The sequence below is a fragment of the Chiloscyllium plagiosum genome, unplaced genomic scaffold, assembly GCF_037043375.1.
Source record: "Chiloscyllium plagiosum isolate Xiang-an unplaced genomic scaffold, Cpla_swu_hap1 HiC_scaffold_46, whole genome shotgun sequence".
Taxonomy (NCBI): domain Eukaryota; kingdom Metazoa; phylum Chordata; class Chondrichthyes; order Orectolobiformes; family Hemiscylliidae; genus Chiloscyllium; species Chiloscyllium plagiosum.
The window spans coordinates 35326054-35470232 of NW_028270184.1; positions in this window are offsets into that span (position 1 = coordinate 35326054).

Here is a 144179-nt window from a genome sequence, read left to right on the forward strand (position 1 = left end):
CTTTATATGAGGATTAGGATGCGGACAAGAACGATTTCTTAACAGCATGATAACACCAAATTGCCAGTTTGCCAAAGAGCTACACCGACATCTGAAACATTTAGTAGAAGGCTCTCGACATTCCATCCACTCCATTCAAAACTTCTTGAAGACTATCAAAGATAACAAGATAGAAGAGGATGAAAAATGGTCTATTTTGACTTAACCACAATTTTCACATCCACCAACGTCAACCTTGGCAAGGAAACACTAACGGCACCCAAATGAACAGATTCGACCTTTTTCTCAGCAACACCGTTTTTGCTATTTCATATACAGAAACACCCCAATTCCTTTGTGCTGCAATTTTATTTGATTTCCTTCAAATTAAATAATAGCTTGACTTGTTTCTCTCAGTGACAAAGTACATGACCTCATGCTTCGTTTTTACAATATACTCCATGTGTGAATTATTTGGCCACTGAGCTTATCCACACCCACATTGAGATGCATCACATCCTTACTGCAACAGGCCTTCCCACATATATTTGCGTCATCAGCACACTTACATATTTATCGCACTAAGTCCCCACTGTCATGACATGTAAATACCTGATGCCATCGCAATGATATTTGTGATAATCCAGGAGATACATCATTTTATTCTGTTAAGTACCTATTACTCCAGGCTCACAGAATTCTTTGTGTTAACCAACATCTTTCCATGCTTATACAATACCCGTAATGCTGGGAGTGCCTGTCTTGTGCAGGCACCTGTATATTGTGGTACTTGTAGATAGTCTCTTGAAATCCCAATGAACTGTTTGCAAAGATTTCGAGTAAAATGTTGCATGATTCCACAGGGCAAACATCATGCCCCTTTCTCAAAACCATGTTGGTTCTACTTAATGCTTGTCGAAATGTCCTGGAATTCCTCAATAAAAAACAGAATATAACGTAATTCCCTGCTTTCTGTCTCGCTGTCTTGTAGAAGGCAGGTGCGACATTGGAGATTCTTCAGTTTCATTGGAATACTCATGTAATCTGGCCAATTATGGAATATTTCAGGCAATGTCGTCAGTTACTCTGCGAACACTTCTTTTAAAACTGTGAATCAGTTGCTGCTAACTTATCTACACTTAGTTTCACCGTTTTATCAAAATCCTAGTTCCTTTGTGAGGGTCCGATTGAACACTTGCCTCCTATTACCATGTTGCTTATATCATTGAAATACATAGAATTTTCCCCTGTGAACAACAATGTTAAGTACAGGTTTAAATTCTCCACTTTTTCCATTTAATGAATTCCCCAGTCACATTCTCCATGTGTCCCTTATTTACAGTCCTGTTTTTTCTCGCGTCCAATAATAACATATTAACCTTGAACTACAATAAACATCGCAAATCTGTCTGACACTAGTTCTCACCAATTTGTGATTGAGGAGAATCCTGGACAGATTTGGGACATATGGGTAGTTCATCTTCTTATCAAATCCATCTTTTCAAACTGAAACAATTACAGCTGAGCGTTATGAAATGTTTGCTTCAGTGTCTAGCGCTCTACACACACTGACATTCACCTTGATATATTTTCTCATCCCGAATAAGATAGAAAGCTGTAATTTCGATGTCTGGTTATTTTCAATCATTTGCATGCGGATGAACACTTAATCATCTGAGAGTGACAAAATTCCTCCAGTTTCTGTCTGTCTATCATTTCCGTTTGAAAATTCAATTTTTCAGGAGGAAGCTTCCTACATGACTTCCTTTTCTGTCAACAACAAATCTAGTGGACAGGGCCTTCAGCTATTCTGCGCCTAAGCCTTCACTCCTTCCCCTCTTGCCCAGAAGAGTGATAGAGATTCCCTTGTCCTCTCATCCGATTGCACTAGAATCAACAATCACAGAATCATCCTCTGCCAATTCCATATCCACCAGCAGGACAGCAGCATCAAACACATCTTCCCCTTTCCATCCACTGTCGGTAATTCACAGGGACCATTCCCTCTGTAACACCCTCCATCGGGGAGAAAGAGAGGACTGCAAATGTTGGAGATGAGAATCGCGAATGTGGCGCCGGAAAGGCACAGCAGCATCCGGGAAGCAGGGAAATCGACGTTTAGAGCAAAAGCTCCTCATCAGGAATGAAGCTGAGTGCCTCGGGGTGGAAAGGTAAAATGCCGATTTTCCTGCTCGTCGGATGCAGCCTGAACTGCTGTGCCTGTCTAGCACCACATTTTTGACACGTTCCACCACACCAAACACTTCCCAACTCCCCCATGGCACTTTTCATGCAATTGCAGAAGATGCAATGCTTTCGTATTCACCGTTTCCCTTTGTACTGTCCAAGCCTCCAATCGAACCTTTCAGATGAAGCAGTATTTGTTTTGTACTCTTTCGATCCAGTCCACTGTAATTGCTGCTCACAATGCAGTCTCCTTTACTTTGCTGAGGCCAAAACAGTAAGACTACTTTCGGAGCAATTCCAGCTGTCTGTAAGAATAAGCCTGGCCTTCTCATTGCTTCACACTTCAATAATCTACCTTTCTGTCATGCTGACATTTCGGTGCTGAGTTGCTGCTGATTTCCAATGAAACGCAACCCAAGCTCCTGTAAGACCTCACTTTACATTTTGGTACGTTCGAGCCTGTCGGATTTAATATTCAATTCCATAACTCCACAACTTGATTCCCATTACGACTGTACTCCATTTTTTTCATGCATTCACCCTCTTTGTCTCCCTTAGAAATTACGTGGTTGAGTCTTGTTTATCTTTCATTCAAAAGACAGAACGCCTTTCTGCCATTCATTCACACTTTAATTTACATTAATCTAACATCTGTATCTCCTTCACCATAACTAAAAGCCCATTGTGTTGCGGCATTGCCCCTCCATGTGCTGTATTTCCCATCATCCAATCCCCACCTATGTGAAGACATTACAAATCCGAATTTTCAATCCTTTTTCAGTTCTGAAAAAGTGTCACACTGGATATGAAACATGAAATGGGGTTCACTGTCAGCACAGATGCTGCCAGATCTGTTGAGTTTCTTAAATTTTAAACTAAACAAATAATTTCGGATATTGGGAATGAAAATAAAAATAGCTGGAGAATATAGAAGCGAAAATGAATGGTCTGTGGACCTGAAAGATCAAGTCTGCATTGACTCCACAGATGCAGCCAGACTTTCTTCGGTTCTCCAACAATTGATTCTGTTGAAGAAGTTTCAAAGGCGTGTGTCAGAGCTGCTGAAACACCCTGTCCGGAATGGAGCGTCATACAATGTGAAGTGAGCGATAGTGCAAAGTGCACAAATTCATTGATTCTGAAGCGACATAGGGCTGGTATCACTGACATCACAGAGCTCTTAATCACGGACAAGGAGAGAAACAGAGATAAATACATTCACATTAAACACAGAAGATAGGCCTCATGTAAGGCAAAAGATTCAGATAATATATAAAAGGTTTTGAGAAATAAGTCACATTGGAAGCGTGATATAATGACAAGACGCTAACAGAATGAGAATATTAAAATAACCACATCAGAAATCAGAGTACGTCACTGAGCTCAGGGTTAATGGGTGAAGGGTTCTTGGGCTAAATTGTGGGACAGACAGCACAATTGTATTACCGGTATCGCAGCTCAGAACTGGGCATTCATGTGATGCTGTAGAAGCCAGCACCAGCAGCAGCAGAATTGTGTTCAATCACAAACTGTAACATATTTTCCCGGGATAATTCCTCAGTCTACAATTAACACCAAACCAATCTATTTTTGAGTGATGAGTGTGCGTGAAAGTGCATGGGTCAGAACCATATGTACTTAGAAATGTTGTCAGTTCGGCACAGCTGACACACTTAATTGCTTACATTCAAAGTAACAAAACGAACATCTGTTTGAGAAGGGAATGACCCCATAAAAATCTTATCAGATCAAAGCTGTGCAGTCCTGCCACATCCAGTCATAAATGAAGGTGGACAATGACGTTTTTTTTTAAATGCTCAGGTGTTTGCGATATCGCTGGTTATGATATAATTTGCTGCCCATCTATAACTGCCAAGAGGGCAGTTCAGAGTCAAACACATTGTTGTACCTCTACAGTCACTTGTCGGCCAGAAAAGGTATGAAAGTTAGTTTCCATTCCTAATAGACTTTAATGAAGCAGGTGAATTTTTCAAATATTGAGCATTTGTTACATTATTTACTTAAGATTGCAATGTTTGTTGAATTCGAATTCCGCCACCTGCTCTTCCAAGGTTTGAACCAGGTCTCCAGAACCACACGTTTGTGCCTTAATTCACAGTTTACCGGTAGTACCACTCGCCGATTGCTTACCCTCACAAAGAACTGAAAAGCCCAGCAGATCAGTTTGAAAGACAATGATGCAGTGTTGAAGCCATTCACAACCAGAAGTGTTATGTGGATGATGTCAGCAAAATCACAGTTGGCAGTTTTCGATTCGATTTACGACACATGGCATCAGGCAATCGCGGTACAGGAGATATGACAAAGGCAATGAGCCCTGACAACATTCCTGCAATAGAACTGAAGACTTGTGCTGTAAAACAAGCCATGCGTCTGGGAAAATTATCTCATTCTTGTTCCAATTCTGACACCTACCTGGCATTGTGAAAAAAAACTCAACCATGTCCAGTACCCTCAGAGCAGAATAATTACAATCTGACCAGTTTCCACATCCTCAGTCACATCACCATGGTAAAATTGGTGGGAGTTCTTTTGACAGAGCAAGCAAGCAGCACAGAAAGTATCACTTCAGCGTGGTATCCGGTAGTCCTCCATATGGAGATGGTGCCTTTGTGGAAATGTCACTGGACTATACTAGGCTAATACTCTGGCGGATAGTGGAATTTAAAAACAATTAATAAAACATCGAGATCTGAGATCTGGTGTTCGCAATAAAACCTTTGAAGCCAATGTTGATTGTAAGCACGAAAGCATTTCCTCAGTGTGATGTCAGGATGTAGTTCTACTTTGTTTTCCTGGTCTTCTCTGGAAGTGACTCCAGACACACAGACATGTGATAAACTCTTCAACGGCCTCTGTTACAGCTGAGCAAGGCAGTCAATTGTATCAAATTGTTCTGATGTCTTAAATGTTTAAACCTGTTAGAACACAAAACATCAGCGTCTGCATCAAAAAATGGAATGTGAAACACCGTCCTGTTGATTCTGCTTAGCCTTCCTTCTGAACATCTGAGAGCTTGTGACAACATTTGCAGAGCTTTCTTACAGACTGCACAGAAACAGAGGGCACGGAGTATGGCATTGAACACATTGAACAAACCCCATTCTAGTACATGGCCGAATTTGACTTCAATGCACTTTTCTCAAACACTGTACATATCCTTTAACGTGATCTTCTCACGCTAGCCAGTTATCAAATATTGAGATTGACCATTGGAAGCATTTAAAGTAGGACTGCAGGTATCCTTTCAGTGCATGATATTTTTCTATACCATTCAGTATAACAAAGCCTGACACATCATTTAAAGTAGGACTGCAGGTATCCTTTCAGTGCATGATATTTTTCTATACCATTCAGTATAACAAAGCCTGACACATTATTTCCACACTATACACCTGTTACCACGCAATCCCTTTTTTGGTCTGGAATCCTTACTTACATTCAGTGACTTGGCTTCCACAGCCTAATGTGGAAAAGAAGTTCACAGGGTTTTCAGCCTCTGAATACCGACCTTTACTCTCAACAAAATGCAGAGTGGTTTGCCTGTACCTAATACGGTGGCTCATTGTTTTAGATGCTCCAGTCAGGGGAATTACCATCCTTGCTTCCAATCTGTTTCACTCTGTCACCATGTTACATGTTTCACTGAGATCTCCTCTCACATTATTCGAAACCTCATGCAATACAGGTTCATTCTACTCAAAACCTCTGAAACAACAATCCTGTCATGTCAGAGATCAGTCTGGTCATCTGTTGCTGTCCTCCCTCAATGTCAGGTTTGCTCTTTATTAGGTAGGGTGATCAAAACTGCACAATGTTCGAGATGAGGTCTCACCACGGCCGTGTAAAGCTGCAGTAAGATACCCTTACTCCTGGACTCAAATCCCCCTTATAATGAACGTCAACACACCATTTAACTTCCAACTTGCATTCTTTTCCTGCAATATTGTTTTCAGTGACTGCTGTACAAGGTGATCCAGATCATTTTCAGTTTTACGGCTACCCAATTGGTGTGTCTATGTACCCTGGTCAGGCAATACCTTTTAAAAATGTCATCTGCCGTTCTCTGTTTAACACCAGAGTGCCCAAGGTCACGGCTATCACATTGCACTTCATCTTCTATGTGTTTACCAGTTCAATCCACTTCTCTATTCACCTTGAAGCATTTTTAAATTCTTCTCACCAACTCACAATCCAAAACCCTATAGTGCCATCAGCAGATTTGGAAATATTGCATTTGATTCCCTCAACCAAATGTTTGTGATGCTTCAGGAATAGCTAGGGCCCAGGCACCAAACCCTGTGATATGACTCTAGCCGTCAGCTCCAAAACACATTGCTTTATTCGTTCTCACCTTTTCCTGCCAGCTGTACAATTCTACAACTAGGTCCAAATATTACCCATAATCCCCAACAGATATTAGTTGTACAATACGCTTCGGCCTTTTCAAAAATCATTCTAAAAATCCAAATGCATTGCATCCTTTACTTCTCTGTAATGTACCTACCAGTAAGTCTCTCAAATGTTATTCCCATTTCGTAAAACTGCTTTGACTTGTCTATACCTATTGGTTTATTCTATCCTCTCCCTCTCACCAGGATTGGGTCCCCTAGTATTGTAGAAAAAGGTTTTTATTTTATTTTGTTTTGCTTCTTCTGTGAAGACAGAACTGAATTAGTTAGTCCATAGTTCTGCGATTTCCCTGTTCTACATTCTCCATTCTCTGCTCTCAGTCAGAAAGGAAGCTGCACTTTTTTTCTCTTAACTTTCCCATTGGCAGCCCCATCTTATAACACTTCTTTATGCACTGTTTAGCCACCCATCCAGTCCAGTCTTGAGATTCTCAACGATTACATTGGGGAACCTAATCAAATTCCTTGCTGAAATGAATGAGCATCATGGTAGGCTCATTCATTTTCAGGATGTATGGAATGCAAGGAGATTTGGCTATCTGGATTCAGAATTGGTTGGCTGACAGAAGGCGGAGAGTGGTTGTAGATGGAAAATATTCTGCCTGGAGCTCAGTGAAGAGTTGGGTCCCGCAGGCCTCTGTTCTTCGGCCTCTGCCCTTTGTAGTTTTTATAAATGATTTGGATTAGGATGTTGAGGGGTGGGTTAGTAAACTTGCAGATGACACAAAGGTTGGAGGCGCAACTGATAGTGTTGAGCGCTATTACAGGCTATAGCGCGACATAGACAGGATGCAGAGCTGGGCTGAGAAATGGCAGAAAGAGTTAAACTTGGATAAATACGAAGTGATGCATATTGGATGGTCGAACTCCAATGTTGAATATAGGATTAAAGACAGGATGCTTGGCAGTGTGGAGGAAAGGGGGATCTAGGTATGCAAGTATATAGGTCTCTCAAAGTTGACACCAAAGTAGATAGGGTAGTTAAGAAAGCATACGCTATTTTGCCTTTTAATAATAGGGGGTTCGAGCTTCAGAGTCGCGAAGTGTTGCTACAGCTCTACTAGTCACTGGTGAGACCAGACTTGGAATAATCTATCCAGTTCTGTTCACCCTACTATAGGAAAGATGCAGAAGCTTTGGAGAGGGTGCAAACAAGGTTTACTAGAATGCTGCCTGGACTGGAGGGCTTGCCTTATGAAGAAAGGTTGAATAAGTTCGGACTTTTCTCTCTGGAGAGAAGGAGGAAGGGAGGAGACCTGATCGAGGTGTACAAGATAATGAGAGGAATAGATAGAGTCAATAGCCAGATACTTTTCCCCAGGGCAGGATTGACTGGTACCAGAAGTCATAGTTTTAAGATATTAGGAGAAAGTTATAGAGGAGACGTCAGAGGTGGGTTCTTTATGCAGAGAGTTGTGAATGCATGGAATGCATTGCCAGCGGTGGTGGTGGAAGCAGAATCATGAGGGACATTTAAGCGACTGCTGGACATGCGCATGGATAGCAGTGAGTCGAGGGGTGCGTAGGTTAACTTATTACATTTTACATTAGTGTTAAACCTCTGCACAAAATCGTGGGCCAAAGGACCTGTTCTTATCTATACGTTTCTATGTTCTACGTTCTCCATCTTCTATGATTGACCTTCCATAACCATACAATCACGGAAGCATAAACTATATACCATCAGAAAAAAAGCACAGTCTATATTAGTCCCACTTTCCGACACGAAGCCCATAGCTGTGAATTTTGTTATACTTCATGTGCACGTCCAAGTGTTTTTTTTAATAGCGATTCTGAGGTTACGGTGACAATGGTCCTCTCAGGAGTACATTCCAGCTCGCAACACCCCGTGTCTGTAAAATAACCTTCAAATCCTCTAAATCTGAAAGCGCTTCACTTTAAATGTCCGCTTCCTTGTTGCTTCTCTTTCGACAAAAAAAAACCGCAGCTCCTGTATATCCACTCTGTCTATGAGCCTTGTAATCTGATCCGTCTGAAACACGTCGCCTTCGGGCTGCTCTGCTCCAAAGCCAACAATCCGAAATTCTCCAGCCTCTCATAATAGCTTATATGCTCCATATCAGTGAACATGACAGTTCATCCCCTCTGCACCCCCTCCAGGGCAATTTCATCCTTCCTGTAGTGTGGCGCCCAGAGTGGCACACAATGTTCCATCTTTGGAGAAATCAAATTCTGTTTAGCTCTTCGAATCTGTGCTTCGATGAATAAAGGTTATATGCACAGTCCTGTGTGCCTTCTCAGCTGAATTATTATCCTGTCCCGTCACATTCAGGTATCTGTGGTGAAGCAACTTCTGAGTTTTCAATGGTGCCGCTATTCTTTGAGTATTCCACTGTCTGGTTCCTACTTTCAAAGCACATCACTTCTTATTCACATTCCATCTGCCATTGACCTGCCCATCTGACCCATCCATCCATATCTTCCAGTACCGTAAGCCAGACCTCTTCACTGCCAACTGCGTGGGCAATCTTTATGTTAAACTCAAACTTACTTATCGCACTCACCCCATCCAGACCATCATTGATGATTACTACAAATAATAAGCGATACAACACTTATCCCTGTCTCCTGTTACAAGCACAATTTTGGATGTAACTTGCCTTGATACTCTGAAATTACACTTCCTTTATCAGTTTTGCGTGTGGGGCTTTATCAATGGTCTTGCTGAGAACACAGGTAAAGGAACACGTCCAAAAAGAATTTAATACCATTTATGAGGCATGACTTCTATCGGATAACGTCATACTGATTATTCCAGAGAAAGTGAGGACTGCAGATGCTGGGGATAAGAGCTTAAAAATTTGTTGCTGGAAAAGTGCAGCAGGTCAGTCAGTATCAAAGGAGAAGGAGAATCGACGTTTCTGGCAGAAGCCCTTCTTCAGGAATGAGCAGGGTCTGCCAAACAGGCTAAGATAAAAGGTAGGGAGGAGGGACTTGGGGGAGGGGCGTTGAGAATGCGATAGGTGGAAGGAGGTTAAGGTGAGGATGATCGGCCGGAGAGGCGGTGGGGGCGGAGAGGTCGGGAAGAAGATTGCAGGTCAAGAAGGCGGTGCTGAGTCTGAGGGTTGGGACTGAGAAAAGATGGGGGAATGGGAAATGAGGAAGCTGGAGAAATCTGCATTCATCCCTTGTGGTTGCAGGGTTCCTAGGCGGAAGATGAGTCGCTCTTCCTACAGGCGTCGTGTTGCCATGGTCTGCCGATGGAGGAGGCCAAGGACCTGCATGTCCTTGGCGGTGTGGGAGGGGGAGTTAAAGTGTTTAGCCACGGGCGGTTGGGGGTTGGTACAGGTGTCCCAGATGTGTTCTCTGAAACGTTCCCCAAGGACCAATTCCAATACTGAACAACCCAGATGGTTTCCTTCTTCAAAGACCGCAATTTCCCCTCAGACCTGATTGATGATGCCCTCCACCACATCTCCTCCACTTCCCGCTCCTCCGGCCTTGAACTCCGCCCCTCCAATCGCCATCAGGACAGAATCCTACTAGTCCTGACCTACCACCCACCAACCTCCAGGATCATCCTTCGTCATTTCCTCCACCTCCAAACGGACCTCACCACCAAGGATATATTTCCCTCCCCACCCCTATCAGCGTTTCGGAAAGACCACTCCCTCCGTGACTGCCTTGACAGATCCACACCCCCCACGAATCCAACGTCCACTGCTGGCACCTTCCCCTGCAACCGCAAAAAATGCAAAACTTGCGCCCACACCTCCCCCCTCACTTCCGTCCAACGCCCCAAGGGATCCTTCAACATCCGCCACAAATTCACCTGCACCTCCACACACATCATTTACTGCATCCGCTGCATCCGATGTGGCCTCCTATACATTAGGGAGACAGGCCGCCTCCTTGCAGAACACCTTTCAGAGAACACCTCTGGGACACCCGGACCAACAAATACAACCGCCCCGTGGCTGAACACTGATCTGATATTCACTGTTCTGTACCTCCCTGGTCTGTCTCTACCACACTTCAACTAAAGCGTGGTCTCCAATCCTCTAGCACATCCCTTGTGACCACATTCTACTTAAACGATTGAAGATGGAACATAGACCATTGAACAGTACAGCATAGTACAGGCATTTCAGCCCTGGATGTTGTGCCGACCTTACTTCCTTCTCTCAGATCAAATGGAGCGACATGCCCTTCATTGTACCATCTTCCATTTGCCTATCCAGCAGTCGTTTAAACGTTCTTTATGTATCTGCCTCTACTAATACTGTGGTCAGTGCATTCCAAGCACACAAAACTCTCTGTGCAAGAAAATACATCTGGTATCTCCCCTAAACCCTCCTCCAAACACCTTAAAATTATGCCTCCTTGTGATTGCCATTTACACCAAAGGTGTAAGGTCTTTGGCTATCCAGTCCATCTATGCCTCTCATTATCTTGTGTAACTCTATCAAATTATCTCTCATCCTTCTTCATTTCCTTGAGTAAATCCCTAGCTCACTGAACATATCTTTTGGAGTCATGTCTTCCAGTCCAGGAAGCATCCTGGTAAGTGTCATGGCCTTTCCTTTCGTGTGTCCCACAGCAGCATGGAATAAAACTCATCCAGTCCTGGGGTTTTTTCTAATTTTATATGAGGCAATACTTATCATCCCTGTTCGCATTTTATGTAAATCTGTTCAAGAGCTTCACAGTCGATCTGCTCGAATTCTGTGTATGCATAATCCGTCTCCATAGTAAAACAGTTGTGAAGATTTCATATAACAATCTATCTATGTTCTCCAACTTCACACACTGTTTGCCTCCTTGTTTTTCAATGGACACTAATTGTTCCCTGGTAATATTTTTCACTTGCTGCAATTGTGAAATGTCCTGGGATTCGGACGACGTTTGCCTCCTTGCACTTCATCATGTTCCAGTGTTAGTCGGTACACTCTGTGTGAATTTTCAATGTTGCACTGCGATCACCTCTCATTCTTTGAATCTCGAGTGAACACAGGCCGAGAATCATTATCAGACAATCTTCGAATGTGAAGCATTAATATGGAGAATCCCCATTCAGTATATGTGATCAGTATATACTTGCTTATATCAGAAATCTTGCTTTTACTTTTTCTGAAAGTGAGGACTGCAGATGCTGGAGAGTCTGAGTCGAAACGTGTGGTGCTGGAAAAGCACAGCTGGCCAGGCAGCAAATGTGGAGGAGGCGAGTAGAAGTTTCGGGCAGAGGCTATTCATCAGGAATATGGGATGAAAGCGGAACGAGACTGACAGGCCCTTTTTACCTGCCACCGCGTCCATCTTCTATCCCACCTGTCTGCTCCTTCATCGGCTCCAACGACTCACTGTAACTTCCCACCTGTATCTACCCAACACATTCCTAGCAACCTTGTCCCAGCTTCAACCCCACCCCCTATTTTTCTCAGCCTCTTGACACCGCCCCACCCACATTCCTGATGAAGTAAGTATGGCCGAAACGTCGTCTCTCCTGCTACTTCGTTGCTGCATGACGTCCCGTGCTTTTCCAGTGCCACACAGTTTTACTAGCACTCTTGAAGTGTCCAGTATTACAATTTTAAATAATAGATTCGAACACATTCCCTCGTGTAGATGACAAGATAACTCGTCTGGAGTTCTCAACGCAACCTTTTCTTCTCTTTTTAAACCATTGGAATGCGATTATATCCTTCCAGTTTTAAAATGGAAAAATGCATGATCTCCCAGGCAATCAATATGTCGATTTCTGCTTGGTCTGATATTCCGGTATCAAGTGTATCTGGTCCGTCAGATGCTCAATGCTCAATAAAGCTACGTTTCCAATTATTACCTCGTTACTGATATAAATGATTGGGTTTTAGTGTCACAGATCCTTGGGCCATACGTTATTCCTGGGAGATTTTCTGTATCTTCTTCCATGAACACAGACACAATTAACTGCTTCGTTTCTGTATCACTTTTCTGATCATTATAATAAATTATCCTTACCGCACATTCACTGATCAACATTTGATATTGCTTTTATTTTCCTTTCAAGTATTGATAGAAGCTTTTCGTCAGTCTTTATGCTTCTTGTGATTCTGCATCACTGTTTTCTTTTCGTTGATTTCCTTATCAGTTTGTTGTTCCTTCTTTGTTCTGTCCCAAGTTTCGCTGAATCAACAATGCCTGGAATTTTTCTGAGCCACTTCCATTGATCTAAAAAAAGTTAAGCTTTTATTGTTAATCATCATCCCTCAACTTTCTCTTTTGCTATTTGCACCCTGAAGGGATATACGTACACTTTATGTTCTGGAGTGTTTCTGCAAGGAACAGTCATTGGCTGTCTTGTTGAAACCGTTTTATGTTAATTTCCAGTTCATTGAAGCTATCACGTTCTTCATTCCTTCTTGGCTTACGTGACTCAGGCACTTGCAATTGAAAAATAAAATCTGGTTTGTGTTCAGACGTCATGCCAAATTCACTATTCCCAGTAGCTCCTTTAAAGCAAGGTTTTCAATTAGCTATTTTGATCACGCAACACCAACTCCAAAACAGCCTAATCTGAAACATGGTGCTCAACATACTGTTTCAGGCAACCAGTTCATCCATGCTCAATGGTATCCATTTCCCCTCGAATTAGCATTCCCTTGGTTTAATACAGGTTTGGTGCAAATTGAATTGCTTCGTCATTTCTGTAGTACCCACAAACTGGTATATTTAATTTCCTAATTTATAACATGCCCAACATTCGAATTACAGTTTTTGTCTTTACTATGTAACTCCCCTCAATGTTTGCTTCTTCTTGCTGCTTCTAATCTCCACCTTACCAGATTCAGTGGAGTCTGAGTGACTTGGGCTCTGGGAGATTAACAGTAGATTCAGGCAAGGTGTTTGGCAAGGCTGATCTCAGCATTGATATCAGGTTGCAACATTTTATCTCTTCTTCTCAAGTATCACTGTGACACTTTTACCAGATCTCCTGTTATTCTGGTGGAGTAGGGAAAGACAATGATCTTTCAACAACGCTGTGTGTTCCCCCAGACAGCTGCGATTGTTCTAACCTTCTGATGGGAACGTGTCAGTAGGCTGGCAATGTGTTGCTGCTGCTGGACAGGATCGTAGTGAAGTCACAATTGGAGCAGTTTGTACAGATTAACCGCCTCACTGAGGAAAGGACATTGGATTTAACTCAGAGATTATCCCTTCAGAGTATTTCTGCAACAAAGATGTTCATCATAGAATCATTACAGTTTGGAAGCAGGACATTTGACCCACGTACATCGCACTAATACTCCACAGACTATTCCATGTACACCCACACCCTACTCAATCTCTGTCACCCTGCATTTTCCATGGTTAATGCACCCAGCCTGCACGTCCCCAGATATTGCAGATTGTAGCTTGGCCAATCCACATAATCTAGTCATCTTGGGACTGTGAGAGGAAACTGGAATGCCTGACGGAAACCCATGCAGACAAGGCGAGAATGTGCAAACTCCACTCAGACAGTGACCCCTAACTGGAATTGACCTCAGTCCTCTGACATTGCGAGGCAGTAGAGCTAGCCACGGAGCTAACCTACGTGGATGAAGGAACTCTCCTGCACAATGAAGCATTAGCAAAACTTCGTTTCGGCCCAGTATCGGAAAGGGAAACTTTCCGATATGAAGTGAATATCATAACCACTATACCAAAGAAACACAGTGTGGCTGTTGATAACAGAGGCTTCTGTTCTGTCACGCATCAAAGATGGATTTGCACGAATCAGGTTATATTTTGTTGCGTTCAACTTGAACAGAACTCACCCACACCAAGATGAAACGTAACATCTTATCAGTACAAGTGTTAGCAATTGGATTCAAACCCACACCTACTTTGACACCGAAGCATAAATCCAGCACCTTACTCAACTCAGCCACGCTGCCACTTTGAACTGAATCCATGAGCAAGTTTAGCAACCAGCTCTTGAGAATATTGCTGCAACTCTGGCTGCACAGGGAAGTGATAAATCCAGTGAGCCATCATTTTAACTTAACACGAAATTCTCTGGGAGCAAACCCAGGTAACCGGAATGGGAGCACAGTTGCCTTTAAACACAGCAATGAGGTTCAGTCAAAATCTGTCTCCTTCTACATCACCAAGTGGTATCAACATACTGATGGAACAGCAAGATGGCGTTTGAGAGAAGTTTAAGCAAGAACTGGTTCATGTGAGGTGTCGGCACCGCTAAGGTTTAAACCCGGGATATATGTGTTTAACGATATGACATGTTTACCAACTAAGCTACAGCGTCATGTTAATGGATGAGAGAGGGATGGGCAAGTTGGTGCAATACCTAATAAAATTTACAAAAATAACAAGATATTGCTTTAAAGCTCACCAGTGGAAGGCGGTTCCACAGCAAATTGAGGAGTCAATTTCAGATATCGAACCTGGAACATAGGAACAGCAAGAGAAACGTCTTCAACTCTGTTGTAGCAGATAAGGAGGAGGCTGTTCAGTTCCTTTATCCTCATATGCAGTTTCAGATAGAAGCCAATTAGCCCATCCACACTACAACATCGGACCCATAATAGACCAGGCAGCACTTGTTTCCCGTTACACAACAACAGAATGTGACCATTCAGCCTTCTCAATGTTGAAATTCAAGAACTGGAAGAAGCCACAAAGTGAGGTGAAATTGTCAGCTTCGAGCAAGGCTATCTCGCCCATTGAGTGTGTTGCACAAGAACAGCAGAAAGTCGTGAGGCCGTTTAAGATTTTTTTTTTACATACACATAAGGAAGTTATTCAATTGCATTTCAGTTGAATGGGAACAGGAGCAAAACAGTCACTTTCTCAAACTCAATTCAGCGATGTAGGAGGAGACCGTTCAGGATCTCGACCGTGTTGTGGACGGATTTGAGAAGCCCCTTGAAATGTTGCAACACAGCAGGAAGATTCTGTAAGTCCCCAAACCGCTCCACAGCCACACGATGAGAACATTCAGATCTTGAGCGGCTTGGTCAGGAACAGGAGCAGGACATTCAGAGCATCGAGACTATAATGTCGGAACCCCCGAAGGACATTCAGCCAATGAAGTGTGTGAGCCACGACAAGAATGAATCCAATTCAACTAGTCATGCCAGTAAACAGCAATCGGAGCAGATCTTTGAATGTTTTGTGTCTATTACACAGGAAATCAATTTGGAACGTAGAGGTTATAGAAATGGAAGAGCTTAGAATAACCAGCTCTACAAGGGAATATAAAGTAGGGAGCAAACTATTATAATTGAAGCTGTTGTTGAAACCTGTCATTTAGAGATTAATAATAGGGGATTGTCAAAGTCCAAGTAAAATCCATCACAGTCAATATGATTTTAAGAAGGAAAAATCGAGTTTGAGTTGTTTGCCGGAATGTATGTATAAATGTGTCAAACAAAGTGAATGAAGGGCATTCTGTCGATATATTATCACTGGACATACAGATGGCATTGGCATAAGGTGCGCCACAAATTATGACCATGAAATACAAGCGCCCACCGGCTTAGAAAAAGGTATTTGCTTGGAGAGATGATTGGATAACTAATGAAATCCATGCTATGGATGTAACCGTGTTGGATTAGCTTGGACAAGGTCAAAAAAATCACACGACTCTAGGCTTTAGTCCAAAAGGATTTTTTTGAAAACATCAGCGTTTGGAGCGCTGCAGCTTCGTCAGGTGTTAGTAAAAAAGAAGACGAGAGACAGAGAATTTTTGAGGAAAAGATCAAAGGGTCACGCAACTTATGCACATGGATTCAATACATCTAAGATGACACTTACATCTTTAATGAGTGAGAATAGAGGTGTATGTCTTGATAAATCAATATGCAAATCTCAGAATTTATGTCAAATCACTACGGAGATAACTTAAGGTATTATCGATATAAAGGAGGGGAGCCTTCTGGTCAGTCAATGTGTTTTAGGCGTGAGGACTGGTTTTGAGTATGTCTGTGTCTTCAACTTGCGTCAGATTCGTTTTAATTCCAAAGTAGGAGTGTATAAAATGTCACATTATCTGATATCTATATATTTTATGGTTTTGAACAAATTATAATCTATCTGCAAATACAAATCTGCAAATGCATATTCACACCAAATATTTGAATATAGGTGCTTGTGTGAGAGAGTGTAAGTGTGAGTGTGTGGAAGGGTGAGAGTGAGAGTGTGTCTATTTAAGACACATACAGATACAGCAGATCCCTCTCCCCTCACGCTCTCATTCCATTGTTTCAGAGCTTCGACTCTCTGCGCCTTTGCTTCACTTGTTCATGTTGCAGACCCAGATGGTGTAGGTACAGTCCCCATGCTCCGTCCAGAATTGAGGTACAAAATCCTCATTTCCCCGTGATTGTCTCAGGCAGATTATAGCACAACCTCAAGCAAACCATCCCCAGCAATCCATTCACATTTCAATAACAAGAGTCAGTCAGAAGCCCCTCAGCTACAGTTAGATGCCTGGTCTTATACAGTAATACTTGGGGTCTTCCCCTTGTTACTGACTGCACGATTAGCTGAGAGGGACTAACAAAGGGGTTCAATGGACTGGCACAGAACAAGTTTCAAAGATGTGACTCAGATACAATGACGGGGGAAAGATACAGAGTGACAGGGAGACCCACGAAAAGATAGAAACAGGCAATTCACTAAAAGAGAACATGTGGAAATATAAGGCGGACAGATAAGGCAGAGGCGTTACGCTTTGGGCGAGTTAATTCAACAGAATGAGAACATTGAAAAAATGCATTGCCAGGGCATCTGATATGGCACGTTACATCACATTCTGAAACTGCTACACAGAACCAGCCCAGGAAGTAGAAACTGAGACAAGGTAACAGACAAGCACAGGCAGCTGTGCAGACAGTGCTTGTGCATTGGTCAGTAAACCAAGCTATGTGTCCAACATTGGGTGTATTGCAAACCTTTGTCAGTATATTGCAGTGATACGTGGACAACATATCTGCCAAACACGGGAAGATTTGCAGCCCATACTGCGAATGACAGTAATTGGGGCTCCCGCAAATTTATGTCTGCATCCATATGTACCAGCTCACTTAAAGGTGTTTTATGTGTGCATGCATCTGTATTTGAGGCGTTGGTAGATGTGAAAGTCATTGTCGGGCAAAGTACACCCATGGAGGAAATCATTTTTAATATGAGTAACTGGCAGGTGTTTGGATAATGGACAAGGGAGATATTGACAGACAGATATGACGTCGTGTTTGTGAATATTAAAATAGAGGCATTACGAGTCCCAATAGCAATACAAATTATTGCGCACAGGAATAATGGATGGATCAAATTTCGGTGTGACTTCAGATACGAGCCATGCAGTGTCAACCCAGATTTGCTTCTGCAGGTTTGATGCTGGAATTGTCAGCAGCAGATTATTGACATCAGTAAGACTGTATTTTAATAGGTCAAGGTTCCAGATGGGCAAAGTATTCTGGAGTTGTTTGAATGACAATTGGAATGGTCAATTATGGTGGCAGGAATCAGTTCATGGCCAAAGCGATCACAACAGCTGCACTTTGTCTCTTTCAGGCTCAGATAATAGCGAAATTGGAAGGAGTGAGCGGAAGGAAATGAGGTTCGTAACCAGAAGAGGAGAGAGTAATCTCCACACTCTCAATATTCAAAAATCAAGGGCAGTGATACAATGAATCTTGGTTCACAGCTGAAACTGAGTAGGTCAACATAGCGGCACACAAGGGACTCTGCCAGAAGAAAAGAGGGTGAGAGTGCATCAACAAGTTGACTAATGTAGATATTAGTGGTTTGTGGGGTGAATATCTGGATTCAGACTCTCAACTGGTACAATAGCAGCAGCAAGGAGAGTCGAGTAAATGAAAATAACAGTATTGTGTTCACAAACATTGAATACAATTAAAAACTGAAAAGTAAGACTTACCAGGGACACCAACAATAGCCAGGATTGGATAATAAATATATTGAATAATGTAAAGTACATATCCAATCCGCCCAAACAATGGCAAATAATCGTAATACGTAGATAGAGCCCAAATATTCCAGGATAAATCCCTGCCCACTGTTGGAACATTTCGGTATAATGTACTCAGATTCTGATCCATTGTTGAAACAATCCAGTGTAATGCTGTCAGATTCTGATCTGTTCTCCGCCTCTTTCTGGAGCTGCTGATTCCTGCTAATGCTTCAGTGGCTGCCACTCATGTTTTGATATAACACAATAAATGGAGCGCACTTTTCATTAAAAGATGTAAACTCTCCACTGGGATAATTTGAATCCATGGTGGCTTTCAGTAATCACAGTCACTGTGCAAACAATTTCAGTTAACACCTTCCTTTCGTCACTTTTCATGTCCAAATAAAAGGGATCATTTACTCCGGCGGTATGGATTGAATCGATGAGAGTTTGTGAAGGATGGACCATAAATCTTTCAATGTTTTTAACCCTTCTTTCTTGTGTGTGAGAACGGTGCCATGCCACTGCCGAGTTGTGGGGAAATTAATAGAGATCATAAATTAGGGGAACTATCTTTATGGCGTATTGACATTATGTAATGCTGCACCTATTGGGAAGTGCCGTTTTTAAATCGAGTCGTAACATTTAGATACCATTTAGAGCATTAGTTGGGCTTCTCCGGAACAAGGGGTAACAATCTGTCACCATGTTTCTGTAAGTAAGTGATAAGAGGAGACCATTCAGCCTTTTGTGCATGTTACAGGAAATCTTCAGCTTGTTATGCAGTAACTGTTAGTTCCAAAAGAGATATGGAGAATAATTGTCCTGACATAAGTAAAAAAAATCTAAGTTTGTTAAGGCCAAGAATGCACGTTTCAGCGCAGCACTTTGAAAAACTACTTAGGTGAGATTATTCGCTGAGTAGTGGGATACCTTCAGAAACGAGATTACAAAGGCTAGCAGCAATATCTTCCTGCCCATGAGGAGGCAATGTTGGAAGTTGTGAGGTATTTTGGATAGCTAGAAGTAGAGGCTCTGGTCAAGAAACAGAAGAAAGCATATGATAGGTTTGGAGAGCAGTGACCACGTGAATCCATTGAGAAGTACAATAAAAGCAGGTCCGTACGCAAGAGGGAAATCAGGTGGGCAAAATGGGGACAAGAGAAAGTTTCAGTAAATGGGCTCAGGGAGAATCCAAAGGGATTCGACAAATGCAGTAAGGCCAAGAGAGTAATTGAGGAGAGAACAACAAAACCGCCTATCTGTTGAACCACAGATTTTGGGTGAGATACTATATGAATCCTTCATATCAATATTTGTTGTGGAGAAGCTTATGGAATCTGGAGAAAGTATGGAAATAATTAGTCATATCTTGGGAAGTGTCTATACAGGAGAAGAGGAATAATTAAAGTATTAAAATGCACAAAGGCGGATATAGCCCGGGGACCTGATAAGTTGTAACTCTAAACTCCTTAGAATGCTAAGGAAGTGATTATTTGGGCATCTTAATGAGATATCCGCAGCATGGATAGCCACAGACGCGGTGCCAGAAGATTGGAGTTTGGCTAATGTTGTACCATTATTTCGGAAAGATGATAAGGAAACGTCCGGGAATAACACACCGGTGAGCCTGACGTCAGTGTGGGAAAGCTCTTGGAATATATTCTGAGGGACTGGAATTACTTGTATTTGGAAAACAAGGACTGAGTCGAGGCAGTCAACAGGGTTTTGTGCGTGTGAAATCGTGTGTCATTAAGTTCATTGATTTTTTTAGAAGTAATTATGAAGCAAATTAATGAAGGCGCAGAAAAGGATGTTGGCAACATGGAATTCAGTAAGGTGTTCGTCGAATTTCGATATGATAGTCAGTTAGGAAAGTTAGATCCTATGGAATCCGTGGAGAACTGGATGTCATTAGCTTGAAGGTAAAAAACGAAGGTGATGGTGGAGGGTTGATGACAATGAAGGTCAACACACCATTTATCATCCTCATTGCTTTCTTTTCCTGCAAGTTTTCTTTCACTGACTGGTGATAAGGATATCCAGATCATTTTCAATGTTACAGCTACCTACCTTGTGGGTCTATGTACATTGCTCAGCGTGACAAAGTCATTCCCATATTGATGTCCAGCTTCAGAGCATATTGTCCTGTATTGACCTTAGGGGTCTGCATTGTAGAAAACAATAAAAGGAGGATAATTTGTTTCATAGCTCAATATTTTTCAAACAATCCTTTTACAAATGTCGGCTGCTGTTCTCTATCTATCACCAAAGTGCACAAAGTACAAATCGCCCTTTTTCTGCCATGTATTTCCTGATTTACTCTACGTGTCTCAATCACCTTGGAGTGTTTTTTTCATTAATCTACTCCTCATCTACTCATAACCTGACATTGTTTCGTGACATCAGCAGGCTTGGAAAAATTACATTTGAATCCCTCAACAAATTGTTAGATATGCATCTAGATAGCTGGGGCCCAAGAACCAAACCATGCAATACCACAGAAGCATTCTGGTCCAAATACAAATTGCTTTCTGTCAGCACTTCCATTCGTAAAACATGCTAATATCTTATCTTCAATTCCGTAAAAATTGATTTTGCTCACTAAGCTTCGGATTATTGATTTTTTTCTGATACCCCAATGCGTTACAAAATTTATCTACCAGTGAATGTCCCATACATGATTCCAATTCCATAAATTTATCTTGGCTTTCAGTCCCAATAATTTCTCTAAAACCACTTCTTTCCGAATTACATTTTTTTTCTCACCAGACTTAGATTTTCGAGCATTACCGCATTCCTTTTTTGCGATGTTTCTGCCCAGGAAGTCCCAGGCAGGCGACCTGGATGTGTTTACGAAGGATCATGCGGAATTAATCTTTCTGCTTCGGTTTGAGACAGTAACTTGCACCTTGATGTAAAATACTTGGTTTTGACAAGAGAACACAGAAATCAACTAGGCCCAGGTGAATGAAACAAACAACCAAGAGAAGTGCAAAGCAAGCGTTTGGGGGCATCAACAATACAGAGGAATACACAATAAATGAGAGGATTGACAGTGTGTGCTGATTCCAGAAGGTAAAAGAACACTTCAATAATATCTTTCAGTGAGAGAATGGCTTCATTTCCTCTAATACCTTGCGGAATGTGTGCAATTCTGGTCACCATGTCACAAGGAATGATGGAATTGAACTGGAGAGAGAACAGAGGAAATGCGTTACTCTGTGAAAGTGAAAGTGCAGTTATGAGGAATATTTGATGCTGAGAGGAGATCTTGTCATCAATACTGATCAACATGGTGACCTCAGCAGTGTTCTGCATATCTTCAGCATGACATCTCAACTCTGACTTTTAACGTTTTGATTGTGACATCTCAGAAGGGGAAAGTGGGCACTGCAAATGCTGGAGATCAGAGTCAAGATTAGTGTGGTGCTGGAAAAGCACAGCAGGTCGAGCAGCATACGAGGAGCAGGAAAATCGATGTTTCGGACAAAAGCACTTCATCTGGGATGGGGAGTCTCTTTTTGTTCTCTTCCTCTTTGGTGAATATTATGCCAGTAAGTATGTTGTTCATGAGTTTGCAAGTGTCTTCGAATTCGTTCCATTTCACGACGAAAAAACGTGTCATTCAAACACCGGATGCAAAGATTGGTTTGGAACATGTGAAGGGCTGTTTATGGGAATCTCCCGATGACTGCTTCTGCTAAGAACCCTGGTATTGGTAACCTCATGCGTGTCCCGTTGATTTGTTTGTATGTCTGGTCGTTGAAAGTGAAGTGGGCAGTGATACACAGGACTGCTACCTTGAAGATGCTGTACTTGCTGATGGAGTTGGTGCTGTCTACTACTTGCGTCCTTGGTTCCGTCTCGTAGTGCAGTCAGTGTTCCTTTGGCCAGACTGATGTTAATTGATTTTGTAAGGTCGAAGGTAACCATGACTTCGTTTTCCCCTAGCTTGGTGCATGGGTGATGTTCAAGAATTGTTGGTTGGAGTGGATGGCGTAGCGTCAGGCTTCTAATACCTGTTTCAGTTTTCGGTGAATCTTCTTTGCTCGTCTGTGGGTGTGCTAATGAGTGGCTCTATGGGACTAAATACCCCCTCCCCACCCCCCCAGTTTGTGTACCTTCAATAATTCGTAGAAAAGTGATGTGTTGGATGCACCAGGTTTCATTCTTGAGCCGCCAGTGTTGTTCATTTCGCTTGCTTTGTGGAGTTTCTGCAGTCTGCTGTGATCCGGTTCTCTTGTTGTGAAGTCAAGTCCATTTCCACCTGCAGAAAGGTGTCAGTGTCTGCGAGTAGTCAGTTTGCCTTTTCAATGTATTGCGTTCTGTTTGGGATGACGGCCATGTATCCTTTTTCAGTAGGTAGGATTACAATATTTTTACAATTTCGGAGTCCTTCCAGGGCTTTCCTTTGCTGGGTATTAAGTGTGTGTTCCCTTCTTTCCTCCTGTTTCGTGTTGGTGCGGCTGTCTGTCTGATGGCCTGCTGGGTTTCTTCCATTAATCCATTCTCTTTTGGATTGGTTTCCAGTGCTAATTGCAGTTGCTTTTGTCCGCAAACCTATAGTTGCCGTTCATCCCTCTGACTAAAAACTGCATCGGCTACACAGACAGGATACTAGCCGCCAGGATGCACGAGCACCAAATAGCCACCAAGAGGCATGAAAAACTATCGCCACTATCTTTACTGACATGCAAACAGGGACACCACTTCGACTGGAACAATGCAATCACCCTGGTGCGAGCTCAACAAATGACACGTACTGGATTTCCTGGTTATCGATGAGACTCCCAGTTTTTGTGAAGTCTGTTGGGGTTCTGATCGCCGAGCTGGGAGTTTTTGTTGCAAACGTTTCGTCCCCTGGCTAGGCGACATCATCAGTGCTTGGGAGCCTCCTGCGAAGCGCTTCTTTGACGTTTCCTCCGGTGTTTCTCGTTGTCTGTCCCTGCTGCTTCCGGTTGTCAGTTTCAGCTGTCCGCTGTAGTGGTTGGTATATTGGGTCCAGGTCGATGTGTTTGTTGATGGAGTTTGTGGATGAATGCCATGCCTCTAGGAATTCCCTGGCTGTTCTCTGCCTGGCTTGCCCTATGATAGTAGTGTTGTCCCAGTCGAATTCATGTTGCTTGTTGTCTGCGTGTGTGGCTACTAAGGATAGCTGGTCGTGTCATTTCGTGGCTAGTTGATGTTCATGTATGCGGATTGTTAGCTGTCTTCCTGTTTGTCCTATATAGTGTTTTGTGCAGTCCTTGAATGGTATTTTGTACACTACATTCGTCTTGCTCATGTTGGGTATCGGGTCCTTCGTTCTGGTGAGTTTTTGTCTGAGCGTGGCTGTTGGTTTGTGTGCCGTTATGAGTCCTAGGGGTCGCAGTAGTCTGGCTGTCAGTTCCGAGATGCTCCTGATGTATGGTAGTGTGGCTAGTCCTTTTGGTTGTGGTATGTCCTCGTTCTGTGGTCTTTCTCTTAGGCATCTGTTGATGAAGTTGCGCGGGTATCCGTTTTTGGCGAATACCTTGTATAAGTGTTCCTCTTCTTCTTTTTGCAGTTCTGGTGTACTGCAGTGTGTTGTGGCCCTTCTGAATAGTGTCCTGATGCAGCTTCGTTTATGTGTGTTGGGGTGGTTACTTTCATAGTTTAGGACTTGGTCTGTGTGTGTGGTTTTCCTGTATACCCTTGTAGTGAATTCTCCGTTTGGTGTTCTCTGTACCATCATGTCTAGGAATGGGAGTTGGCTATCCTTTTCTTCTTCTCTCGTGAATCGGATTCCTGTGAGTGTGGCGTTGATGATCCGGTGTGTTTTTTCTATTTCCGTGTTTTTAATGATTACAAATGTGTCATCGACATATCTGACCAGAGTTTGGGTTGAATTTGTGGTAGGACTGTTTGTTCTAACCTTTGCATAATTGCCTCTGCTATGAGTCCCGAGATTGGTGATCCCATGGGTGTTCAGCTGATTTGTTCGTATATCTGGTTTTGAATGTGAAGTGTGTTGTGAGGCACAAGTCCAGTAGTTTAAGTATGCCGTCTTTGTTGATAGGTTCAGAGTCCTGTTTTCTGTTCTGTATGTCCATTAGGTTGGCTATTGTTTCTCTGGCTAGGGTTTTGTCAATCGAAGTGAACAGTGCCGTCACGTCGAATGATATCATGGTTTCTTCTTTGTCTATGTGTATATTTCTGATGATGTCCAAGAATTCCTATGTTCATTGTATAGAGTGTTTGGATCCGCTGACCAGGTGTTTCAGTTTCTGTTGTAGTTCTTTGGCCAGTTTGTATGATGATGTCCCTGGCAGTGATACTATGGGTCTGAGTGGGATGTCTGGTTTGTGTACTTTAGGTAATCCATAGAATCTGGGGGTGTTGTTGCTTTGCGGTTTCATTCTTTGTAGGTCAGCTCTGGTTATCTATCCGTTTTTTTGTCGATTCCTTAGTGTGTTATTTATCCTATTGGTGAGTTGTGGTGTGGGGTCAAATTCCTTCATTTGGTAGGTGTTGGTATCTTCAAGTAGTTGTTGTGCTTTTTGGATGTAATCAGATTTATCTAGGATGACCGTCATTCTGCCTTTATCTGCTGGTAGCATGATTATGTTCTTATCGTTTCTTAGTGATTTCAGTGCTCCCCTCTCCTTGGTGTTGAGGTTATGTGTTTGTATTTTCCTTATTATCATAGGTACGACCGTTTGTCTCACTGTTTGTTGTGTCTCTTCTGTCAGTCCATTGTTCCTCAGTGTGCATTCCAGTGCTGCTAGGAAGTCTGCTGTCTTGGCGTCCCTGTGGTTGTAGTTGAGTCCCTTGGCCAGTATTGTACTTTCCGTGTCTGTGAGCTGTCTGTGGGAGAGGTTTTTAACCCAGGTGTGTGTTATAGTGTCCTCTTTGTTGTGTGTTAGTTTGTCCATTTTTTCTTTCAGTGCCATTTTTTTGCGGTGTGTTGTCCTGTTCTGTCCTATGGTGACAGCCTGTTCTATGGTCCGGGTCCATTCCTGATTTTGTGGTTTTTGAAATTAACGACTTTTGGCGCGCAATTTCATGTCTGTATCTGTGAAGTCGGTTGTGCGCGTCTGTGATCAATACCTGGATCATCCTGAATCCGGTCTGCTTGGCTGTTTCCCTGGCTTTTGGGTTGTTGACTGGTGGTCTGTATCTGACACATTGTGGACGGATTCGATTCTTTCGGCATTCGTGTCGGAACCGGAGTTGTTCGTAAGTGGCGCTTAGTCGGTTAGCGCAGGATTCCCATTTCCTGGCTTGTCTCAGAGTCTCTCGCCCGTAAGTGTTCAAAGTTTGTGCGAAGATTTGTAGCTCAGGTGCTCGTTGTTGTGGTTCTGTTCGCCGAGCTGGAAGTTTTTGTTGCAAACGTTTCGTCCGCTGGCTAGGCGACATCATCAGTGCTTGGGAGCCTCCTGCGAAGCGCTTCTTTGATGTTTCCTCCGGTGTTTATAGTGGTCTGTCCCTGCCGCTTCTGGTTGTCAGTTTCAGTTGTCCGCTGTAGTGGTTGGTATATTGGGTCCAGGTCGATGTGTTTGTTGATGGAGTTTGTGGATGAATGCCATGCCTCTCGGAATTCCCTAGCTGTTCTCTGTCTGGCTTGCCCTATGATAGTAGTGTTGTCCCAGTCGAATTCATGTTGCTTGTTGTCTGCGTGTGTGGCTACTAAGGATAGCTGGTCGTGTCGTTTCGTGGCTAGTTGATATTCATGTATGCGGATTGTTAGCTGTCTTCCTCTTTGTCCTATATAGTGTTTTGTGCAGTCCTTGCATGGTATTTTGTGCACTACATGCGTTTTGCTCATGTTGGGTATCGGGTCCTTCGTTTTGTGAAGTCTATTTAGTTGGGCATTTCCTGCGTAACTACTGGAGACAGCAAAATAGAAAGAATCGGACAATAGAGTGATGCAGTGAGTTTTACACTTAGAGAATGGTACTGATTCCCATAGAGACCTGAAAACTCACAGTCTCAGCCGTGGCCTGTGATAACTCATCTCTCTGGAGCGGAGAATTCTGCAAAAGGTGAAGGCAGAGTCAAGTAGACACATGTGATGACGGATACCACATGAAGAGATACCGAGTGATAGCAGCAGAGTTCAGGAAGGTATCAGTATCAAACAAAAGACACGAAGAAGGTGGTGGAATTGTATCAGTGCTCAGGAGTGAGTGAGCTATTAGTGGCCAGACGGTGGCCTAATATTATTCATAATACAGTTCAGGAAGGGATATCCATCTTATAGATTAAGATCTTTCAGGGAAGGAAATCTGTTATCAGCAGCTGTCTGGCGTAGATATCATCCAGACCAAGAGCAAAGTGTTTGAGTCACAACTGATCTCTGAAATGGTCTAGCAAGCCACTCAGTTAAAGGCCAGCTCGGGGAAGAAACACTGCACAGCGATAAAAAGCTACATTACAGGAGTCAAATGAACAGAACCATGATGGGACTCGTGTCCTGGCCAATCCCTTCGATATGTTCATGAAAAGGTATAGAAACAGTCAGAGAAGACGCAGTGACAGTTTTTAGGAGAAAGGAGCTTTCAAAATTCAAAGACTACGAATTAAGTATCGGAACAGCATTGGAAATATGACTGAAGATAAGGAGAAAGGAACAGGAAGGGACAGAGTTGAACTAAAACTGTACATCACCTAATAGGTTAGTTAGGGAAAATCGTGATAACACGTAAATTATAATGTTCTTTTTCTTTTTCAGAAAGGGCAAATGATCTGAAATAAGGTGGATGGTAGAAGAGTGAATAAATTGTAGAACATAAATATTCAACAGTACACAACCGTCCGGAGACGCAGGGAGAATGGCATAGCAGAGCGTCTAACCCTGACAAAGGCATTACAAAGAAAACAATTGGCCTCAGATTATTTCGTTGAATCCGCCTCAATTTTAGGTGTAACTTGTCAACATTTAATTATTCATCACTGCATTAAACATGAATTATCAGAATTTGTAACAAATGCATTGTAATAGTTTTGGAGGACGTCAATCCTTCTACAGTCCGAGACAGTCACACGAGCAAACAGGAGTTTGGAGAATGCTTTTTGGGAAAATTTCTTTGAATAACGAATAGTGCAAATCGTTATGAACATAGCTCTCTCAGATCAATGTGGAGATGAAGGTGAGGGCAAGAGAGATATCACACTGAGCGATCCTCAGGGAAATTGTAATATATTAGAACTCAAAGAGATTATGTTTTTTTTTAAAATGAACAGTATGCACAGCTGATAATGATAAACAAAGCCTATTACATGAGTTTGAGTGCAATGTGTTGCTGGAAGTGAATAATGGAAAACATTCGAAGGAACTGTGTAAAATATTCAACAAAAAGACAAAAATTCAGCGAGACATTCCCAATTGTGCTCCACTTAGGATGGAAAGGATCAGATTTAATTATGAATGCTTCGAAGACAGGAAAATACGAACAGTTCTGAAGAAACCAACGTTTCAGAAATATGGAAGTATTTGGTAAAGGAACCGCAAGGAGTCTCCTCGGAATAGGAGAGTAGTGGGAAGGTAAATCATTGTCAGATTTTAATGAGAAGATCAAAATCTTCTCATTAAAGAAGATTTTAATGAGAGGGTTCAGGGCGATGGAAGTGTTGAGAGTGTTATGGACAGTGGAAAGGTCCTGAGGAATATTACAGGAGCAGTAAGTATTTCTGCAGCTGGAGGAGTTTGCAGCGGTAGCAACGGACGTATACCTTTTAATTTATGCATTCATAGTCTGATGGTATCACTGATTGGACCAGCATACATTGCCCAACGCTAATTGCACAGAGGTCGCTCAGAGTCAGCCATATTGCTGTGGGTCTGGGGTTACATGTGATGTACAAAAGGTAAGAATGTCAGATGTCCTTCCCTAAAGGACATAAATGAACCAGCTGAGTTTTTGTTTTCCCAGATAATTAACAATTATCTTCTAGTCCAGTCACTAATGTCTTGTATAGCCATAATATGACATCCCAACTCCTATTCTCAATGCTTGACCAATAAAGGCAAGCATCCAAAATACCTGCTTCACCCGCCTGTCTGACTGTCACTCAACCTTCAAAGAACTATGTCGTTGCATCCCTTGGTCTCTCTGTTTGACAACACTACCCAGAGTACGAACATAAAGTAGACAAGTTTGTCTTTGCAAAATGCGACGTCGTTGTGTTCTCCGCCTGCTATACCTCAACATTAGATCAGAAGTAGGGTTGATCCCGTTGTAATCGTAGATGATCCACTTTACTGTCCACTTTACCACCAATTTCAATTGCAAAACATGACTCCTGTACTCTCATAAAAATCGCTTATATAAATGATGCACAACAGTGGAAAATGTATCGAACGTCACGGTTCACCGTTGATCATAGGCCTGCACTTTGAGCACAAACCACTATGAACATGCACTGTCTTCGACCGTCAATCACATTTTTAATCCAGTTGGTGAGCACTCCCTGGTCCGATGTGATCTAAACTTATTAACCAGTCTGGGGCGGGGGGTGGGTGGTGGCGGTAGTAAACAAAGAAATAACTAACGTCTGTAAAAACAGTATCATGGGGATTTTTTTTATCTATATGTAAACTGGGCGAACCAGCTCGGTCAGAGTCGACTTGAGGAGGATTTCGTTCAGTTATTCCGTGATAGTTGGCTTGTACAGTATGGAATGGTGCCAATGAGGGAGCAAGCTATCCTAGAACTTATCATGCGTAATGAGGCATGAATAATTAATGGCCTGTTGGTTAGAAATCTTCTTGGAACGAGTGATCACCGTATCACTTAGAGTAAAAGATCAATTTAGAGTAAAAGTGGAGTGTGTGAAAATAAAATCCAATACCATGGCCCTGTTCTTAAACACGGGAGACTACAATAGAATGAGTGAGGACTTGACTCAAATAGACTGGAAGCAAAGATTTTATTGGGGATATGTTGACGAGCATCGGAGGACATTCAAAGCATTGTTTTCTCAAAGTGATCAGCAAAAACTTATTCCAGCGAAAAGGAAGGACTGTAATAAAATGGGGTATTCTGCAAAGTGTATCTATGGAAGTAAGGGAGACTCATAAATTGAAAGAGAATAGATACAACGTTTCCAAAAACGCAGGGAACGAGAAGATTGGGAACACTTTAAAGGTCAACAGAAAGCCACGAAAAGCTATAAAGTAAAACGTGAAGAAAAAGACAGTTCACTAAATTTTCTGTAATTATATACAACACAAAAGAGAGGCGAAATTAAATTTTAGTTATTTAGATGGTCAGAAGGAACATTTAGTTATGGAGCATGATAAAATAGCTGAGGCATTCAGTTATGGAACATGATCAAATGGCTGAAGCATTGAACAGGTATTTTTGTATCGGTCTTCACAGTGTAAGACCCTAATAATATGACAGTAATCGATAAAGAGATGAATGTAGGTAAGGAAAGTGTTGCTCGGAAAGCTGGAATTTACAAACAAAACTGTTGAAATATAACCTGGTTTTGTGTGAATTTTAACTTTGTCCACCCCAGTCCAACACCAGTATCTTCAAAGTTTGATAGGAGTAGCAGTAGAAAGGATTATTACTTGAATGGCAAAAAGTTGCAGCACGCTGCTGTGCAGAGGGATCTGGGTGTACTTGTGCATGAGTCACAGAAGGTTCGTCTGAAGGTGAAACAACTAATTAGGAAGGCAATTAAAATTTTGTCCTTCATTGGTCTGAAGGGATTGAGTTTAAAATCAGAGATTTTTATGTTTGCCGAGAGGTACGGGAGGAGCGAAGGACTTCTGGGAAGGTGAGTCTAACTGTTTGAAAACCTTACTTCAGGCGTCGGGACCTCCATTTGCCGAGAGTTGCGAGAGAGGAGCGAAGGACTTCTGGGAAGTTACATATGTGTGTCGTCGCGTTACCCGAAATACTACTTGGGCAGTGTCTCCCGCCCAACCTCCTCCTCTTAACCAAGGAAAAAGCGGCTGTGCGCCATATTGGAAAGGTAACGAGTTTATTTTTTATACCTTATTTTTCAACAATCTCTATGGGCATTTAGAATAGTGGGAATGGAGGTTAGGGCAGTTGAATGTTCCCCCTGCAGAATGTGGAATGTAAGGGTCATCACTAGTGTCCCTGCTGAGTACATCTGCGGAAAGTGCACCGAACTGCAGCTCCTCGAAAACCGCGTTAGGGAACTGGAGCTAGAGCTAGGTGAACTTCGGACCATTCTGGAGACAGAGGGGTTATTGAGAGGAGTTACAGGGAGTTAGTCACTTCTCAGGTACAAGAAAAAGGCAGATGGGTTACATTGAGGGGACGGAAAGGTAACCAGCAGGCCGTGCAGGGAACCCCTGTGACCATTCCCCTCAACAATAAGTATGCAGTTTTGGATATTGCTGGGGAGACGACTTACTGGGGAAAGCAGTGAGGCACAGGGCTTGGCACAGAATTTGTCCCTGCTGCTTAGAGGGAAGGGGGAAGAAGAGCAGAGCATGAGTCACTGGGGACTCCATAGTTCGGGGGACAGATAGGAGGCTTTGTGGGGACGACAGAGACTCACGGTTGATGTATTGTCTCCCAGGTGTCAGGGTTCGTGATGTCTCTGATCGTGTTTTTGAGATTCTTAAGGGGGGAGGGGAGTAGCCCCAAGTCGTGGTCCACATAGGCACCAATGACATAGGTAGGAAGAGTGATGGGGATTTAAGGCAGAAATTCAAGGAGCTAGAATGGTAGATTAGAGATAGGACGAACAGAGTTGTTGTCTCTGGTTTGTTGCCCGTGCCAAGTGCGAGTGCGCCGAGGAATATGGAGAGAGAGGAGTTGAACACGTGGCTACAGCGACGGTGCAGGAAGGAGAGTTTTGGATTATTGGATAATTGGGGCTCTTTCTGGGGTAGGTGGGACCTCTACAAACAGGATGGTCTTCATCTGAACCAGTCGGGTACCAATACACTTGGGGGGGGGGGGAGGTAAATTCGCTAAGGGTATTGGGGTGGATTTAAACTAATCCAGCAGGGTTCTGGGAACCAAACTTGTAGTTCATGTATAGAAAATGTTGAGAGTAGGGCGGTGCGAAATCAAGTTTCAGGGACGCAGGATCGCACCAAAAATCAAGAAGTTCGTTTTCAGTGTGTGTCTTTCAACGCCAGGAGCATCCGGAATAAGGTGGGTGAACTTGCAGCATGGCTTGATACTTCGGACTTCGATGTTGTGGCCATTTTGGAGACATGGATAGAGCATGGACAAGAATGGTTGTTGCAGGTTCCTGGATTTAGATGTTTCAGTAAGAACAGAGTAGATGGTAAAAGAGGGGGGCGGTGTGGCATTGTTGGTCAAGGCAGCATTATACTTGCAGAAAGGATGTTTGGGGACTGGTCAACTGAGGTTGTATTGGCTGAGATTAGAAACAGGAAAGTATAGGTCACCTATTGTGAGTTGTCTATAGGCCTCCGATTAGTTCCAGAGATGTAGGGAAAGGAGAGCAAAGATGAACCTCGATAGGAGTGAGACAGACAAGGGAGTCGGCATGGGGGACTTCAACTTTCCAAATATGTGTTTGTCCAGTTTTTGTCCAGTGTGTGTGGGAGGGCTTCCTGACACAGTATGTAGGCATGCCAACAAGGGGCGAATCCACATTAGATTTGGTGCTTGTTAATGAGCCCAGCCAGGTTTTAAACTTGGAAGTAGGTGATCACTTTGGTTATAGCGATCCCAATTCTGCTGTTTACTTTAGTGATAGAAAGGGATAGGTGTATACCTCCGGGCAAGAGTTACAGCTGGGGGAAAGGCAATTACGATGTGATTAGGCAAGATTTAGGAAGCTTAGGATGGGAATGAGACTGCACATTAGGAATATGGAGATTATTCAATGAAAAGCTCATGTGTGTCCCAGATAAGCATGTACCTGTCAGACAGGGAGGAAGCTGTAGAGCACGGGAGCCATGGTTTATGAAGGAAGTGGAATCTCTGGTCAAGAGGAAGAAGAAGGCTTATGTTAGGACGACATGTGAAGGCTCAATTACGGAGCTTGTGGGTTACAAGGTAGCCAGGAAAGACCTAAATAGAGAACTCAGAAGAGCCAGGAGGAGACATGAGAAGTTGTTGGCGGATAGGATCAGGGTAAACCCTCAGGCTTTCTATAGCCATTTAAGGAATGACGACAGTAAGATTAGGGACAATCAAGGAAGTTGGGAAGTATTGGGAAGTTGTCTGTGGAGTCGGTGGAGATAGGGGAAGCACTAAATGAATATTTTTCGACAGCATCACTCCAGAAAAAGACACTGTTGTCGCGGAGAATACTTAGATACAGGCTACTAGGCTAGGTGGGATTGAAGTTTACAAGGGAGAAGTATTAGAAATCCTGCAGAGTGTGAAAATAGATAAATCCCCTGGGCGGAATGGGATTTATTCTAGGTCCTCTGGGAAGCCAGGGGGGAGATTGCCGAGCCTTGGCATTGATCTTTAAACAGTCATTGTCTACAGGAATAGTGCTAGAAGACTGGCAGATAGGAAATGTGGCTGACCTGCTCAAAAAGGGGGTTAGAGAAGAGCCTGGTAATTATAGATCAGTGAGCCTTTCTTCCGTTGTTGGTAAAGCGTTGGAAAATGTTATAATCGATAGGATTTATAATCATCTAGAAAATAATAATTTGATTCGGGATAGTCAGCATGGTTTTGAGAAGTGTAGGTCGTGCCTCACAAACCTTATTGCGTTCTTTGAGAAGGTTACCAAACAGGTAGATGAGAGTAAACAGGTTGATGTGGTGTATATGGATTTCAGCAAGGTTCCCCACAGTAGGGTATTGTACATAATGCGGAGGAATGGGATTGTGGGAGATATAGCAGGTTGGATCAGTAATTGGCTTGCTAAAAGAATCGGATGGGTTGATGGGAAATGCTCATCCAGGAGTCCACTTAAAACTGGTGTACCGCAAGGATCGGTGTGGGTCCACTGCTGTTCATCCTTTTTATAAACGACCTGGACGAAGGCGTAGAAGGGTGGGTTACTTAATTTGCAGACGACACTAAGGTCGGTGGAGTTGTGGATAGCGAAGAAGGATGTTGTAGGTTATATAAAGGTATAGATAAGCTGCAGAGCTGCGATAAGAGGTGGCAAATGGAGTTTCATGCGGACAAGTGTGAGGTGATTCACTTTGGTCGGAGTCACCGGAATGCAAAGTACTGTACTGGGTTAATGGTAAGATTCTTGGTAGTGTAGATGAGCAGAAAGATCTCGGTGTCCATGGACACAGATCCTTGAAAGTTGCCACCCAGGTTGACAGGGTTGTTAAGAAGGCTTACAGTGGTTTAGCTTTTATTAATAGAGGGACAGAGTTCTGGAACCATGAGGTTATGCTGCAGCTGTACAAACTCTGGTGCGGCCACACTTTGAGTATTGTGTACAGTTCTGGTCACCGCATTATCAGAAGGATCTGGAACCTTTGGAAAAGGTGAAGAGGAGATTTACTAGGATGTTGTCTGTTATGGAGGGAAGGTCTTTCGAGGAAAGGCTGAGGGACATGAGGCTGTTTTATTAGGGAGAAGAAGGTTGAGAGGTGACTTAATAGAGACATATGAGATGATCAGAGGGTTCGATAGGGTGGACAGGGAGAGCCTTTTTCAAAATATGGTGATGGTGAGCATGAGGGAGCATAGCTTCAAATTGAGGGGTGATAAATATAGGACAGATATCACAGGTAGTTCCTTTACGCAGAGAATAGTAAGGATATGGAATGCATTGCCGGCAACGGTAGTAAATTCGCTAACTTTAAGTAACTTTAAGTGGTCATTGAACAAGCATATGGACGGACATGGAATATTGTAGGTTAGATGGCCTTCCGATTGATATGACAGGTTGGCGTAACATCGAGGACCGAAGGGCCTGTACTGCGCTGAAATGTTCTATGTTCTCTGTTGCATCTGTGCAAGGTGCTGTCGATGCCTGGGTTATTGTGTGAAGGATGTATTGACACTGGGGGCGTACATCGGACGTTCACAAGTTTCATTTTGGAGTTGAGAGTCTTGGCTTATGTGGAGATACAAAGAATATTTTGGAACTTTATTTATTGGAATTCAAATTAATCGAGGAGATCTCACAAAAATGAAATTATGAAGGGAATAGATAAGATAGACGGAGAGAGGACATTTCGACTGGCAGGTGAAGCTAGGAGAAGAGGACATAGCCACAAGATTAGAGGAAGCAGAATTCGGACTGAATTGAGAAGGAACCTTTTCACCAAAAGGACATTTATTCTGTGGAATTCCAACCCAGTGAAGCAGTTGACACTACTTCTGTAAACTGTTTTAAAACTAAGGTCGCCAGTTTCTTGAAAGTGAAAATTAATGACAGCATAAGGTGTGTGCGCTGGTAGATTGTTCTGAGTCCAGGAAAAGATAAGCCGTGACATTATTGAATGGTGGAGCAGGCTTGACGTGCCAGACGACCTACCCCTGCTCGTTGTTGTTATGTTCTTTGCTTCTGCCATGCAAAAACTTGTCAAAATCCTTGCTGAAGTCCATGTAGACAAGGTCTACTGCTTTGCCTTGATATACTACTTGTCTACCTCCTGAAAAAGCATTCAGGTTTGTCAGAAACGACTTTTAACACACAACGTAATGCTGACGATAGCTCATTCCTCCTTGCCTTTCCAAATGCTCGATAATCTTTTCTCTCAGAATCTACTCCAACAACTGATGCACCACATCTCATTGTTCTTTAGTGCCTATCGATGGTACAATAATCTCAGCGAGAGGCCCCACAATTTTTTTTCCTGAGCATCTCACAAGGTGTTGGGATACACCTGCTTATGTCCAGAGGTTTAATAAACCTTTTTGCATTTCAAGACATCCAGCAATCCTGTTCTACAATGTGAACACTTTCCAAGATATCACAATTTATTCTCCCAACTTCCTGAGCTTTCTGTCATTCTCAACAGGAAGTCCGACCGGCAAAATATTTGTATCGGATCTCTGCCATCAACAGTGGCTGCACATCGACAGCCTCATTGAAATTTATGGGGCCTTGTCGCTCCCTATCTAAGATTTAGCCCTTATTGAAACTGTTCAACAGACTTCTGAAACTTCAAACGTTCCCATATCTTCAGTCCCCTCCCCCACCTGTACTAATTCTGTCATTAAGTTTCATGCCAAAATGTAAAATGTAACAGGTTTAAAAATATTTCCCATTTATAAAATCATGCGTATACCACTGTTTCTATGTGTGCAGTTAATATTTATTGTCATATCCTTTCTATTACACTTTAGCTGTTCCCAACTTACTGTCAGGCTAGCACCGTTTGGTTTCACACAGACTGCACAAAACGTTTTGAGAATTCAAACGTAAGAGGCAGCTTATAGGTCAGCAGGTAATAGAGAAGGCAAACAAGATGCTGTCATTTATTACAAAGGGAAATGAAGTGCAAACATAGGGAGAATTTGCTAAAATTACACAAGTAACGAATCAGATGAAGCCTAGAATAACATGAATAGCACAAGTGTCCTCGGGAAAGAAATTCTGGCTTTGCAAGGAGGCCAGAGAATGATCACTTGATCCTGGGGCTGGACGGATATTCTAATCATTAGGGGTTGAGTCAGATGAGCTTGACCACACTGGAATTTAGAAGAATGATAGAGAATTTCAATTTACATTCAAGATGCTGAGTTCCTTTGCCATGGTAGGGTCTGGGAGGTTAGAAAATAGAAATGTACAACACAGCGAATGTCCTTCGGAAATCCATGCCTGTGTTGACCATGATGCTTTTATAAACGAATATCATCTGCCTGCACATGGCTCATATCTCATTAATCTCTGCCTGTTCGTATTTCTGTCTGAACGCCATGTAAAGACTTTGCTAACTTTTCCATTTCTATACGATCCTGGCAGCTTCCACCCTGTCTGCAAAAAAAAACTTGTCTCGTTCATCTCATTAAAAATTTGTCATTTTCACCTGCGACTGAGGCGCCCTAGTATTTTACATTTCCACGTTGGAAAAGAGATTCCGATCATCCAGACCATTCAAACCTGTCCCAATGCCATAAACCTGGACCACGTCGCCTCTGAGAATCCATCACACTAGAAAAACAATCCAACTGTGTCCAACTTCTCCTTATACTTAACACATTTTCATACAGGGATAACCTTTATTTCTACTTGGCACAGGCTCATCCAGGTAACATTCTGGTAACGTGAGGGCTGCAGATGCTGGAGATCAGAGCTGAAAATGTGTTGCTGGAAAAGCGCAGCAGGTCAGGCAGCATTCAAATAACAGGAGAATCGACGTTTCGGGCATCAGCCCTTCTTCAGGAATGAAGAAGGGCTTATGCCCGAAACGTCGATTCTCCTGTTCCTTGGATTCTGCTTGACCTGCTGCGCTTTTGCAGCCATACATTTTCAGCAACATTCTGGTAAACCCCTTTTGATCCTTGTTCAAAGTCACCGCAACCTTCCTATCGTGTGGTGATGAGAAGAAGTATGCTAATCCAAACTGAGCCGTTGAAGCTTTATTCAGTTACAACATGACATGCAAAAGGCTGCATTAATGCTGCGATCGAGGGAGCAAGCATGCCATACACCTTCTTTACTATCACCTCCTGTTGTATTGTTATTTCAGGAAGCTATGGACTTGCAACCAAGATCCATCAGGGTATCATAGTTATAGTGCATTTAATTCTACCATTCGACTTCCAAAATGCATCAACTCATACTCGTCACGATGACATGCAATTTCTCCATTCCTCAAACCAGTGTTCCAGCTGATCGACATACTGCTGCGTTCTTTTACATTCTTCCTCATTATCCTCAATTCCCCAAGCTATCCCTATAACTAAATCCCTTTCCATTACTAATCAGAGCGCTTAAACACTGATATAATTTGCAAACAGAGATTGCAGCACTGGTTCTTGTGAAACATCGCTGGCCACATATGTCTCATCAGAAATAAACCCGCCACATACCTCTGTCTCCTACGACAAAGAAAATATTGTGTGCAACTTACCAACCACAATGGATTCCATAGATTGTGATCTGATCATGCAGACCACTTTCAATGAAGACAATCTCCATAGCCTTAAGTTAAATAATATTTTTTGCCACTTCGTTTTATTTTACCTTGTGTGAGAATCTGTGACCAGAGACCATCAAATCTCAACAAGAGTTCACTCACTCGAAAAGGAGATGAGGAGCAATTTAGTCTCTCAGTAGATAGTGAATCTCTGGATTGCCTTACTGCAGAGGGATATCGAGGATGGGACATTAAGCATATTTACGACAGCGATTATGAGATTTTGATTAGTCAGGGAAAGAAGGATTACCTCGAAAGCCTAGTTGTAAATGCCGGGAGTGTTTCAGTGATAATGTGTTTTGGAGGGATGATTGAGATTATCGAGTTACAGATGTTTTCAGGGGTTCGAGGTTGATACAGAGTTAAAGAAAGTTAATAGCTATCAGCGAGTGTCAGAGAATATCAGGAGGAAGGGTTTTATAGATTGGAGCAACCAGAGTTATGCATAGTTGTTAGGCTGTGGATCGTTACAGTGACCAAATTGAGCAGGGTGTGGAAACATTCAGTAGAAACGAACATGTGGTAGATTCAAAAGCAGGTGTGGTGTCTGGAGAATATTACACGAAAAAGGATGATGGTATGGACTGGATAATGTTACAGGTATATGGAGGTTGGTATGGACTGGAAAATATTGCAGGGATCGGGAGGATGGGATGGACTGGAGAATGTTGCAGGTTTTGGGAGTATGGTTTGCTGCTCAGTTGGGATGCATAGTCTATATAGATTTCAGTAAGGACTTTGATAAGGTTCCACATGGCAGGCTGTTCTGAAAGAAAAGGTTACATGGAATCCAGGGGGAGTTGGCAAATTGGATAAACAACTGGCTTGAAGGTAGGAAGCAGAGGGGAAGAGTGGAAGGATGCTTGTTGGACTGGGGGCTTGGGACGAGTAGTGTCCCTCAGAGAATGGTGCTGAGGCCATTACCGTTGTTATCAATGACTTGAATGAGAATGTTCAGGCATGATGAGGAAGAATGTAGATGACACTACAAGGGCGGTATCGTGGAATGTGAGAAAGGTTATTAGAAATTGTGGCAGGACGTTGATCAGGTGGGGAAGTAGGTTGAGAAATGGCAAATGGGGTTTAATATAGATATTTGTGAGGGCTTGCATTTTGAAAAATCAAGTAAAAATAGAATTCCCCTTGTGAATAGCAGAGCCTTAAGCATGCACTGGAACAGATGGATCTTCGAGTTCAGGTGCACGGTTTTCTGAAAGTTATGTCACAGGTAGACAGAACAGTGAAGGAGGCTTCCAGCACCCTGGCCTTCATCAGTCAGGACATTGAGTACAGACGTTGGAAAGTTATGCTGCAGTTTTATAGGATGTTGGTGAAGCCATACTCGGATTATTGTGTTCAGTTTTGGTAACCCTGCTACGGTAATGATATTATTAACCAGGGAAATCGTGCAGTAGAAATATAGAATGTTGTACCCAGGACTCAATGGATTTAGGTATCAGGAGAGGAGCACAAGCTCGAACATTTTTCTTTCGAGTGTAGGAGACAGAGGGGTATCTTTTGGAAGAGTACGAGTCATGAGAGGCATGAAGAGGGCGAGCACACTCAGTCTTTTTTCCCCAGGGTAATCGAGGACCCCCAGTGACTCGAGTCTCCCTGCTATACATCAAAGACATATCGGAGATGACAACCAGGTGACTCTGGCCCAAGGCATCATGACAGCCCGAAAACCTGCCACTACATTGAAACAGTTCTTGATTAATTTAAAGGACCCCGTATGCACAACCATAGAATGAACGTCATGTACGAAATGCCTTGCAAGGACTGCAAGAAATATTACATTGGTCAAACTACATTGGCATTAAATTAGCCACCAGGATATATGAGCTTAAACTTGCCACCAAAAGACACGATCAGCTATCACCGATACCATGCATACAAACGATGAGGGACACCTGTTCGACTAGGACAATACATCCATCTTGCGACAGGCTAAACAAATACATTCATAGGAATTCCTCGTAACCACATATTTCAACCGGAACTCCATCAATAAACGCATCCACATGGTGGAAGAGCCCAGCACAACCATAGAAAAATATGGCTGAGACATTCACAGTATCGGTCAGACAGAAGTTTCGACGGGATTACCTATTTTAATCTCCTCTAAATGGCATGCTTCAACTAATTCGATTTATTTCGTGTGGTGTCTCCAATCAGGCTCGAGAGGTTGGATAATGCAAAGGCTGTGGGCCTTGATAACATTACATTCAACCTGTTCCTTTTAGGATACATTACTTGCATCGACCTGACAATGTGGGAAACGATCGATTGTGCCCTGTACATACACAGACAAAACAATGTTCAATGACTGCCCCTTGGTCTAACAACTATTCTTAATATAGTGATGAAAAAAATCATATACAGTGGTATCAAGCAGCACTTCCTAGGCACCAAGCTGGTCAGTGTAGCTCAGTTTGGGTTCTGCTGGGTCACTCATCCTCTGGCCTCATTGAAAACTTGGTACAAACATGGACAACAAGAAAACACACAGCTGAATTCGAAGGCACCATACTCTGAAGAGATTATGTGGTTGCTCTTTTGTTAGACAGAGACAATCGGTGGTTGTTTAATTGGACAGGGATTATACCTGACAGAAAGGAGTGCATGAGTGCAACAGTACTTCACAGCCGTCACAGTCAATCAGTGCAGGAATTGAACCCACCCTGTTGGCATGAATATGCATTACAAACTAGTCATTCAACTGATTGAGCTAACAAATTCCTCAATTTGTTCCTTACGGAATATTTTATAATATAAATCTGTTCAGATATGTTGTTGCACACTTCTGGCGCAGGTGGAAATCGAAGCAAGCTTCCTAACTCCGAGAGAGTGTCATTATCAGTGAGTTCTAAGAGTGCTGTCTGTTCTCGAGCCAACAATCTTCAGCTGCATCATAAATGATTATCTCTGCATTGTAAAGTCACAAGTGGGGTGTTTGTCAATGATTGGATAATATTCAACATCGTACGTAATTACACAGATAAGCAAAATATGCAGGCGGGTGCTTACCAGCGACAAGTCACATTATTACTTACGCACATGCAAGACAACTATCACCTCGAACAACACAGAATTGTCCCAGCACCCTTTAACATTCAATGCTACCACAACAACTGAATTCCGAAGGACCAATATACTGGAGATTACTGTTAACCTGAACTGAACTGGCCACATATATTCATTACCCGTTCCTGTGAGGGCTTATGCTAAAACGTTGGACGGACCACCTGTGATTTTCCAGCACCACACTTGTCAAAAGAAATAAATTCATTGGCTTTAAGAATATGTCAGAGGCTATGAATCCAGTAAAACTACATTATCTCAAAATTTCTGAAAGAATGTAACCTTCTTTCCGAAACACGTTGAATGTGCGTGTGATGAAATACACCCCATGTACCAATATGAGTGCAGATTCACCCCTCATCACTGACACTCAGTAGCAACAATGCCTGCCATCAACACAGTACTCTGCAGAAATTTACCGAATCCTTTTACAAAGCCCCCTGAAGCACGACCATCAAGAAGCACAAGGGCAGCAGATACATGGGAACGCAAGAACGCTCACTTTCCAAGCAACCCACCATTCTGATTGGGAAATATATTGCTGTTCCTTCAGTGTCACTGTTTCAAGTTCTCTCCATTAGAGTATTATAAACTTACCTACAGCTCATGAATTGTCGTGATTTATTGTGACAGCTATCCACCACCTTCTCAACGGCAACATGGGAAGGGCAAAAAATACTGGCTCAATCACATTCCATGAATAATTTAAAATGAAAAATATTGGCAAATCATGCCCAACGTTGGGCACTGAGTTTTTGGTTTTGTGAGCGCACGCTGGTTGGGTCCAGTCATGATCTTGCTTGCTGTGAACAGCCCAAGGAATTTGCTGTTTGAAACAATCTGTCTTTCAAAAGCATGGCCGACATACCTAACATCACATATACACTGACATTAACACATCACATTAGTGTGTTATGAGAAGGACAGAAGCAATTGAAAATCTACTTTTATCTGGCTATAGAACGTTAACACAGTGATATCGTTGCCATGAAAATAATTGTGAGTTAATATTAGCACACAGTATTACTACAAGGGAAAGTAATTGCGTCCTTACACTTCATAATAATATTTTCTTGATTGTAGTAATGAGATTCGTCATTTCAAAGACCCTTACTGTGATTTGTGCATCAAATAGTTGTCATAAACGTGAACTGAACAAATGGGTGGGTGGTTTGCTTGTTGGACAATTGAAAAGTCATTATTACCGAACAATGTTGAAACGTCAATAAAAGGACTTTGCTGTTAATGAATAATACCTCCATAGAATTTTTTTTCTCGAGTCACATGCATGGAAGGTGGTCTGGGATCATGCTTGTCATCAATTCTATTTGCATACTGACATTGCGGAACTGACATGCACTGAATGTGTTTTATGAGGGATTCAATGTAAGACGCCATGTGCGTCAGGAGTTAATCACCTTAACAGCGCCTTCATTTCGGATCGGGTCCAAGGTAGAGAATTGCAGAGTTTCTGTGGCATGCGAGAAAAGATAAACTTGCAAAACATGCTTGTGGACAGGTGATTTTAACAAATGTTGAATTGTGTTTTGACCAGCACCAAGCATTGTGCAAGTCCATTGACCATGCATTTCCCTGTTGATCAGGTATGCCTCTCCTTGGTCTGTTGTGAGGGATTGTGCGAAAACATTACAGCTCCAGTTTGAAAGGTCTCTGGATAGATGTTAGAACTGGCCAGTGTTTTAGAAGTAGTGGTGAAGCCCAATAACACTGTGTTTTCTGAGGGATTCAATGTAATTCAGTGCTTTTTAAGATATTTTCAACAGCTTTGCTGACTGCAAGATAATGTGTTCACTGATCAGAACAAGAATCAGCTGATTACTACAGTCACTGAATTGTGTAATAGTTAGATGTGTGCCCTGGTAATGTAGTTATTGCTCACTTCAATTGTTTTCAACTGAAAAACAATGATGTTCGGTTTATTTTAAAACAACTAAGAAATAAAGTGATATTACATCTTCGTTGTACAAAATTTAAAAGTGACCTGCCATATATTTTTGCATAGAATAATCAAGCAGCAGGCAGACATTTTCTGTAAAGCAGGATTCTGTGAACAGGTCGATGTCCCAGTCAGCATCACCATTTTCTCTGGTAGGTACTGTCGCCCTGACAGGACAAACCGGGCAGACGTCGGGTGGCAGATGGGGGTGGGGGGGGGGACACACCCAACTCATGGACTGTACCTCTCGTCTGCTCACTCGGTGTTTGTGCACCCTCACTTTGCGATTACTCGAATGCTCATAGAAATATTGCCCTGCCTTTAATAGTGATTCCCCTCAGCCCGAGCTACCATGCTTATACGACTGCTGTATTGTCTTGCTGTTTAGCACAGACAAAAAACGAGGAAGCTTGACATCAGTGTCCATAGTCAGTCAAGGTGCCTAGTTCAGTCAGTCAAGTGGAGTCTCCGGTGTCAGTTTCGGAGCTGGACACGGTCAGCCAGCATCTCATGGTTGTTGCTGTGGTTCTGTTCGCCGAGCTGGAAGTTTTTGTTGCAAACGTTTCGTCCCCTGTCTAGGTGACATCCTCAGTGCTTTGGAGCCTCCTGTGAAGCGTTTCTGTGGTGTTTCCTACGCCATTTATAGTGGCCTGTCCTTGCCGCTTCCGGTTGTCAGTTTCAGCTGTCCGCTGTAGTGGCCTGAGTGCCATGCTTCTAGTATTTCCCTGGCTGTTCTTTGTTTCGCTTGCCCTATAATGGGAGTGTTGTCCCAGTCAAACTCATGTTGCTTGTCGTCTGCGTGTGTGGCTACTAGGGATAGCTGGTCGTGTCGTTTCGTGGCTAATTGATGTTCATGTATGCGGATCGTTAGCTGTCTTCCTGTTAGACGAAACATTTGCAACAAAAACCTCCAGCTCGGCGAACAGAACCACAGCAACGAGCACCCGAGCTACAAATCTTCTCACAAACTTTGAATCTCATGGTTCCTCTATGAGGGGGGTCAGGAGCGGAATGTCGTCCTGTCCCCTTTCCCTCTTGGCAATTTCTGCCCTGCTTTTGAATGGTTCCTCCTAGAATGAGAAAATTACCAAGAGGTTTTTAGTGAGATGTTCATCTCTGGTACAGCTGTTAGTGCAAGTAGAGCTGGGGGAAAGCTGGCGAGGGTTGTTGAGTGAGTGAATAGGCAGCACAGGCATCTGGCAAAATTGGGGAGAGGGTCACAGAAGAGGTTAGGCAGAGAACGGGTGAAGGTGCTGTATTAAGTGAGAGTGGGAGAACTGAAGCCTTTCTGGGAGGTTGGTACGGTAATAGAGATAGAGTGAGTGCGAGGTCAAAAAGTTCAGGTGGTGGCACTTAAACTGGTGGAATAGAGAAGTCACTGACCTCTTTACCACACTGTTTGGCATTCACCCACAACGCTGGCACTGCACTGACCCAGGTGTTAGCCTCAGACCAAGCTGCCAGTGTCTGGTGTGACGACTTCCCCTGCCAGTCGTGGAGGAACCTAATTTTCCTCTCGTCCCTCATGACATCCAACAGACCTTGGGAGGCCTGTCCACAAAGTAGAGCCGCAGTTTTCCCCCTTCTGCTAAGTCTGGGGCAGTTCCGGATTGTCAATCCAAGAGGGTAAAGATGTTTTAAAGGTGGCACCTGTAACAGGGAGGCCAGTTCATTTTTGGATATCCAGACAGTAAGCAGTCATTATAGCAAAGGGAAAAATCATTGGGTTAGTGTCAGGTGAGAAGAAGACCATGGGTGCAGGGAAGGTAGTCAATGTATCAGGTTGGGGACGACATTTTGAGAAAATGTAATTAACATTGTGGAGAGAAACCCTTCATGAAACTCGACTAAAGTGAGATTCACCAGATCATAAGCTGATTTAGGCTCCTATCCGTCTGTACAAAAACAAACAGGTGTTCCACGCGGTGTAGTATGAGTTATTGGGAGTCATGGCGAGGGGAATTATAAAGGAGATTCACATCCTTTAAAGGATCTAACATAATATTCCATGCTGATAAAAGAAGATGGTGGAAAATCAACTGCCTTATACTGATCACCATTATCCGAACCTCACTAGATGCCGGATGCTGGAGGACTGGAGCATGGCTCACACCGCAGCTTTGTTTAATAGAGTCAAGGGACTAACTGAATTGGTCGACTCTGGAATTCTGAGACACAGGAGGAACGGTCACTGAAGAACTCCCAGGGACTCCAGGACATCAGCCTGGATTTGTACAAGGGAAAACCGTGTGCAATTAATCCGACTGCATGTGCGACGCACCAAATTGTAACTTAATGTGACTTACTTAGATTTGACAATTGATCACATGGCAGGTCGTTTAAAAACAGAAACTATGGATTCCAGATGAATGGAGTAAACAGCCATGAGATGTGCAAGGCAAGGCATTTGGGGACATAAACAATAGCGAGAAATGTGCAATAAATGAAACCATATTCAGTGTGGACAAATCCCTAAAAGCAGGTAGACACATCAATAATCTCGTTATGACAACACATGGCATTATTTCACCTGTCAGCCAAAGTGCAGAATATAAGAGCAGGAGGGTTTTTTGTTGGAACTGCATAAATCATTAGTTTAGCCACAGCCTGCGTACTGTGTGCAGTTCTGGTCAACCCATTACATAGAAAGACTGAATTGGCCTGGAGAGAGTACAGAGGGGATCTGTTACCCTGTGAAAGACAAAGTGTATTTATGAAGAAATGTTTGGAACGGAGGATGCTCAGAGGAGATTTGATTGGGCTGTACATGTTGGGAGAGATCTGGATAGAGAAAGCGAGAACATCTTGTTCCTTTTGGAGAGCTTAGTTACCCGCGGTGAATATTTAATATAATTGGCTTGAATATTAGAGGAGTGATGAGGAAAGTTGATATTTCATCCAGGGCATGGTAAGGATTTGGAAGTCACAAATGTCATCGGAGTAGAGACAGAAACTCTTAAACTCCTTTAAAAATGTGCCGAGATCGGGTCCTGAAGTCCAATAGACTCCGAGGAGTCAGCACAAAGTCGTTAAAAAACATTCTTTCTTGTCCAATTATATAGTGTATAGTGTGATATCCTCTCTGCTGTGTTGTTTACTGAAGTTTTCAAAGCTTACCATGATTTGATCGGAACAATAAGCAGGGATTGGGGGAGGGGGCTGGGAGGAGCAGTGTGTAAATTGATAAGCATCACATTAATAATGATATCATCCTTTACGTTACATCACTCTATTGGCCTATTTACCCTTCCTTTATAAATGGTGAAAACACATTATTATCCAGTTCTCAGTCTTGGCCAGACTGCATTTAAATCTCCATAATGACAGCTACATCTCGTCTGTTTCATGCTATTTGAAGGTATTATTTCATTTGAATAGTTGAAATGTTAGGAAGGAATTCAGGGATGTCAGCAAGTTCCAGAGACCATGATTGTTGCAGGGTTCAGAGGTGGTTCCACAGATCAGAAGATGTGTGAATTCTGCGGGCTATTCCAGGGATATGGATTGTCATAGGGGCTGAAGGAGATAACAAAGGCACGAATAGTTTTAGGATGTTGTTTGAAGTGAAAATGGAACTAGACTGGCCAGATCAATAATTTGGCGACAAGAGGCTTCGCGAGAGAAAACCTCCCTGAAACCTGATGAAAATTATGCCTTGACATAACTTAGCTCTCTGTGCCCGTTTGTACCAGAAATAAAAAAGAAATATGTTCACTGCGGCGACAAACTGCCTGTCTCTGTAACACCCTTCATGTCCCATTACCCTTCCCACGCTTGTAAACTCACTAGCTTCTACAAACATTCTTATTGTGCCAAGCTCTCCCTGCCCTATGAAGTTCCCTGCTTCAAAATCTATTCCTACTCCTGGAGGTTGTGGCAGACATACGGCGGATTTAGCTTTTCGAAGCGGTTAGAGATTAGCAAGAGACTTTCTGGTTGGAGGAGTTTGAGATTGAGAGTTTTCTGAAACCAGAAAAAACTTGCATAGATCAGGCAGAGAATTGTCAACATGAGGTTTTACTGAAAGGTTTTACTGAAATTCCTTGGAGAATTTCACAGAGATGGAGAGGGCTGAAGCAACTGGAGATGGTTTCAAAGACTGCCAGATTTCATGGACGTTAGACATGCGTGAAGGGATTTTGTAGTGATTGGAACGAGCTCGGTCAATTAAACCTCATTAATACGTGTTCCCTGACAGGGACTGTCAACCGAATTCAATCAGCGAATCCTGGCTGACAGAAATAAACAGGAGTGTCAGGGGCTCTGTTCACTCTAAAAGCCGTCTCTGAGCTAGCGTGAGTCACTGCCATGTACCATGATGTACAACAAAAGGCGATTTGGTGAGAGGATACCGGCCTCTGTGGGGTTATTTCAGTTTGAACATCCGGTAGATATTACAAAGAGAGGGAGGGCTGAAGGTTTTTAGATAGATTGGGATGGATTTAGAATCTGGAAGTTGCAGAGAACTGCTTCGGGGCAGACAATAGTTACAGAATCGGGAATGCTGTAGGGAGTGGAGGACGTTACACAGCCTGTTACAAATTGGAGTAGTTACACAACACGGCAAGTTGTCAGGATTCAAGAAAAGAAAAGGGCCGGTGCTGGAGGAAGCTGGAGATATAATATACGCTTTATTGGCTGGAAGGGCTTATGGATATATTGCGATCTGTCTGGGCAGGAAGGAGTTGATTGTTGTATGAACTGGAGGAGTCTGCAAAATAGAATTTCTACGGATGAGAGTAGCTGCAGAAAAGGGAAGAGTGTAAAGGCTTGAGAAATACTTTTTAAAGAGTAAGGGTGAGAGGAGCTGGAGGAGATTTCAGAGAAAGATGGCTTATATGGCGTGTATGAGTTTCAGAAATCAGGAGATCTACATTTTCTGAAGTAGTTTGCAAAGACTAGAATGTATCGAACAGGATCGATGAAGTTACAAGGGCGGACTCCTTTTTGACTTGAAGAACTCTCAAGACACTACGTGGAATCACAAAAATGCATTTTGGTATAGAAGAATGGAATGTGGCCGATCATGGTTAGACCAGCTCTTCAACTGAACGCATTGCTGCGTAATGATGTCCTCCTTCCACACATTCTTACACATTTTTGTATCAATAATCATCCAATCCTCTTGAATGTTACCATTGAACATGCATCTACAACACATCCAACTCTATCCTTACTACTCGCAGAGATAGTTTTCCAGAATAATTCCTTATTAGAGATTTAACCCAGTCTTACTCCATCTCTAAACACTCTCACTCGAAGATGCCCACATAATATTCTGGGACAGCTCTATGTTGGCACTCAGTTTTCTCAAAAGTCTCCCTTGATATTCCAACTCCACTTCGGCATTCCTCCTAGGTCAAAATTAGATTTTCTATCTGTTGTTTCTGTTTTATTGTTCTTCTCTATCATCCAGGGAGTGTTGGGTTGTTCCTCCTGTCTTTCCTATTTGAGGGACAATTCCTCGACTGGACCCAAATCATGTGCACTTTGACGGAACCACATTGTTCTTTTTTTTGATCAACTTATTGTTCTACTCAAACCTTCATTCTTTCCCCATTGAAGGCTGCTCTCAGTCAACTTATGTTTCTCACTCTCAATTATTGAATATTATTCTTGACCATCATCCTGAACTTTCCAATAAAATGATCGCTGTTCACCAAAACATTCCTCGATTGACACTGCATTCACTTTTCCCAACACTTTGCCAAAGACCAGGTAGAAAAGTGCATGCTGCCTTGGGCTGGACACATACACCTGCAGTAAGCTGTCCTCTTTGTAATTCAGGAACACACTCCTCATGACCCTCCAACACCAGAATCCCAGTCCATATGTGGATAATGTAAGATTCTCAATCTCACGACTCTGTGGTATTTTCATTGTTCTTAACTGTCACTACCTATCTGTTCTCTCTATCCTTTCCAATGGTTCGTGGCCTATAGACGGTACCTCATAGGGTAATTTTTCACTTTATGTCCTGCATCACCAACCAAACCCATCTGTCCTTGGACGCATGTTCTTTCTCCCTTTCTCCTTAACTAACACAAATCTAAACCAATAATTCTAAACTCCATTCTTTCACTTCACTCCTGTCATTCCGGAATACTTTACACCCAGCAATATATAGCACCCATTGCTTGAACCAGCTCTTGGTTATCAGTACATCAGGTTTCCACACGCCAATCTGCATCTGCACTTCCCCAGATTCTGAGCATTCACATCCATGCAGTGCATCTACCTCCTTTCTTACTCCATTTGCCTCTTTTAAACATGTTGATGCAAATTACCAGCAGCATCTTCAAGTATTTTGTGAATCCTGGTAGTCTCCTCTATTTTTCCGTTTTGAATCCCACATGCACGCCAATCTATTTTCAAACCCGATCAAATACCACACAAGGAATTCAGTTCCAGCTCTGTCACTTTTTTTTCCAAGCTACCTTGTACAGTTGCTGCATTCCCAAGAGCCGGCCCCAATGTCCCATGAATCTGATTCCCTTTCTGCTGCACCATCGTTCCAATCACGCTCTCATCTCTCTGAAACCTCGAATTCTGTTCTCACTTGCACACGGCGCTAGCAGTATGTCAGGGATTGCAAGATATGAGGACCTGCTAGCGAACCATCCACGGAGATCCCTACATTCTGATGCACAGGCCATTTAACCCTTCGAACCCATGTCATTCATACATGACCTTTGACTGTTCACTATTTCACAGGTGGCTGCCCTTCAGACTCAGTAATATTCTTGACCCCACCATCCTGGAGTTACATTGACCGTTACACAAATGTTTGCATTTTCCTCAATTTACGGAATGGCCTCTGACAATTGCTACTCCTCCCTTCTCCCTCCCGTCCTACAGTTAAGTTGCTTGTGGTGCCACAAACATGGCTCTCACTGCACTCACTGAGCAGCCAGCACCTTCATCAACTTCCAAACTGGAAAAATGATTTGAGAAAGAGGAATCAGGCTATATTTTTTCCTTTTATTGGGCGCCCATTTTCTTCCTTCTTACAGGCTGTCATGTCTGCAGGGTGGTTCTTTCTCTGCATGTGCTATCCACTTAACTCTCAGCATCATAGATGTCCCACAGAGTCTCCAGTCGATGCCTGAGCTTCAAGACAACGGCGTTCATCGAGAAGACTAGCAGGGGCTATGACTACCCAATGTAGCAGAACACCACCATGTCGCAAACTGCAACATACATAGTTTTAGTTAATTATTTTACTTCGTATAAAGTTAACATCAGTGAAATAACATGAGAGTTAAGTCCCTTATTCAACTATGGCTTACTGAGATTACTATATTTTATTGGCTGAGATTTCTTTTCTAATTTCTCATTCAAAACTTCTTTCAGAAGTTGAAAAATAAATTAGCTAACCTATAGAAATATACAGACAATCACTAATAACGGTATGTTATCAGCCAATGAAATTACAGCCTTTCAGTGATATGTCTTGCACTTCTTTCAAACTCAGTGCATGCATGTCCCAGCAGCAGAAAGTTGTCTCGATGACATCCAGGTTTGGGTAATCGTCCAGCTCCCACTCTGCTCGTCTTCCTCACGGTAAAACCATCTCTGTAACTCCCAGGTACGTTTAATCCTCAAACTCCCACTCCACACTGCTCTCTTCCAAGGTCACCGTCTCTGTGACTTCCAGGTACGCGTAATCCTCCAGCTTCCACTCCACTTTGCTCCTTCACAAGGCCACTGTCTCTGTGACTCCCGGTATGACGATGCCTCGATCCTCAATGCTGATTTATAACCTCCCACCCTTCTGCCACGGCAACTCCCAGTTGTGAGTTGGCCCAAATTCCTGTTCCATTTTGCTCACTCACATGTTCACTCCTTCTGTGAATTAGTAGTGGTTTCGAGCCTCCTGCTCTGCTGCTTCTCCAACTCAAAATCTTCGTCGGCATTGATCCTCGCTGCTAATTTATGTTCCCCTGGTCTGTGTTGCTCACTCTCAGGTTCTTTGCCTTTGTGATTCACAGGTAATGGTAGGCCTTAAGCCTCAAATGAGATTATGACATCTCATTTCGCACTGCTCCCTCACTGGATCGCTGTTGTGCCTGGAAGACAGTGGAACAGAGGAGGATTTCATTGGACACAAGACTTTACAGGGATTAAGAAAGCTGTCAGGGATGCAACAGGTTATCTGCAGAGGTTAGTGTAATATGCAGGGAGAGTTGCAGACACTGAAGGAGGCAAAGGAAACCGAGAGATGGTGGCTTGTTGGTGACAGAGCTTTCTATAAACCAGAGAGCTTTTAGTGAGCTGCTTACAGAGATATGAATCCTTCAATAAATGTAAAAATTACAGCCAGTGAGTGTTGCAGGTGCTGGAGACTGTGGGATGTGACAGATTTCGAAGACTTGCAATAACTGGGAAGAAATAGATTTTTGGAGAACTGATGTCGTTCAAGGACATGAGACTGCACTGAGAATGGGAGCATTTCAAAATAGTGGGATTGCGGCGACTGACATAGATGAGGTGGATAAGGAGCGTGAAATGTGCCATTTCAGCACATCCCGCCTATGAAATTCATTGGGACTTAAGGAGGGAAACCTGTGCTCCAATTGGTAAAACTGATATGGAGGTTTGCAGATATTGAAGGGTTACAAATTTAGCAAAGAAGCGCTTATATTTGATCTACAGTTCAAACAAGAATAAAGAAATTCGAGAGATCAACGGGGCACATGGAAGTGGAATAGGTGAGACATTGTGAGGAACAAAAGAAGTCGTAGCTTGGTGAGGATGGCAGATATCAAGGGAAACCTGCATGTCTGTGTGCAGTACAGAGGTGGGGATTGTTGTAGCGCTTGCTGGAGGGTACACCGATAACAACATTTCAGACGGCTAGTGCAGTGACTCAAGAAGGCAGCTCGCAATCAGCATCTCAGAGACAACTCAACATCAACAATAAATGCTGGCTCATCCAGCAGAAGAGAGAGAGTGCGTGAGTGAGTGACTGAGAGATGAGTGAATGAATGAATAAGTTAAAAAAGATCGACAAGCAGCACTGAGGACACTCAGGGAGGCCCTTTCAACAGCACTTCACAAGCCCGGAAAAAAATAACAACCTGGAAGGACGGAAGTTCCAGTTTCACGGGAGCACCAGCATGTCCAATTTCCTCCAAGCCACGCTCCATCCTTCAAGCACTGTGTCTGTCCCTACACCCAAAGAATTACAGGGTGTCTGGAAGGCAGTTCACCACCACCTTCTCCAGGTAATTACAGATGGGAAGAAAATGATGGCCTCGCCAGTGATGGCCACATCCCATCAATGTTTTTTTTTTAAATAGTGAAACTCACGGAAGTTTCATGTCCCCTTTGCTTCCTCCATACAACCCACTTTCCCATCTATTTTTGAGTCATCAACAAACATGGAAACATTAGATTTTGTTCATTCATCAAATGCATAGTATCGATTTGTGTACAGTTAGGTATCAAGCACTAATCCATTTATTCCGCTTAATTTTCTGTCTGTTAAAGAATTCTCAATCCATGCTCGCACATTACCGCCAATCCTACATGTGCCAGTCTTGCCTGCCCACCTCTTCAGTGGGGCTTTGTTGAAAGAATTCTGAAAAATCTCAGAAAATCTTCCCTTTTATCTACTCTGCTGTCTACAGCCATGCAGAAAAATCAACTCAGTAGTGTTTGTGAAGTGAAATCATATTTTCAGAATAATATGCTTGGCGCGATCAGAAGACTAAGAGTATGTATAAAACAGTCACTCTGTGACAAGTGAAGCGCCACAGGAGTCAGTTTTCGGACAACACTCTACACGTTATTGATTAACAGCGTGGATAAAAGACGTGAGAGGGTGCGGAAAAGAGATTTCCAAGAAAGATACCAGGGATCAAACGCTTGTTTTATAACGAGAAGTTGAAGACTCGGGTTCTGTAGGCGACGGTGGATTCTGAATCAAGCTTACAGAAACCTGAGGGACCTGAATGGAGTGGACGCAAGGAAGATGTTTCCCCTTGCAGGAGAGACTAGAAGCAAACGGTACAGTTTCAAAATGAATGAGCGACCGTTTTACATGGAGATGTTGAGGAATTTATTCAGGCAGAGCATGATAAATCAATGATCTCACTGCGTCAGGCGGCTGTGGAGGCCAAGTAATTTAGTATTTTAAATCAGAGATAGATAAGTTCTTGATGAGTGAGGGGATCATGTGTTAAAGGGAGTAGGTGAGAAAATGGGGATGAAAAACAATTCAGCCATAACTAAATGGTGGAATAGATTCGATGTCCAAATGGCCTAATCCTTTGTCTGTTTCACAGAAACAGTCGTGGGTGGATAATTTCCCGTGGCCCACTCACCTGCACATCTTTATAATGTGGAGGAAACCCACGCAGACACGGGGAGAATGTGCATACTTGACACAGACAATCATCTGAGGCTGGAGTCGACCACTGGTCACTGGCGTAAGGAGGCAGGGTACTAACCAATGAGCCACAAAGCCACGGAGATTGCTGGGGTGAGGAGGTTTGTAGCGGAGGGTGACGTTTACAGAGAGAGGGTTGTTAGGGCTGGAGAAGATTACAATGATGAGGAGCTGGATAGAGACACTTGAGGAGGTTGCACTATCGGGATGGGTGATAATGACAGAAAGGTGCTACACGGACAATGAGTATTGTTTGGACTGGATTGGGACACTCGCAGGCTCTGGAGTGGCTTCTCGAGACGAAGAGATTTGCAGAGACTTCAGAGGGTTGCACAGAGAGGGAGGTCTCTCGGGTATCCACATATTGAGAGGGTTGCAGGACTGGAAGAGTTATCACAGATATGGAGGCGTGTTGCAGTTTTCAGAGATGGGGAGGTTCAACCATTTGGACCTGTCTATCTATAGAGGCATATTAGCGAGCTTTGAGAAGATTTGTAGCTCAGGTTAAAGTTCTGGACGTAAGTTTGCTCGCTGAGCTGGAATATTCCGTCTCAGCGAGCAAACCTACATCCAGATAGAGGGATAATTTTAGGAGAGTAATACAAAATGCAGAGGGAGAGTTGTGGAGTTACACAATTAGAGAGTGTCTAAGGTGCTGGGACGGCTGTTGGCGGTGGAGGAGCAAACAGAGATGTGAAGTGCTGTTGTGGCTGCAAATGTCCACTAAATAAAGGGAGACTTGCAGGGACTGGAGGAGGTTAGAGAGAAAGTGGGCTGCAGAGCCTGGCAGGGACTGAAGCAGCCTTAATAAATGGGCAGTGTTATAGCTGCTGGAGCAGTTACAGATAAATGTGAAGGGACTGGATGTAAGTAGGGCTACGGTATCTGGTATAGATTGCAGATACAGATTCGGCAGATGAACTACAGAGGATCATACAGACAGGGAGGTAGGTAGGAGCAGGAGAAGGTAACAGTGACAGAGAAGCTTTCAATATTGGAAGGGCGTTCAGTGTGTGGGATGAAGTGACAGAGGCAATGTCCATTGCACGGATTGGAGGAGCACACAAAGGTGGGGACGCTGTAGGATATAATGTTTCAGAGAATGGGAGGGTTGCAGCATCTGGAGGACGTTACAAATTCAGGAAGGGTTATCAGGCTGAAGGAGCAAACAGTTTTGGAGGCCTATAGGGACTGGAGGAGGTTTGACAGATAGGGAGTATTCTGTTGTGTGAGAAAGTTTCAGTGAAAGGACGTTGAATAGATTGCACTGACATGTAGATTAGTCGGGACTGAATGAGGTTATGGAGACAGGGAGCATTACTCGGAAATATAGCACAGAGGGGGAGGGTAGACCATTTAGCCCCACGAGCCTACCCTCCTATTCACTATGATCTCGGCTGACAATCTCACTCAGTGCCCTGTTCCTGCCTTCACTCCTTACAGATACTAGCTCAACTGGAGGTGGTCACTGAGATAAGGCGGACCGGAGTTACTGAGGGAGTTTCCAGAGATAGGGAGGGTTGGAGTGAATGGGAGAGGCTACAGACATAGGGAGGATTGGGATGCTAGAGGAAGTTACAGAGATAGGGAGAGGGTTTGGAGTGACTGTGGAAGATACAGAGATAGGGAGAGGTGGAGTGACTGGAGCAGGTTGCAGAAATTGGTTCAGGAGGAGTGACTGGAACAGGTTCAAGAGGTATGGAGGGTTGTAGTATCTTGGGGAGTATTCAAAGATAGGGAGTGGAGTCTGATCGAGAGTAAAGATTCAAAGATTGTGCGAAGATTTGTAGCTCGGGTGCTCGTTGTTGTGGTTCTGTTCGCCGAGCTGGAAGCTTTTGTTGCAAACGTTTCGTCCCCTGGCTAGGCGACATCATCAGTGCTTGGGAGCCTCCTGCGAAGCGCTTTGATGTTTCCTCCAGTGTTTATAGTGGTCTGTCCCTGCCGCTTCCGGTTGTCAGTTTCAGCTGTCCGCTGTAGTGGTTGGTATATTGGGTCCAGGTCGATGTGTTTGTTGATGGAGTTTGTGGATGAATGCCATGCCTCTAGGAATTCCCTGGCTGTTCTCTGTCTGGCTTGCCCTATGATAGTAGTGTTGTCCGGTTCCTGCACGAATGCCGAAAGAATCGAATCCTTCCACAATGTGTCAGATACAGACCGCCAGTCAACAACCCACAAGCCAGGGAAACAGCCAAGCACAACGGATTCAGGATGATCCAGGTAATGATCACAGACGCGCACAACCGACTTCACAGATACAGACATGAAATTGCGCGCCAAAAGTCGTTAATTTCAAAAACCACGAATCAGGAATGGACCCGGACCATAGAATAGGCTGTCACCAGTGGACAGAACAGGACTAAACTCCGCAAAAAAACGGCACTAAAAGAAAAAATGGCCAAACTAACGCACAACAAAGAGGACATTACAACACACACCTGGGTTAAAAACTTCTCCCACAGACAGCTCACAGACACGGAAAGAACAATACTGGCCAAGGTGCTCAACTACAACCACAGGGACGCCAAGACAGCAGACTTCCTAGCAGCACGAGAAGGCACACTCAGGAACAATGGACTGACAGAAGAGACACAACAAACAGTGAGACAAACTGTCGTACCGATGATAATAAGGAAAAGACAAACACATAACCTCAACAGCAAGGAGAGGGAAGCACTGAAATCACTAAGAAACGATAAGAACATAATCATACTACCAGCAGATAAAGGCAGACTGATGGTCATCCTAGATAAATCTGATTACATCCAAAAAGCACAACAACTACTTGAAGATACCAACACCTACCAAAAGAGGGAGTTTGACCCCACCCCACAGCTCACCAATAGGATAAATAACACACTAAGGAATCTACAAGAAAACGGACAGGTAACCAGAGCTGACCTACAAAGAATGAAAACGGAAAGCAACAACACCCCCAGATTCTATGGATTACCTAAAGTACACAAACCAGACATCCCACTCAGACCCATAATATCACTACCAGGGACACCATCATACAAACTGGCCAAAGAACTACAACAGAAACTGAAACACCTGGTCAGCGGATCCAAACACTCTATACAATGAACACAGGAATTCTTGGACATCATCAGAAATATACATATAGACAAAGAAGAAACCATGATATCATTCGACGTGACGGCACTGTTCACTTCGATTGACAAAACCCTAGCCAGACAAACAATAGCCAACCTACTGGACATACAGAATAAAAAACGGGACGCTGAACCGATCAACAAAGACGGCATACTTAAACTACTGGACTTGTGCCTCACAACACACTTCACATTCAACAACCAGATATATGAACAAATCAACGGAACACCCATGGGATCACCAATCTCGGGACTCATAGCAGAGGCAGTTATGCAAAGGTTAGAACAAAAGGTCCTACCACAAATTCAACCCAAACTCTGGGTCAGATATGTCGATGACACGTTCGTAATCATTAAAAACACGGAAATAGAAAAAACACACCGGATCATCAACGCCACACTCACAGGAATCCGATTCACGAGAGAAGAAGAAAAGGATAGCCAACTCCCATTCCCAGACGTGACGGTACAGAGAACACCAGACGGAGAATTCACTACAAGAGTATACAGGAAAGCCACACACACGGACCAAGTCCTAAACTATGAAAGTAACCACCCCAACACACACAAACGACGCTGCATCAGGACACTATTCAAAACGGCCACAACACACTGCAGTACACCAGAACTGCAAAATGAAGAAGAGGAACACCTATACAAGGTATTCGCCAAAAACGGATACCCGCGCAACTTCATCAGCAGATGCCTAAGAGAAAGACCACGGAACGAGGACATACCACAACCAAAAGGACTACCACACTACCATACATTAGGAGCATCTCGGAAGTGACTGCCAGACTACTGAGACCCCTCGGACTCATAACGGCACACAAACCAACAGCCACGCTCAGACAACAACTCACCAGAACAAAGGACCCGATACCCAACATGAGCAAGACGAATGTAGTGTACAAAATACCATGCAAGGACTGCACTAAGCACTATATAGGACAAACAGGAAGACAGCTAACAATCCGCATACATGAACATCAACTAGCCACGAAACGACACGACCAGCTATCCTTAGTAGCCACACACGCAGACAACAAGCAACATGAATTCGACTGGGACAACACTACTATCATAGGACAAGCCAGACAGAGAACAGCCAGGGAATTCCTAGAGGCATGGCATTCATCCACAAACTCCATCAACAAACACATCGACCTGGACCCAATATACCAACCACTACAGCGGACAGCTGAAACTGACAACCGGAAGCGGCAGGGACAGACCACTATAAACACCGGAGGAAACATCAAAGAAGCGCTTCGCAGGAGGCTCCCAAGCACTGATGATGTCGCCTAGCCAGGGGACGAAACGTTTGCAACAAAAACTTCCAGCTCGGCGAACAGAACCACAACAGAGAGTAAAGCTATAGGGAGTGTCATTCATACAGGAGATGTTTGTCAAGATATGCAGAGTTTTTGAAGCTGGAGGACTTGATTGAAAAAGGCGGTATGCAGAGGTTGCAGAAGGTCACTGTGACAGGGAGGATTATAGGAGATTGTATTGACTATAAAAAAAATATTATTGCCATTTCTGCAAAAGGTAACAAACAATTGTTTCTCATGACTCTCGGAATTTACATGCACAACGGGGAATAGGAACAGGAAGAGGTTGCTGAGCGATGGAGTGGGTTGTAGCAATAGAAGAATTTGATTGTAATCGTGAGAGTTGTCAAGAAGAAATTACATTATAGTTCGGGTAGTAGAGACAGGATGGTGTGCAGAAATAGGGAGGAGCTGGAAGACGTTACTATTGCCGTGAGGTTTGTGGTGATGGTTTTCGGAATTAGATGAAGTTAGTAATACTGACGAATGTGGACACTGGATAGTTCATCAGACTGAAGGAGGTTACAGAAAGTGATAGACGTAGCAACTGAAGTGATACACCGCAATGTAGAGTTACAGAGCATTGTCGTGACGGGAGACGGTCACAGCGATTGAGGAAAATGCAGAGCTACATGAGGTTGCAGACATGGGGAGGGTTAAAATGGCTTTAAAGCGCTATTCGCAGGCAGGGTTGCAGGGATTGAAGCAGTTTACACAGGCAGGACAGTCTTGACAGACTGGATGAGATTGTACAGTCAGAAATGTCTGTAAGGATGGCAGATGGTTACAGAGGTCGTGTGGTGATGTCGGATCGTGGGTAAGAGTGTTATAGGAGTTGAAGGTTATAGTGATAACATGAGCTTTAGGGGCTGGAGAAAGGGGCACCGATGGTGATATTGGTAAGTGCTGCAGGATGTTGCAGAGACAGCGTTGAAGTAGGTATTGTTCAAGATGACTGTAAGAGTGGTTGGTTATTATAACTGTAGGAGGAGATTACCGACCTTGGGCATATTATTCAGACTGGAGCAATTTCGAAAGATAGGGAAAGTAGTCAGCATTGGAGTAGGTTTCATTTATATAGTGGGATTGTGGGCAGGGGAGGAGGTTACATGTATCTGAGTTCTCGGAGTTAGAAGCATTCAAGGCATTGGCGCAGATAAAGTGGACGAAAAGGCATGTTTCTTTTTGCTGTATAACTCTATGATGTGACAACAGAGTGTTGGAGAGAATATAGAGAACAGAAAGGTCCCAAAATTAAATATCACCTTCCTTAGAGAGGCCTGCTTTCCCCTCTGTTGTACGTATGCTCACTAATGCAGCACAGGCGTGGATTAATAACGGTGAATTCCCTATGCTGGCTCATGAAGTTTTAGTCCAGCTGGGCTGAACGAAATTCTCTCAGAAGTGGGTGGGAATTGAGATGGGACACTCATGTTCTGTGCTCAGCCTTCGCCATTGCATCTATGTCAGCATATGTCAGCCGATGTTTCAAACCATTATTCTATGCTCTTATCACTGTGTTTGACCCCTACTCACTCTCAGATTTATGGAAGGCTCAAGATCTCACTGCTTTTGGACTGACCAATTGCGTTCATGAGGCGATGGACGAGACAGCGGCAGTTGGGAAGTTTATTGAGTCAAGAACTTCCCAAGAACCTACAGGAGACAGAGAAATAGACAGAATGGGAAAATCGACTGATGCAGTGAGGATGACACATGGAGAATGGAATGGAATCCTACACTGATCTGGAAAATCCCAGTGTCCATTCCGAAGCTGTGCTGCCTAATCTTCCTGGAGTGGAGAAATATGCTGTCTCAGGAGCTGGAGTCGCTGCAAAATGTGCAGTCAGAGGCAGCAATTAGACCCACATGGTGTCAGTTACCACATGAAGAGATACTGAGTGATATCAGCAGTGTGCAGGAAGCTATCAGGATCAAAGAGTGGTCAGGAAGGAGGGGGGCTGATCCATGCTGCACTTGTATCAACACTCAAGGATGAATGATCTTTCAGTGACAGACACAATGGAGTAGTGTTATTCTCACTAGACTATTCATGCAGAAATTAATGCCGGTGAAAATGATACCCATCTGACTGCTTAATATTCTTGGAAGAAGGATATCTGCTTTAGGCAGGCGGACTACATATCACTGCAGACCCAAACACTCTGAAATGGCCCAGCAAGCCACTCAGTTCAAGATCAGCTAGGCTTGGGCAAGAAAAGCTGGCCAGGCAGAAATACACACATGCGCGGAATGAATTAGAAGTAAGACTGCTGGAACCCAGTGTCCTGGCCAATCGTACTAGTACATTTATGGACAGGGTTTTAAACTGACAACGAGGATGCAGAAACAGGATTCAGCAGAAAGGAGCTTTCTAAATCCAAACTGAAATGGTGAAGCATCGGAACAGCATGGTGATGTGGCTGATGTCAAGCAGAAAGGAACAGGAAGGGGCAGAGTTTAACTAGAACTATACATCAACAAATAGGTGTGTGACATGAAAATGGGGGAAAACATAATTATAAAGGTTTCTATGGAATGGAAAAAGTATCGGCAATAAAAAAAGACGGAATTGTGACAGAGATAATTGAGATTTAGTCATCAGAGATAGGGGAATATAGGGTGAAAAAAAGTGGAACATACGCATACAATGATAAGAGCTGAAAATGTGTTGCTGGAAAAGCGCAGCAGGTCAGCCAGCATCCAGCGAACAGGAGAATCGACGTTTCTGGCATAAGCCCTGAAGAAGGGCTTATGCCCGAAACGTCGATTCTCCTGTTCCCTGGATGCTGCCTGACCTGCTGCGCTTTTCCAGCAACATATGTTCAGCTCTGATCTCCAGCATCTGCAGACCTCACTTTCTCCGCATACAATGATAAACCAACTTGCGGGTATTCAGGCAGAATGAGAATGCAGGACTGATAAACCCTGACATTAATGGATTGCAAAGGCATTACAGGGAAACCATTTGGCCTCAGTTGAATCAGCCTGAAAGCAAATTCTGGGAAATTGGTCTCAAAAGCAAAAGCAGGGTAGCAGTTTTTCGGCTCTGTAACAACATTTTATTGCTCATCTCTGCATTGAACAGTAATTCATTGGAGTTTGTAACAAAGGCTTTGATAACTTTGGAATAGTTCAATCTTTGTATAATCCGGGATAGTCTCACTGGCAAGAGTGATATTCGAAGAGAGAGAAATGTTTCTGCCGGTATTTCGTTGAGTAACACATTGTCCAACTGTCGAGGGACGTAACTGTCTCAGATCGACCATTGAGTGGTGAAGCTGAGTGAAGTGATGATGTCACACTGAGTGATTCTCCAGGAAATTGCAGTATAGAGGAATTCAAAGAGATTATGAAGTTTTAAATTGACCATAAAGCACATCCTACAATAGAAAACAAAGCCAATTACATGAGTTTGAGAGGAGAACTGAGCATGGCAGTTAGGATAAACAGATTGAGATGTATGACTGGAAATGAACAGTGGATAACATTTGAAGGAACTGTATCATATTCAACATAAATACAACACCTCAGCAAGACATTCCCACCGGTGCTTCATGCAGGATGAAAAGGATCAGATTTGATGAAGACATGCTCAGAAGACAAAAAACCAAACAATTCTGCAGAAACCAAAGTTTCAGAAACATGCAAGTATTTGTTAAGGGGATCGCAAGTAGTCTGCCAGCAGGAGGATCGCAGTAGAAAGAGGAACGATTGTAAGAGTTTAATGAGATAATAGGAACCTGGAGAGTTGAACGTGCTGGCGGTGGTGAGAGTTTGACAGAAAGTGGATAGGGTCTTAATAATGTTAAAAAGCCAGTACAAATTTCTGCAGCTGGAGCAGTTTGCAGAGGTAGCGATGGAAATAGGACTTTTTATTTAGTCATTCATTCGCTGAGAATGTAATTGATTGGACGAGCATTCTTTGCTGTCCTGCGAATTGCCCAGAGGGCAGCTCAGAGACAGCCATATTTTTGTGGGCCTGGAGTTACATATTAGCCAGACCACGTTACAATGTCAGATGTCTTTCCCCAAAAGGACACACGTGAACTAGATATGTTTATCCAGATGCATTTGTGTTGGCCCCTCAAATGTCCTGTACAGACACAACATAACATCTCAACTCCTATTCTCAATCCTCTGACCAATGAAAGCAAACATCCCAAACGCCTGTTTCAACAGCCTATCTAGCTATGATGCAACTTTCAACGAACTGTGCATCTGCATCCCCACGTCCTATTAAGGTCCTAACATTAACTTAAAAGGCCCGCCCTGGTTTGCCTTAGCAAAATGCAACATCGTGCATTTCTCCACCAGCTATTCCGAGACTCACTGGCCCAGCAGTACTGTTGATCCCGCTGTACTTTTATATAACCCTCTTCACTGTTTACTTTACGACCAACTTCAGTGTCACCACATACTTACTAACCATGACTCTTTTATTCTCGCCCAAATCGTATATATGATTGATGCGCAAGAGTGAATCCAACACTGAACCCCACGGCACAGCGTTGGTCACAAGCCTGCATGTTGAGCAGTAAACCTCTATGAATGAATTCTTTCTTCTCCCATCAATCCAATTTGTATCCAGTTAGTGAGCGCTCGCTGATGATGAGTGTCCAGAACTAATAACCATCTGCCATGCAGAAACTTGTCAAAGGGCTTTCGGAAAGCCATACTGACAATGTCTACTGCTCTGCATTGATTTATCACTTGTCTATGTTCTCAAAACTTCAGTCAAGTTTGTTAGACATGATTTGCTATGCCAAACACCATGCTGACTGTCGCTAATCCATTCTTGCCTTTCCAAATGCATAATATTCCTGTCTTCCAGACTCTTCTCCAACTTACCCATCCCAATCATCAGTCACACTTGCCTGCAGTGGCTATCAAAGATATAAAAACCTCTACGAGTGCTGCGCAATTTCTTGCCTATCTTCCCCCAAGATGCTGAGATATATCTGATAATATCCCATTGTTTTATCTACCATTTTGTATTTAAAGACAACGAGCACTTCGGTTCTCCAACTTGAACTCTTTTTGAATACATCACCATTTATTTTCCCACGTTCTCGAGTTCCATGTCTTTCTCCAACACCAATCCTGAAGCAACATATTTGTTTTAGATCTCCCCTATCAACAGTGGTTCCACATCGAGAGCCCCCTTGACCGTTAAGGGGCCATATTCTCGACCTCGCTAAGATTCAGCCCTTATTAAAACTTGTCAAAATGTTTCTGAAATTTCAAACATCCCCCGACCGCAAGCGCCCTCCCCTACCTTTGTCTATTCTGCCACTTATGGCCACAGTGAAGCATAAAACCCATAGATTTAAAGAATTCCCCTTTTATAAAGTCATGCATCTCCCATTGTTTCAAAGTATCCAGTTACTGTTTGTCATATCCTTTATAATACACTCCAGTTGTTTCCCAACTTACTGTCAGGCTAATGCCATTTTGGTTTCAGACTAACTGCACAAAGGGGTTTAGGAATCCTTGTGTATCAATCTGTTAGGAAGAAGTGGATGCACCTTTAACAATGTAAAGATCGTAGCAAGTACAACGATTGCTGGAGAATTTACGAAGTAACATTTGATTAAGAATAAACAACACTCGCTGAGTGGCCTGAAAAGGACAAAAAAAGTTTGAAATTATGTCAATAAGTTTACGTTATACCCCGAAAATGGTGAAATCCGAATCCAACTTGGACTGAGTAGATTGATAATCTTAAAAGCCAACGACAAATCAGATAGTTTGGGGGGAAAAGACCGGGCAAAACTGAATGGTTGAGACGAGAACAGCCAAGCCCAACATGTGAATAGACAGCATGAAAAAGTACATTTTCCATCAGTAACCTGTAACATAGAAAATCCGAAGAAGAAGAAAAAACGACAAAACATCCAAATAGAAACGCGAATTCCGCCAGCTTTGCGATAAGAATTTTGATATTGTAAAGCTTAATTGGCAGTTTTGTCGGACTCGTATTGTGGAATGGAAGTTAACAGATAGGTTAGAGGAAAGAATTGTAAATAGTGTTTAGATGATTATTCCCTGAGCAGTAAAGTTGTTGATTTTTACTGAAAGTAGTTCTTGGCCTATCGGATTTTTACACATTACTGCACATTACTGCACTGGATAAATTCCTTCTATGTTACTGGTAAATTTAGCAGGAGGCTTTACCCCGTGTCATAACAGTTTGGGGGCGCGGGCCCGTGATTTCAAATATTATAAAGAAATTTGAATAGATTCGTGGTTGCAAAAGGCCCCAGCAGAGTTAAACACTTACAGGTTAGCGTTCTAGATCTTTCAATAAACGGTAGGTGAAACAATTAATTTAATTTTGGTGAAGTGTAAGGGTAATGGCTCTTAAAATTGCTGAAGAGCTTCTGGGATTTGAAAATGATTCTCAGATTTGCCAAGAAGGTTTAGAAAGAAAGAAAAAGGCCATTATTTTAAAATTAGCAAATAAGTTAGATTTGTTTTTTTAACAAGAACAAATGTAAAGTTGAAATTGTAAGGAAATTACTCAAACTCTTACGTGTGTCAGAGAAACAGGCAAATGCAGTCGAGATAGAAAAGCTTAAATTACATTTGAGGAAGATTTAGTGTGAAGCTAAACAAAGAGAGGGGGGAAGGGATGTAGAGACAAAGGGAAAGAGAGAGAGAAGAAAGAAACAGAGAGGAAACGTGTGAGAGAGGAGGTTCTTGGCTGAGCAAAAAGAGAGAGAAAAGACACAGAACGATGAAGAAGAGTTGAGAGAGAGAGAAAAGAGAGAAAGAGAGCAGGTACTTGGCTCAACAAGGAGAAAGAGATGAAAGGGAGAAAAAGAAGAGAGAGAGGAAAAACAAAGAGAGAAAGTTGTCAGCTGAGCAAACAGAGACCGAATTTGAACGTGAGTAGTTACGACTTAGTCAGCAAAAATATATAAATACTCTGCCACATTTTGATGAGAAAGATACTGAAACCTTCTCTATTTCATTCGAAAAATTGGCTAGGCAAATGGAGTGGTCTGAGGATTTATGGTGAATGCTAGTTCAGATTAAACAGGTAGGCAGAGCTGGTGATGGATTTGCCGCAATGTCCAATAAGGTTTCAAGAGATTATAAAGAGGTTATACAGGGTTTTTTAGGTGCTGAGAATTGGTATCAGAAGCATATAGACTGAGGTTCAGAAGCACAAAGAAGGAACCAGGTCAGACATATGTTGAGCTCGAAATAATTAAACAGAGTTATTTTGATCGATGGATGCGTGTTTTGAAAATAAATCGTACATTGAGACCATGTAACAGTTTAAGAATTCACAAATAGAGATAGTAAGACTTCAAGTGGAGGAACAGAATTTTCAGGTATTGAGAAGGACAGCAGAATTAGCAGATGAGCACCTGTTGGTGCATATGACAAGCTTCTGACCAAGATTTCATCGTGTGATGGACAGAAATTGAGAGAAAGAGAGATCCTACACTAGTAAACAAAGAGTAGCGAAAACACTGCAAAGAATTTGCCACAGGAATAAAAAAGAAGCACAAGACGTTGGAAGGGAGGTGAAAGACATCAGGTGTTTCCACTATAGTAAAGTGAGACACGTGAAAAAAAGTGCTGTTTGTTAAAGAAAGGCACTGTAAGATACGATGTGGTGAAGTAATCTAAGCCAATGGCATTAGTGAAGGTAGGATAAAGTGATGATTGCAGATGCTCGAGATCAGATCTTAAAAAATATGTTGCTGGAAAATCGCAGCAGGCCAGGCAGCATCAAAGGATCTGGAGAATCGAAGTTTCGGGCATAAGCACTTCTTCAGAAATCCTTCTTCTGAAGAAGGGCTTATGCCCGAAACGTCGATTATCCAGTTTCTTTGATGCTGCCTGGCCTGCTGCGCTTTTCCAGCAAAACATTTTTAAGCATTAGTGAAGGTAGTAAAGGAGACCCCAAGATGAGTTGAGGAGCGGCAGTAGAGTGCACAGTCGAGGCTGGAGAGGGTATGATGTTACGACCCGATTTCTAAAAAGAACTCCCCTCTCTGGGGAACGTTTACTCAGAAAGAACAGGGGGAGAAAAGGACAAGAACTAATTAAGAATTTATGCATCTCTGAATATTAAGAATTTTTAGTGTTACAGAAGCTCACGACTCGCTGATAGTAAGGAATGAGCTAATGCACACTTTTTCTGATGTGGTACCCGAGAGTGTGGTAATTTTTGGAACAGATGGACAGAAACGTAGCATTCCCCTATGGAAGATCAGGTTCAGATGCCAACTTAAGACTGGGAAGTTGCAGTATCAGTTCCAGGAATTCAGTTTATTCTTGGGAATTACTTGGAAGGATCCAAGGTGTGACTGACGGCCCTGCTGTGGAGAAACCCAAGGAAAACCAAGAAACTCAGATGCCAAAACAGAAATATCCTGGTATTTTCCAAAACTGTTTCGTAACCAGATTCCACGATCACAAGTAACAGCACGAAGTGAAAAGTAAAGAGAAGGCTAAAGGAGTCAAAGTTCAGTGAGCGGATACCCAGTTTGACGTAATAATGCAGGAAAACACTGAACAGAGAGAGTGTCAGACAGGGGTGTTTCTTCCTGAAAGACTAATAGAATCCTCGGACGGAAATGGAGACCACGGCAGTTTAGTGCATCGAAGAATGAGCCAAAGTGCACCAGATTGCGTTGCTGGTAGCATACAGACAGAAAGTATGATGGTACATGAACGTACATCTAAGAGGTCACCTAAAGACTCAGGCTAATGTAGAAAAACATTTTTATTGGCCTGCAATGCACAAGGATGTGGTTATCTTCTGTCGTACTTGTCAAAAATGCTAATTGGTATGTGCGCCACAGGTAATAAACCTAGCAGCTTTGTTCCAAATCCTTGCATTCGAGGAACCTTGCATGCGGGTTATAATTGATTGTGTAGATCCCCTCCTGGGAACTGAAATTGGGAAGCGGTACTTGTTAACCATAATGGATGTGTCTATTCAGATTTTTGGTCGCAATTCTTTTAAGTATCAAGGCAAATGCTGTAGTAGACGCGTTACTAGCTTTCTTCACATGGTATGGGTTACCCAGAGAGATTCAATCAGACCAAGGGTCAGATTTTATGGCGAGGCATTTTTACAAGGTTATGAATAACTGAGGCATTCTGCAGTTCAAAGCCAGTGCGTATCATCCTGAACCCCAGGGAGCTTTAGAAAGGTGGCATCAGACCATGAAGATTACCCGAATGGTTGGGCTGAAGGCATCCCAAACGCATTGTTTGCCATTAGAGGTGCCCCAAAAGAAGTTACTCAGTTTAGTCTCTTTAAGTTAACATTTGGTCATGAAGCAAGAGGCCTTTTGAAATTAATTATAGAAAAATTGCCAGGACCAAAGCCAGAGATCTCACATTTTGATTATGTATCGGACGTGATGGAGAGTCGACATCGAGTAGGTGACTTAGCTAAACAGCACCTAAAAAGGACGCAATGTAGAATGAAGCAGGTGGCAAATAAATGCTCTGAGACTCGGACATTTTCCCAAGTGGATAACGTGTTGGTAGTGTAACCAGTGATAGGCGATCCCTTCAAAGCCAGGTTTAGCAGTCCCTATCAAATTGAGAAAAATGTTTCGTCAGGTGAACTATTTATTAAAGATGCCAGATTTTTAAAAAATGTGTCGTATCTGTCATTGAACATGAAAAAACTGTATTATACTCGCGAGAAAGAGCTGGAGAAACAGCTGTCAGTTACTGCCCCGTAGAATGTGTAGTTAAATCCAGATGATTGGATGTTGAGGTGTCTTCAAATAGACTAAAAAATGAAGAGGTCGTTAAAGATTGGTATAGATTAGAAAGCTATCTGTCTCTGGTACATAGAATGGAGTTGAAGATTTGTTACTGCAATGCAAGGACATACGTACGAATTAGATGGGGTGGACTAATTCTACTTTTCATGAAGTAGACGTAAGGAATACTGGTCCGATAAAACAACACCCCATCGGCTTAATTCTTTCAAATCCAGACAGGTCCAATGGAGGTGGAGGTTATGCTCGACGAGAACATCATCGAGATTAAAGTGGTGCTGCAAAAGCACAGCAGGTCAGACAGCATCCAATTGGCACGAAATCGAGTTTTGGGCAAAAGCCCTTTGTCAGGAAACATCAATTTTCCTGCTCCTCGGATGTTGCCCGACCTGCTGTGCTGTTCTACAGCACTCTAACCTTGACTCCAATCTCCAGCATCTGTAGTACCCACTTCTACCGAGAACATCATCGAACTAATCCAGAGAGAGTGGTGTTCGCCGATCAGCTTAGGTTCCAAACCGGACGGGACTCAATGATTCTGCGTTGATTAACGGAAGGTCAACGTTTTTAGAAGTCGTACTCATATCCAATTCCTCAATTGGAGAACTGCATCGAGTAAGTAAGACAAGCCAGTTACATCACAAATTGGACTTAATGCTTGGTTACATGCAAGTATCTTTATCAGTGTTGGAAAAATAATTTTCTGTGTTTGTCATCCCAAATAGACTGTACTAATTTAAAGGGATGCCCTTTGGAAGGTAGAAAGCGGCCGTTACATTCCAAAGACTCATGAAGAGACCGTAGCTGGGTTAACAAACTGTGCAGTCGATTTGGACGATGTAGTGATCTTCAATAAGTCCTGGAAAGATCAGTTGGCGTTGTTGACAGAGCATTTTGAACGACTACGAGAAGCAAAACTGGCGATAAATTTAAATAAAACGGAAATACCGAAAACAGAGGTGATGTTCTTGGGACATAATATTGGTCATGGAAGGTTGGACCCACGGAATGCAAAGATGAAGGCCATCGCGGAATTTCAACGACCAACCTCGAAGAAAGATGTGCTTCGATTCTTAGGACTCAGCGGATTTTATCAAGATGTTGTTCCAAACGTCAGTAGCGTAGTGGCACGGTCAACTGATTTTCTGAAGAACAACACAAAGATTTGATAGACAGAACCATGCCAGGAGGCTATCGACCATTTGAAATTGATATTAACAACCAAACCAGTTTTAGCTAAACCAAACTTTTCGAAACTTTTAAAGTCTCCATCGATGTGAAAGACATTGAACTTGGAGCTGTACTCCTACAGGCAGATGAGAATTGGATTGAACTGATAGGTGGTTGCTTTTCGAAGAAGATCAACATCCACCAGTGGAAATATTCCACAATAGCAAGGGAGGGATTGAGTTTGGTACTAGCGTTACAGCATTTTAATGTGTATGTCATGAACAATGTCTCAGAGACTTGTTTACACTGACCACAGTCCGCTTACATTCTTAGAAAGTTTTAAATATAATAATATGAGATTATTTCGTTGGAGTCTTAAGTTACAGACGCTTAATTTAAAAATCAAACATGTTGCGGTTCAGAAGAATATAATCACAGATGCGTTATCGCGGATGTAATTGATAGATTTCAATTGAGATTTGTTTTTATTTCATATTATGCACATACAGGTACATGGGAAAAAAGTGAAGGTGAACCTGTTTTAAAGTTGTCTGTATGTTAGGGCAATGTGCTTTAAGTACAGAAAAAATGACGCAACCTTTTCATTCTGAAGTTCATTTTATTATTAAGGGGAGGAGTTACGAAGATGTGGGTGTACCTTAAAGAGAGTGAAATACTTGGCGGGTTTAGGGAAAGCTGGAGAATTTACAAAGTAACATTTGATGAGAACAAACAGGACTCGCCAACAGTCTGGAAAAGACAAAAAAAAATCAGATTCAATTCAGACCGATTAGTTAAAATTATACCCCGAAAAATATCAAACTGCAATCCAAATTGAATTGAGTATGTTCACGGTCTTAAAGGATAACGACACAATCTGATGCGTTGGGTGTCAATTTTGAAAATTGAACAGTTGAATGGATAACTGCCAAGCCCAGCATTTAAACAGACTGCTTGAAAAATATTTATCTTTAAATTACTTATTCAATCAATAACCTTTAACGCAGAAATTATTAACAAGGTGAAAAGAAGACACATGAAGATGAGAAGACAAAAACGTACAGCTGCCTGTTTTTGAGACACGAAGTGTGGTTTCATAAATATTAATTAGGAGTTTTATTGGAATAGTATTTTCGAAGGGAAGTTAAAAGATGGGTTACAGAAAAATATTCTGATTAATGGTTAGCTAGGTATTCTCTGTTATATGTTAAGATATTTAGGTGCTAATTTTTACTTTAAATCGTTCTTGGTCAAAGTTTGTGAGAAGATTTGTAGCTCGGGTGCTAGTTGTTGTGGTTCTGTTCGCCGAGCTGGGAATATTTTGTTGCAGACGTTTCGTCCCCTGTCTGGGTGACGTCCTCAATGCTTGGGAGCCTCCTGTGAAGCGCTTCTGTGATCTTTCCTCCGGAATTTGTAGTGGTTTGTCTCTGCCCTTCCGGTTGTCAGTTCCAGCTGTCCGCTGCAGTCGCTGGTATATTGGGTCCAGGTCAATGTGTTTGTTGATAGAATCTGTGGATGAGTGTTATGCCACTAGGAATTCCCTGGCTATTCTCTGTTTGTCTTGTCCTATAATAGTAGTGTTGTCCCTGTCGAATTCATATTGCTTGTCATCTGCAAGTGTGGCTACGAAGGATATCTGGTCGTGTCGTTTCCTGGCTAGTTGGTGTTCATGGATTCGGATCATTTGCTGTCTTCCTGTTTGTCCTATGTAGTGTTTTGTGCAGTCTTTGCATGGGATTTTGCATATTACGTTAGTTTTGCTCATGCTGGGTATCGGGTCCTTTGTCCTGGTGAGTTGTTGTCTGAAAGTGGATGTTGATTTGTGTGCTGTTAAGAGTTGTCTTGGTCATAGTAGTCTGGCTGTCAGTTCAAAAATGTATAGTATGATGCATGGTAACGGGGCTAGTCCTTTGGGTTGTGGCATGCCCTCATTCCGTTTTTTTTCCCCCTTAAACATCTGTTGATGAAATTGCGGAGTATCCATTTTTGGCGAATAAATTGTCGAGGTCTTCTTCCTCTTTTTGAAGTTCTCGTGTGCTGCAGTGTGTTGTGGCCCTTTTAAACAGTGTCTTGATGCAACTTCTTTTGTGTGTGTTGGGGTGGTTGCTTTCGTAGTTCAGGACTTGGTCTGTGTGTGTGGTTTTCCTGTATAGCTTTGTGGTGAATTCTCCGTTCGGTATTCTCTGTACCATCACGTCTAGGAATGGGAGTTGGTTGTTCTTTTCTTCCTCTCTCGTGAATCTGTTTTCTGTGAGTGTGGCGTTGATGATCCGGTGTGTGTTTTCTATTTCTGTGTTTTTAATGATTACAAAGGTGTCATCCACATATCTGACCCTGAGTTTGGGTTGAATTTGCGGTAATACTGTTTGTTCTAATCTTTGCATTACAGCTTCTGCTATGAGTCCAGAGATGGGTGAGCACATAGGTGTGCCGTTGATTTGTTCATATATTTGGTTGTTGAAAGTGAAGTGTGTTGTGAGGCACAGGTCCATTAGTTTGAGTATGCAGTCTTTGTTGATAGGTTCCCAGTCTTGTTGTCTGTTCTGTATGTCCAGCAGGTTGGCTATTGTTTCTCTGGCTAGAGCTTTGTCTCGAGAGGTGAACAGTGCTGTTACATCGAATGAGAACATAGTTTCTTCAATGTCTATATGTATAATTCTGATGATGTCCTAGAATTCCTGTGTTGATTGTATAGAGTGTCTGGATCGGCTGATCACCTTTGTAATCATTAAAAACACAGAAATAGAAAACACACACCGGATCATCAACGCAACACTCACAGGAATCAGATTCACTAGAAAGGATGAAAAGGACAATCAACTCCCATTCCTAGACGTGATGGTACAGAGAACACCGAACAGAGAATTCACCACAAATGTTTACATGATAACCACACACACAGATTAAGTCCTGAACGACGAAATCAACCACCCCAACCCACACAAAATAAGTTGCATAAAGACACTTGTCACAGGACGCCTCGTGATATTTTTGCAGCACACTTGGTAAACGGAACTCACGAGGAACTACCTGAAGTTAGCATCAATGGAAAAAATGTCGTTGAGAAAGAATCGTGTCAGAACACGCATAGACACTGGTCAATTTGGCCCTTGAACTCTGACATTCTTTTGCATTTATATTTAGACTATAGATTTAATTGTCATGTGCCCAGAAGTACTGAAGTATGGGAGTGCAGTAAAAGAGGGTGTAATGTTACATGACAAAGCACCGCCTCAGGTAAAGGTAAATTGGTGCAAAAAAGTAGTCACAAAACAGTCATTGAAATAGAGTTAAAACGTGAAACATTACCTCATGCACCAGGTTGAAAAACTAAAGAAACAATGTAACCGTTAATTTTAAAGTTTTTCTTATTTTAAACTGGAAACTGAAAGAAGAGGTTGAAGTTCAACATATTTTAATGAGTCTTTGTTGCATACAAAAAAATGCCTCCTCTGTTTCTGTTATAAATGCCACTGTTTTCTACCTCCAAAATAGTTCCTTCACCTTCTCAACAAGGACCTATCTACATCACAATAAAAACCAAATCACGAATGCATCCCCATCAATCACAGAAGTTTATAACACAAACATACAAATATCAGGTGAGTGGAACGAAGTACGAGAAGTAGAAGACTATGCGATTTAGTGTGAATTTATTCCTTAGGAATTATATAGAATAGATGAGAGGTCATGGAGACATAAAATGCAGTCGGATTCGGGTGTTCTCATGCAAGAATTGTAAACCATTTTTGTACACATATATCAAGTAATAATGAAGATTGTTTTCAGCTATGATAAGCAGAATTGAATATAAATTTAGCGGGCATGCTTTACTATCCAGGGTTCTCGGGATTTGGTGAGCACAGTTGGCTGGATATCCAATTTGCAGTACGGAATGATGGCAATTGAATTGTTTGAATTCTCACATTAGTAAAAGAATTTCAGTGTTGACTTTATTGAGGCAATCGGACGCAAAATAATCTTACCAAGGAATAGGAAGTTGTGATCAAAGTAGCACATTTACATTGGCGTCCTATCACTGTAGAAGTGCCAGAACGATAGATGCTGTTGCTGATATTATTTGTAATGGAATGGCAGGGGTGACGGGATGCGATTGTACTCACTGCATGTTTGCAAGTAAAAGACAAATGATTCAGGAATTCATGTCTTGAGGGTGTTACATGAAGTCGATGAGGGGATGCAAAATGAAGACATTGGACAATGATTTGGATAATAGAAAAGTATGTTGGAATAAGAACAGAACATCTCTGTGATGATCAATTGAGAAAGTCCATCAGAAACAGCTGCATCGACTAGTTTGTGAGTCCTCGAGTTTGAGTTACAAAAAATAATCCTCCTTCCATGTTCCATCAGAATTTGGAAACGTGAATTCTCGGTTAGTCATTAATTCTGATGAGCACAATATCACATCAGAAATAAAGCAATCTCTATGTGACCACAAATGCAACACCATGAACAGTTATGGCCGTCTTTTTGGAAGAAAAACGTCCAACTGATTTGGAGGTATGCTAGAAAAGGTTCAGGATGTTTATCACAGGAACTGATGTGCTTCCTCAGCAATTGAACTTGAATAGTTTGGGCTGTATTCATTGGTGTTTGGAAAATTGAGAGAAGACCTTCACGAGGAAATGAGATATAACATTACTTGTGGGCTTGACGGGATATTTACCAAAATATTATTTCCCCTTGCCGGAGATTCTCTGACCAGACAAACCATCTTCTGATTAAAAGATCACCATTTTTGACAGAAACATCGAATGCTTTTTCTTTCCTAGCTGTGTCTGTAACGATATTCCACAGTGATGGTGGACAGACTTAGAAAGTACTAAGGGAATGAAGTACTGTGAGCATAACATAAAGAGATGTATTTGAGAATGCAGTGATTAGTATGCCCACCACTGAAGCTGGAATTGTCGCTCAGTTCCCTAACGTGAAGTCCAACCTTTGCTTCTACAGATGGCTGCAGCGATAAGGCTCGGGAGTGGGATGAGACTCGTAGCACATGAGGGAACTGATACAGACAGGATGGATCGAATGGCTTTCTTATTTACTGTTAAATTCTATGATTCGCTTATTACGTACGCCACGATGTTATAGAATTGTGGAGAGCCGACTTGTTCGCCTGAATGGATTACCTCTGCAGCTATGTGTTTATGTCTTACTATGATACTGTGGGATCTTGACGGGGTAAAACTGAAGGGAATGCTTTAAAATCAGGAGAAAACAGCGATTACTTTCTTCTTTTGCAAGGCACTGGTATTTTCGAACATTCTGCTTGAAAAGATAGTGGTGCAAATATTTTCATATTTTGAAGGTACCATTTGATCCGTTGTCATGAGACAGGCAGGAATGCTAATTGAAAGTTGCAGGCAGTTCAGCTATGATCTTATTAAATCGGGCGCAGGCTTCAGAGACTGAATGCCTTACTGGTCGTTGTGATGCTTATGATTGTCTGTACTGAACCAAAAGATTCAAAACTGCCATAAACCTGCAAGAAAATAAAGAAAAATGAAACCTTTCATCTCTGAAATAAAGAAACGGATGACCCTTACATTAAACAAACTCTAGTGGGACTTGTCATAACTCATTTTAATGGACGCAGTGTTAGGATAGTGGAGAAATTTGCAATCATTAATAAATTCAACTCCCTCACTTCTGAACTCTCATGCAAACGCTGTGCACTTTCCTCATAACATAGGTCACACATGGCTGACATGAATTAAGTCAATTTTCTCTGGATTGCATTCAGCACATGCACGTAATTAAAAGAATTATTGAGCAAAACTGCACAGGCGATTCATGATGTAGTCTCACCAATGTCCTGCATTTCAATAGCATGATACCTTCACTCTAATGTACAAAACACAACCCAAACAGAGTCAGTTATGGGTACAGACTGTATTATTTTCCTGCTGTTCGGTTACTTTGACAATCGTTGCGGTCAACGTCATATCATTATCACAATGGTATGGTCCTTTTCCCAACCGTCAAGTAAGTGATTTAACTAACGATAATATATGTCATTATAAATTAACTTCTCTTTCTGCCTCCTAATGGGACCCATGCTCCATTAGAGCTTCCAATCTTGTCAGTGATGAGTGTGCTTTCGATCCGTCTCCCAGTGGAAGTCTGAGCCTGGACCAATGAGTCTGCAGCACTCCGTCTTCTACATGAGACAGAGATGAGTTTCTGATCATATTTGAAGTCTAGTAGCACAACCACGTAATTCGACCTCGATTATATCTCCAACCTTTGTCTATACCTCAGCTCCACAGCGACTGGAACATTCATGCACCTTGATGCATGACTCCAATGTGTGTTTTTCCAATACTTGTCTCAATGACATTCCACCCAACACCCTCCAAAAACTTCAGCTCATCAATAACTCTGCTGCCTGGACGCCAAATCACGCAGCGTCCTGCATACCCTTCACTTCCGCCCTCACTGACCTACATTGGCTTTTGTGGGCTGAGGCACATATTAATACACCCTGCCTTTGTCGGATCCATCTAAAACGTCACTCTACCAATCAGTCACATTCCCACATCGTTTTCTTCCTCACTCTGCTTATTTCCCTTTCGGGAATTATTCAAACCTATTTCTTTTCGAGTGAATTACCTTTTCTTATTTCTCTCCCTGAACAAGAATTTGCATTCTGCAGAGTGAGCGGTGCTGGCGTTATGAAGTTTCGAAACAAAGAAATAGTGTAACTTACGCTGCAGTCACTTCCCTTTGTATGCAAAGGAGCTCTCTGTTGAATAGGGCATTTGAGTCACTTTGACTCTCGTCTTTGCAAGATGTTCTCCTTCTGTTATTTGATCGTCTGCTTGTCACTTTGAGTTAATTCTGCGTTCACCCAAATAAGTAAGCTGCCAAACCATACCTCTCAGCTTGGATGATTGGCAAGAAACATTAGCTAAGCAGACACAAATGTGCATTTGAATTAGTTCTTGATTAAAGTAAGCTGGGAATATAGACTAAGGGGAAAGTCAGTTGATGAACAACAACATATATGTGAAGACATATTACATAACTTTCAGCGAAAAAGAAGTCAAAAGAGTTCAATGAGATGACAGATCATCCACAATTAACGGGTGTGTTCATGGGTATCGAATTTTTAAAAAATACAGAAGTCTGATAACTGGTGAAGCCAGAAGACTGTATTTAGTTTTAGTATCCAGCAACCAATGGCTGCAAACTCAATAATGTAGGTAAACGCTGATGAAGAAAACAAATTGTTATGACCTATGAACTAAAACAACAAGAGATTCTCCGTGTACATCAAAAATAAAATGAAATCAGGAGCAAACGCTTGTGTAGGGTATCTGGAGAGTGCGACCAGAAATTTGCAAATTATAAAGCGGAAATGGGAGATAATTCAAATCAATATTTATATGTAAACAAAAATCACAAAGATATCAAATACTTTAAGATTTGGAAAGATGCTTTTTTCATGAGCAGGATGTGGGCGTCGCTGCATAACCAGTATTTATTTCCCATCCTCAGGTGCCCTTGATAAGATGGTGGTGAGCTGCATTCTACCTGCTGTGAGTTGACCATAACGAGATTAGTGTGGGAAATGCAGGAATTTAACTCATTACCCAGCGACAATGCAGTTTGGGAGATAGACCTCCGATTCAACATGGTAAACGGCCTGATGGGGGTCTTGCAAATAATCGTCCTTCCATGAATATGCTGCCATTTTCCATCTAGGTGGAAGTGGTTGGGAGTTTAGAAGGTATTGCTTGAGGATCTTTGGTGAAATCTTACAGCGTCCTCTTGTATTTGTTGCACAATGCTGGTAGTGTGCATCAGTAGTGGAGGGAGTGAATGCTTGTGGATGCATTGTCGATCACACCAGCTGCTTTGCCTTGCATGTTTTGAAGCTTCTTAAGCATTGTGGGAAATGCGCACATTCAGCCGAGTTAGATGTCGTTTATCACACTCCTGATTGTACGTTGTAGATGGACCTATTCTTGCGGGTGGGGCGGAAGAAAGGGTAGGAAGTGCAATAAAGGCCACAGTATTCTTATCTTCTGTTCTGTTAAGGTAGCCAGTATGTTTATGTGGATTGTCTTTTGAGTTTCTATTTAATGATAACCCGCAGGATGTCAATAATAGAGATTCAGATTTGGTACCAACACAGCATGATGAGTGGCTAAATCTTTTCAGACTGATGATGGTTACACGTGTTACTTACCACTTTTCAACCCAAGTCTGTACATTGTCCAGATCTTGCTTTATTTCAGCATAGATATCTTACAGCATTTGAGCATGGGCTTGTCATATGTTGACAGAGAGAATGTATTCGACAACAGAATGGGAGCACAGACACATTGTTTACTGAGAGACGTTGGCCTGTTCCCGGAGTTTAAAGAAACTTGCTGCAAATATATTTCTGGCATTCTTTGGAATATTCTGCCACTGAATGGAGTCCAACGTGGTACTACTGGATTTTTAAAAATCGCTAAATGTGATGCTGTAATTACATGAGCTACGGAGACAGAAATCAGGAGCACACGATCCACTTAGCCTTGTATTGAACGATTGGAAAGTGCTGGGGCACATTATTATGGAACAAAAAAAAAACCTTGACATTTTTGAAAACAAAGAAATCAAACACAATGAGCTCGTTTTGGGGGAAAACTTTTGAAAAATGCGTTGATTGATTTGAAGATATGACAAGTCGATAAAACTAAAAGTGAGTCGTCCAGCAGTGAATTTCGATTCGCATAAGGCATTTGGTAAGGCATACACATAAACATTTATTGCACATTTCTGGATCTGATGGCAATGCATATCCTTGTACTGAAGATTTGATAAGACACAGAGAAGGGAAAGATGATTAATTGATTTAAATCTGGTTTGAAATACATATCAGGTGGCACAACGGTGGCAGAAAAAAAGTAGATCATGTTGAATTGTGCAGCAGGGACTGAAGGGCATACTCCTGATCCCTTTCCTTACTTTCTTATTCTGATATCTGACATTGAGTGGTCGTTTTCCTGGAGGTTAGCTATAATACGTTGTATTCAGGGTGATCCTAGCGCATGCCAAACTAAGTCTGGGAATTTACAGATGCTCGGTCCAGAATAATGTTGGTCTGGCGGTATGAACAACATTTGAAGTGGAATTGGCAGGCGGGGATAGCTCTATAAAGCAGGATGTTTGAGCTGTTTGTCAGGAAACCGGCGTTTCCCATTCACAGTTACTCAGTTCAACGTTTGTGAGAAGATCTGTAGCTCGGGTGCTCGTTGTTGTGGTTCTGTTCGCCGAGCTGGGAATTTGTGTTGCAGACGTTTCGTCCTCTGTCTTGGTGGCACCATCAGTGCTTGGGAGCCTCCTGTGAAGCGCTTCTGTGATCTTTCCTCCGGCATTTGTAGTGGTTTGAATCTGCCGCTTCTGGTTGTCAGTTCCAGCTGTTCATTGCAATGGTCCAGATCGATGTGCTTATTGATTGAATCTGTGGGTGAGCGCCATGCCTCTAGGAATTTCCTGGCTATTCTCTGTTTGTCTTGTCCTATACTAGTAGTGTTGTCCCAGTCGAATTCATGTTGCTTGTCATCTGTGTGTGTGGCTACGAAGGATAGCTGGTCATGTCGCTTCATGGCTAGTTGGTGTTCATGGATGCGGATCGTTAGCTGTCTTCCTGTTTGTCCTATGTAGTGTTTTGTACAGTCCTTGCATGGGATTTTGTACACTACATTAGTTTTGCTCATGCTGGGTATCGGGTCCTTGGTTCTGGTGAGTTGTTGTCTGAGAGTGGATGTTGGATTAGTGGTGCTGGAACAGCACAGCAGTTCAGGCAGCATGGATTTGACTGTCCTCGGATGCTGCCTGAACTGCTGTGCTCTTCCAGCACCACTAATCCAGAATCTGGTTTACAGCATCTGCAGTCATTGTTTTTACCTGAGAGTGGATGTTGATTTGTGTGCTGTTATGAGTCGTAGTGGTCGCAGTTGTCTGGCTGTCAGTTCGGAAAAGCTCTTAATGTATGGTAGTGTGGCTAGTCCTTTGGGTTGTGGCATGTCCTCGTTCTGTTGTCTTTCCCTTAGGCATCTGTTGATGAAATTGCACGGTTATCCGTTTTTGGCGAATACATTATATAGGTGTTCTTCGTCCTCTTTTTGCAGTTCTAGTATAATGCAGTGTTTTGTGCCCCTTTTGAATAGTGTCTTGATGCAACTTCTTTTGTGTGTGTTGGGGTGGTTGCTTTCGTAGTTTAGGACTTGGTCTGTGTGAATGGCTTTCCTGTGGCTACATGTTGCAGGTCCACAGCTGCTGCAAAAACATTGCAATATACCGACCACTGCAACGGACAGCTTGAACTGTGTAGAAGAAGTTCAGAAAGCAGCTTTATAATGAGCTAAAATATTCCTTCAATCAAATTAATCAGTGCAAAAATTGAACCAAGTAATGAATACATGCAAGATCATCGCATTTCAAATCACAATTCAGCTGTTACGCAGCCTGACCGCTTTGTAAGCAACTGATGGCTGTGCAAGACTATCTGCCATTATTAGAGGATGCAAGGGCACGCTTGCCTTTCTTTTCAATGAGATCATTCTAAGTAATGCATGCATAATTTAATGAAACATACAAAACATACAATGTATAAAATTGAATGTGAATATATATATATATATATATATATATATATATATATATATATATATACACACACATTTAAAACCGAAATCATTGTAAAGTGGCAGATACCACAGATGAATAATTATTTTGTCTTTTAGTTTGGGAAACTGAATTCGAGCGAGACATACTCTGCCCCAAATCTGCTCATGCTGGACACAGCGGGGGCAAAATTGAACTGAGTGGTTAGCTTTATTCAACTCTGCTCTTGCTTTCACATCTGGTTATCCACACCCCAACCCGGCTTCAGCGAAATTCATCTCTCTTGCTGTGTCTGCCTTCTTTCTTTTCACTCTTCAGAGACCTCCCGTCTATTTTCTACCGTTCTTGCCATCAACTTGCTTCTTCTTTCATTTCCGACCCTTCCAAATTCATTCTCTCTCTCTTCAACCGAAATTAAATCTCCAAACTGATCTACATCACTCGAAATTCTCTCATTGTCCTCATACTATCTCTCTCATCATTTTGTCTTCTTTCTTTCCCTACTTTCCTTTCTGTCCATTTCTATCCCTGCCTCATTTCCTCAATCTGCAATCTCCTCCTGTTGATTTTTCTCCTTCCGATTCTTCCATCACCAGTTCTCCTTTTTTCCTCTCTCATTTTTCCTCTCTCACTTTCGATGTCTCACTCCATCTCTCGTACTAACCCTTTCTCTCCCTTGAGCTCCCACTATCCATCCATTATATTCAATAAGAATGGTGGGCCCGGAGTGCTGCTCTCCTGTCTTTATTTTTCATTCTCAGGGGTTCCAACTCCTCTGTGGAAGGGCAGATATTAATATCCATTCGAATCTCTCACTGAATCAGAAATGTATCCTTCATATCTCGAACAAAACATAGGATGCTTACTCAGTGTGGACAATGGGAATGACATTGTTTTACTAGGACGGTCAGGAATCATTGGAAGATGCAATTGTGCGTGCCCATTGACAGATTGAGAGGTTGCATGCTCTAATTTAATTATTGAAACCGTTGTCTGATTTTTCTTCTTCCCTGTCAGACAATGATCTAACCCTTGGCTTGGTTAACTATCTTTCATTTCCCTTCACTCCATATTCAACCACATTCTCATTCATTGCACTCACGCACCCAAATGCAAACTATATGCATATATATATATATATATATATATATATATATATATATATATATTTGTATTGTGTGTCTCTGTGTGTGTGTGCGCGCCCACCTGTACAACATATACACACACACACATGCGGGTGTGGGCGCGCACGCACACACACATACCCACAAACACAAACATCATGTTTTTCTAGCTTGTCCTAGTTCTCAAAAAGGGTCACTCCAGCAGAAATCCACACAATTCGTTTTCTACACAGATGGTGCATTAACTTTTTTTATTTTTCAGAAAACATTTTTTCCTTTCTTTTCTATGTTGCTTTCAGTGTTGCAAGCATCTTTGGCTTGAACAGCATTTAATTCCTGTCGCGACTTTCCGTTGAGATGGTGATGTTGAGCTGTCTCTTTGAACAACTGTTATTCATGTGAAACAAGGACAATCTGTGTAATAGGTATGAACAGGATATATAAGAAGTTCGGTTAGCACGTTTGCTTTCATTACACAGTCCTCTGAGTGCAGGCAAAGGGACATTATGTTAAGATTGTACATAACACTCGTGAGGTTTCCACATCTGACACACTGGTTCCAGTGCTGGTCGCTCAGTTAAAAGATATCTATTATCAAGATGGAGATGGTTATAAAGAGATTTATGAAGATGTTGCCTGAAGGAAGGTTTGAACTATATAGGAAGGTTGGATAGTTTTGTAATCTTCTTCATTTCGCTGGAGCGGAGGAGGTTGAGAGGTGACCTGATAGCAGTTACAAAATAATGAGGGCAATAGACTCTATGGTGGTTGACTTTTCCCTAATACAAGTGTCAGGACGAGAGGAGGCACATTATTACCTTGCTGCTGGTTTCTTCAGTGTCACCATCTGACATCATCACAATACTGACGTCTACTTTATAACTAAAAAAAAGACAGGGTGGGGAAGTGGGAGTCCATGTCCTTTTGAGTGCAGTGGAGATTAATCAGAATGATAGCTGAACGTCAAGGGTTCTTGACGAGGGGATGTAAAGACAATAAGCAAGGTTTATATTCCTACAATTTAGAAAGATCTGAGGCGATTATACCTTTACAGGTAATAATGGAAACTGCCATTTTGGTTAGAGACAGAGATAATTCTTGTTTCATCCTGAATTGGAACATTAGCTTTCACCAAGAGTGTGTTGGGGCTCTGCAATTCACTCCGTTGGAGGATAGTTGAGGTGGAAATGCTCGGAAACTTTCGACAGTTCTTGGAATTACTTGAAGTGTTATGGCATTCACTGTTATATTTCATTGCTGGGAATTCAGACTTGTATCGTTAGCAGTGTAATATATTGCTAAAGTCAGATTCGAGGAAATGATTGATTGTACAAGAAGGAAAAGATTAATTGACTTTAAAATGTCCAGAGGGCCATGATAAACACTTTCAAAAGCTCATTTCAGGAAGAAAATCCAACAGTCTTCCTCCATAATGTATGAATCATAGCTGAAGTCATTTCCACGCCTGACATTCAATTAATGATTATTCATACCTTTTCCTCCAGTTTCAAACCATGGATTGTCTTTATCTCAACAAATGTTTAATGCAGTAAACAAAATATTACATTCACGAATTCTACCCACTATGCGATCTGCCATCTGTTAACTTCAGGACATCTGGTGTTTTCATTTAAAGAGCTACCAGTGGAACAGAAAATTCGCGGAGTGTGAGGACTAGCGTTTTCTTATTTATTCAGGTCTTTCCTGGTGTTTCTAAAGGAGAACTGGAACCATGGGCACTTAATGGAGGCGAGTCAACCGATCATCGAAACAACATATGAAAGCATTCAGATTGAGTGCATTCATTCCCTGAAGCTTAATGTCCATTCTTTTGTATTTAGGCTGGCTGGTGGCGTGAATAATTTATGACTGAAATAAATCAGTTGATATATACAATGATCATTGATGGAATATAGGTGTCACTGGAAAAGCCAGTATTTGTAGACTGTCCCTCATTGTTCAGAGGGGAGTCATCAGTCAAGAACATTGATGTGTGTTTGGAGTTTCATGCAAACAAGAAAAACTTAAGGACGGCAAATCTACGCACTTAAAGGATATTAGGACACTGTTTTTTTCAAGATTGGACAGAAATTACATGTTTGACACTGGACTGCTTATTTTGGTCAATTAATTTAATTCTAATTTCCACATTTGGCATTGTGAAATTCAAAGGTGGTCGAACACGACCTTAACATTTCAGATTACAAACCCAGAGAAAAGACAGCCCACCCACCCTCTTCACGAGGAGGTTTCAGGCTTAGAGTCTTAGCGTTTTAGATTCATGTAGGGCATAAAGAGACCCTTCATTCAAACTTGCAAGCACCAACTCGATATCTGAAGCTGAACTCGTTCCATTTTACTGCATTTTACCCACATCGCTCTGAACTTTTCCAGCAGATGTACCAATCCAGATGCATTTGAAGTATCACAATGTAACTGTCTGTACAAATTTTCGAGCAGCTTATTCTAACCTCGCATTTCTAAACAGGGACTAAACTAATTCGTTTTCAACAATTTGATATTTTGAACCAATAAACCACAAATTGGATTCCTGAAAATCACGCATCATCAATGAATCTCCACTTGTGTCCTATTCCTTCATTGCATCATTGTTGCAACTGCCAACCTGTCTCTCAGGGATATCCTTTGCCGATTCTAGATACTGTTCATAAAACTCAGTGTGATTTCGGCAGCTCCTTCGCGTTAGTTTTCGAAGCTGGAAAATAAGTCATGAAGTCGGATTTTCCCCTGTCATTGATTCATGAACATTGCAAAATTTTGGTAAATTATCATTCCAGTCAGAGCTTTCTGTTGCGTGGTGTTGAAAGCTGAATGATTCCTCTATCATCCACTTTGACATGCTCTCAAACCATTTTAAGCAGCCTTTTAATAAAATAAATCATTTTGTGGAGCACTTGAGCCACTTCCTTTTGAGCTTCTGAAGCTCATTGTCAATTTTTTGTATTCCATCTGCTATAATTTCGTCTGACGTTCCAGGTATGGTACACTTTGAGGAGGCCTTGTTTCCATAAACTTTGTGCACTTTGCACCATTTCAAAACCCAGTTATTTCTGTTAACCCAGTACTTGTATCATGTTCCAGGCTCCGCATCAATATATGTTGTTAAGACATTTGGAATACTCTGCACCATTCCATGACAGAGGTTAATGTCTGAGACAAAATTTGTGACACTTCTGTACAGCTAATGAAAATATTTCGCTCAGTTGGGCCTTACATGTCCAGATGGCGGGCATCAAATAATTTATCGTCTTTGCTTTCCAGTTGTTACCGTACATTGCAGTAAAACTGCAGTGTTATGCAATTTTGAGGATGCCATTCAAATGAATTTTAGTGAGCAATAAGTGCATGAGCATCATCCAACTTTCCTACCAACCAGTGGCTCTGGTCTGCATAATCATTAACTGCTTGTTTTGGTTGGTTCGGGCCCAAATCAATTCTTGCCATCCAGCTTGCCTCATTCACCTGCAATTTGCATACCGTTGTGACAGGAACACAGAAGTCACCATTTTCCTAGCACTGAAACTGGCCCTGGAGAATTTGCACATCAGGACTCATAATCATCGAACTTTAAGTCCGCTTTCAAAAAACATAATCTCCTCCAGACTAATCTCAAAATCCTCGAACAAACTCTTGAATCTGGCATCTGTAGCTGGATCGACAGCTTCACGTTGAGCATATTGCAATGCGTAAAGATAGTCAACTGCACCTCCTGTACGATAACCATCAATAGTGGGAGTGGCAAGGTGGCTCAGCGGTTTCCTCTGCTGTCTCACATCGCCAGGCTTTCGGATTCGCTTCCCACCTCCGGCGTCTGCCTGGGAGGAGTTTGCACATTCTCCCCACTTCGACACAGGTGTCCTCTGGGGGTTCTGGTTTCCTCACACAATACAAAAATATGCAGGTTAGGCGAATTGGCCACTCCAAATTACTCATTGTGTTCAACGATATACAGGGGATGGGAACCAAAATTGGAGTTAGAGTATAGAAAGGTTGAGAGTAGGGAGGTCCAAAATCAAGTTTCAGGGACGCAAGATGGCACCAGCAAGCAAGAAGTTGGTTTTATGTGTGTCAACTTCAACGCCAGGTGCATCCGGAATAAGGTGGTTGAACTTGCAGCATGAGTTGGTACCTGTGACATCCATGTTGTGGCCATTTCGGAGACATGTTTAGAGCAGGGACAGGAATGGTTGTTGCAGGTTCGAGGGTTTAGATAATACAGTAAGAATAGAGAAGATGGTGAAAGAGGGGGAGGTGTGGCATTGTTGGTCAAGGACAGTATTAAGTTGCAAAAAGGATGTTTGGGGACTCTTCAAATTAGGTAGAATGGGCTGAAGTTAGAAACAGGAAAGGAGAGGTCACACTGTTGGGAGTTTTTTATCGGCCTCCGAAGAGTTCCAGAGATGTCGAGGAAAGGATAGCAAAGATGATTCTCGATAGGAGTGAGAGAGACGAGGTAGTTGTCATGGGGGGACTTCAACTTTCCAAATATTGAATGGGAACACGATAGTACTAGTACTATAGATGGGTCGGTTTTTGTCCAGAGTTTGCAGGAGCGCTTCCTGACACAATATGTAGACAGGCCTCAAGGGGCGAAGCCACATTAGATTTGGTGCTGGGTATATGAGTCCGGCCAGGTGTTAGACTTGGTGAGCACTTTGGTGATAGCGATCACAATTCTGTTATGTTTAATTTAGTGATAGAAAAGGATAAGTGTATATCACTGGGCAAGAGTTATAGCTGCGGGAAAGGCAATTGCAATGCGATTAGGCAAGATTTTGGATGCATAGAATGGGGAAGGAAACTGCAGCGGACAGGCACATTAGGAATGTGGAGCTTATTCAAGGAAAAGCTGTAGAACGCGGGAGCCGTGGTTCACGAAGAAAGTGGAACCTCTGGTCAAGAAGAAGAAGAAGGCTATATTAGGATGAGATGTGAAGGCTCAGTTAAGACGCATGTGGGTTACAAGGTAGCCAGGAAAGACCTGAAGAGAGAGCTCAGAAAAGCCAGAAGGAGAAATGAGAAGCTGTTAGCGGATCGGATCAGGGTAAACGCTGAGGAATTTTACAGGTATTTAAGGAATAAAAGAATGACAAGAGTAAGATTAGGGCCAATCAAGGATAGTAGTGCGAAGTTTGTGTGGAGTCAGAGGAGATAGGGGAAGCACTAAATGAATATTTTCGACAGCATTTACTCTAGAAAACGACGATGTTGTTGAGGAGATTACTGAGATACAGACTACTAGATGACGTGTGATTGAGGTTCACAAAGAAGAGGTATTTGAAATCCTGCAGAGTGTGAAAATAGATAAGTCTCCTGGGCCGGATTGGATTTACCTAGCATCCTCTGGGAAGCCATGGAGGAGATTGCCGAGCCATTGGCATTGATCTTTAATTCGTCATTGTCTACAGGAATAGTACCAGAAGACTGGAGGATAGCAAATGTGGTTCCCACGTTCAAGAAGGGGAGGAGAGACAGTCTTGATAAGTATAGACCAGCGGGCCTTACTTCAGTTTTTGTTAACGTGTTGGAAAAGGTTATCAGAGATAGCATTTATAATCGTCTAGAAAAGCATAATTTGATTAGGGATTGTCAGCACGGTTTTGTGAAGGGCAGGTCGTGCCTCACAAACCTTAACGAGTTCTTTGAGAAGGTAAACAAACAGGTATATGAGAGTTAACTGGTTGATGTGGTGTATATGGATTTTAGCAAGGCGTCCGATAAGGTTCCCCACACAAGGCTATTGTAAAAAATGCGAAGGAATGGTATTGTGATAGATATAGCAGTTTGGATCAGTAATTGGATTGCTGAAAGAAGACAGAGGGTGGTGGTTGATGGGAAATGTTCATCCTGGAGTCCAGTTACCAGTGGTGTACCGCAAGGATCGGTATTGGGTCCACTGCTGTTCGTCATTTTTATAAACGAACTGGATGAGGACATAGAAGGGTGGGTTAGTAAATTTGCAGACGACACTAAGGTCGGTGGAGTTGTGGATAGTGACGTAGGATGTTGTAGGTTACAGAAAGACATGGCTAAGCTGCAGAGCTGGGCTGAGAGGTGGAAAATAGAGTTTAATGCAGACAAGTGTGAGGTGATTGACTTTGGTCGGAGCAACAGGAATGCAAAGTATTGGGTTAATGGTAAGATTGTTGGTAGTGTAGATGAGTAGAGAGACCTCGGTGTCCAGGTATACAGATCCTTGAAAGTTGCCACCGAGGCTGACAGGGTTGTTAAGAATGCAACCGCGTTTTAGCTTTTATTAATAGAGGGATCGAGTTCCGGAACCATGAGGTCATGCTACATTTGTAAAAAAACTCTGGTGCTGCCGCACTTAGTGTATTGTGTACAGTTCTGGTCGCCGCATTGTAAGAAGGATAGAACACAGAACATAGAAAAATACAGCGCAGTACAGGCCCTTTGGCACTCGATGTTGCGCCGATCCAAGCCCACCGAACCTACACTAGCCCAATATCCTCCATATGCCTATCCAATGCCCGTTTAAATGCCCACAAAGAGGGAGAGTCCACCACTACTACTGGCAGGGCATTCCATGAACTCACGACTCGGATGTGGAAGCTTTGGAAAGGGTGCTGAGTAGATTTCCCAGGATGTTGCCTGGTATGGAGGGAAGGTCTTGCGAGGAAAGGCTGAAGGACTTGAGGCTATTTTCGTTGGAGAGAAGAAGTTTGAGAGGTGACTTAATAGAGAAATATAAGATAATCAGAGGGGTAGATAGGGTGGATGGAAGATACCTTTTCCAATAATGGTGACGGCATTTACGAGGGGGGCATAGCTTTAAATTGAGCGTTGATAGATATAGGACAGATGTCAGAGGTAGTTTCTTTACTCAGAGAGTAGTAAGAGAATGGAATGATTTGCCTGCAGCGGTAGTATATTTGCCAACTTTAGGTACATTTAAGTCGTCATTGGCAAAGCATATGGTCGTACATGTAATAGTGGAGGTTAGATGAGCTTCAGATTGGTATGACTGGTCGGCAACAACATCGAGGGCCGAAGGGCGTGTACCGCGTTCTAATATTCTATAATCTATGTTCTATGTTCTATGTATATGTTCTATGTGTGTTAGTCTGGGATGAATATCGAGTAGTAGCATCATGCGCGAGGTTGTTTCATCTTCAGCGGGTCGGTGTGGATTTTTTGGGTGGAAGGAACAGTTTCCACAGTGTAGGCATTCTATGAATGGAGAGTCCCTCCCCACGGATGCATTCGCTGCCTCCGACTATAATCTTTGTACTTCCACGACTGTGCAGACAAATTCGGAATGCACGCATCTAAAAAGGTGCTGACGACACCAAGGATATCAATCAATTATCAGTGAGAATACAGAAAGGAGGCAGAGGGCTTGGCGTCGTGGTGCAGTGATAATCTCTCTCTGAATGTCCCCAAAACAATACAACTGATCACTTACTTCAGGACGAATGGGGGAGAATATACCCCTATCGACCTGAACGGAACTGACGTTGAGAGGGTGGTTCGCGTCAAGTACCGTGGAGTGTCGAAAACCAACAACCTTTCTTGGGCTTCCCACATAGATGTGATGGTCAAGAAGGCACAACATCGTCTCTTCTTCCTCAACTAATTCGTAAATATCACATCCCCACAAGGACCCTCACCAACATTTACAGATTCAGAATGGAAAGCATACTGTCCGTGTGCAGAACGGCCGTATCCGACAACTGCTCTGTCCAGGTACAAAATAACAGACAGAAGTTTGTGTGTACAGCGCAGACCATAACAGAATCACCGTTACATCCATGGATAAGATTTACACTTTTTGCTGCAAATTTTGCAAATTTTTCCAGCAATGTCACACATTTGAGAGACAATGTACATTTATTTTTTCATGTTTCTTATTCATTCCTCATCAGTAAACGCTCTCATTTTGACTTCTAACAATTGTCTGACAATACTGTGCCTTCTAGAGTTGTGTTCAGTTCTGTTTGGTTTGCAGAACGATATTATCTCAGTGGTACAGATTTTGTTTCCTTCAGACAGGCAGTCGTTAAACATTTTTGAGTTCTCTATGGTTGACTTTTAAAGTAAGATAGAAGAATCAGGAGGTGGGGTCAGGTTCACACGGATCCAAAGGGACTTCGCATTTGCTTTCAGTGAGTTGGTGATTTTTGCCATCTTTGGGCGCTTAATATTTGAGTTCCCTGATCTTAGACTGACATATTTTGTGCTTCCATATTAAAGTTGTGTTCACTTTCCTCTATTCCCTTCTTATTACTGTATTCGTCGACGTTCATGTTTCTTGACTACTGATACTGTGTCTGCTTCCAACACTTCTTTTGGCAACCCATTCCACACATTCACCACGTTTTAAGTAAAAATAAATGCTTCGCACATCACTTTTAAACTCCCCCACCCCACGATCCTTGAACCTGTGTCCCCCGGAATTTGCCCTTACACCATGGGTAAAAACCTCGTAAGTTCCACTCTACCCATGATACTGAGAATATTGTAAAAACTTATTCTGTAGTTCCACAACATCCTGCAATCCGTGAAAGCAGACCGGTTCTATCCAACCCTACTTCATAGTTAAAATCCCCAAAACAGGCAATCTTAACATTCTGGTCAATCTTTCACGTATGCTGTCCAAAGCATTCATACCCATCTGACACTGTGGCGACCAAAGTGCACGTAATATTCAAACAGTGGCCTCCCTAAAAGTCCATAAAACTGCAGCATAACTTGGTCATTCTTTTATTCAATGCCCCTTCCAATGAAGGCAAGTGTGCCATGGTCTTTTACCAACCTGTGATACCACCTTTTGTGATCCGTGGAACTGCGCACATAGATCACTATGGAGATCTATATTCCTGATGTTCTGCCATTCCATGTGTAACATCTACCTATTCTTGAACTTCCAAAATGCAGCACTTCGTCTTTTGTTCCAGTAAGCCATGACTGAATTTGGCAAAGGCTTTGCTGAAGTTCATGTCGACAAGAATTGGTTTTGCCTCTTCAATCAAATTTGTGACCTACTCAACCGTCTGGATGTATTATTGAAGCATGACTTGCCTTGTTCAAAACCATGCACTGTCTCGCTTCTATATGCATAAGAACATGTCCTTCAGAATGATTGTCATTAATTTTCCTATCACCGAAACTTTCGCCGGTAGTTTCCTTCATTATTTATTCCACCCTTCTTCCATAATGGGACAACACTGTGGATTATCCAGTTTTCCTGAACTTCATTGGCGGCCAGAAAGGATGCAAAGTGGGCTGTCAATGTTCCAGCAATTTTATCTGTTGCCCTCCGCAATTTTCTCGAATAGGTCTGGTCAGGAACAAGGGACATACGTACATTAGTACTTTTTTTAAAAAGATGCATAACATCGTTTCCATTTTAATCGAAACTTGACTTTGAATTTCGACACACAATTCCTCACCAAATTCAGTCTCTTTGATGAATTCCAACATGATGTTTGTATTCAGGATGTTCCCTACCTATTCTGGTTTGATTGATATAGTCCCTTCTTTTACTTTTAGTGGGCCAACGCTTTCCAAAGCTGCCCTCTGCAAGTTTTCCATGTTATGTACTTCAAGGGCTGGAACAATTCTCATCTTACTGGACATTCCATATGTTTAGTTTTCCTTGTGAATAATTTCACAACATACGTTGTCATCGAGTCAAAGAGTCTTAGCGATGTACAACACGGAAACAGACACTTTGTTCCAACTCGACCACGCCGAACAGATACACTAAACTAATCTAATCCCATTTGCCTGCATTTGGCACAAATCACTCTAACACCTTCCTCTTCATTCAGCCATCCAGATGGGTTTTAATGCTGTAATTGTACTAGCTTCCACCAGTTGCTCTGTCAGCTCATTCCACACACGGACCACACTCTGTGCGAAATATTTGCCCCTCATATCACTTCTATATCTTTCCTCTCTCTCTTTACATGGATGATTTTGGGATAGTGCTGGAGGACGAGCTGAGACTAGTTCACAGGTCGGTGCAACATCGAGGACCGAAGGGCCTGTTCTGCGCTGTATTGTTCAATGTTCTGTGTTCACTCTGAAATTATGCCCTCTAGTTGTGGACTGCGTCCTGCCCCCCGCCCCACCCCACCCCCGCAAAATGAAAGGACCTTGTCTATTTCCCTACGCATCCCCGTCGTGATTTAATTAACCTCTATAAATTCACCCTCAGCCTCTGTCTGTGCAGGGAAAACAGCCACAGCATATTCAGCTCTCTATATACCTCAAACACTCCAACCCTGGCAACATCCTTGTAAATATTTTCTGAACGCTTTGATGTTTCTCAACATTCTTTTTTTTAGGAAGGAGAACAGAATTGCACGCAGTATTCCAAAAATAATCTAACTAATGTCATGTACACCCACAATATGACCTCCCAACTCCTCAAACAAGCTTCACGGACCTTGGTTCTCGCAGGAGTAGGCCACTGTTGAGGTCGTAAAACTGCCATTTGAAACAAATTCACATGCCCAATGCGAATTTACCCTCTAACAGCCGCCTTGCATTAAAATTCTCCCGTTGTTTTCATAACATTGTTGTAATTTGCCTGCCCTCAATTTTCCATCTTCACTGAAGGACTGCAAGCATCATTTTCAAGAGTACTTTGTAATGTCCGGTAATATGGTCAATCCTCTCGAAATTCTCCTCAGTGCACACCTGGATAGCAGTGACAGGAGAGGTCAGAGTTAGCATGGATTGATGAAGGGTAAGTCATGCTTGACCAATCTTCTGGAATTTTTTGAGGATATGTCTCTGAAGATGGGCAAGGGAGATCCAGTGGATATAGTATTCCTGGACTTCCACAGAACCTTTGATAATGTCGAACATACGAGGTTAGTTTGCAAAATTAGGGCAAATGGTCTTGGGGGGAATGCTGACATGGATTGAAAATTGTTTGGCTGAAAGGAAACAAAAAGTCCTGATAAATGGCTCCCTTTCGGAATGGCAGGCGGTGACCAGTCGTATGCTGCGAGGATCAGTGCTTGGACCGCAGCTTTTTACAATGTACAACAATGATATAGATGAAGGTATTAAAAGTAATATTAGCAAATTTGCGGATGACACAAAGCTGGGAGGCACGGCGAAATATGAGGAGGATGTTAGGAGAATACGGGGTGACCTGGGCAGACGAGGTGAGTGGACGGATGCATGGCAGATGCAGTTTAATGTGATAAATGTGTGGTTATCCACTTTGGTGGCAAAAACAGGGAGGCAGATTACTACCTAAATGGAACCAAATTAGGTAAAGGGCAGGAAAAACAAGATCTGGATGTTCTTGTACATGAGTCAATGAAAGCAAGCATGCAGGTACAGCAGGCAGTGAAGAAAGCTATTAGCATGCTAGCGCTCATAACAAGAGGAATTGAGTACAGAAGCAAATAAGTCGTTGTGCGGCTGGACAGGGCGCTGGTGAGACAGCACCTGGAATGTTGTGCGCAGTTCTGGTCTCCAAATTTGAGGAAAGGTATTCTGGCTATTGAGGGAGTGCAGCGTAGGTTCAGGAGGTCAATTTCCGGAATGGCGGGACTATCTTACGCTGAAGGATTTGAGCGACTGGGCTGATATACGCTTGAGTTTGGAAGGCTGAGGAGGATCTGATTGAGATGCATAAGATTATTAAAGGATTGGACATTCTGGAGGCAGGAAGCATGTTTCCACTGATGGGTGTGTCCTGAACCATAGGACACAGTTTAAAAATAAGGGGTAGGCCACTTAGAACAGAGTTGAGGAGAAACCTCTTCACACAGAGAGTGGTGGGTGTGTGAAATGATTTGCACAAGAAGGCTGTGGAGGCCAAGTCTCTGGATGCTTTCAAGAAAGAGTTGGATACCGCTCTGAAGGACAGTGGAATCAAGGGTTATGGGGATAAGGCACGAACAGGATACTGATTGAGGATGATCAGCCATGATCATAATGAATGTTGGTGCTGGCTCGAAGGGCTGAATGGCCTACTCCTACACCTAGTGTCTATTGTCTATTGTCTACAGAATTGAAATTTCGCACACCTGTTCGGGTTCCCTTCCCAGATCCAAGTCCAGCATAACGGCCACTCTGACTGGAAGGCATATGCCCTGTGCCAAGAAACCCTCCTGGATTGTCCTTCCAAGTTCTGCCCTATTCAAGGGCCCAGAATGAAGAGAGGCCAAACCATTGCAGGGGAAGATAAAATCACCCAGCACAATAACCAGAATATCTTTAATCCTGGAAAATGAAACATAATGTCGTAGACCTGCTTTTAAAAAAACAGTCAATGCTTAGGATCGAGAATGAGACAGCAACGTTCTTTTGCAGTTTGGGTTTACTCTGATCCAAAGCAATGTAAACGGACAATTAAGTTGTACCTTGGAAGTAAGTCCTACTGATATAATCACCTGACCAGAGCAGACACAGAGAAATTTTACATTATTTGTCTCCCAATGCAAATATGTTATGGAGAAGAAGGAAAACTATTGCGTCAATAGCAGACTGTCAGACGTCCAAGTGAATCCTTTCCTTACTTCGGCACTAGCCAGAAAAGCTCGACAATTGACTTTAATATCTGTGACTGCGACTTCCAAAAAAATCCTCAACTATTCTAAATATGATGAAATATGGAAAGGTGCTCCATTCAGAATGCTCTCCAGGAACACTATCACTCCTTTTCGCCTTTTTCTTTTCACACAAATAATCTTCATCATGGTTGGTTCATCTGACAAAGTATATATGAAGAAATACATGCAACGTACTGTAATTCCCTGAGAGAGTGACAAACCAGTGCAGAGGGTTGGCGGTGACAGAATATAAAGGGATGGAGTTCTGTTTGAAGTTAACGATAAATTTGACACAAATTTAAAATTGCTACTTGGATGAAGACAAATATAACTTTGAGGAACAGGACACAATTGTAACTAGGTTTTCGTTTTTTGGACTTTAGTTAAAATCGTAGTTATGTTTAACTTACCAGCTTGAATAGAAAGAACGGATTTACAAAATATAATTCGTGCCTAACAAAGTTTCTGAAGGTTTTGAAAATGATTACAGCAAGGTTTGATGGAGGTAACAGTGTTGATTAGTTGGTCACCAGAAACAATGGTTTTGCATAGCTCTTTGTCACACATTTAATTGGGAATGTGCAGTGTATTTGATGCTAATGGACTAAAATCTCTGGGGAAATATATAATTCGGGAGCCTCACAGTTGCCCTGTTTGTTTTTTCAGTCAAAGCCTTGATTCGATGGGATTCTCCATTGCACTGATTAGCTGCTCTCTAAATTTGGACTGAGTTGCTCCATACAAACGAGTGTTTGCACTGCAAATTAAATTGCGCAGCATAAATCTGACCCTTTGCAATACGAATCTGAATCTTTTTATGATTCCTTGTATTTGATCCTGTAATGCTATAATACAAGAAGTATATGTGCATGCACCATCCACAAAAGAATGAAGGTGCTGCACATGCTGGAGAGTAAAATCGTAGACTTCCTCCTGCTCTCCATTTCTGCGTCGTTGTAATTATCTTTGATGCTCTGGTATCTCAGTCTCTTACGGATGTGGCTATTCACTAACGTGTGTCACAAGGTCAGAGTTTTCTGCGAAAAAAAACCGAATAGGAGCAATGGACTTAAGACCATTTAAAAGTAATTAAATAACATCCAAACACAATCAATATAATTGCTTGGCTTTACATAACAGAACCATGAAGGATCTCTCCAGGTTCCTGTATAAAGTTGTGAGGTATGTTTTGTTTCAATAGAGAGAACACCCGTTGTTGCTCGAACCACAACTGTTGTTCTCTCAGTGCACTATTTTTCCCCTTTGACACTGCCAACAAATGGCTACAAATCGATCAAATGTAAAATTATCGGTGAACGAGAATGAATATTCCGTTGCTGCACAACGCTGGTTATGGTTAACACTGCACACAGGGGTAATAAAAAAAAGATGATAGCCAAAAATAATAAGTGATCCGCCACAGTATGACTACTGTGGTGACAAATACTTCATCTGCTATTGCTAGAGGTAGCACATAACGAGTGGTACAATCGAAAGGCCATTTTGTTCATGGGACAGTTTCAATACAGCCACAAAATATACTGTAAGTGAAACAGCACAACAAGAAACGTGTGGTAACCCTTTCAACATGATAATGTTTCACCACTGTTACTTGGCTTTGGTTGATCAGAACTTACACATTCCAAAATCTCTGATGCAGGAGAAGATTCAGAAAGAATCAGGAATTAATAAAATAAAATGAAACATTTGCAATTTTCTTCTGTGGAAGACCCAGATGGTGAAAACTGGCTGATACGTCTCTGATGATATATTCTTCCAAGCAATGTTTCAAAATTGATCACCTGCGGGTAGCTTGCTCAAAATAGACAGAGCTGGTGCATTGACATAGAGTCATAGAGTCATATGGTCATCGAGATGTACAGCACAGAAACAGACCCTTCGGTCCAACTCGTACATGCCGACAAGATATCCCAACGCAATCTAATACCACTTACCCGCACCTGGTCCAAACACTCCCGCCAAACCTTCCTATTTATATATCTGTCCAGATGCCTTTCAAATATTGCAATTGTACTAGCCTCCACCACGTTTACTGGCAGCTCATTCCACACACGTACCACCCTCTGCATGAAAACGTTTCCACTTAGATTTCTTTTATATCTTTTTCCTCTCACCCTAAACCTATGCCCTCTAGTCCTGGACTCCCCCACCCCAGGGAACAGACTTTGTCTATTTATCCGAACCATGCTCCTCATGATTTTATAAACCTCTTTAATGTCACCTGTCAGCCTCCGACGCTCATGGAAAAAACAGCACTCGATTTTTCAATCTCTCCTTATAACTCAAATCCTCTAAACCTGGCAACATCCTTGTAAATCTTTTCTGAACCTTTCCAAGTTTCACAACATCCTTCCGATAGGAAGAACAGAGTTGCTCACAATATTCCAACAGGGGACTAACCAATGTCCTGTACAGCCGAAAGATGACCTCCCAACTCCTGTACTCAATACTCTGACCAATGAATGAAAATATACAAATCGCCTTCTTCACTATCCTATCCACCTTCGACTACACTTTCAAGGAGTTATGTACATGCACTGAAATGTCTCTTTGTTCAGCAACACTCCCTAGGACCTTACCATTAAGTGTATAAATCCTGCTAAGATTTGCATTCCCAAAATGCAGCATCTACTAAATGAACAATTGCGGAGCAGCTCCAAGTTCACGAGGAATTAAGTCGCTCCTGTTCTGGGACATTCTTGATAGAATGAGGCAGTGTTTATGTTGTCAGAGCCTGTAGAATGGAAAGATCTACTTACACTATTTCGTTGACCATTATAGTGAGTTGATACAAGCGATACAATAGTTGCAGTTTGTTCTTACTTAACGCTGATCAGTTCCATCAAAAGAATGAGAGAGAGGGCGTCCGTTGAAGAATGGATTGATAACTGATACAAAACATGGTTTAGTGAAGTTGGTTTTAAATGTATGCAAATACCTTGACCGAATCTGGGGAATTCCATTCTGCAAGGAATCGCGACGAGTATATTGTCCTTTACAATTCCCATAAACAGTGAATTTTAAGAGCAGAAGCACATTTTCATAATAAATGCGGGTAGTTGAAATGAAATTATGTTTAACTCAGAGCTAAAATGGGACAATGTGTCTGCATATCTATAGAATTTTCAAAAGAAACGTTTGGAAAAAAATGAATTAACTTAATCAGTTACGTTTTACTATTGTCTGAAGAAAGAATTTTCCTGTTCCACCTTGAAAGTTACATACATGTGAATCACAATAAGTAACATAATATTTCGATCGTACATGACATTCCATCGATACATGATTGTATCTCAAAACCACATTTCCAACTCCCATGAAAACTTTCACTGATCTGCTTAACTCAAACTCATCTATATTTCCATTTTAAAAATTAAACAATGCGCTGAAACCATATTTGCAGAAGGACAAATCCAAAGATTCCCGTTTATCAATGGTAATAATTTCACTTATTTCACCCTAATATTCAAATATGTGTCATTTGGTTCAAGATGCTTTTGTGAGTATAAACGTCCTCAACACTTTTATTCTTTGAAACTCCCCTCAGGATAATATATGCTTAAAGTAAGACTCCTTAATGGCATAGACCTTTTGGTCAGGTCGCATCTTACTACAGCCAGTAGAAAGTTAACGTGCAAGACGTTCCTGAAACAGACAACAGCCACCCCCCAGCCGGTCCCATTTCAGGTATTAGTCTGAAAAAAACATACTGACCTGTCTTCAGTATGCCTATTCGTTCCTTGAATAAGTTGAACAGTATGAGTACAGTATTCTCGAAACAGTTTCAGTAATTCCATCTACAACTGTAAATTTTGGTATAATTTCAATATATGATGCGTCACAACTAATTGGACACAACTTTGGAAATCAAGCTATCCTAATCCCAGACTCATTATATGATTTATAGATATTAAAGCATACAAAAAGTTCCCGAAATTTCCTTACTTTCAAACTCAGCTTGTTACAAATTAACAAACAGCTTTCTCTTGTGACCGGGAATCATTTATTTTACGGGTGGGTGCTCTGGCCGGCAGAATGCCTGCTGTCTGAAAGCTCCACAGGGGCACATGTTCAATTAAGCGAGACTGTCAGTGGCATTTACATGTTTTTGCATAGGCGTCCGCTGGGTGTCTGGTCCCCTTGCACATTAAAATGATATGCAGATCCGGTGGATTGGTCAATCTAAATTACCCTTCAATGTCCAGGGATGTGCAGATGCATTTAGCCATTGAGATGGGCGGGATACACGTTGGAGGTTCATTCTTGACAGACAGAGTAACTGTACAGTCGCGATCCGATGATTTGAACACTATCCATAGGTAGGCAAATATAAATAGTCGGCAATTAAGATAATGAATTGGCTCCATAGCCACTTTGAAGCTCCTATTTTCTCCACAACCAAACATATCGTCGAAAAATAGGTTGCGAGAGGAAATGCAGTTCAGTTGTTTCTGATCTTCCATTCTGCTTTTGAGGACGTCTTTATGGTTCTTCTGCTGGAAAAGGATGTTGTTTCAGTCGTCTTTTCGTAAATGCTTCCACAGCTTGGGAGGAGAAACGCTGCATCAATCATAAAAGTTCCTGCCTCTGTCAGTGAAAAATGCAAGTTTATAATAATTTTCGAACTTTTTTTTCGATTTCTAGTCACTTTTGACAACAGTAAATAACAAAAGTTTTTTCCAAGCTAAAGATGAACTGAATAGTTCTGTCACATTGTGACCTGTTTCAACCTCAATCCCGCGAGAGCCGTCGGGAACCAAATACAACGCTGTTGGAAGCCAAGAAAATCTCTATAATTTATAACTGGTCACTAGTCCAGATGCCAATGAGCATGTTTGCTGACATTGAAAGCTGGAGATGCACACTCCCTCATCCAAATAGTCTGCAACTCAAACTTCGAGTACTCCTTTCTCGAACTATTGTCCATGCATTTCCCGCAGGGGATGCTCTGTTTTTTACTTAAAAAGTGTAACATTTCTAGCACTACGTTTTAAGATAGCCATTGACCTCTTTCACACACAGTTTTCAAACTTGCGAAAAATAAAACCAGACACGATCTATGCACTAATATTCTAGCATCATTCCCGAACTACATGCTGTACCTCGATGTTAATATTTAGCGGTTAAAGCGACACAGCTGGAGACAGGCCCTTTGGCCCTTTGGCCCAAGCTGATCCATGCCGACCAAAATGTCAATCCACTCCAACCCATTTTCCAGGATTAGGCCCATATCCTTTTGAAGCTTTCCTATCCAAATGTTTGCCAAATGTCATTTACATGTTGTTAATATACCCGCCTCAATCCGTTTTTGGTGACAGCTCAATATATAGGCGTACCACTCTCTGTTAATAAAAAGAGTTGCCCCTCGAGTTATATTATTTCTCCTCGAACAAAAAACTGATACCATCTAGTCCTCGATTCCCCAACCTTAGGGAAAAAAAAAGACTGAGTGCATTCAACTTATCCATGTCTCTCAGGATCTTATACACGTGAAAACGATCTGCCTTCAGTCTTCTATGCAAGAAACAAAGAGAACGAGCTTTTCCACCCTGTAGATGTAACTCAGACCATTGACTCAGGCAACATCATTGTAAGTTTCCTGTCCAATATTTCCAATTTAATATTACATTTTCTGTAATAAGGTGACCAAACCTCAATGCAATCCTTCGAATGCGGACTCACCAACGTCCTGTGTAACTGCAACGTAAATTTCCAAATTCTGTTTTGAATGCCCTGACTGAAGAATTATTGGTCTGTTAATCTCTTCATTTGTATGAATTATTAACAGTTCAGAACACGATTCCTGTAACAACTTCGATCTTGCAACATTGAAAGAAAAACACAATTAAATCTCCACATTTGCTCATTTTACCCAGCCAATTATCATCGACTACAGTGTGTGAGCACTCACAACGTCAGTGTTTAATTTGGCTGTAATTATGATGTCATGCATGTGCTTATCAAACGCATTCTGGAAATCAACGGCCACGTGATCAACTTGGTCACTATGACCACCGAAATTATCACCATCGCAATGAACTCAAATTGATTGGTCAAACATATATTGCACGTGAGAAAATGCAGTCGGCTGCTGTCGAGCCAACGGCACTGTTATGTGCCACGTCCTCTCTGACTTTTCATATGAATGAGTAGCATTTACTTTCTCCTCATAAATTGGTTCCATCCCTGACGAAATGCATTTTGGAAAATAGAAAACAAAACAACACAGATCTCACACGCCAGTTTTCCCCCATTTGAACAAATATTTAAGACTTTTCTCAATTCTTCAATGCCTTAATTTCCTGTTTCACGGTTTTTTCTTCGATTGATTATCGATCCCTAACAGGGAAGATTGATCCAAACTATCAATTCAATTCACCTGCCGTTTCCATATTTTCTGTTTTTAACTCTCGAGTCTCACGCCAGGATGGGCCAAAACTCACCTTTTCTTCCTTGATAATTTTTTGCATAGAATCTCTCATTATCTGTTTATATATGATTGGTTATTTGCACTTATATAGTCACGTTTCTTTTTTTTGGTCTGCTGTTTAAATGTTTTGTCCAATCCTCGAAACACGGGTCAAGTTTTGCACAATTGCATGAACTTTCCTTTATTTTCCCCATTATTTAACTAAGCCATTTAATTGTGAATAATTGTCCCATCACTTGGGCTTTTATTATTCGGTGGAGTTAATAATTCAGATTGGTCATTGTCGAGACCTTCAGCAGGCCTGTATTGTTAGGAACTGTACTTTAGAATGCTGCAGAGTGCATGCCATGGCGCACGTTGAAGCAAACGTAAATTAAGTATTGCGATGCAGTAGTAGGATTCCAATTCTCGGTTGCCTAGCTTCACATTGTAGTTATTCCGTAGTGATAACATTTCAGACCAGGCTGATTCGAAAATCTTTGAAGGAAATCGAATTCCCTACTGCACAGGCGCTCCAAGCCTGTATCATTCTGCTACCTGCATTGAAATTAGTTGATTCCCATAAAATACATGATCAAAATTCTGTTCAGGGAAATGTAGATTGTTGAGCACATAATCAAACTCAAGGATAACTGCTCAATCGATTCCCTGTATACATCATACACGTGCCACTACACTCCGCTCAGACACCTAATATGTTTGCCCAGACATGGAAACGCCTTCCTTTCTCTCCAAATAACCCAGACCCTACCGTCTGGTCCAGGAAAGGGTAGAAGTTCCCATCATCCCATGGTGGAGCTGATCATCATATCTGCCCTCTGCTCCTGAACACCTCTGCACAGGTGAAAATGACATAACACTCTCACAGCTCAGCATTCCTTCCAAAGGTGTAGGTCAACACGATAACAACATTTGTTAATCTGTCATTAAATCCTGAACAGGTTTCTTTGATGCACCTGAAGTTGGAGAAAAAAACTTAAGAAGAAATGCATTTCACTCAGTATAACTAAACAGCAGAAATGCTCATCTCTGCAATTTTTGTGAACTGTGAAACACGCAGAGACACATGAATTGACTGAGATTACCTAAAGTTTACTTTGGTAATAGAACTGTTTAATTCCCTTTAGCAATCCACTTTCAAGAACATGTTTCAATAACAGATGCTTCAAATAAAATGTGTCTCCTATGTCAGGGGCATATACTGTTTAGTGATGTATTCAATGCATTGCTGAAGACAGGGATTTCCCATTCCTGTATGCTATTCGCATTAGCTAACGTGGATATTTTAGCGATTAACAGTTAATATAACTTAACTATTACGAATCCTTTTGCAATGCTTCCTATCAGAGCGTTTCTTACACTGACGGCTGCTTCACATGTGTACGCATTTCAGGGAAAGTAGTCGCTTGATGAATCAGACAACCTGTGAGCTGAAAACAAATGCTCATGTTTTGACGGCACACAATTAAACACCAAAAATAAACATGTCGCTTTTCTCCACAAAGCAATGTCATATTTCGATACCTGAATAATGTTAAGTATTAGAACAGGATGCAATCGTACCCATCACAGAATTGTTCCGATAATGAATATCCCTCTGCGAGTTAAAACTATAATTCCAGTAAAAAGTCGTCTTGCCCCATAATCTGCTGACAGCGTGAGTGAGAACGAAAACACCCCATTTCCACTGTTTACAGGAAAGAAGTATTATTTCATATCTCTAACAGTGTGCAATAAACAAAAACTATGAACATATACGGGCCTCTTTATGTTAGATAATCAGTCTGACCCCAAATGCATTGAACAGCCGCTCCGATGACACAGCTATTCACCATTAAATCAACTTGATCTCTCAAAGTCCACACAGTCTCATATGCTCTCTTCCTTCCAGTCTTGTGAATCTTTTTCTTCCGTCTGTCCCTCCAAAATCGATGTCTTCTACCTGAGTCGTCTTCTGACTTTCCGTTTACTGTTGTAACTGGAATAGTTACCGTTGATAGAGAGTGCCTTCTGAGATAATTCTTTTGGAGAGCCTCATTCATATGGCGTGCTCTCTTCCTCGATGGCAATCGCTGTCACATATTTTCAAAATGCCCTCATTTCTTTGCACGTGAAATTCATAAATCTGAATGGTTTCAGCTCATCAACAGCATCTGAATTTAAATTTGATTGGCTTTGAAGAGCTGAGTGATTTGTTTGAAGCAAATTAGTCAGGCTTAAGTTGTTGGCAAAACAGCAACTAACATTCAGGCATTCATTCATCAGCCAATTTTTGAACAGCCTATCCCATAGCTGTTCTGTACACTGGCAGTGTTTGCTGCAGTTTAAACTCAGAAAAGCACTTTCAGTCTTAAAGTGACTATTCACTTTTTCGACGACGTAACAGAATGCAATACACGACTGAATTGTGCACTTTTGCAGAAGTTTGATTGATTATGACCCACTTACTAGACACGCCAATAACAGCACGTGCATTCCAGTAACTTTTCAAGAAGGTGTCGATTCGATAATGCATTTCTATCTCAAGGTTTTCCTTTTTTGGTGGAGAGGAACTCACGATGTTAAACCCTGATTCAGTGTAATCTCAGGGCATTCAAGTTATGTGCTGTTAGATCTTCACAATATGTTACAGCAGGTGAGAACATGAAGCTTTGAAAAGACTAACCATGTCATGGCAATCAATTCCCTGCTGTTATGTAACATATTAAGTGACGACGTTCAGCTGCAAAATTCTGATCAGAACAGTTGAATGATTTGTCTTACTTTAATTTCAATTTCCAAAACAGGGAGTCATTCATTCAGCCCCAATACATGCACCATTGTGTCTCATACTGCTTCGGAGACCTGCTGTTGAGACCATGGCCATGCGGTAATTACTATAAAAAATGACGACCTCTCTCGTTCATGGTTGATCTACCTCGGCGATAAAATTGTTTTTTTTTTAGAAATCACTGATAATGGGTACCACTTGATTATTCACAGAATGCTTAAGTGTCATTCAAATTTATGACCCAGAAATTTCAAGAACTACTATACATTACATTGCTTTGTGCAGAGGATAAAGGAAGTGAGACAAATTTATCATGGCTGTGCATATCTGTGAAGGCACAGTGGGGCAAAACATAGAATGCTTTGTACGGGAAAGATTTCTAAAATGCCGAAATTATCTTCTTTCTGGAAGCGTTACTTAGGAATGAGTTAGGGAAAATATTCTTCAGGATGAGCGTGGGACATAGAAAATAACAAAATATAATGTGCTACAGATCCCATGCATGAAAGGGAATTTCTTTTGCATCACGAATGGAACTCTGCTGTAGGAATGGATAGCGATATTCCTGTGAAAAGTTGGAACTGCGCATTTTGGTCATTCAATAACAGAGATGGCGAACGGCCATTTAAATTATATCCACTAACAATGATAAAATATAACAAACAAATGCTGAATCCTGTGGAAGGTGAAAGACAGAAAAAGTCTATATTGAAACATATAACTAAAACTGTGCTTAAGACAGTGAGAACTTGCATTTGAAAATCCAACCGAAATGTAAGAGTTGAAGACGGGAAGTGACAACAAGCAACAGAGGTAAAAATCGATTATGAAAAGAAACTGGAACACATTATAACTGCTTATCATGCAATTATGCTTTTTTATCAGTTTGGCGATCAGAAATGCATACACTGCGTCAGATTTTCACACTCGAATGCAGTGTAGAGATACAGCAAATCATTCCTGGCATTGTTTTGTTACATTTCTTTTGCCTAACTCCTCTTCTTAAAGCAAATTTTGTGAGAAACAATACCATTCATTTTATCTTTGTGACTACTTCCTGTACGTGCACACCGATCTTACGTGATTCCTGCAGGGATATGCTGTTGCAGTTATGCAGGGCCGTCCTCAGGCCACACTTAAAGTATTGTGTGCACTTCTTGCCTCCTTTTCTGATGTAGGGTGCTCTTGCTTTTCCGAGTGTGCAGTGAAGGTGTTCCAGGATGATTCGGAGGATGGCAGGACTGAGAAATGAGGAGTGATTGAGGCGGCTTGAATGGTTTTCGTTGGATTTCGGACGAATGAGAGGGTATCACATAGAGATATATAACAGTGTAATGGTTCGAGGTCGGTTAGGTGCAGGGAGATTTTTTTTCTCCGATAGTGGATGCATCCAGAACCGGGGTCAGAGCCTGAGGATTTAGGGTAGACTATTTAGGATGGAGATTAAGAGACATTTCTTCACTCAAAGTGTGCTGAGCCTGTGGAATTCGTTACCACAAGACGTAATTGATGTCAAAACATTGAATGCAATGTAGTGGAAGCGAGGTATTGCACTTGGGGCGAGTGGGTTCAAAGCTTATGGGGAAAAAGCGAGATTAGGCTATTGAGTGGGATGATCAGGCATGATCATTGTAAATGGTGGGGCAGGCTCGGAAGGCTGCGTTCTTCCTTGTACGGTCATCCACATTTCCCGAAAAGCACAAATATAATCAAAAGGACATGCACACAGACCCCAAAGAGTCTCTTCTGCACATCTTCCTCTGGTGGGCACATGCACAGTATCACCTTCCTCAGATTCACATCGTCCACTCTTGAAAAATAGTCTTGGCAAAATTTTCCGTGCCCTTCTCCCGCACACTGCCTCCCTCTTACTGCTGCCATCTCCATGCTCCGAGTCACATAAAATTTTCAACCACTGGAAAATTGGGTATTTCGATATCATTATTTGCCTTGGATATCTCGCCATACATGCGCATTTTCCCAAAATACATAACATTTACTGCCTGTTCAATGCCCCAAAACTCTTCCCGCGTTCCAAGTTTTTGGCCTTTTCCATGAATTATCTAACAGACATGATCAATATATCCTGCTCCATAATTGGTATGGGCGCACCTTGGAAGTCGAACCTCAATGATGCTCATGTTTTTTTTTTCACGCCAACCAATGCGTGAACAATGTTTGTTCTATGACAGTGTTCTCTTTTTCTCTTTTTCCATTCTGTTCGCATTCTAAGTTAAGACCTTTTTTCAGTTTATAATTGTTTCACGATAATCACAATGTTAGTATAATTATAGAAAATTAGAATTCCCCTCTGTTTCTGCTTCTTGAATTTATTATAAATATCCATTGTTCCAAGCGGAGCGAGATAGTTCATGGACTCTGAGATGACAGATTGGGCTTCATTGTTCAGAGCAGTGAAGTTCCGTGGCTTTTCTGGCAATCAGGTGGCCTGTGGATTCTTGGATGGTGTGCAAATACTTGAGTGTCATTAGAATTGCAGTAACAGAGGGACATGAAGTGTGTTTCATCACAATCACGACTTCTATATTGTGGATAAGAGGAGAGCTTTGAGGAAGCAAAACGTGAGCTACCGACGACAACATTCACAGAAGCACACAATGGCATATACAGGAAACGATATATTCACACAGGCTAACAAATCCCGCGCTGACAAACACATGCAGGCAGAAATATCCAAACAGGCACCTCCCCACACGTGGCACCTTATAGTTGGTCAATGAGTAAATCAAATTTTCATGGCTTTGTTGAAGTTTCTGTTATAGTTGACTATCTGGAAAAGAAGTTCTACCATTGACCTGAATTTGAAACAATATTTGTTTTACTTTTTTTTCCCCTGGCCAAGCAATGACTGCTCGAGCGTTATGATTGCTTTAGGCAATGTAACAATGACCATCGGTTTCAGTAGGGTTGAGAAGGAAAACATGAAAAAAATAAATTTGTTTTTTAACCCGTCAATTATAGTGTCGTCACACTGAAGTTCGAAGTGCCTCACAAGGTGCCAAAGATTGGCAAAGGTGAATAATTATCTGGGGTGTAATTCAGTCACTGGGAAAAAAAAACTCCCTGATTGACCTCAATCTGGTCTGCAGTGCGTTGTTTTGCTTACTCATGAAACGACTGCTGGTCATGACTAGGCAGTTCATTATCCATTTGAACTACACACTAATCTTGGACTGTGCCACGTCATAAAAAAACACATTTGTGCAGCAACTAAGATTCCTCAACGTAATTCTGAGTTTTTCAAAAGTAAATTCAGAAATAACGTAATCCTAGCGATCTGAAGAGTTGATGGTGTTGCAAACAAAATAAAATACAGCAGTCTCTGATCAAAGGGGGGGGGGGGGGGGAGGCGGAACGGTGATGCAATGATTCGTACTTCTAAGTCACAATACAAGTGACATTAAATCGATTCCACTGCGTGTGTGGGGTTTGTCGTGCCCCCATAGCTTTGTGGGTTTCCACATGGAGATCTTGTTTCGTCTCTCGGCCGAAACATGTACAGGTTAGGTGGATTGGTTATGCTAGTTTATCCATAGAATTCAGAGATGTATCGATTAGGTGCATTTGCCATGGGAAATGGAGTATGACAGAGAAAGGATAGTGTGATGGCATGGGGGGCGGGTTACTGGGCTGAATGGCCAGTTTCCACACTGTAGGAGTTCTGTTAAGCTACAAGATATGCTTAAGCATAGTATATATGATATCGTTTTACTTTATATTTTTGCATCATGGCAATCTTGTTTACTGCCCTGAACTCTTAGTCATTTATGGAAAAGACTGATTATTGAAACATACGAGCACGTTGAGTACCAGAGTTAACACGAATGGGACCAATGCTTTAAAGTCGCCAGTGAAATGTCATTTATACTACCAGCTTGACTTTTTGTCGGGCAACCGTGATATTTATCAACTATTGCCCCCAGGCTCATATGCAATTTGCTGTAAGGTGTTTTTAAAGAAGAGCGAAATGATGGTAGTTGGCATTCACAGAACCTTCAAATTTTTTCATATTCTGGTAAGCAAAGGTTATAAATTGATCAAAAAAAAATTTCATAATGAATAAATCAGAGCAGTTTCGATTGTGTGAAGCAGAATGCCATTCACACATCACACAAGAGTGATGTCCACGAAGACAAGCAGAGGACTGTGACAACTGTGTTTGGCTATCGGGGTGAAGAATTGCACCAGGGCATTCACCATTAACAGAAGAAGGACCTCAGGAAGACCCTTTCCGAGAACAAACAGTCACGTATACTGAGCAGGTTATCGTGGGCTTGGTGGCAAAGAGTACTTAAGGCCCAAAGAGGCCATCACAGTAGTGTTACTTTTCTTCCTTCCTGCTCTGAACGAAAAGGGAAGTGGAGGTGTCGAGAGATGTGCCATTGCAAAACTGGTTGACAGCAGAGGAAGAAGTAAGCTTTTGGCTCGAGGGCTTTGGAAAACAGCAGCTCCAAAAAACGTACACGTGTAAGCACAGGTAAAGTCATTTTCACTATACATTTTTAGTTTTACTGCAGTAAATTCCACAGATGTGGCAGGTGCACGCTCCTCCCGCAGGATGTGAGAACCCTGGGAGACGTCCATTGCCCCTGAAGACTACACTTATGGGATGTGCCCCCAGCTGCAGTTATTGTGAGACCGGGTGATGGGGTTGAAGCTGGATGCACTCAGTATCATCCAAGATGCTGAGAGCTTCATAGACACGGCTTTTAGTGAGGTGGCCACAACGAAGGTATAGAAACATAGTAACTGGGTGACCACTAGGAAAGTCAAAAGGAGTTCGCAGAGAATTCAGGAATCCCCTGTGGACTTTCCCCTCGGAAACACGTATACATGTATGGTTACGCATGGGGGGATGACTTCGGGCAAAGCAGCAGTAATCAGATGGATGGCACCGCGACTGGCTCTGGAGCACAACGGGAAACGTTAAAGGTTAACAGGACATTAGTGATCGAGGACTCGATAGTTATGGGGACAGACAGCACATTCTATGGGTGCAAACGGGAATCCAGGATGATATCTTACCGAAAAGGTACCTGGGTCAAAGACTTAGAGTGTTGGCAGAACGTCCCCAAGGGGGAGGTGGAGCAGAATGAAGTCATTGTGCTTGTCGGCACGAATGACATAGGTAGAAATAGGGATAACGTCTTGCAGCGTGATTATAAAAATCGAGGAAAAAATCAGGATCCCGTTGTTTATAATCTTGGAAGAATTCCAGTGCCATGTGCTCCTGAGGTTAAGAACAGGAGCATATAGCAGAGGAACAAAGAAGTGATGCAGGTTTCAGCGATTCAGACTTCTAGATCAATGAAATGTTTTATGGGGCAGAGGTGAACAGTTCAACAGGGACGTATTGCACCTGACATGGAGGGAAACTAATATCTTGGCGGTCAGGTTTTCTCGTCCTGTAGAGAGTTTAAATTAGATTGGCAGAGGGGTGAAATTCTCAACAGCAGAGAGGCAAGTGCGAGGCTAAAATGAGATACAGTAATCGCAAACAGTAGGTCGAAGAGACAGGTCAGGCTGGAACATGGCATGGAGCACGGAATGCTGGTTTGATTGAATTGCATTTATTTCATTTCAAAAGTGATTACGGGTTAGGCCGATGAACTCAGGGCGTGGATAAGTACGTTGGATTGCGAAATTATGTCCTTGCAGAAACACGACTAATGAAGAGACAGGACGGGCAGCTTAATGTTCGTGGAGAAAGTGAGGACTGCAGATGCTGGAGATCAGAGCTGAAAATGTGTTGCTGGAAAAGCACAGCAGCTCAGGCAGCATCCAACGAGCAGGAGAATCGACGTTTCGGGCATAAGCCCTTCTTCAGGAATGTGTCAGGGTACGAACTCCATTTGCTTTAGGTGTTCGAGAGGTGGTGGAAGAGGTGGGGATTTGCAGTTTTGATTAACACAAGGATCTGAAATAACTGAAGAATCAGCCTGCGAGGTCTTGTGAATGGCATAAGTAATCAGAAGGTGATGGGGACGTTATTGAGTTTGTACGACAGGCGCCCAAGTACTCAACGGCAATAAGAATAAAATAAAATCTGCAGGGAGATGGGGGAGACTAGTAGGAGAAACAGACGTGCCGGAGTCAGAGATTTTATTTTTATTTTCTTGACATAGACGGGGTCGAAGGTTTTAAGTGTGTCGAGGAACATTTCCTAAAGCAGTACATGAGAGGTACTACTGGAGAAGGGCCAAGCTAGAACAACTCTTGGGAATTGGGACAGTACAAGTGATGGATGACATAACTGGGGGTGTGAGGGGTGGGGGGAGGGGGGGAAGCAAAACAGGCCCATCGTTTCAAGATCTAAATTGGGGCAAGGCGAATGCCGATGGAATCAGCCAGGAGCTTGCAGAGCGGGAGGTTGACTGGAGTACTTTAAAAGCAGGCAAAGAGACCACCGACAAATGGAACGCCTCTGAAAGAGAGATTGCTATAGTTCACGGTCGATATGTTTCTGTGAGGGTGAAGTGCAGGGACGGCAGGAATAGAGCACTTTGGATGACAAGATATATTGAGGCTATGACCCAAAAAAGGAAGATGGGTAACTCAGCATGAAGCAGTTGGGATCAAGGGAATCATTAGAGGTATACTGGGAACACAGGAGATCAGTGACGAAGGAAATCAGGAGGGCGAAAAGGAGTCACGAGAAACCCTTGTAAGAGAACATTTGGGTGAATCCAAACAGGTAATTTAAGTATATTGAAGGACCAAGAATATTCAGATCGAGAATAGGGTGCGGAAAGAACCAACGTGGACACGTACAGAACCACAGGAGATGAGCGATGTTCTGAATGAATATTTCTACTCTGTGTTTACCACGAAGAAAAACATGAAGACTTGGGAACTTGCAAACATGAGTGTTAATATCTTGAGTACTGTCCATATCACCGTAAATGAGTTGTTTGTTATATTAGAACGTATGAAGATGAATACATCTCATGGTCCTGACCACATATATCCAAGTCCACTGCAAGAGGCAAGAGAAGAACATAGAACATAGAACATAGAAGAATACAGCGCAGTACAGGCCCTTTGGCCCTCGATGTTGCGCCGATCCAAGCCCACCTAACCTATACTAACCCACTATCCTCCATATACCTATCCAATGCCCGCTTAAATGCCCATAAAGAGGGAGAGTCCACCACTGCCACTGGCAGGGCATTCCATGAACTTACGACTCGCTGAGTGAAGAACCTACCCCTAACTTCAGTCCTATATCTACCCCCCCTTAATTTAAAGCTATGCCCCCTTGTAATACCCGACTCCATACGCGGGAAAAGGTTCACACTGTCAACCCTATCTAACCCCCTAATCATCTTGTACACCTCAATCAAGTCACCCCTAAACCTTCTTTTCTCTAATGAAAACAGCCCCAAGTGTCTCAGTCTTTCCTCATACGATCTTCCTTCCATACCAGGCAACATCCTGGTAAACCTCCTCTGCACCCGTTCCAGTGCCTCCACATCCTTCCTATAGTATGGCGACCAAAACTGCACACAATATTCCAGATGCGGCCGCACTAGAGTCTTATACAACTGCATCATGACCTCAGGACTCCGGAACTCAATTCCTCTACCAATAAAAGCCAGTACGCCATATGCCTTCCTCACCGCACTATTTACCTGGGTGGCAACTTTCAGAGATCTGTGTACATGGACACCAAGATCCCTCTGCTCATCCACACTACCAAGTATCCGACCATTAGCCCAGTACCCCATCTTTTTGTTATTCTTCCCAAAGTGAATCACCTCACACTTAGCTACATTGAATTCCATTTGCCACCTTTCTGCCCAGCTCTGCAGCTTCTCTATATCCTGCTGTAACCTGCCACATCCTTCCTCACTGTCAACAACTCCTCCGACTTTCGTATCATCCGCAAACTTGCTCACCCAACCTTCTAACCCCTCTTCCAGGTCATTTATAAAAATGACAAACAGCAATGGTCCCAAAACAGATCCTTGCGGAACACCGCTAGTGACGGCGCTCCATGAAGAAACTTTGCCATCAACTACTACCCTCTGTCTTCTTCCATCCAGCCAATTCCTAACCCAAACCTCCAACTCACCCTCAATGCCATATCTCTGTATTTTCTGCAGTAGCCTACCATGGGGAACCTTATCAAACGCCTTACTAAAATCCATATATACCACATCTACCGCTTTCCCCTCATCAACCTCCTTCGTCACCTTTTCAAAGAATTCAATAAGGTTTGTGAGGCACGACCTGCCCTTCACAAAACCATGCTGACTATCCTTGATCACATTATTCCTATCCAGATGTGCATAAATCCTATCCCTTACAATTCTCTCTAAGACTTTGCCCACAACAGAAGTGAGACTCACCGGCCTATAGTTACTAGGGTTATCACTACTCCCCTTTTTGAACAAGGGAACCACATTTGCTATCCTCCAGTCTTCTGGCACTACTCCAGTAGACAAAGAGGACATAAAAATCAAGGCCAATGGCTCTGCAATCTCCTCCCTTGCTTCCCAGAGAATCCTAGGATAAATGCCATCAGGCCCAGGGGACTTATCTATTTTCACCTTTTCCAGGATTTCCAACACCGCTTCTCTACATACCTCAAAGCCATCCATTCTACTTATTTGTGACTCAGTATTCACATCGACGACAAGAAGAAATTCCGTGCGCCTTGGCAGATGTTTTTCATCATCGTTAGCCAGCAAGTGAGACCCTAGAAGACTGGAGGGTAGCGAATGTTGCGCCGCTATTCAAGAAGGGCTGCAAAGAAAGACCTGAGAACTACTAACTAGTAAGCCTAACATCTATTTTGGGTAAGTCACTTGAGAAAATTCTGTGGCATAAGCTACAAATGCATTTAGAAAGGCCAGATTTGATTCGGATTCGTTAATATGGCTTTGTGAGTGGGAGTTCGCATTTCACAAAGCTATGAGAGTTCATTGATGATGTGAATAGGAAAGTTGACGAAGGCAGAACGTTAGACGTAGTCTGGATGGTGTTCACTAAGACCTTTAATAAGGTTCCACATGGTATGCTGCCTTGGAAGGTTCGATCGGAAGAAATGTCGGGCGAGTTGGCCAATTGCATACGAAATTGTCTTGATGGAAAGAAGCAGACAATAATACTAGAAAGATGCTTATAGGAGTGGAGGTCTGTGACTATTGGAGTGCCTCAGAGGTTGGTGATTCGCCTATTACTCTTTGTTGTGTATGTCACTAATTTAGATGAGAATGTACAAGGCATAATAAGTAGGTTTGGCAGCATCCAAGGAACATGAGAATCTACGTTTCGGGCATAAGTCCTTCTTCAGGAATTCCTGAAGAAGGGCTTATGCCCGAAACGTCGATTATCCTGTTCCTTGGATGCTGCCTGACCTGCTGCACTTTTCCAGCAACACATTTTCAGCTGTGTTCTCCAGCATCTGCAGTCCTCACTTTCTCCTCCATAATCAGTAGGTTTGCTGATGACACTCAAATAGACGGTATCGTTTGGAGTTTAAAATAGATAAATGTTAGATGTTGAATTTCGAACAAAATAAAACCAAGGTTGGAGTTTTGTGGTGAACGGTAGGGCCTTAAGCAATGTAGTGGAGCAGAGGGACCTTGGAGTTCAGGTTCACAGTTTTCTGAAAGTGGAATCATAAGTAGACAGGGTAGTGAACCAGACTAATGGCACACTAGCCGACATCAGTCAGGACATTGAGTACAGATGTTGGGAAGGTATGTTGCATGTTTACAGGATGTTGGTGGGCGGGAAATGGATTGCAGTGCTCAGTTTTGATCACCTTGCTGGAAGAACTATGTTACGAAACTGGAAAGAGTGCTGACGAAATGGAAAAGTAAATTTGGAGGACTAAAGTGTCTGATTTGTAGAGAGACGTTGGACAAGCAAGGATTCTTTTTTTTTCTTTTGAGCATAGGAGACTGACGGGGGATCTTATAGAAACATATAAGAGCATTAGAATAATGGATAGGTTGAATGAAATGAGTCTTTTCCATCCTGTTGGGGAATCGGGTACGAGAAGCCATCAGTTTAAAGTTATAGGGGAAAGACTAAAAAGGAATCCGAAGGGCAACTTTTTCTTTTAGCAAAGAGGATGACCTGAATATGGAATGAACTGGAGCAGAAGTTGTGAGGTAAGTACATGAACAACATTTCAAAGAATTTGGACAAATATATGTATACGAAAGGGTTGGGAGGATGTAGGCCAAGGGCAGGGAGATACGGTGACCATGAATGGACATTTTGTTTGGTATTGATCAGTTTCGGCCAAGGGGCTGTTCTCCATGCTGTGGTTCGATAGCTCTTTACTCTATCCCTCGCAATGACGCACGTCAATATGAACAAACACAGAGAAGGCAAAATTTTAAAAGGGATAATGAGAGGGCAGTAACTGCGTCCTTCCAGGAATGAAGCGGCTTATCAGACAGCAAATTTAGAAGGATGACTTTCGGGAGTTGGCGCGTGTTGAAGGGGCTGTTGGTGGTGATGTACACATGTCCATTAAAAGTGAATTGCATATTGTATTAAGCAACGTATAAGGATTTCAAAAAGACTTTGCATGCAAATAATCTCGTCTAAAGTCATTGATTCTTTCCACAAACGTCTCTCTTTCCACAGTTTCTTCTTCTTTTCAACATTTCCCTGCAGTTCGAACTGCATAATGTTTCAACGCGCAGTTGGATTCCTGCACATGCTTAGCATCAGCCAACCTCTATTTTCAACCTAAATATTTTTGATGAAATGGTTGGTATATATTGCTATCGATGGCTTTGTCTTTGAAAAAGCATTTGCACATATAACAAAGAAACTAGATCCTTCGGTCCTCGTTGTTGCACCGACCTGTGAAACCATTAGAAAGTCCATATAACCTGCACTACTCCATCATCATCGATTTGTTTGTGCAATGAGTATTTAAATGCCCTAAAACTTGGCGAGTCTACTACTGTGGCAGGCAGAACGTTTCACGCCCTTACTATTGTCTGAGTGAAGGACCTACCTCTAACATGTTCCCGAGATCTCTTACATCTCAATTTAATACGATGCGCCCTCATATGAACCATCATCATCCGAGGAAATCGGATCTCACTGTCCACACTATCTAATTGTCTCATGATCTTGTATGTCTCTATTAATTCAACCCTCCACCTTTTCCACTCCGAAAAAAACAGACTCAATAGCATCAGCCTTTGATCCTAAGACATTCCTTTCATATCAGGTAACACCCCAGTAAAGCTTTTCTGCACCATATACAATACTTCCACAATCTTCATGTAATTGGGCGAACAGAACTGTCCGTAATATTCCGATTGAGGCGGCATCAGAGTTTTGTACAGCTGGAGCATGACCTCGTTGCTCTGAAACACATAGCTCCACCAATAAAAGCTAACACACTATATGCCTTCTTAACAACTACATAAATGTAATTGACAACTTTCCAGGTCATTGTATATGGACACCGACACCCCTCTGCTCATCTACACTCCTTTTGGCTTTCCTTGTGATCACCCAACCAATCTCTAAATGCACCTTCGGTGTGACCAGCTGATTAAATGCCTCATCTATGGTGCAACCAGCAGCGTGGATAAGATCATCTTCGTGTCCGCTCTGACCTTTGACACATCACACTTGGTGCAGAACTTCAAATTATCTCCTTAAAATGCAAGCGGTTATGGTCCCAACATTGATCCCTGAGGCACACTACAAGCCATTGATGGCGAATCAGATAAATGCCATTTTATTCCCAATATTTGATTTCTGTCCATTGATGGTACATTCAAGCATTTTCGCCACGACTGAAGTTGAGCTAACTCGCTGTAGTAACCCGTTTCTCGCCCATCTCCTTTTGAAACTGTGGGATCACACTTGCTGTTTTGTAATCTCCCACAACCTCCCACAGACAGAGTGCATTGAATTGTCTAACTTGCTTTGAGCAATTACGAATAAGATTCTGCAAATGCAAATTCACACCACAGTCCCATATGTGCGCATGCATACTTGTGAGGACGGGACAGAATGAGACAAAAACACAGAGAGATAATGTCTGAGAGAGTGAGAGTGATAGAGAGGTGGGGAATGTGTGAGTGCGTGTGTGCACGAGTTTGATGGAGTGGACGCCTGGAAGGAGATGTGCAAATGAGTGTGATGTGGGAATATGTGAGTCTGAGAGAGAGAGTTTTGTGAGAGAATTTCGTTGTCTCTCAGGCTCACTCAAACACCCACACTCATACTCATGCCAACACAATTTCACCGGCATCTATTACACCACAATGCCACACACACACTCTCTATTTCCTCACCCACACAGACAGACACACACACATACACACAGTTCATCACTCGGCCACACCGTCATTCCAATGTGCACACACAAAAATATACATGTTTCGTGATGAATTTGCATTTGCAGACTTGTATTCGCATAGACATTCTATTTTGTTCAAAATTTATACAACTTGTTGACAGTCAGTCCATGTGACATTTCACAAATTCTTGTTTTGGCAATATAAACGGTCTGACTTAAGGTTCGAATACAGACCGACGCTAATCTTACACCATTAATGAATTACCTGTTTTGAGATGTCATATTTGCTTTTCAAAGAAAAGGAACCGTAAGTTATCTCGGGAATGTGATTAGAAAAGAGTTCTGGAATTTGCATAAAAATGAATTAAAACATGCAACCCATTCTAAATGATTGAAACCTTCACAGCGATTTTAGTTCGGTTAATACATCTTGAAGTTGTATGACACATTGATCTTTTACTGTACATTTATTGTCCAATGGTCCTGCTCCACTAGCTTACTGAACAATGAGCAGCGCTCCGAAAGCTTGCACTTCCAATTAAAGCGATTAGACGAGGAAATGGTATTTTGTGATTTTTACGTTTCAACACACCAGTCCAACATCGGCCCCTCCACATTTCTTGTGCAAGTTAGAGTGAATAATGATACATAATCACTCCACTATGTTCAGCATTCCTGTACTCAGTGTCCCAAAAATATACTTCACCCTGAATATGTAGATTACCTATATTATTTTGACTTTTAAACGAAAAAGTATTAAATCGAAAGGGATTAATTGAACTTGTTTGTTTAGTGGCCGTGTTTAATGTCAGTCTCCATGGATTTTCAATATGCCTTGGAAGGTTTCCCTTGTCAGTAAATAAAGGCTTCCTTTCGATGTGTTCTACCATCGTTTCAGTGTCGCCATCACTTTCTATGCCAACAAGGATCAGCATCGAGAGAGAGAGAGTGAGAGAAAATCTGAGAACGATAGACTGGAATGTTACAGCAATGGATCATAATCTGAGAATATTGAACTGGAATGTTCATAGAATGGACAGGAGGTTATCCTTGGGTCTTTACTTGCTTTCTCAGGATTGGATGTCATTAGCATCACGGATTTTGGGTATACGTTATGTTGTCCAAAGTGGTTATTATCCCACACTCGCTATTGTTGGGATTCCTGGTAAGTCACTCTATCTGTTTATTAAATCGGGTAGAACTGAATTTCTGCTCATTATATTGAAGTTTTGCAAGGATGGTCGTCAATATCTTCAGCTCCAATCAAAACGTAATTCCTTGAAAATTTCAAAATAAAAATTTTAACACTGATTGCTGATTGCTCATTACTCCCATTACAAAATAACCAAATGTATTAGAGGAATTCAGACTATAAAAAAAATTATGATCCTTTCTCTCTCTGCACTGCTTTCTGTTTCACTTAACGACCAGAACCATAATATTGCAGTCTCCAAGTGAGCTTCAGTGCAGTTACTGTACTGTGCCTTTATTAAATCTGTATTCAATTGTTACAATACTCTCTCGCCCATCTTCCACTCACGAAACATTTACTCCGGAAAGTGTTTATATTTCCACAGCATCTGTGAATGGTAAACATTTGCACGTTAGTCAGGACATTGTTAAGCAACATGGAAGCCATGGACTATAATATGGTGTCATTATTAATTCATATTCCATGAAGGAAATTGGAGGAGTTTAAAGAGATACTATGAAGGCATTTGCTGTGGAGAAAAAAAAAAAACGTGCTCTATTCTTTCCATTGAGTGAAGGCAATGTGTTATTCTTCCCTTGGTCAAGTGTCTGCGTAAATGCAGACCCGCAAAAATGTGTTTGATTCTTTCCTATTCTGTAGAATAGACGAACAAGGCACTCATTTCAAGGGAAAAATCATGTTGCGTGTAAAGTTCTGACCTTGCTTGGGATGCACACATCGCATGAAAATGTGGCAAAATATACTTAATCCTCCTCCTCTGTCTGCTATGAGATAGGCCTTTCAGAAAGATTTCCTCTGTTATATTTCTTTGAAAGCAAGTGTTGTAAATTTGGAGACAAGCCGTCTGCTCTGCAATGTAGCTCACTTATATTCTGAGAAAAAAAGCATGAGTGGGTGGAGTTAAGCACATTTGATGTTCGTTTGTATTGCTTTACCATTGGATACAGGGAATTTGCAGGATATCCACCTCTCTGTCTGTAAAAACGGTCCTCTCCTTCGTGCTGGATTTGTGCTTTCGAGTTATCCTGTGTATATGCATTTGGAACGGCTGTTTGGAAGATACAGCTGCATTGGAATACTCAATTAGTTTTAGGCAAATGATATATAGTTTTGTTATTTAATATGGATGCAGTCATAGTTAAAACAATTCATTTAGTTTTATTATGTCTGTATTTTAATCGTAGTGTAAGTGATAAAGTGTGCCTTTCCCGAAAGCCCTGCTGTTTAACCCATCGAATTGTATCCCGAATGCAACACATCACGCTTGCCTTGAAATCAGAGAGAGAAGAGTATCTAAGCTATCTCCTTGGCATATTTTGATTTGTAACACTGCAACTTATTTTCATTCAGTTATGTAACAGTTCACTATTTCGAGAGGATTTGTTCACTCTCAGTTTCCACCGTGAGCACCCTTGTCTCCGGATCGCACCTCTAGTGTTGTTTGCATTGATGCGGAGATGTGGAAAATGGTGCAAGGTGCAAGAGGCATGTCAATCATAGAACCCCAACAGTGTTTTAACAGGTCAATTGGCCTAATAAAGTCCACGCCGGCCCTCTGAAGAGTAACCGCCAATACCCATTCTCCGACACTTTTCATTTGCGTCTGCCTCTGATAAACAAACCAATTTGCACATTCTAGAACATGAAGGAAGATTTAGAATAGCGAAATCACCAAACTGCACAACTTTAAATTGGTGGAGGAAACCGGTGCACTAGAGGAAAACCACAAAAACATGGGGAAAATGTGCAAATTCCACACAGACATTTACCAGACGTTCTAAATGATCCCTGACGTTTCGACTCGGCAGTCTGTCCACTGAGCCACTGTGCCGCCCAATGCGCCGTGTGCAGAGACGGATTTAAGTTTTAAGTAAAACATAAGAACTAAAAATAGGGAAAAAATGACGGAAAAGGTCTTGGTGAGAGAGTATTTTGGACATTGTGTCCTGATTTAGTCTCCTTTATGAGAAATGATGTCCTTCCCCAGAGAGAGTGCAAAGGACTTCTGCCCAACTAAATCTGGGATGACCATATCATGAACAGTGTGTGAAAGAAATCGTTGTTGAATTGACATTGCAGCGGGACAATAAGAGGTAACTGCATTGGAACATGTGGGTTATGGGCAAGCACATTATTTCCTTAACAGAAGCGAATCACACATACAAGACATATGATTCCTGATAAGTTACACGCCACTGCGACATCTCCATATCGATTGACAGATGTTCTGAAGAGACTCGGCTATGTAGTTGCATTGTGAACTTGCACAGAACTTCAAGCTGTTCACATTTTCTCCCACGTTATGAAATATATAATTATGTTATCCAAAAACCATTCTGGACCATGTCAGGTCGCCTTGTTTATCGAGGAAACTGTGTGACTCCGTTCCTGATTCCTGCTCTGCGCAGATGTGTCATTGTTGCTGTTGAAACAAGTTCCTCTTTCTTAACACAAAACTTCCCACTTTATAATTTGAATGCTATTGAATTTGGTGCCGTGTATTTTTCTTTTAGAAATTGCATCATTTCATAATGTATGTGTTAATGCATCCTTCGTTATTAAATTTTAAACCCTCGTTTAAGTCTGTAGTACAAGATAATTAATTAGCAGATTTGCTCCCTATACCATCTTCTCAAGATTATATATGGATCAATAAATATATCTTTCATACCATAAAGCCTTCATTTCAGGAACCAGAAAAGCGAATCATTCTTGAAAATCTTCTAAAACAATTGCATTGTTCCCTTGTCTTCGTATCAAAGCTGCACACAGTGAATCAGTTGAGGTCTCAGCAAGGCTCTCAACTGATGTAATAAATTTTTCCAACGATTATACCTGGTAATGTTTGCAAAAAATGAAAATACCATTCAATATATTTTCTAAATCACTTGTTGAAACTAAAGACAAACGTTATGTGAATCATGTGTGACGACAGGCTATTCCTTTCTGTACCAGAGTTCTGCCACATCTCTCTGTGTTTATTGTTATTATGTCATCCCGTCACGTTTTCAAATGGACGTCTACGGAATAACTACCCCGGCCGACATCCCAGCTCTGCCTCCACTTGAAAATTCATTAAATGTGTATTTTAGTATGTGAGTTAATTGAGCTACAATCCTTTCAGTCTTAATCCAAATCATTTATATATTTTTCAAATCGTTGATGACATCACTCTGATCCTACAGCAAGTCACTAGTTGTTGTTTTCCAAAAGGAAAATAGACATTAATCTCTACTCTCTATTCGCTGTTCGCTAACCAGGGCGCCCATCCTCATGTGTAACAGCCTGGAAAGGTCAATTGACTTCATCCTGTGCTATGCAATGTGCTCAGACAGCCGAATAGAGTCATAGAGATGTACAGCATGGAAACAGACCCTTCGGTCCCATCCGTCCATGCCAAAAAAGATATCCCAACCCAAAATAGTTCCACCTGCCAGCACTTGGCCCATATCCCTCCAAACCCTTCCTATTCATATACCCATCCAAATGCCTCTTGAATGTTGTAATTGTACCAGCCTGCACCACATCCTCTGTCAGCTCATTCCATACACGTACCACCCTCTGCGTGAAAACTTTCCCCCTTAGGTCTCTTTTATATCTGTCCCCTCACCCTAAACCTATGCACTCTAGTTCTGGACTCCCTGACCCCAGGGAACAGACTTTGTATATTTATCCTATCCATGCCACTCATAATTTTGGTAACCTCTGTAAGGTCACCCCTCAGCCTCTGACGCTCCAGGGAAATCAGCCCCAGCCTGTTTAGCCTTCCCTGTAGCTCAGACCCTCGAACCCTAGCAACATCCTTGTCAATCTTTTCTGAACCCTTTCAATTGTCAAAACATCTTTCCGATAGGAAGGAGACCAAAATTGCACGCAATGTTCCAACAGTGGCCTAACCAATGTTCTGTACGGCCGCAACATGACCTCCCAACTTCTGTACTCAATACACTGACCAATAAAGGAAAGCATACCAAACGCCTACTTCACTATCCTATCTACCTGCGACTCCACTTTCAAGGAGCTATGAACCCGCACTCCAAGGTCTCTTTGTTCAGCAACACTCCCTCGAACCTTACATTAAGCGTTTCAGTCACGCTAAGATTTGCTTTCCCAAAATGCAGCACCCCGCATTTATCTGATTTAAACTCCAAATGCCACTTCTCAGCCCATTGGCCCATCTGGTCCAAATCCTGTTGGAACCTTAGATAACCTCTTCGCTGTCCACTTCACCTCCAATTTTGGTGTAATCTGCAAAGTTACTAACTCTACCTGTTATGCTCACATCCAAATCATTTATGTAAATGACAATAAGTAGATGGTCCAGCACCGATCCTTGCGGCACTCCACTGGTCACAGGCCTCCAGTCTGAAAAACAACCCACCACCACGACCCTCGGTCTTCTACCTTTGAGCCAGTTCTGTGTCCAAATGGCTAATTCTACCTGTATTCCATGAGATCTAACCTTGCTAATCAGTCTCCCATGGGGAACCTTTTCGAACGTCTTACTGAAGTCCATATGGACCTCATTCACCGCTCTGCCCTCATCAATCTTCTTTGTTACTTCTTCAAAAAACTCAATCAAGTTTGTGAGACATGATTTCCCACGCAAAAAGCCATATTGACTACCCCGAATCAGTCCTTGCCTTTCCACATACATGTACATCCTGTCCCTCAGGATTCCCTCCAACAACTTGCTCACCACCAAGTTCAAGCTCACCGGTCTATAGTCCCCTGGCTTGTCTGTAACGACCTTCTTCAACAGTAGCACCACGTTTGCCAACCCCCAGTCTTCTGGCACCTCATCTGTGACTATCGATAATACAAATATCTCAGCAAGAGGCCTAGCAATCACTTCTCTAGCTTCCCACAGAGTTCTCGGTTACACCTGATCAGGTCCTGGGTATTTATTCACCTTTCGCCGTTCCAAGACATCCAGCACTTCCTCCTCTGTAATCTGGACATTTTGCAAGATGTCACTGTCTATATCTTCCATATCCATTTCCACAATAAATACTGATGAAAAGTATTCATTTAGAATCTCCCCATTTTTTGTGGCTCCACACAAAGGCCACCTTGCTGATCTGTGAGGGGCCCTATTCTCTCCCTAGTTACCCTTTTGTCCTTAATATATTTGTAAAAAAAACCTTTGGCTTCTCCTTAAATATATTTGCCAAAGCTATCTCATGTCCCTATTTGCCCTCATGATTTCCCTCCTAAGTATACTCATACTTTCTTTATACACTTCTAAGGATTCACTCGCTCTATCATGTCTATACCTGGCATATACTTCCTTCTTTTTCTTAACCAAACCTTCAACATCTTTAGTCATCCAGCATTCCTTATACCTACCAGCCTTCCCTTTCACCCTGACAGGAATATACTTTCTCTGGATTCTCGTTATCTAATTTCTGAAGGCTTCCAATTTCCCATTTTCTTCATTCTATCACTGTATGAATCCTTAGAGAGCAACATTGGCCTCCTCCAGTCTCATTGTGAAGATCCTGACTGTCTGAACAGGACCTTAATCTGTCTCTCTCTCTTGCACGCAGGCTCTCTCTATCTCTCGCTCTCTCTTTCTCGCTCTCTCTCTCTCTGACATCCTCGTGGGGTATATTGGAAGACCAACAGTATGCAGTCTGCCAGTCGGCCCCTCGAGCCTGGCGTACCATTCAGAATGCCCATGTTTGATTAAAGTGTGGCTGACACACTTCCATATTTATTCCAAATAAGCATTGACTTCGTTGCCCACCAACGGTCAGTCAATCGCTGCCTTGAACGTCTTCAATTACCGAGTCTTCACTATTCCCGAGATGTGAGAACTCAGCAGACAGCACAATAATAAGGAGAGAGAGATATTCTTATCTCAATCTGGGACCCATTATTTTTTAAGTGTTTTGCTCTTGCTCCAAATCAACACATTTGGGAACACAACGGCGCAACCATTAGGAATTGATGGGCGTCATGATGGCTGTGTTTAGCAATGCTGCCTGACAGCACCAGGGACCCGAGCTCAATTCCAGCCTTGAGGGAGTATACAGAGTTTGCAATTTCTCCCTGTTTCCATGTGGATTTCATGCGGACGTTTTGGTTTTCTCTTTGAGACGATGGATGTACAGATGAGGCTGATTATCCATTGGAAATGCTGAGTTCCATGAATAGGATAGTGATAAGCTCTTTGGAGCGTTGCTGTGAATTTGTGGAACCAAATGGCCTGATTCAATACTGTAGGTTTTCTATGAACAAACAGTCGATTCAGACAGTCATATCTCTCCCTTATGGCAATACACTTTCCAATCAAATATTCCGCAACCTTAGCCTCCACTGGACTCTCAGAATACTTTTCAAGCTCGCGTAAGACCATTAACATTACGAGTAAAATTCAGCTAAATAGCCAAAAAATGTGTTCTACTGTTTGATCATGTTTCTCAACACTTTATTCGTGCCTTCTTCCTTCAATCTTTAATCAACTTAAAATTCAACAACACATCTATCTCTGCCTTAAAGAAACGATTCCATCAGCGCTGTTTGCCTCAATGTGCTGGTACCTGTTCATGCATTCTCTGATTAACGCATTAATGTGTATCTCTCTGTTTTTTCATCTCTTTGCACTTCGGTATCTGTTGTATTGGGGGCGAATTAGTTGACATGGGAATCCAATGCCTTCCCTTGGTCTCTCTCTTTCTGTCGCTCTGCTTTTTGTTTCAATGTGTGCGATCCCTCCGTTGCTGGAAGCCCTACACCCCGGACTAATGTACAGATTTTTAAAAATCATTTTGAGAAGTCATCAAATGCTATGAAATTCAGTTATTTCAAAGTCTTTGGTTATTCAAAGAATATCGTTGGAGACACAGAATAATTCTTATCCCATTCCATGCAGACTTCTGCCTGTGATATTCACAGAACGAGATTAACATTCATATTGCTGAACCGGATGCCAGCATTAGGTACATTTTAGAATTTTTGAGTCCTTTCTCCCTTACAATTAGAAAGAGTGCATCAAGAGAAAATGCAATTGGAGAAAGTGCAACATATGTATCTCAACCTTTTTCAAATTGCTTCGCTCTGACGGGCATGATTTCAAATGCACGGGAAACACTATTTAATGTGCCATTCTGTTTCAGGAATATTGCCTGAACAAACTACTTCGAAATTGCAAATGAAGCACGAACATTACTCCACACGAGCATGCTCCACTCTGGGGAGCTCATTGCAATTGTAGTGTGTGTGTGTGTGTGTGTGTGTGTGTGTGTGTGTGTGTGTGTGTGTGTGTGTGTGTGTGTGTGTGTGTGTGTGTGTGTGTGTGTGTGTGTGTGTGTGTGTGTGTGTGTGTGTGTGTGTGTGTGTGTGTGTGTGTGTGTGTGTGTGTGTGTGTGTGTGCCGATGTTTTTCTCAATTTGGGTAAAGCTTTGAGCACCTGCCCTCCCTCTCTGTGATTGAATTGCTGATCGTTTTAGCCCTCTGCCACCTCCAATGCATGGCATGCGGAAGCCAGCGGAGTGTGGCATTATATTCGTTTAATCAAGACATAGACTGTCTCATCTGCCACTCACTCACACACACAGAATATGGAATAGCCTTTTATTGTCATATGTACTCCACTATAGGTGTAACCAACTCTTATGAACGAATACCGAGGTACAATTCATGAATCCAACAGGGGTGGGGGGGGGTGTGGGCGGGGGGGGGGGGGGGGGGGGGAGCAAGACGCTGCATTACTATTCAGAGGCGAAAAGCAAGTAAAAGATTAAAATAAACTCAATATACGGTCTCTGCACGTGGTCTGACCGCTTGCAGCAGATAGAGTCCAGCACCCAAGGTCATCCCTGCTCCCGCTCTAAGCACCAATCTGTTACCAGAATACAAATTGTGCAACGTAAGCTCACTGGTGCTTTTCCTGCCCTGGTGCCATCTGCGATTCTCTGCCTTTGCGCGTCGATGGAGCTGCATCCCCAAGCTGCTGTGGCTCATGCATTTTTCATCTGTTCCAGTGTTTCACGGCCCACTGACAGCTCGGGGATCCACATACCTTATCACCTCCAGGACGCATTGCCGAAACGCTCCTGTGGAGAGATGCTGCTCCGAGGATCATGGCCCACATGATAATCTCAGGACACTTCCTGACACGCTCCTCAAGGACAAGTGGCACAGAAGAGATTCTGAGGTTTGTGTCCATCACTCTGCTCTATGGGCCGTGGCCCAGGCACTGTTCCAGGTCTCATGTGTCACACGCCCCATGGCTCAGACACTGCTCTGAGACTCGAGTCCCACACTCTGATCCAGGGCCTGTGGCCGATGCAGTGCTCCAGACGCCCGGCGTACACACTGGTCCAGGGCTTGAGGCCAACACACTACTATGGGTCACGTGGCCCACTAATGGTTCCGGGTGTCTTTGCCCACACACTGCGACAAAGCCCATTGCCCACACAATTCGTCCGGCCCGGTGGCCCACACACTGCTCCAGGCCCGTGGCTCACACACTGCTCCAGACTCCGTGTCTCACACACTGCTCCAGGCCCCGTGTCTCACACACTTTCCAGGCCCTGTGGTCCACACACTGTTCCAGACCCTGTGGATCACGCGCTGCGCTCCACCCTGTCGGCCAGACGCTGCTCCAGGCCCGGAGCCCTACACAATTCTCCATGCCCCATGGCCCATGCACTGTTTCCTGAATCCGTAGCTCACACGCTGCGCTCGACCCTGTGGCCCAAACACTTCCCCAGGCCACGTGGTCCATCACTGTTCCAGGTCCCGTCGCCCATAGCTCACTGCATACCCTGTAGCCCACACACTGTTAGAGATCCTGTGGCCCACCACTGCTCTGGAGCTCGTGGCCCACGCACTGCTCCAAGGCTCATGACCCCCACTGTGCTTCAGGGCCAGTGGCACACCACTGCTCCCGGGCCTGTGGCCCACACACTTCTCCAAAACTTTGGCCCACTACTCTCCAGTGCCAGTGGCAGACACGCTGTTCCAGGGCTATAGGACTATCTGCTGCTCCAGGGCCTGTGGCTTATCACTGCTGCACGACCGATGGCCCGAACACTGCTCAACGGCCCTTGGCCCACATACTGCTCCGGAGCTCATGACACACAGACGTTCCAGCGCTCGAGGACCACAGCGTGCTCTGGGGCTCATGGAGCACACACCACTCCAGTGTTCACGGCGTACACATTGCTGCAGGGCTCCAAGTGCATGCACTGCTCCAGGCAGCGTGGCCGGCATATTGCTCTGGTGCTTGTTGCCCACTCCTCGTTCCTGATATCATGGCCTAAACTCTTCCCTGATGCGAATGATCGAGACACTGTTCCAGGGCCCGATGCCCACACTGCTGTGAGTCTTGTGTCAGACGCACCACTCCAGAGCTCGTGGTCTACTCATTGTTTCTGGTCTCGTGGACTGCACCCTGCTCCGGGACCTGTGGCCCAGACACTCTCCCAGGCTCCGTATTCTACCATTGTTACAGGGCTCATGACCCAGAGATTGCTCCAGGCCCTGTGGCCCAAACAATGCTCCAGAGCATTTGGCCTACACACTGCATGGGGATAGTGGCCCACACACTGGTCCGGGGATAGGGGCCTACACAGTATTCCAGGGATAGTGGACCACACAAGGCTCTGGAGCTTTTGCCAGACACACTGCCACACGGTCCGTGACACACACTGCTTCATGTCCATGGTGCGCACACTGCGCAAATGCTGGTGCGGGGATTAAGGCCCATGCACAGCTAAAGGCCCCATGTCCCACACTGTTCGACAGCTCGTTGTGCATATGCTGCTCCAGTGCTGTTGGCCCACACACTGCTCTCGGGCCCGTTGCACACATACTGCTATGGGTTCGGGGCACATGCATGTCTTCAGGGCCCGTGGATCACCCACAAATTGCTCCAAGTCTCATGGCCCACGCATGGCGCCAGATCCTGTGGCCCACACTCTGCTTTGGAGGTCAGGGCCCCTGAACAGTTCAAGGTCTTGGAGCCCGATACTGCTCCGACTACGCGGGGCACACGCTGCTCTGGAGCCCGTGGCAGGCATACTGCACCAGCGATCGGGGCCTTCACGTGGCTCCAGGAAACAGCTCCCACACGCTTCTCCTGTGCTCATCATTGATCCGCTGCTCCAGGTTCATGCTCCACGTATTGTTCCGGACCTCACTTTTCCAGGGATTTGTTGCCGGTGCCTGCTGCTCCTTTTTGGATCACCTGTGGTACAAGGGGAGAGAGGAAGGTAAAATTAGAAAGATGAAAAGGTAAAATAGAAGTAAACCGAGAAAACAACACAGACAGATCATTGGATCTCCAATAGGAGCATCCTAAACTGCAACCATCTTGACACCAAACCAATTGACAACAACTAATACAGACATAGAGAAACTGATTAGTGCTCTGACAGTCATAGAAACATGGAGAGTTTATCAGCACTTTTCTTGCTCTGTAGGGAGTTTGTCAAAAAATACTCCACCTTGTGTTAGTCAGTATTTCTGTTGTTCGGTTCACAGCATGTCATTATTTGACTGGCTCCATGTGAAATAGAACATAGAACATAGAACAATACAGCACAGAACAGGCCCTTCGGCCCACGATGTTGTGCCGAACTTCTAACCTAGATTAAGTAACCATCAATGTACCTATCCAATTGCCGCTTAAAGGTCACCAAAGATTCTGACTCTACCACTCCCACAGGCAACGCATTCCATGCCCCCACCACTCTCTGGGTAACGAACCCATCCCTGACATCTCCCCTATACCTTCCACCCTTCACCTTAAATTTATGTCCCCTTGTAACACTCTGTTGTACCCGGGAAAAAAGTTTCTGACTGTCTACTCTATCTATTCCTCTGATCATCTTATAAACCTCTATCAAGTCACCCCTCATCCTTCGCCGTTCCAACGAGAAAAGGCCTAGCACTCTCAACCTGTCCTCGTACGACCTATTCTCCATTCCAGGCAACATCCTGGTAAATCTTCTCTGCACCCTCTCCAAAGCTTCCACATCTTTCCTAAAGTGAGGCGACCAGAACTGCACACAGTACTCCAAATGTGGCCTAACCAAAGTCCTGTCGAGTTGCAACATCACTTCACGACTCTTGAATTCAATCCCTCTGCTAATGAACGTTAATACACCATAGGCCTTCTTACAAGCTCTACCCACCAGAGTGGCAACTTGCAAAGATCTATGAACATAGACCCCAAGATCCCTCTGTTCCTCCACCTCACTAAGAACCCTACCGTTAACCCTGTATTCCGCATTCTTATTTGTCTTTCCAAAATGGACAACCTCACACTTGGCAGCGTTGAACTCCATCTGCCACTCCTCAGCCCAGCTCTGCATCATATCCAAGTCCCTTTGCAGCCGACAAGAGACATCCTCAGTATCCACAACTCCACCAATCTTCGTATCATCTGAAAATTTACTGACCCACGCTTCGACTCCCTCATCCAAGTCATTAATAAAAATTACGAACAGCAGAGGACCCAGAACTGATCCCTGCGGAACTCCACTTGTAATTGGGCTCCAGGCTGAATATTTACCATCTACCACCACTCTCTGACTTCGACCGGTTAGCCAGTTTTCTATCCAATTGGCCAAATTTCCCTCTATCCCATACCTCCTGACTTTCTGCATAAACCTACCATGGGGAACTTTATCAAATGCCTTATTAAAATCCATGTATACTACATCCACTGCTCTACCCTCATCCACATGCTTGGTCACCTCCTCAAAGAATTCAATCAGACTTGTAAGGCAAGACCTACCCTTCACAAATCCGTGCTTGCTATCCCTCATCAAGCAGTGCCTTTCCAGATACTCATAAATCCTATCCCTCAGTACCCTTTCCATTACTTTACCTACCACCGAAGTAAGACTAACTGACCTATAATTCCCGGGGTTATCCCTATTCCCTTTTTTGAACAGGGGCACAACATTCGCCACTCTCCAGTCCCCTGGTACCACCCCCGTTGACAATGAAGATGAAAAGATCATTGCCAACGGTACTGCAATTTCCTCTCTTGCTTTCCACATAATCCTAGGATATATCCCATCAGGCCCGGGGGACTTGTCTATCCTCAAGTTGTTCAAAATGTCCAACACATCTTCCTTCCAAACATGTATCTCCTCTAGCTTACCAGTCCGTTTCACATTCTCCTCTTCAACAATACGGTTCCTCTCATTCGTAAATGCTGAAGAAAAGTACTCATTCAAGACGTCTCCTATCTCTTCCGACTCAATACACAGTCTCCCACTACTGTCCTTGATCGGACCTACCCTCGTTCTCGTCATTCTCATGTTTCTCACATACGCATAAAATGCCTTTGGGTTATCCTTGACCCTATCCGCCAAAGATTTTTCATGCCCTCTCTTAGCTCTCCTAATCCCTTTCTTCAGGTCCCTTCTGGCTATCCTGTATCCCTCCACTGCTCTGTCTGAACCCTGTTTCCTCAACCTTATATAAGCCTCCTTCTTCCTCTTTACAAGACATTCAACCTCCCTCGTCAACCAAGGTTCCCTCACACGACCAATTCTTTCCTGCCTGACCGGTACATACATATCAAGGACACGTCGTATCTGTTCCTTAAAAAGTTCCACATTTCCACGACATCCTTCCCCGACAGGCTATGCTCCCAACTTATGCTCCTCAGATCCTGTCTTACAGCATCGTAATTACCCTTCCCCCAATTGTAAAACCTACCCTGCTGCACGCACCTAGCTCTCTCCATAACCAAGGTGAAAGTCACAGAATTGTGGTCACCATCACCAAAATGTTCACCCACTAACAAGCCCATCACTTGTCCCGGTTCATTACCGAGTACCAAATCTAAAATGGCCTCCCCTCTGGTCGGACAATCTACATACTGTGTTAGAAAAGCTTCCTGGACACACTGCGCAAACACAGCCCCATCCAATCTACTAGATCTAAAGAGCTTCCAATCAATATTTGGGAAGTTGAAATCGCCCATGACTACTACCCTGTGGCTTCTTCACTTTTCCAAAATCTGTTTTCCAATCTGTTTCTCCACATCTCTGCTGCTATTGGGGGGCCTATAGTAAACACCCAACAAGGTGACTGCACCTTTCCTATTTCTGACTTCAGCCCATGCTACCTCTAAAGGCAGATCCCCCTCGAACTGCCTTTCTGCAGCTGTTATACTATTTCTAATTAGCAACGCCACCCCCCTCCTTTTTTAGCACCCTCCCTAATCCTACTGAAACATCTGTAACCAGGAACCTCCAACAACCATTCTTGTTCCTCTTCTATCCACGTTTCCGTGATGGCCACAACATCGTAGTCCCAGGTACCTATCCACGCCTTAAGTTCACCGACCTTATTTCTGATACTCCTTGCGTTGAAGTATACGCACTTGAACCCATCTCTGTGTCCGCATGTATTCCCTGTCAGTGCTACCTTCTTCACAGCCTCCCCACACACTTGGACATCCTGACAAACAGCTAGCCTACTTGCTGGACTACAAGTCCAGATCCCATCCCCCTGCCAAATTAGTTTATGAGCATTTTATTAGTAATTCACTTATTCACACGAGGATTGTGTCTGTGCTTCAGTATTTTTCTGTATCTGAACTGTTTGCAGGAGAGGGTGTCGAAGGGAACTTCCGTGCTCTCTTCCTTCATGGTAATAGAGACAGTGTTCTCTAAATCAAGATTAGAGCAGTGATGCAAAAGCGCAGCAGGTCAGGTAGCATCTGAGGAGCAGGAAAATCGACGTTTCAGGCAACGCCTTTGATTTGCCAGCTTCTCGGATGCGACCTGACCGGCCGTGCTTTCTCCAGCACCACTCTAATCTTGAATCTGAGCTCCAGCATCAGCAGTACTCACTTTCGCACAGCGCTCTCTGAGCCCATCCTCCTTCCAAGAGACACCATCGAGATTCCATTTGACCTGACTCGACAAAAAAAGGGTAATGGTGTTGTTCTGACAGTTTCTACGTTATGCCTGGTGGAAACAGAATGACAGTGAGTTTAAATTGAGAATTACTTCTTTCTGAACATTGCTCCTACATGGTTGGTGGAAAATGAATGTTTTAGAATATCTTGGCCGGATCCGCTGCCCATAATCAGGGGAGGGGAATGAGGGAACTGAACTTGTCCTATACACCATCGGGAATGGCCCTTTCTGTCCGATTATACTTCTCCTGGATTGAGAAAAAGGGAGGGAGTGGATGGCTCGCTGTTAATGCTGGTGAAGTTGGGGGTCAGCTGAGGTGCCCGGAGAGAGTCAATGTTTGATTGGTGAATGCTATTAGAGTCGGGGTATTGTGTGTGTGTTCGCCGAGCGGTAATGGGGTTGGAAGGTGTTTCATGCTGTGGTGAGAGTGGTGGAGCGTGAGCCTTGTTTGGGGGTACGTGCTGTAAAGAATATATACAGTGTGAGTGAGGAAGCATGCAGAATCAAGTGACGCATCTCATGGAAGAGCAGGGAAGGTTATTGATGTTTGAACTGTATTGCTGGACACTTCTTCAGAGTGCAGATGTTGCACTGAGCTCGGTGGTGAGCTCCGACCATTTTTGATCAAACTCGTGTCGTGTCTTCCTCTTGGAAGAAGACTGTACTTCTCTGTAATAGCGCATCCAACATGACATCTGTGTACCCCCGTCGACAAATTATGGTATAATTGCCTGCTATTTGAAATGCTCACATTAAACCGGGACTAGCAGCTCCAGAGGGGGAGGAGAGATCAGGGTCTGATAATAATTCACTGTTAAGTTACAGCAGTGCGTCAGAATCTGTTTGCAACAGACAGCAACATTATCACAATGGACAGAGGTTTATCAGGGTATGTTTAGGCTCTTTTTACAATTTATGATAGTCATTATAATTGTGGAGTGAACTTGCACTTTTGATTATTCAATATTTTCGTTATCCTATTCTGGCTGCCGTTCATGTCATATAAATAATTTTTAATTATTTCTATAAACCAGTTAAAACTGTATTATTGTTCTTTAATGAACATCACATACCTTGCTGCAGTTATTGCTCCTGCTGAGACTCTGAGGCCAGATATTTTCTCCAATATCCATTACTAACTGCATCAGCGTACTCGTTTACTCACTCTCTCCCTCTCTGCTTCTCGCAGTCTGCCTTCCAGGTTGCTCCTTTCACCGATACAGTTTCAGCTCTGAACTAGGATTGCCTGGTTCAATATTGGAAACATGGAGATCACTGTCTTCTATGCCATTTCCTTCCTCTTACTCTGTCCCATTCCAGCCCAATGTCTGGGACTGAAATAAACGAGTCATATCTCCAGTGATACAATGATCATGAATGATACATCACTGCAGAACCTGAGCATGCACAATTTGAACTACAAACACAAACAGAAAATATTTCAGTGGCTCATCACAGCTGCTATTTTAACTGTGAGCTATTAAATACACTATTAATGATGTCAATAATATACTGTTGACGCTGCCAGCTTCAAACCCGCTAAGCAAATCTGCGTTGGTACCTAATGACTCGTTTCACAACTCACACTAAAATTCCATCCCCCTATCATTCTTGTGTGCACTGATCTATATTGCTATGGGCCATGTCAAAATTATTTATTTTAATATTCTCAAACATATCATCACATCTGTCCATGAAATTCCACCAGTCTCTCTCTGTTGATTTCCCAAACCCCCGACAGTTGTTCATATTTAAACAGATTCTTCAAGCATGTTCTCTCTTAAACAATAAATTTCGAATACACTACTGCTCCCTCAAACCTCAATACATTTTCCCGTTCGAGACACTTATGCAAATTACAGCATTACAGCGCAGTGCAAGCTCGTCGCCCTCGATCTTGCGTTGATCTGTGGAACCAGTCTGATGACTTTCTATCCTCCAGTGTTCCATTTCCTACAAATGTCTATCCAATGACCATTTAAATGCGCTTGAAGTTGACGAGCCTACGACGGTGACAGGCAGTGCGTTCCACGCCACTACTATTCTCTGAGTAAAGAAAATAACTCTGATATCTGTCCTATTCCTACCACACCTCAGTTTAAAGCTACATCCCCTCGCGTTAGCTGTCACCGGCTGAGGAAATAAATTCTCATCAATCCGTTCTATCTAAACTTCTGATTTTCTTGTACTTATCAGTTAATCACCGTGCAACCTAATTCTCTGGACCGAAAACAGCCTCAAGTCCCACAGCCATTCTTCATACGTTATTTCCTCCATACCATGCAACATTCTAGTTGATATCTTCTGAACTCTTCCCAAAGCTTCCACATCGTTCCTATAAATAAGGTTACGAGAACTGTATGCAGAACTCCACGTGGGGTTGCACCAGAGTTTTGTTCAGCTGCAGCATAACATCGTGGTACCGAAGCTCAATCCCTCTGCCAACAAAAGCTAACACACCGTATGAGTTCTTAATAAAACTGTTGACATTTTTGGCGAATTTCAGGGATCAATGTACGTGGACACGAATATTTCTCTGGTCAACTACACTATCAAGAATCATACCAATAGCCCAGTACTCTGCCTTACTCTTATGCATTCCAAAATGAATCGCCTGACACTTCTCTGAATTGAATTCATTCGGCAACTTACATGGCAGATCTGCAACTTATCGATGACCCTCTGTAACCTGCACCATTCTTGATGACAGTCCAGAACTCCACCGACCTCAACGTCAAACGCAAATTGACTAACTTATTCTTCTGCAGCCACTTTTACTTCATTTATAAAGATTACTAACACTAGCGACCAAAAAATAGATCCTTGCAGTACACCACTAGTAACTCAACTCCAGGATGAAATTTCCTATCAATCACACCCTCTGTCTTGTTACATCTCGTTAGTTTCTGATTCAAACTTCAAAATCTCCCTCAATTCCATGACCCAGATCCAGTTCCATACCATCTAGTGTAAATCTCGCACCAATATCCTGGCAACGGGAGCAATGTTCTGCATGCTGGGCATGAATTCCAGCTTCCTTAGCAAGACACCAGCATGGTCTGCACAATGCTCCATGCTGGTCTGTTAACCTGTGTCATTTTATGGCATCTGGGATGGTTCTGTGAGGCACATTCAGGTTTGATGCAGCAACCCTTTTCAACTGACCTGGCAATGCCTTTGTTCAATGTCGTCAGTCTTGTGAGTTGGACTTTCCAAGGTCTTTTCCCGCCAGTTCGCCCCACAACCCTGTCTTTTCCCAGCACTTCTACATCATATTGTAAATTAATTATTTGACTGATTCAATCTTGAATAGAAATGTTCATGTTGTTCTGTATGTTACGAAGGCGTTGTTATTGTTGGCTCTGTACTTCACCGATTTCTGGCGTTGCGAAGTTCAGAAACAATGCTACGATGTGTGCCGTAGTTATATTCACTTCCCGATGTCTCCCATGAGGTCTCTCAACTAAAGGCCATCCATCCGCGTGATACACAATTAAAACACTCTACCCCTTCCAATATATCACCATAAAAAAAAAACATCAAAATATCTCATGTATGCCGACAGCAATTGAGCCACTTGGAAAATCAGGGAGCAAACCATCATGGAGATAGAGCAAAACTTGCTCTGTCTGAACAGTTCAGAATGACCCCTCGAGCATACACTGTATCAGTAAGTCTTGTCACAACTCTCCATTTCATTAATGTATTATATTTTATTCTTCCAGAAAATAATTGCAGGTCTTCATTTAGTCACGTCATAATGCCCCTGCCAAACAATTGTTTCCTTGACAATATCCATTTTCAGACTCTTCCCTTTGTTTTGATGATTCAATTTTCTGCTTAGTTAACGTCCTCGCCAAACTTTGTTACCACACATCTCTTCCACTCCTCTTGCTCATTGATACAGATTGTCAACAATTTTGGACACAGCACTAATCACTGTCTGGCTACGCTGATAGCGCACTGGCAAACTGATCGAAACTGACGTATTCAAAACGTCTGCTTACTGTATGGTAACTCATCGTCGCCTATTCTTGTGCAGCATATTCATCGTGCTGCAATTTGGATACAGACATAAAAATCTCCAGACAAAACCAAACTGCTGGACTTTTCAAAAACACTTTCATGTAGAAACGCAGCTGAGCTATTCTTTTGGAAAATGTACAGATACAGAGACAGCTATTTTTGGAATTCAGACTTCTTGGAGTTCGGACTGAAAATTCGATTTACACCTTCATTCCAAAAGAACAATTAGTCAGACCTAATACTCTAGACGAAAATAACGTCCACCATTTGGAGATACCCCAATCCAGACATTATGGAGCCGACAAATATAGCAAGGTATTCAACTTCAATCAATATTCATGCATAGACGTACTGGACATTCCGATTATTCAACCTATGTTTGCACTTACTCAAAACTATCAGGAATGCAATTCACCTCAAACGTTACCAAAAGGAATGCAATGACAAGCAAGAAATGGAGTGAACATAAGAACAGATACTAATTGCAGGCCTAAGCCATAACTGAGAGACTGATTTGTCCGAAGACAGTTACCCCCGAGTGAGCTATCCCTGCAGGTACCACCAGAAGATAGTTCCCAAAATGATTCTACTAAGAGCTATCTGCACAGAAATCCCGAAGTGGGATCCTAATATCAACCTCAAAATCTATGATACAGGCTTGTCCATACCCGAGGAATCAATGGCAACATCCATGACCAGTAGCCCTGAGAACTAAAATACTCTGAAAACTAAAGATCTGACAGACCCCACAAGGCCTCAGGCACATTGTGAAGTGCACTCTGGCTCACATAACCACCAGAAAGTAAGAGAAACCATGTAATCACCTGGTAATCCAATACTGGTCATAAAACATCAGTGGACTCAACCCAGACAGAAGACTTCATCGAGACACTGACGACCGCAAACAGGAACAGCCAGCTGTACTTCAAAATCACTTCTCCACACTGGTGTACTTATACTCAGGAGACCCCAAAATTTCCCATCTTGCTCACAGGGAGAGGGACGTTCAGTGGTGACAGTCCACCGAACCCAAAGGTTGTGAAACCGGACAAATGTTTTTTGTGGTTCAGACAATTGTGTAGTCTTAACAGTACTTAACCTGCATTTGATTTAAGAGTGCACTTAGTTACAGTGCTTTGTGAAGCTGCCTGTTTCAATTTCACTGTTACTTACATTCACTTTTGTTCATTCTGTTCTACCTATCCATTCTCATATTTAATAAATGCAGAGGTTATTTTGCCACTGAAGTAGCTGTCGACTGGCTTCTTTCTTTTTCACTGTCTAAGTAAGTCCATTGTCAGAACAATGGATCTGGAATTCAGGTGAGCCACCTGAAAATCACCAAATTACTGATTCCAAACCAGAAAACGTATAGTCCAAGCGAATAAATTCCTTCAAACCTAATTTTATTTTAGCTTAAGGATTAATCATTTTACAGCACATTACTCAATGCCTTCTGTAAGTCCAGTTGAATTACATCTCCGGGATCCCGTTATCCATTCAAGTTGTCACACTTTTTGAAGAAATTGAGCCAGTGGTTTAAACGTAATTCTTCACAATGCATTCTGAACTCTTGTCTATTGTCGAGAGTTCAAATGTTTGGGAATGTTCTAGAAATGAACTGTTCTTATGGATGGACATCGGTGTTTTTTGTGGGAGGAGTGTTTCTTGTATTGTAAGTCACATTTTTGTAAATCATTAAGACTTTATATTTGTGATTTCAGCTCGAATTATTCCAATGCATCATTGAATATTTGTGACATATTTTAAAATCTCATTACGTCGTTAATCAATCATTTAAGTTCGCCTCCAGGCTGATGTACGATTTGTTTACTTTCCTCACAGTTAACATAGCGACGATCTACGTCCTGCTTTACAAAGATTGTAGATTGTCTCCATGTGTCAAACGTTACCTAGGAGCCATGGCAGTGGCGGATCTACTGATCATTATACTTGACCTGTTATTGAGACACATTCCTATTGTCTACCAGGAGCAGATTTATTTCCTGGGATCCATGCCCGTGTGTAACATCCATGCTGTCATGATTTTTGCAGCCACGGACTGTTCTGTCTGGTTCACCGTCACTTTCACCTTTGATCGATTTGTGGCCATTTCGTGCCAAAAGCTGAAAAGTAAGTATAGCAGTGAGATAACGGCGGCTGTGGTTCTGGCAGCAATGACTGTGCTCAGCTGCTTAAAGAACATTTTCTGGTATTTTATGCTCACAGGTTAGTATTTGCTGGAGAACGAACCTTGGTTTTGTTATGTATTGTACAATGTTCGTTTCTCTCGTGTCTGGGTCACAATTCTGTTCCTTCACTACATTCACAACCCGGCTTTACCATTTCTCCTAATCCTGCTGTTGAATGTTTTCACAGTCAGGCAAATTTTAGTGACAAGCAGAGCTCGCAGGAGACTCCGGGCTCACACCAATGGGGACACTCAGTGAGACACAGAAATGAGGAATCGAAAAAAATCCATTGTTTTGCTCTTTGTGATCTCGGCCAATTTCATCCTGCTATGGTCAACGTTAATGGTGTATTCTATATGGTCCCGGATGAATGATTTGGGGTATTACGCTGTGCATCTTCATTGGGTTTTTGCAGGAATTGGGGTTCATGCTGCAGCTCCTCAGTTGCTGCACAAACACAGCAATTTATGCGGTGACCCAGACTAAGTTCAGGCAGCAGCTGAAGAGTGTGTTAAAATATCCCTTTTCCAAAATTCATCAGTCAGTCAAATTCACACTTGAATTAATCCATCTGGAATATTCTCATTTCAATGTTTCAGCAGTGATGCAGTGTGTTGGTATGGAAACAGACTGAGTGTCGGGCTGGGTTCTGCAACTTTATCCTGAAGAAGGTTACAACGACACACTGCAAGGTTTGTCTCAAATCAAGGGCCAGTGCGAAAAGGCACCAGTGCACTGACTTTATCACTAACTTAAATTTGTAAATAATAAAAATGTTCATTAAAAATGCCAACGAGCAAAGTGAAATATATTGTTCTTTGTCTTTGTTGAGAGAGAGAGAGAGAAAGAAAGAGAGAGAGAGACAGTTTAGGCGTTAAATGCTGGTCATCCATACTCAGGAATTGGAATTGGCCACTCTGTCCTTTCTTTCACCTCTGGGTTTACCTACTCTGCTTTATTATCTTCACTCTCTGTCCCTCATACATTCTCCCTCCCTTCCAAACACCTTCTCTACCTTTCGGCTCATGGTCGACTTTCCTTCAGTGGGGATGTTTTGCAGTCGTTGCCAGGGGATCAGAGTGTGGATGCGATCACAGCTCGTTGCCAGAAGCACAAACTGAGGACGGTTTCAAAGGCCATTGCGAGGCGCACCGCGCTGTGATTTGTTCGTACTACTTTTCTAGGGGAATGGAGTAGAGATGGGATCACAGGCCGTTGCGTGGAGCACAGAATGGTGATGGGTTCACAGGCAATTACTCGAAGCGTTGTGTGAGGATGTGTTCACAGGCCGTTGCGAGAAGAACAGAGTGGAACTCGTTTCACAGGCCGATGCAAGCACCACAGAGTAGGGATGTGTACATCGGCCTTTGTTGGCGGAACATGATGGGGATAATTTTACAGGCCTTTGAGAGGAGGATAGAGTGGAGTTGCTTCCACAGGCTGTTGCTAGGAGGAACAGAATGTGAATGGTATCGCCAGCTGATGCGAGTATCACAGCGTGGGAAGTGCAGAGGATGAGGCCGTGATGGGTGATTGGTGTACATGCTATTCCTCTGGGATTCCAGCCGGATAGAGTTCACAGACTATAGTTACGGGCACAGAGTGGAAAAATGTTCACAGGGCATAGCTAGAAGTGCATTGTAACAATGGGTTTAACGAAAGGTGAGAGGAGAACAGAACGGTTTGGGTTCACAAGCGTTGGCTAGGATAAGAGTGCAAACAGTTTCAAAAAACCTTTACTCAGTGTACTGAACGGCTGTGGGCTCAACGATCGTTGCTCGGACAGCAAAGCGTGGGTGGGTTTACAGGGCATTGCTATGGGAATAGAGAAGACTTGATTCACATTCTGTTGCCGAGAAACATAATGAGGATAGATTCACAACCGGTTGCTTGGTAACCGAATATGGATCAGTTCACAGCCATATGGATCTCAAGATTCATACTGAGAATCCGAGTGCAGTGTTAGCTTCAGGTACAACGATATCATCGTAAAAGTTTTTTGCAGCTCCAGATTTTGAGTGGGCTTGTTCGATCACAGTTTCAAATGAGGGTCCGTGTCATCAGGTGATCTTAGGTGAATTTGTTTGCAGCTGTATTTTGCTACAGCTTCAATTCTTCAGAGAAATAAGCCACTCGGGCAGCTTCCAGTTTCCCTCATTCCCTTCGCCCGGGCTCCAGCTCAGGGTCTCGGACGGGAAGGACACTGTGTAAAGTCTAATCCCTTCATTGCTCTGCTCTATCGCAGAGGGGTGCTCATTGGTATCTAGACATTATGAAAGGGAAACACAGAGTGGATGCAGAGAAGTATTTCGCTGGTTGCGAAATGTTGTATGGGAGATAGGGTGCAGGAGTGTTCCCATTTAGAAAACAGATTAAATAAAACAAAGAAATGCGGATACTCAAGGTGTGAGACGAAAACAGGAATTGTTGGGGAAACTGCAGCTTGTGCGGAAAAAAACATTAACTTGCCTACTCCAGGCCCCCATCTTGGTTTATACAGAGGAAGTTCAGTCATTGAATCAGGGCCATATAGCAAAGAAAATTGCACCTCCTTCCAATAAATTAAGTAAATCAATTGACTCATATATGCTGACCCCTTGGGGTTTGGGGGGCGGGGTGGGTGGTTACGGCTGACCAAAGCATTCACCTGACACCCAGACGTTCAGTTATCGCATCAAAGAGTTCATTGAAGGTATAACGGTGTGAAGTCCTCTGGCAAACCAGAGAGCTGTTTTCCAGAGAAAGGAAAGCATATATGTTTATGTATTTGTTTAATCTCTCCTTGTGAATTATAGTTAAAACTGTGTCATTAAGCTTCAGCATAATAAGAATTACATTTTCAAATGATGTTGCAAAAAGCTGATTTGTAAGTGCAGTTATAAATCAGGTTGAAGCAGACATGAGACGTTTTCCATGAAAGACCTACTTCTTAAAATCAGCAGCCTCCCTTTGTAGAAGCAGCGGGAATGGTGTGATGACTGGGGGAAGACAGGAAAGTCGTTTGTTCTCTCAAAGACTTACTGCGTGAATAGGCAGAGCGAAGACTCAAAATGAGTTGACACGTGAACTGATACATTTGGGCTGTGGTTAAACCCGACACACTATATGCGTAGTGTCTCCTGCTCGAACTTCTTCATTGAACCGAAGAAAACACAACATATGGACGCTTGGTAAGATAAGGATTTTTTTCTTCATTTATTCAATCTCTCTTGATAATTGAGATCCTAGGGATGGATGCTCGGGCAGCTGCATGCTCCATTCGCAGGATGTGGGAGGTAATAGTCACCAAAGGTTTTGCTCCTGACATTGACTGCAAGAAGTGCACTCAACCCAGCTCCTCACAGACCATGTTATGGAACTGGATCTGGAGTTGGATGAACTTCGGATCATTCGGCAGATTGAGGGCATCATAGAGACGAGTTGCAGGCAAATAGTCACGTCTAGGTTCCAGCACAACAGTAGCTGGGTGACCATCAGAAGAGGAAAGGAAATAGGCAGACAGTACAAGGACCCACTTTATGGACGATCCCTCAATAATAAGTCTACCTTTTTGAAGACTGTTCGGGAGGGGCGATCGACCAGGGGAAAGAAACAGCAGCCAGATTCCTGACACAGAGTCTGGCGCTGTGACTCAGAATGGAAATGGGAAGGATTGTACAGCGATGATGATAGGTGATTCAATCATGAGAGAAACAGACAAGAGGTTCTGAGGTCAGGACCGACAATCCCGGATGCTGTGCTGCCTCCCAGATCCCAGGACCAGGGATGTCTCTCATCGAGTCTACAGAATTCTTAATGGACATGGAGAGCAGCCAGAACTCATGGTACGAATTGTAGGAGTTCCATAGGGAGAGAAAGTGAAAATAGAATGGAATTAGTTAGGTAGGAAGGTAGAAAGTAGGACGAGTAGTCTCAAGATTTCTACCAGTGCCACGTGTTCATGAGACTTGGAACAGAGACCCAGTGCCGATGAACAAGTGGCTGCAGGACTGGTGTGGGGAGGCGTCTTCAGGTATGTGGATCATTGGATTACCGTCTGGGGAAGGTGGGGTCTAATCAAGAATAATGAGGTGCCCCTGAACTGTAACAGGCATCAATATCCAAGTTGGGAAACGTGCTAGAACTCTTCGATAGGGTTGAAGCTAAATTGACGGGTGGGTGTGGTCGGGAGGGAAACTGAGCTATGGATGAGATGATGGAGTTGGTAGTGAACACACAGACACAGTGTGCAGATAGTCAATGAGGAGGGACAGGCACTTGATCGGGCAAACGTGTAGTCAGTATGATGGTTTAAAATGTGTCCAGTTTAATGCACTAAGTAGCCTTAAGAAGCGTGATGAACTCAGAGAATAGGTCAATACTTGGAAATATGAAATTGGGCAATTACAAAGACGTCAATATCATAGGGGCAGGAATACTTGATGGATGTTCCACTGTTATGATGTTTCAAACGGAATGGAGGGGTCGAGGCAAAGGAGATGGATGAGTGGCATTGCGAATCGGGGTAGTATCACAGCTGCGGAAAGGGAGGTCGTCGACGAGGGTTTGTCTGCAGAATCATTATGGGTGGAAATCAGCAAAAAGGAAGGATCTGTCACTTTTTGGGCGTTTTACACAGGCCGAGGAATACTAACAATGACAAGGAAGAGAAGACTGGGAGGCAGATTTCAGAAATGTGCAGAAGTACCAGGGTTATTCTCATGGGTGACTTCAACTTCCCTAATATTGTTTGGAATGTACTTAACTGAAATGGTTTGAATGGAGCAGTTTTTATTAGGTATGCCCAGAAAGGGTTCATGACGCATCATGTAGATAGATCGACCAGAGTGGAGGCCATATTAAATTTGGTGCTCAACAATGAATTATGCCAGGTGTCAGATCTCTCGGGGGAAGAACATTTTGTTGACAGAAACCACAACACTATGAGCTTTTCTATACTCATGGGAGCAGAAGGTATAAGAATGTATTTATTTGGGAGAGGAGGAATTACAATCCTATTAGGCTGGAACTGAGGCGCCTAATTTGGGAACAGATGTTGTCAGGGAAATGCATAACGAAAATATCGATTTTTTTTTGCGAAGCACGTGCCGATGGTGCACCATAGGTTTGTCCCACTGAGGCAAGGAAGAGATGGTAGTTTGAAGGAATCATAAAATACAATACCTGCAGGGTGGAAAGAGGCCAATTGGACGAACAAGTCCACACAGCCTCTTCGAGGAGTAACCCACACAGATCCATTCCACTAACCCATCACTGCACATGCACCTCTGACTAATGCATCTAAGACCGGTTTCAGAGGAGGTCGGCGATGTCCAGAATGAATATTTTGCTTTATTAGTCACTACTGAGAGTGACATTGACGTTTCTGAGAATGGCGTGAAACAGACTGTTATGCATGAGTAGGTTTATGTTTGGAAGAAGGATATGTTGAAAATTTTGAAAAAAACGTCAGGATACATAAATCGAATGGGACATTGGAGATATATCCTAGTTGAATACAGGAATCGAGGGAAGAGAGTCCTGCGCCTTTGGCTAAATCTTTGAGACTTTTCTGGTCGCTGGAGTAGTGTCAGATCATTGGTGTTTAGCAAATGTTATTCTCTTGTTCCAGGAGGAAATAGGGATACTCATAGAAATTATAGACCAGGAAATCTTACGCCAGTGCAGAGTTAAAGTATTGGAGAGACGTCTGAGAGGCACAAAATTACGATTACTTGGAAAACCATTGTTAGGCTAAAGATAGTCTGCATGGCTATTCGAGGGAAAGCTCATGCCTCACAAAACTTATTCAAATCTTTGATGATATGATAAAACATGTTGATGAATGTCCAGCAGTGGTTGTGGTGTACATGCATTTTAGAAAGGCGATTGATAATTTTCCTCCTGTTATGCTCTTGCAGAAATTGAGGCGGCATGGGGTAGAGAGAAACCAACCTCTCTGGATACAAATTTACTGGCCCAAAGAAGATACAGTCTGGTGGTCGATGGAAAGTATTCAGTCTGGAGCTTGGTGAAGAGTGTTGTTCCACAGGGCTCGATTCTGACAGCTCTGCTCTTTGTGATTTTTACAAATGGCTTGATGAGGAAGTGGAAGAGTGGTTTAGTAAGGTGTCGAATTACTTGAAGGTTGGAGGAGGTGTAAATAGTGTGGAGGGATGCAATAGATTGCAATAAGGCATTGACAGTATGCACAACTGCGTCAGTAAGTGGTAGATGGATTTCAAGTCTGAATTCATTCATTTTGCAAGTTCGAATTTGGATGCGGAATACAGGTGAACGGAAGATTCTTGGCAGTTTGGATGAACAAATGGATCTTGGTGTTCATGTCCATAGATGCCTCAGAGGTACCACCCAGGTTGATAGTGTTTTTAATAAGGTGTATAAAGTGTTGCCTTTCATTAGCCGGAAGATTGAGTTTAAAAGCCACAAGGTTACACTACAGCTGTATAGAGTCATGGTCAGATGACACTTGCAAAATTGTTTCCGTTTCTGATAGGCTCTTCAAGTAAAAATGTGGAAGCTTTAAAGAGGGTGCACAGTAGATTATCTGGATGCTGGCTGCACCTGGAGATCATGTGTTATGAAGAAAGTTTGAGGGTTTTCGGTCTTGTCTGAATGGATTGAAGAAACATGTGTGGTGACTTGATAGAGATGTACTAGATGTTGCCAGACTTAGGCTTGGACTTTTATCTCAGGAGAGAATGAGGAAGAGATGTGGCCTGATCGATGTATGCAAGATAATATGAGGAATGGATAGATTCAATAGGAAGAGACTTTTCCCCAGGGTATGATTGACTGGTACAAGGGGTCATAGTTTTAAGATATTGGTAGAAAGGTATATGGAGGACGTCAGAGGAAGGTTCTTTATGCAGAGATTTGTGAATTCATGCAATGCATTGCCCGAGGTCGCAGTGGTGGCAGAGTAATTAGAGACAATAAAGCGACTGATGGACATGCACATGGATAGCAGTGAGTTGAGGGATGAGTAGGTTATTGTATTTATTTTATTTTACATTAAGCTTAACCTTCGGCACAACATCGTGGGTCAAAACGCATATTCTGTGCAGAAGATTTCAGTATTCTATGTCATATGTTGAGAGGCAGAGACCGCGTGGGTAAACTGAGGCTTCTTTTCCCATGGCGAATATGTTTGTCATGATGGGGCATAATTTGAAGGAACTTGGAGGAATGTCTATTGGAGATGTCAGAGGTAGGGTCTTTAGTCAGAGGTTTGTAGGTGCATGGAATGCTCTGCCAATAGTGATAATAGGATAAGATGGAACATTTAATGGACTCTTGGATAGTGCCAAGAAATCTAGTAAAGTTAAGAGCATGTAGGTTAATCTGATCTTCGTGCAGGATCAAAGGCCGGTACAACATCGAGGGATGAGGGGCATTTGCTTTGCTGTACTGCTATATGTTATATCTTTTATGTACCTGATAAAACAGACTATTGTCAAGAACGTGTATTTATGATGTTGGGGACAGCTTGCAAGTAAGGAGCATAATAAAATTTACCAAACATTTGTTCCGGTTTCATGGAGTATCAAGTTAAAATAATCTAAAGAACATGATTAAAACTATCGCTGCGGAAGTCCAAAGTTGCAAATTTGTAGTCAACGTATAATAAAATAAATAAAGCCTGATATTTGAAAAGATCGTGGGCTTGATACTTATTTTTAAGGAACTCAACACCTTGGCAGAGGAACAGGATCAAAAAAACGAATGCTGGATCACTTAAGACGGCTCACATCCTTACAGCACCCATTGTTAACGACTGCTCTTGATTCTAAATGTTCTCACCTGATATCATAAACTCAAACCAACTTCGTCTGACGTGATCTGGATCCGTCCGTGATCTCCAACTGGATCCACATACTTCCAGATGTCTGTCGGCATCAGAGGAAGTAATATCAATGCCCCCATTTCCCGGCATAAAGAATGATTTCCCCATCACCAACCCATCCCACCCCCAACACGAACAGCCGATGACAACAGACCAGCTGACGAGTGCATTAACTCTTTATGTCTCCTAACACACATCCTTAGTGAGCAAAGAGAGACTCACTCCAATTTGTGACTTAGAGTCATAGACTCATGGAGATGTGCAGCATGCAAACAGACACTGCGGTCCAACCTGTCCATGCCAACAAGATATCCCAACCCAATCTAGACCCACCTGCCATCACCCGGCCCATATCCCTCCAAACCCTTCCTATTCATATACCCATCCAAATGCCTCTTAAAAGTTGCAATTGTATCACTCTCCACCACATCCTCTGTCAGCTCAGTCCACACACATACCACGCACTGCATGAAAAAGTTGCCCCTTAGGTCTCTTTTATATCTTTCCCCACTCACTCCAAAACTGTGCCCTCCAGATCTGGACTCCAAGACCCCAAGGAAAAGACTTTGTCTATTTGTCCTATCCATGGCCCTCGTAATTTTGTAAAACTCGATAAAGTCACCCGTCAGTCTCCGACGCTACAGAAAATAACAGCCCCAGCCTGTTCAGCCTCTCCCGATAGCTCAAATCCTCCTACCCTGGCAACATCCTTTTAACCTTTTCTGAACGATTCAAATTTTCACAGCATCTTTCCAGTAGGAAGGAGACCAGAATTGCATACAATGTTCAAACA